We start from the raw sequence: 110,463 nt of genomic DNA on the forward strand, positions 1-110,463 counted from the left end.
CTTGTCCATGTGAAATATCAGAGATAGAAGATGTGGGGAAATGGGTAGGCTATAGGTGCCAGGATTATTGTTTGGGTTAATAGCTCTGTGTGTGTGCACTCTATAGATAAGAGATCTATAAGGGTTTATCATTAATCAGCACAGACAGGCCTGAACATGTTTCGCCTTTTACACAGGGGTTGATATACAGCCTGTAGTAGATATAGGCTAGTCGAAGATGTAGCAATAGCAAAGTCTACCTTTGGCAGTAGGTAGTCAGTGAAGTGGGTGTTCAACTCTATGATCATTACTCAGGCTCATAAGTAACCTTTGACCTTTGTTAACTTAGGGAGAATTTTTCACCTTTCAATGAGATGCTACAAGTAAACACGAAATATAATGGCAACCATGCTAGCCGCTAACCTACAGACTGTACTGAGTCAATGCCTTGAGCTAGCTACAACCAAACCAGCCAACATACTTCAAAATGCTAACATGCTAATCGGGGAGAATACGTCAGTCCGACCGCCCAAAAGTCCGACCGCTCATTCCTCCGACTACCCGTTAATCCGAGTTATTCTACAGTGTTAGGGTTAGGTTTAGGGTTAGGGTTACTTAAGTTGGAAAAATGGGAGGTTGGACTACTGGACACAAAAATAAAGAAATGTATGGTGGGAGAAATGGGAAGTCAGAGAAATAGGTAGTCGGACAGACGTCATGCGCCTAACAATATCAGCGCACATTTTCAGATTGTCTCAGTTAATATAAATTCATGGTGTTGCACATTAAAGGTTTCACAGGTATTTGGGTGATAAATTAAGGGATCTCGAGAGAGGAACTTTTCTCTGACCTCTGCACAGCTAGCCAATGACTGTGTGAAGTGGGCATTTTACTCCAAACCATTACTATGAAGATGATTCATCCTCTGGGGAGGAGGAGCATGAATGCACCAATATGTCGATATTACACTGAATAAGTGAATTCCTTGGTGCCAGTAAAATGCAGACGATCTAAAGTCAGTCAGATTCATCCTCTGGGGAGCCTGAGCATATAAAAAGTTCATGCCAAATGGATCCATCCCTCATTTATTTCAGCCAAGACCAAAATCATAGTGCTGCAGCCGGGAAGAATAAAGAATAAATACATATCAGTGTCAGAAAAACTTTAGTGATGCAGAGGCAATTACATACTCATGTAAATAGACTCTTCTAAAATCAGTGTCATGCATCCACATGAATGGTACACTTAGACACTGCACCTATATTCCCTTAAGAAAATTGATAAATCTTGTGGATGTTTGAAAATGCCCTCAAAACCTTGCACCACATCTCTTCTCAACCTTTTCCAGGATTTTCATTGCAAGCCCCGTATGAAAATGTGCTTTTCCACCTCAAATCTCTTTTTAATTGAAATTGTTGAGGGAAAAGGGGAGAAATGCGGCTTATCCGCATCCCTCTGGCTCACGCCCCCCCTCAGCTCCAACAGGTCATGTGTGGAGATCTCCAGGAATGGGTGGAATAACTCAGATTCCTAAAAACAGCAGGGGCAACAGCCAGATTCGAGGCCGAGGCGTGCGACCGCTGACCACACAGAGAAAATCGCTCCAGCTGACAGAGAGGCTGAGACTGTGGCAGCTACACGCCACTGTCTTTTTACCAGATCTAGACAGGTCAACTTTATCAGCAGCTTCTTCTCCAGAGTTGAAGAACTGCCACTATCTCTGTCAAGTTGAAGGTTAAAGAGGCATATGTTACACTGTGTGTGTGTGTGTGTAATGTGTGAACTTTCCCATTTGTCTCTGTTTGTCTGCAGCCGTGTACACATCTGCTTGTGTGTGTGGTTACATTATAAGCCCATAATGTTTGTGTTGGTCCACAGGTTTCTTTGTCTGTTCTCGCGCTGATGTGTGCGCTGCCCGCTGAGTGTGTGTGTACACGGCTTGCGATGGGAGCCCCGTGGTGGTCCAGATAACACTATCTCTGTGGAGCCAGGGCCCCGTGGTTCTATTCAGCACGGCGGATGAGAGGCTGGGACTGCCCAGCACGCGGACCTGCTCAAAGAAGAAGGAACAAGCTGGGCTGTCACTGTAGTCTAACCTGGCTTATAATGCTTTATAACCTCCTCCTTGGTGCCCCTCTGGGAGGCTCTGCATCAGGCGCTGTGTATGTGTGTGTTAGCTTGGGCGGGTTATACACAGAGGAGGGCAAAAGCAGAAAAGAAGATGGTGTACTCTGTCTTTTATTGCCATCATGGCACCCTCTGGACAGCTCCTGATTAGAGTCAGGCATGAACAGGGTCAACCAGCTTTGCTAAAGAAGCACCCCTCCCTGCGTGACATAGACACAGGGTTCAACTCCTCATTTATTGGGGATAGCCACAGAGCCATTCTTCATGGGGCAGAGCAGATAGAAGACACATGATGGGGGGGCCCTCACTAATTAGATCCTTCATTGTGGCACAAAGAAAAAAGTGGCAGCGGGTAAACGCCCTAAGCCTGTTTTATAGCCCCAGAGGAACCCCTGAATGTGTGTGATTACATGTACAGGTTAAGTGTTAGATCACACCGATGAATGAAATGTCCTCATCGGTGCATGGGAGGAAAAGGAATCACACACATATCGAGAAAAGACCTCAAGTCAGAGTCCCCATCACCTGTCCCCCAACTGATGGGAAATTGTCATCCAGCTCTGGTTTCCAAGCCCTCATCACATATTGATAAGGGAAAAAGACTGGGGTGATATTCAGCAGAAAGACCATCCATTAATGCCTGTCCAGACTGGTCTGCGTGGGGAGGAGGGACTAAGGCAGGAAATACACCTAAATAGTCTTTCTAGAAGACTGTTGTTTATGCATGAAATGCTAATTAGGTTTCCATTTAGATTGCCTGTTCCATTTTGAAAGGAACTGCGGATGGTAAATTAGAATAAAAGGACAGCATTGTAGTATGGCGAAGGGGGGTTTTCTTTCATTTACAGAGATTAGGGTTTTACCTACTTGCCTAAGTGGTTGTAGTATGCACATAATGTTTATATACAATATAAACAAGGTCATTACTATAAGAACTGAATGTATCTTGGCATTATCCATGGCAGTTTTTTTTTTGTCCACAAGAGCCTTTATTCTTACAAATGTGGTAAAGACTAATGAAGACTGGAACACCTTGAATGAACCCAGACAGAAACCCTCCAGATTTTGTTCCAGTTTTGATGTGCTAATTTTATTCATTCAGAGCATGTTGCGCAGGCAAATACAGGGGTGAAAATGAGTCTGCACAGATACAACTGCACACTCTTACTTAGCAATTAGAATTACATATAGAGCTTCTTTATGGCCGAAGAGGCTGCTGTCACATTCATAGTCCACATGTTTTTTCTCCATGTCCTTTACTCTCTCAGTAATGATTCTCTCCAGAGATGGTACCATGAACATGTGGAAAATGTACCCAAGATTGGGTATTTGCTGCAGGGCGCAAGAACATCATAAACCATTTCCATTACATCCGTTATGCTCCTGAGTGCTCTGAGTGCCTTTTCCACGAGGGCCTTGACCTTTACAATTTTCCTGTACTTCTTTGCCCGCCTTCCAGTTACAATGTTGCTGTTACTCTGGCTATATTGTGGAGAACCTTCTCAGTACAAGCATGTTTGTCCACTGACTGCAGTGGATACTACGCTTCTCCGATGGCATTATTGAGTAAGTCAAAGGGAGATCACTTGACCGTCAACAGTGGCCACTCCTGCACTTCTGCTTTGTGTTGGTGTTGTGAATTGAATTTCTTCTGGGAAAATGATGGGTGTCATATGTCCCATTGTCTCCAATTAGCTCTTAATGTACAACTTTATTACATGGTATTGTGTTTTCAGCACAATGCACATACTATTATATTGCACTGGATTCGGTCTGTTGTATTAAATTACATCAAATTGATTGTAATTATTTCTTTTAATCATTTTTTAATCATATTATGGCATGCTCTGCTGTTTTGTGTGTATCATATAACACTGTTGCTTCAAATTATACTGCATGTGTCATATTAAATCTAATCAAATCATATCCTTTAAGGTGGCATTGGTGCAATAGCCTGCATATCTTATAAAATGCACATTTTTTTTGTATCTTTGTATTTTCCTTTCTTTTAAAAAAAAACTATTTATATGGACTACTAAAATGGTATACTGTCTTGCATACCATTCAGTCAACTCACTGTGATCTTCCTTTTTCCAAATTCCCATGCGCACACACAGTGTATATGTACATCAGAATGACCTGTGTGACCTTTATCGCTTCAGGTCTCAGCAGCTTCTGATCAGTTACAATTGCAGTTCTATTTGTTTCTATGTGTCCCATGGTTCCATTAAAATGAACTGATACCTGTGTTTCAGTATGCACTCCTAAAGCATCAGTCAAACTGTCTAAAGAGCATGCATGCAAGATTCATGATACAACTGTATAAATTGTATTGGGCAAATCAAAAAGCAACCTGTGTGTGCGAGCATATACAGTGTGTGTGTGTTCTTTTGGTTTATGTGTAAGTGTGTGTGTGTGTGTGTGTGTGTGTGTGTGTGTCGAGCTTGGCATCCACCACACTGAAAGACATTCTTGCCCCGTGCCTTTGGTCTCTGTGGTCGCATGGAGCGGCTGATTGTCCCACCGGCAGACAGGAGGAGGGCACACAGCTGCCACACATACACACAAAACACACATAAACGACAATTATACACACAGACTAAAGGCGGTCACAGATGACTCAGGCTCACAGAGACAAGTGCATCAACCCTCACACGGTCAAACACTCTCACACACTCATGCCCACACACAGAGGGCTAGCCAGAGGGCAGCGTGTCAGGAGGGTGAGCATGGATGAGAGTGTAGAAAGCGAGCCAGGACGGCACTGGAGCTCTGCCACTCACACAGCGTCAGCGTCGGTGCCAAGGAGCAGAGCAGAAAACAAGTCTGGACCAACCCTCTCAATCTGGCCTGCTGCGCTGCCGGATTCTCAGCCAGAAAACTCCTGGTTTGAGGAGCACATCGTAGCTCTGCAATTTATCTCGCCAGGTTCAAAGTACAATGTGCAACTTGTTGTCTTGTGTGAGACAGACAAGCTGCTCCAGAGCTGGTTGGTCACCTAGATCAGTGGATCCCTATACTGTTTTTGTGTTGTCCCCAATAACCCTATGAGAAAAACTCCTCAATGACACTTATGTAAGAGATTTCAATTAATATTCATGTAGTTAACGTGACATAAGAGTTATTAAAGTCTGGTCAGATAGAAGTCTGGTCAAATTTACACTCGTGTTAGCCTACTTCGGGTGATAGATACAATTTATGTTTCTTTTTTTATTATTTGAATTGTTTACTTCTCTGTTCAAATGTATCTACGTATTTCTCTCTTTCTGAAGCTTAAGTTTGCATTATAATGCCATAAATTACTTTCAGCAAACTATTTCAGCTGTTTACTTTCAGCTAACTGACCAGAGCTTTCCTGCTCTCTCAGTGGCAACATGTGACTTGAAGGTTGAAGGAGCTATTTGTTCTATTTGTACATTTTTGCCATTGCATCGTAGCCAATTAGTTAGCATTGGCAGCTATTTACTGACCGGTCTAGATTCAAAGAAGCATCACACTTCATTCCTTGGCTAAGAACTGTCTCCAGTACTGGAAAACAAGGCTAATGTTAACTCTTACCTTGTCAAGTCTATTTTTCTACCAAAGCTAGCATGATAACCCCAGCCTGTCTTGTTCACTATAGGTTCCAATCTGTCCTTGAGACGTAGGCTAGCTCTTCTCAAAGGACATAATACATATAACCTCTTGTATTTTGAGGACAATGGTGGCTGAAGCTTAAAAATTAGCCTAAATTAGCTGACTAACTTAAGCTCCTATTGCGCCTCACAGTCCCCACATCCCTCTCCTGACAAGAATCCTCCATCAGAAACAGAAAAAACTTTGTGTAGGCTTAGCTGTCAGCCCACTGTGTCTGTAAATTATTTACGATCATCACAACAACACAAATATGGCAGTATATATCCTGGTTTAACCAGAACATTAGAATATATCAGTATTCCATCTGCAGCTATCTGTTAGACCTTGCAGTGAAATACTCTTCTACTATTTCAGCATCAGCATTTGATTTTTTCCCCCTCAAGGCCACTATGTGGTACAAAAAGATTGAGAAAGTCGAGATGTAGATGATAGAAAAAGAAAAGAAACGTAAAATGAACGGACAAAGACGCCAGATGTATGCGTTTCATTTATGCATCCACCGTTATGTCTGTTGGAGTGTGTGTGATACATGAATATGTGCATCCAGCCGTGCGTGCCGTGTGTGTCTTTGACAGCAGTCCAAGGTGGTGCAGGTGTGTGTCCTTCCACCCCCACCTACTATCCAGGACCTCTTGAAGCCACTAGACTGCCTCCACCATCCCCTCCTCCAGACGTGCACACACACACACACACACACACTGTTCCTCCATTCTTCTCCCTGTGTCTGTGCACTGCTGAGAGCTCTTATTTGATTAGCTGCGATTGGCTTAGTGAAGCAGTGGAGCATTTGGCTCACCGGGGGAGCAGCAGACAGCACACATACACACATACACTTTTGCGGGGGTTCTCGTGCAAAACACACACAAAGACACGTAGTACAGAATGCATGCACAAATGTAGCTTTTGCTCATGATTACCCCAGCTCTGTCTCCTTCCTGTGTGTGTGCACTGAAGCATGAAGACATCTCATCATAACACACATGACATACAATAGTTGCATCACATATCACGGCCCCTTTTATCTGAATTTAACATTACAATATTACAAATATACTGTACATTACAAATATTCATCTTCACACATGGGAACTGACATGTGTAGGTCACAGCCTTCAGTTTCTCTAACAGTGACGTCTGTTTACCGACCATGACCTCATCCCCAGGAAATCACCTCTGATTACATAAGGATGACTGCAGCACGACACCCTATCTATCAGGCCTTAGTTGCACTTACCAACAACCCTTCAATAATGGATGCAGGGTCAATGTGTCGGTGAGGATGCGTGTCTGTGAAAGGTGTGTGCAAAGAAGACACGATACAAACCCCGGCTGTCATTGTGTCAATGTCAGCTTCCCTATGCCTTTGTCTTCACTTCATTCATCAGGGAAGATGCAGACGGTGACAGAACAGTTTGGATGATGATGATGGTGGACACTACCACAAGGGTTACTCGGGTTAAGTTTGATGAACTAATTCTTTTTCATACTCATTGTGACTCATCTGCCTTTATCATGTCTCCTCAGGTTTGTCCCATACCCATCTCACTGTGTGAAGACATACAATATGGACGTGCAAATCTGCTGTCAGAGAGGTTTGTCTGTCTGAGTTCACACTGTATGATTACATTTAAGCCATTAAACGTGCTAAAGTACGACGGAGTATTAGGGCCACATTGACAAATAAATGTACAACTTTATTCTCGTAATGTTATGACTTTATTCTCGAAGTCTGTTTTTTTTTTTTTTCAATGTGGCCCTAATACTCCGTCGTTCTAATGTGTATCTTAGGAATATTAGTGATTTTACAGGTAAAAGAAGATTTACACATTTGAAAAAAGGTTGTACTGTATATAGGTGGTGCTGCAATAAATTCCTTCAGTTGTACTGAGTCTCATTGATGTGTGTGAACAAAAAAAAATCTGTGTGAAGTCAGAAAGAAGAGAACTCACCACACATCTGCTTCCCACTCCTCACCTCTGCTTGAAGCTTGGAGCTGAAGTCTTCTTTTGCTGCTTTTAGAATAACACACCCTAGTATCAGACCAAACTGTCAGCAGTTGAGTGACACTGAGTGTTAGTGCAGTTGCTAGGTTTTGACAAAGAGGAATGCATAAAATAAAAAACGGCAGTTGATATTTACACGTTAAAGCAAATTTTTAAGCTAAATATTTTACCCAAAGTGGATGAGAGATGTCTGTAAAGTGAAAAGTGAAGAATTACATGACAACTGGGTGAAGATCACAAGATGTGACTGAAAGTTCCAGAGCAGCTACTAAATGGACCTTTCTTCAAACTGTGATGATTACACACTTTGCTTCATTGCGCACAGCGGTTAAATGCAGATTGGAGTGTTATTCAAAATGACTGTAGTGTGACCAAGCAGAGCTTCAGGATTTAATCAATACTATTGATCAGCCATGTGGGATCATGAGAGGTATTACGCAACATAACTTCATGACATTTTTCCATTGAAAGGCCATCAGTCTGCTCCTCTGTCAGCTGTCACAAACTGATAATCTGCCTCATATCAAATTCAGCCCTGGTGGTGGTATTCATTCTACAGCAGTGAATAGCAGAGTTGACTGACCATGAAACTTTTGTTTGGTCCTGCAGCTTATGTGTGTAAACCATCCACAGTCTTTATAAAATCCAAGGCTCTGACCAGATCTCTGGAGCTAACAGTGAATTCTCCTCTCTGAGCCGCCGGGCTGATTTGCTCCTTCAGATAATGAACATTTTCCACTCGTTACTGTGGTGCATTTTCAGGCACAAAAACAACTCTTCATGTTCATTTTCCCCATAAGCTCTCATTCATTTTGGGTAGTTGTCTGTGTGTGAGTCTCACTGATGACGTCACTCTGGTGCCAGTCATAGGTGAAAAAAAAAATTAATTTGGAGGAAAAATAATCACATTCGGGTTATGTTGGGGTGCCTTGTTAGAAATAACCAGTCAGAGGCATAAAAAATGAACAACCAGCTATTTTTTATATTTTAAATGAGATATGGCAAATCTGATATATCTGAAATTGACTATACTGTGAAATGTCAAATTGTTCCTGTTTGAGAAGGTATAACATGTTTTTAACACAGGTATTACGATTCAAATGTGTGCACATAATTATTATGAGGGTTTTAAGATGCATTAGCATGAGTTTCTTATTTGGGATTTGGTTTAACGATGGCAGAGTGAGTTTCACACAAGCAAAAATGTGTCCCAGAGCATTAATTATCAGCACCCAACCAAGCACGCAGATCTTGTTATTGGCTGAATCTAGTCTGTTCATTTATTTTGCAGAGAATTGTGGTTGAAATTTTGACAATTTTGCACAACTTCAAATCGACATTGCAAAAATGTAGATTACAGGCCTGAATTAACCAAATAAATGCAAATGTAAGAAAGAACAGGAATGTAATGACTGTAGCAACAAACGCTTCTTTTTCAAATTTCCTTATAGGTACTATGTTGTGTTGGCCTTTCAGGGAAGTTTTGTAATTTACAATTAAATAGATCCTTTTTTTTTAGTGGCTATTTCTTTATTGAGAAAACTATGACGATGGTTTCCAGGAATAGATAAGCAACACTTTATCAGACATGTTTTTTCAGGGATGCTTTTTTTTCTTTTTTACTGTCAATTCCCATCTCTCTCTCTCTCTCTCTCTCTCTCTCTCTCTCTCTCCCTCTCTCGGCTCTCCTGTGATGACAGCACAAATTTCTCTTCAGTAGGTTTTCCCTCCCTCTCCCTTCGCTCTCCTGTCTCCCTCCCACACCCGCCCCCACCCACCTTCCACCACAAGGGGTTAATTAAAACTGATTGGGTCGTGTGGGACCACACCTGCCTCTGACAGGTAGGATATCAGGCTCATATGAGCTGTGTGTGTGTGTGTGTGTATTTGTGCATGTGTGCGACTCTGTGCGGATATGTGCTTAGCACATCAGTCTGTTAGCACATCATGTGCTCTGCTGCTCTGGGTTCAGATCAGTCCCATTAGAGCCTGATGATAGGTATCAGTGTGTCTGTTGATTTATACATATGTATTTGTATGTGGCTTTCAATATTTAACTCTGCATTTGCATGTGATTTGCGTGAGCAGATATGCACTCATTTCTCTATCTCTCTCTGTCAGTCTGTGTGTGTGTCTCATCTTTTCAGAGCCACTTAAGGATCTCATGCTTGATGGCTGATTAGACTGCTCGCTGGAACCAATCGCTGCTTTGCTTTAACTTCACGCCTGTCTGCATGTCTGTCATGTAGAGAGGCACTGGAGGAGGAGACGTATACAATTTAAACCTCATATAATGATCATCTTTACGAACACGGAGATAACGTATACAACCTGAAGTATAACCACTTAACGTTTCATCACACTTGACAAGAATGCTGATGGAAGAAAAGCCTGCACATATCCATGTTAGTAACAGTCAAATGCATAAATGAGTGATTAAAAACAAAAAATGTTGGTCGACACTAAGGATGTGATATTGTTGGGTGTGTGTGTGCATGTATAACTGTGTGTGTATGTTATGTATATCTGTGCATGTGTTTATTTGCTGACAAGTGAAGTGTTTGAGTGTAAAGGCAAGAACTTGTGTTGTATAACAGCAGCTGGCAGGGGAGAACTCCAGCATGCACACACACACACACACACACACACACACACACACACACACACACACACACACACACACACACACACACACACACACACACACACACACACACACACACACACACACGCGCAAAGCTCCCGCTGCTTGGTTGGCAAGTAGAACAGTCAAATTAGCCACTGGAGAACAAAGCGATCCAAGACCTCCGCTGGGAAAAGGTGAAGAGAAAAAAAGGGAAAGAAGAGGGAGAAAGATAGAGAGACTGAGAGGGAGGAGGAGATGCAGCGAGGGGCGAAGTAAGAACAGGACGGACATGACAGAGGGGAGGAAGATCAGAGGCAGTACCGTGGGGCGAAGACACGACTTAGAGTTGTAAATGAGTTGGAGAAAATAAGACAGACAAGAGGTAATGGAGAGAGGGAGAGATAGAAGAGAGCACAATGAGCCAAAATATGGGTTACAGGTGGTGGTGTAACATGGGGAGATAACACTATGAATAAAAGAAACATGGCTCTAAAAAGACCACTCGTTTAAATAAATGAACCACACACGAAGTTGATGATGTGACACAAATTCTTAGTTCACATCAAGTTTCAGTTAAAGTCCAGTCAGCTGTACTGAAAACAAAAACCAGCCCATAATGAACTATAATGTCCAGAATGTCTACTGTTATTATCAGCAATTAATGAATGAGTTGTGACAAAAAAACAAGATGAGAGTAAACACGATGTCCCTAATGATGCAGTGTGCCCTTCATGGCCAATTAGTAGCCTAACAAAATGTAACCCTAGCATGACCTGCAATTGTAGTGCACCCTTGGGTCAGTTGTTCTCTCCTCTTGAACATACCGCAGTGAATTGCATTACTCATCATACTTTAATCCAGATTTGGGCCTGAGTTAGTATGACAAGAACATTCTGATCCATGGTGTCAGAGATGATCAATGATCACAATAATCTCTGTAATTGACACAAAAAAACATCAAAATTCTAATATTTGTGATATACTGTCAATCAGAGGATGTGAAGGTGTCGAATTACCGTTCAGAATCCATAACAGTTTACTGTGTTTATACAATCAGCATGATTCTGTTTAGACCCAGTAATGTCCTCCTCCATTTTCATTGATAAAATGTGTTTACAGAGAGGGAGGACAATAGTGCAATAGTGCACAGACTAGCTACCATGAATGTTACAGTAAGAGCCCCCCTTGCAGGACCACAAGGCTAAGTATAGCCCTTTGTCTTGTATATCCCACAATGGCTGAAGCTCTTGTAAATAAAATCACCACCACTACTGGAAAAAATAGGCAGAGAAAGTGTACAAATAGCTCTTTAAAGCAACCAGTTCTTACGTAAGATGTTTTCATCTTAAAATGTTTTTGACATGAGACACGAAGCTGTGATTGGCTCAAACCCCCAAACAACCCTGCATGAATAAGGATGGATGGATGGATGGATGGATGGATGGATGGATGGATGAAACTGTCTGATACTATAGGCGCTGGCTCAGGCTGTGTCTCTTGAAAATGTCCCAGTGGAGGAGCTTTTAATTTGCTGTTATTTTTTTTTATTTGACCACCCACAGAGTGAGTGCACTCCAGATAAATTGTCTCATGTGGAAATCATGCAGTTTCAAAAACTCCTGTTGGAGAACTATTTGTACAGAAATTCAGCGCGTGATGATTGTGATTTATTTCCTATCTAAACCGCACTGTGTGTGTGTAATCATGCTATACCGTAGGAAAGGTAAGACTGTTAGAAAAATGAAGTCATAATAGAAAAAGAAATATATTCATTTTACAATTTTGGACAAATGTTACCCTTGGTGGTATAAAAAATAATTCACCTGAAATAGAAGTCTTTTGGTTAGAAAACTTACATTACCAACTTTATTATCTGGCGACATCTTGTTCTCCTTTGAGCCTTGACAGTTTCGATTGAACACTCAGACGATGGAACCACATGGGAGTAATTCTTCAGTTTTCAGCCTAGTACTGTAGGACTGAAGCATCCCGTATGCTCTGTGAAGGTCTTCTACATTTTGTTCTGCTGTATTTTATCATTTATATTCATATTCTCATTTGGTTTATCATATTATTTTATATATATAGATGACTGATACTATATTTGTATATTATTTTTTATTCTATTCTATTTTATTCATTTTTTTCCATTGAGCATCAATACAAACCTTCACACTTTCATCAGTTTTAAAGATACATTAGCACGACACCAAATGTACAGAGAGACAAGTAGTGCCACACAGGCCTCCACATACAGTCCACTGTGACGCTTTGAACAAGACAATGCTGTTTCTTAGTCACTATCAAAGTGCTCCATGCATTATAATGCAATTTGTATGAGTCAAAGACTGTGTAATTGTTCTCCCTGTTGCTTCTTGGTTACATTCACAGGCCTTCATGACAGTGCTGAAGTGATTGTTTTGTGGATGTTTCAAAAGTGACAGAAGTCTGTGGTGCCACGACACCAAGGCATAATTTAATCAGCATAGAAAGTCAGGTACTAACTGAAAGGATACGGCATGGAATTCAATAAAATTGCATTTTTTGACACATTAGACAAAGAAGCTTAGATTTCTCATTTGTACATTTGATTCAAATTGAAGCACTGAAATTGCGTTCGACTGAAGTATAGAAATGAGAACTGTGCTGTTAATGTTACACTTCTGATAAAATGACACCAGAACCAGTTCAAGTGTGGAAAGCAGGACGTGTTTACACTCTGTCCAAACATCAGACAGGAATGATCTGTGATGGCTGTTTTTCTGTAACTTTCCAAAACCGAGGTTCCAACTGCGTGGGCTTCAACTGTGGCTGTTCTCAATGAAATAAACACATTTGGTTTTGAAAAGAACTGTCTCAAACACCCCTACTGCTCTTCTCAGTTTTGATTCCCCGAACCTAAGCCCCTCATCTATGGATACCAAATTTTGCCACATGATTCAAATCAGAATTGTGAATTTGTGCTTTTCACTGTTTACAAAAAACAAGTTTGTCCCACATAGGACCAGAAAAGGGACCCTGTCAGTCTAATGTGAACATAGCCAGTGTCTCCGTGTCTTTGCATTTGATCCCAGGGACACATTGTTGTGTTTCTTCACCATCTGAATCCGCAGACTGACTCTCTATAGACGCTGACGGTAAAGAGACACAGAGGAGGAGAAAGAGGAGGAGGCAGGACAGACAGACATATTCTCGGTAATGAGCCGGGTTGAGCCCGAGCCAGACCTGGACCAGACTCGCGGCAGCTCGGTCCAGCTAATTATGCAAGACTGCAGACAGCTCTGGCAGACAGAGGAGAGGGGAGGGTGGCAAAAGAAGAGAGGGGAATGTAAGATAAAGAGGAGTGAGGAAAATGAAGGGAAGGGTGGACTGTGACAGAGCAACTGATACATATAGAGAAAGGAGATGAAAGACCGGGATGCAAGTGATGAGGAGGGTGGCAGTGAGGGGAGAGATGCACAAAGAGAGGATGAGAGAGAGTGGGGGGAGGGACGCAGCAGAAGGGCTGAGGTTTGTCCTTTGGCCGATGGTCAATTAGCGGTGGGGAGAGTAACAGGCCACAGCGGTCTGTGTCTGCAGCCGCAGAGAGCTCTCAGATTGTTTACTCTTCTACTGAAGGAGGCAGCTGGGGCAGCTCCAACACTGAGGACGGAGAGCATCATTAAGGGAAATGTTAATGAGGAAAATGTGAGATGAAATGTTTCTTGTGTTTTATTGGAGGGAACGAGGGACACTGCTCTAAAGTTAGACATCCATCGCTTGAAAATCTTTCAGTAAATACCACAGTGACTTCACAGCAGCATCCCAGAGTTCTGCTTTGAATCATTTCTGCAGCTTGTTTAAGGCTTTGTCAAACAAATTTAATGGGAGTATTTGCGGAATTTTATGTGATTAAGAGTATGAATATTTGGCTTAAAGACCTGGATTAGCAATCAAAAGATACAGCTAAGAATAATTAGATAAATAGTGATTCAAGTCAATAAATAATTACAAAGACAAAAAATTTTGGATTTTTGGAAGAAATAAAAATGAAGTTAAAAGTAATGAATACGCTGTTAAACAGCTGAAACATAAATAAATAAATATCTTAAATAGGTTGTAGATAAGTAGTGAAAAAGGTAAAAGACTGACAGAAGCTTTAGGTCAATGGATGAATTGTTGAAATGGCCAAAAAACAATGAAAACTAAAAAGTATGATTAAAGTACTGGGAAATATATTAAAGCAACTGATAAACACTTGGTTAAAATGACAAAAAGTTGTAAGTGATTGAAGCAATTAATAACATCTCTTCCTCAAACTCTTCATCAACTGACTGAAGTGGTGCTTGAGTTCATCTGAGACATGAGGATGTGAGGGATGTCACACAAGAGAAGGTTGCAAACCACTTCTGCTGCTCCAGCTACTGGTTGTGTTCACTACTACTGAAACATTGCTCCACTGCCACTGCCTGTAAAATGTAACTGTAATGTAAGTCAGTGTTACAGCCTCGGGTTAGTGTTGGACACTTGTTCGCGTTCCAGCATTTTGTCTTTCAGACTTAAGTCGCACAATGAAACAGAAGAAGACGAAGAGAAGCCCCCTTTTTACTATTTTACTCCTGCGGGGCCAGTTTACGCGTTCCTGGCCAATCTCTTTTGAGAGCTGGCTGATGTGGGCAGACGTACGGTTAGCGCCGTCCTCTCGTCAGCATTCCTCTGTTTGTCTGCACCTCCATTAAGGACATGTAGTCTGGCCATTGTTAGTGTGTCTGGCTGGCTTGCTGGCTGGCATGAGCTGGGCACAGGAGATGTGTGGGCAGAATGCTAACTCCGTCTCATTGTTAAGTTGTATCAAAGCATGTGAACGCCTATTACTGTGTGTGTGCGTATGTGTGTGTATGTGTGATTGTTGCCACGTTTGAGGACACCGAGGTCAAGATGTCGGTAGTTTCCTAAGAAATACTCACATTAAATTGTTGTGAAAATGCACCATCTTTCTACAAAGCAACAGTTACCCATGTTGCGCCACTGTGCTTGTCTCACCGAAGCCCTTAGTCTGCATTTAATGGAGAAGAGAAGCAAGCACAAATGAGGCAATGGCAAATAAACCTTCGCAAGCTTTTGAAGGGTTGGGAATGGAGGGAGATGAAAGGATATCAGCAGTCTCTATGAGAGAAACCTTCAGTGTAATCAAAGCAAGTGCAGGGGGCACAGTAATATGTCAGGAAGAGTGAACAGATGTGAATAAAACTTGATAATTGTTTTTATTTCCAACTTTACCAAATGGAGCTGCCTACATTTTACATATGAGAAAAGCACAAGCAGAAGATTGCCTTTTTAAAATATCCAATATTAAAGGGACATTGTGTAACTTCTCCTGTTATCTTTTCACGAAAATCGATTATTTCGTTCAAAAGTCTGTTTTTCATTAACCAGTAATCCCCCCCATCAACAAACTGAAGTGTTCCTTTCAGCTCTGAATGAGCCGTTCATATCATTCATATCTCCATGGAGCGGGTAAGCTCGGTGCTGGCTGCCATGTGGTGTCGCCATGTTTTTATGTTCAGTGGCAGCGTGACGGTAGGAAACCACGGAAACTCAGCGGAGACACCGGAGCTGTCGGCTCAGGTGGAGGTGGCGTCTGTGAAAAGTCACCGTGGTAACACAGCGAGGAGGAATGGAGCGTTACACTGATGCTGCATTCACCTGCAGTCAGGCAGACGGCCGTCTGTAACAAACCAGATGTCATTTTAGTCACAGAAGTCCAGAGAAAGCCGGTAAAACGTGGGTCAGGTAAACAATACGACATCGCCATGACAACATATTGTCACGTGTATTGTTTTGCCTCGTGCTGACGGACCACTTGTTTACATAGAGGCTTGTTTATGCCGTTACTTGCAGCGGCTGTTGTCCGTCTGCCGTCCGCCCAATTTCATGTGAATGCAATATGAAAAATACGATTGAATTGTTTGCAATATAGCCTACAACTGCAACGCTAGATGGGAGTAATTCCTACACAATGTACCTTTAAGATAATACATCTTGATCTACAAATGACCTCTGTATTTTATGTAAAAATACACCCAATCATTGTAGCATCCTAGAAATAAAGGAACTGTGTTTTCATCACCACCTTTTTTTCCAACTCAGGTGCTTGTATGATCAATGTGTTCAATGTGTTGGAGATGTAGACAAGGAAGAACCCCTCCAACTTTCCATAAACTGGCACAGTGCACTTACTTGGTAAAACAGCACAGCACATTTCATTTTCTTGATTTCCTGTCAGCAAACAAAGGGAAGACCTCTTTTGTCGGAGCTCCTGTTCCTCCGCTAAACCCCTTCTGTGCTTCCCTGTGATTAGGTTCAGAGCACATCATGGGGGTGAGGGGCGTGAAATCATTTGTGGTTGTAATTATGGGCTCCCCTCTCCAGAGTAATCATGAGCTATTAAAAACCACCCTCAGCTCAGCCCCCCAACAATGCCAGTTAACATCTATGTTCCTCTGGGAGGCTGCAGGGAAGAGGCCAACTACCCGCAAACTGCACTGGGCACAGAGAGAGTGTGTGTGTGTGTGTGTGTGTGTGTGTGTGTGTGTGTGTGTGTGTGTGTGGGTGTGGGTGTGGGTGTGGGTGTGTGTGTGTGTGGCCAAGACATGTTTTCACCTTTTGTTCACATGGAAGGACATAAATTAACACTGACACTAAAATGCTGCGATACAAGGCCAAAGGTACACCAATCAGAAATATTACAATGAGATGTCAAATTTTTAAATTATTGTTATTATTATTATTTTTTGCCTTAGAGGGTAAAATGGACCTCAGCATAATTGTTCCATTCTGCATTTATTTGCCTCAAATGGTCAATAGCTGCCTTAGCTGTAGTTTGCTATTGACCTACGTGTAACCTCGGCTTTAGCAACAAGAATAGACGCCACAGTGATTCACTATCGGAAGAGCAAGCTATTGAGACAGCTAAATAATAATAATTTAAAAAATAAGTTACAGGAAAAGAAACACGGAGAGTTGTCATACCATTTGCCTCATCTTACGAACAAGGACCTTCAAATTTCTATCATATGGTATTGTATTCGTAAAGCATCATAACGTATCATATTGTATCATAGTCAATAGAAAATATTGTGTTACCTCTGAATGAATTTCAGTTCACAGTCAGTTCACGGTTGGGAATTAACTGATTCACAATCTTGCCAGTAAGGACAGAGGGAGTAATAAAAGCAGGTATTAGCTAAAAACTTTTCATGCTGCTAACCATCTAAATTTCCTGCTTAACTACTAAACACGGGGTATGCACTGTAGTAGGAAATGAGGTCAAAGTTGTGTCCCTACCCTTCACTCCCCTCCCTCTCTCTGTCAGTTTCATAGGCTTTGTGCTGCCTCTTATAGCGCCCAGGTTGAATGAACACAATCCCATTATCAGTGACAGTCAATTTAACATCTAAATGCCAAGTTTTGAATGCTTGATGCTGTGACACGGAGGGCAATTGAATATCGTTGGCCACAGACTGATTAGTCCATCTGAGCCAGGCAGGGGGAAGAATTATGGTGATGACAAATCCTGAATGAATGTATTTGGGATGAAATGTCGGAGCATAGGCAGAGACACAGGGGGAGAAGGTGACATACATGGTAGAATAATCTGTTTCAATACAGCAGAATGAATTATCCTTTTTTTTTTTTTAGCCATGACAGAGCTGGAGAGGACAGACAGTTGCTATGTTGAAGTTTTCCAAAGTTGTCATTTTCTCAAAGTGCACATGTTCTACCTCTCCACTACAATTTTGCAGAAGGATGCTTTTTTTCTTGCTTTTTTTTTTAAATTACACCTGTTAACAATGGGAAATGCCTGCATGGTGTGTGGATAGTGCCCCAAACAAGAGAAGCAGAAAAAGAGAACAAGGAAAAGACAGAGATACATGATGGAGAAGAAAAGGAAAAAGGTCATAACAGGCGTCCTCGGATCTCGCTGTGTGTGTGTGTGTTCGCTTTATCGAGACTTAACTCTGGTGGAAATTTCTGTTACATTGTGTTGACACAGCATGGAGCGAGTGAGAGAAACGGAGGAGAAAAGGAAAGGGGCTGAGCGAGAAAGAGAAAAGAGAAAGAGAAAGAGTGAGAGGAGGAATGTTTATTCTCTTTTTCTTCCCTCCTGTAGTCGGCCTTTTCCCTCCCTTTTTGTACGTTCAGTGGTGTTTGTGCTTCTGTGTCTGTGTGAGAGAGTGTGTGTGTGTGTGTGTGTGTGTGTGTGTGTGTGTGTGTGTGTGTGTGTGTGTGTGTGTGTACACTCAGAGCCACACTTGAATCTTTTACTGATTACCTCACACACGTCACGTCTTTCTGGAGGGCTTTTAACGGCGGAGGATTATCAGGCAGCCAGAGCCTTTTAACCCTTTCTCTGCCCTCCCTGCTCCAGACAGGCAGCTGACACATGCTGCCTTTGTGTTTCCACCCCCAAAAAAATGTGCAACAGTATATTTACCTTTCATCTTCTTTTAACAAATAAGCCAATGTTTTCACGTGATATCATCCGCTGCAGGACTTACTGTAAGTTCTGCAGCTTCAGCAGCACCTTGATGTGCAGTCACCTGTAGCCCCTTCGTGTGCTTATGGAGGCAGCTGCATTGCCTTGGCTAGGTTTTTGTCTTTATTATGTCTCCATCACGGTTTGAATGTCCATCTCTGAGGTGGTCAAGTGTTTGTGTCCTTCTCCCTCCCTCCCTCCCCTCCTCATGTTTTCCTCTGTTTTATGTGTGTGTCCTGCCCATCCTCTTCCATTCAAACCCCCGTTTACCATCACAATAGCTGCCTGCCGAGACCCTCTCCCACGTATAGCCCTGACCACCGCTGGCTACTGGCAGGGGCCCATTCACTGCTTCAACCCAGCCCAGACCATAAAGCGCCTGGCAGGACCAGCTAAGGCCCCCTCCCCTGTAAACACCCAACATCGTGCTTGTTGTGTCTGCTGGCTATAATACCAGGGGAAGGAGGCAGGATGGTAGAGCTGTTGGGTTTATGTACTTGGTTTTGTCAGGCTTGACGAGGGAGGGGTTTGGTTTTATGTACCCAATAGGTTAGAGCCGCAGGTTGAATGGACAGGAAAACTGTAAAGGACAAATTGTTCTGTGTTTAACTTGAGAGGAGGAATAAAGGAAACGGTGATTATGACCAGACGTGTCAATTACAGGGCGGCTGCTAAAGCACAAGAATGTTTTGTTTGTATTTTATTTTTTCATCCACCTTTTCCTGAAATAATTCCATCAATATGTCCAAAAATGTTGTATCCACCGACAGCCATCCTCTCAGACAGTGAAGGTGAGTCTGTCTTGCACGCATGATTACCTATTTCAAAAAAATAAATAAAATAAAGATTAAAAAAAATAAAAAATGCTGCCCCCTCTCCTTGACGATGGCTAGAGGTCAGACGGGTTAGCGGGCGACTCTCTAACAGAAGCCACACATGATTGGCCTCGTCTGAAGTGCTGCATTCTCTCCAAAATCAGCCATTTAGTTGTAGACCATTTACAAGGTCTCCATTTGATTGGAGGAGAGGTTGTGTTTGCGTGTATGAATGTGTGTGCGCTTCTGTGTTTTTGTGTATGTGCATGTGTGTTTGTGTGTGTGCATGCCTCAGACCTTGGGAGGGCTGGCTGTGCAAGCCCAAACTTGCCCTGGCGATGCCACAAAGCCTGTCAGAAATGAAAGATGATGGCAGCAAGGAGCCAAGAAGCGAAGGAGGATATTCACCAGTAATTCTTATGAGAACAAATACACACGCAACCGTCACTTAAAAGGCTGTGACATACGATACGGCCACGCTGATTGACATTTTTCTGTTGCACAAAAACTGCACCTTTATTTCTCCATTGCACTGAGAGAAAGAGAGAGAGATGAGGAAACAAAGGGAGGGGGGGGAACTTATCTTGAGGAAGAGCCACATCCAGCCATTATTGACGCAGGTGACCCACAGTAAACAGATTGGAGAGTTTGAGATTAAACAGCTGACAACTACAGATTGTGTATGGAGCAGTGTGTGTGTCTCTGTGTGTGTGTGTGTTCTCTCTACCTCACACACACAGAGTTCCTAAAAAAAAGGCACATGATATAAATGACAAACCAAAGTGGAGTTTACAGATGTCTAGTGATAAGCGATGAGAGGGAAGACTCTGCTGTTGATTTAACCTTAATCCTTTTAAACGTATTGACAGAAGCTGTTGCAGAGGTAGTGTGATCGGTCGGAGGCGCAGGGGTCGCCGGTGGAATTTTCCACTGGTTTCACCCAGCAAAACCCCAAGACTCATCCTTTCACACCAAGTCCTTCCACACAGCGTCAAACACTCGAGTCTGATTCCTCTCACTTATCAGACGATGATTAGCTGATTGTCGAAGTTCAAGATCAATTTTAAACTCCCAGGCCTTTTTCACAAAGGGAGGAAGACCAATCAATAGCGAGGCCCATCAAGATGAGAGTTTTCAAGCCAGTCTCAGAAACAGAAAGTCAGGGAGAAAATTGCACATTATATGAACGCTGATGACAGTGTTTAGTCTTGGCCTCGTCTTATGGTGCACGGTGCCTTCCTGAGACTCTGATTTGGTTGTCAAATTGTATCACAGACAGGGGAGGCTCTGATTTGTAGCTGTGGAGGAGGAATGGAGGAAGATTAGGAAAGAAAGAGATGGGATGTTAAGACATTTGGAGAACTGGAATTGCGATGATTGAGCTTGATTTACATTATGATCCGACAGGGTGGCCGCTTTCTCTTTGCATAAATTTGTTATGTATCAAATAGAGGCAAAAGATACAGTATGTGATTTTTTTTTTTTTGGAAGTCTTAGAATCGGATCCTATTTCACGGTCGTCTTGCTGCAGCAACCGCTGATGATTGACCAACAAAAATGCCCCTCAGCCATGCTCAGGCAAGTGGAACAACATGTTCTGCTGCGAGACGTGGAGGTTTATGGAAGCTGAAGTTAATATAATTTGGTTTGTGGAGACGGACCTGCGTGCATTTGCATTAGTTAATGTTTTGAGGAGGGCAAGTTGCATGTCATGCTGCATTTACACCAACCCGATGGAGTTTTTATTTGAACACTATCTCCTGGAGTTTCATCAGGTCATGTTGAGAACTAACCCCCCCCCTCCACCTCCAACAAATTCAAGTGGTAACCATGAAGAGACATACAGGAATGTGAGTGTGTTTGTTCTTGCAGGCGAGCAGTCAGTTCGGAGTGAGCTGTTTGTCATGCTGTGTCACCACCAGCTCTCCCTATGATTGTTGTGTGCCAAAATAGCCACACATGCTTTCCTGACTGCTGTAAGCTGGCTGTTAGCTATCAAAATAAAAGCGCAGCGGTGTATTCAAGTGTAAGTTGCCTTCACTGTTGCAGATGAATCGTTAACTATGTTTGTAATTGTGTATTTTGCGCGTGCACTCAGAAATAATATACAATATTTCCTCCTGACTTGTCGTAGAATTTAATTACAAGAACTTCAAAGCTGTACTTATGTATAGAATCCAAGAGCATAAGTAACATTACACCACTGACTTTACATTATGCAATAAAAAGATGTCAAACTAACATAAGTGGATTATAATGTGTCCCCTGCCAAATGGGATAATGGGTGAAAAATATTGTAAATTATTATGATCATATACACTGTTGCCCAAAAAGTTGGAATATTTTTATTTTCAGACACATTCCTCTTTTTATTCCTATTATAAAAGTTAATTGTATAGTTTAATTTTCACAGTTTTATGTTTGGAAGAGATTGATCAATAAAGTTTTGAGAAGATATAGGCCTACACTTTATCTATCAAGAATAAATCACATTGTCAAAATCATTTAATGAGAATTATTTTAAAATTACTTTATCGGCAACAGTGTATAATTAATACTATTGTATTTTTCTTCACAAAATTACAAAGTGTCTTACAGCGAGAGAAAACAGGTTATAAGATTAAATAAATTGTCCTTATAGTGGAAAAAAATAAAACACAACAATGGGTCAAACATTCATAAAGGTTTTCAATAAAAAAAAGGAGTTTTAAAAGAACACTATGAACACCTGTTCAAAATAAACTAATAGGGAGCCCTTAACCTAAATAAAACTGCAGAAGTAAAAACTAGTTTCAACACAATGATTCACCTTTATTGTCTGCACTTCCTTCTCATCCACCTTTTGCTGAGTCATAATGCCCCATCGAACCATTTCGACTGACTGGTAACAGCCAGCAAACCGCTCCGAGCCTCAGACAGGCCCAGACTTGCCTTGTAAAATGATTAGTCCTGCTTGTCTTACACCGGACACAATGGCCCCTTCCTCACAGCTATGCATCCCCATTGACCCATCGCTAACTTGGAACAGAAGGAAATGAAGAAGGGGAACCAGACCATCTCATTAAGGACAATGAGAGAAAGTGCAATGTGGGAGAGCCACATTCCACCGGCTATAAGGACAGTGTTGGAAATATGGCAGATTGTTCTCTTTCACTTACACCTCACACTGTAAAACTTTACGTACAAGTAGGATCATTTTATGAAGCTACTATTTTATGACTACTGCACACTATATTAAAATAAAATAATAAAATACATATAGCTATTTAAAGGCACTTTGAAGGTTGTTGAGTTCAAGGAATATACTTCTTTTTTTTTTTTTTAAAGAAGACGGAATAGGAGTTGTTTGTGGAAGTAGATTGTAAGGAAGGAATGTTCTGGATTCATGGCAGAGCAACAGTTTTGCCTTTCATTGTAGGATCCAGGGCTAAATGCCCAACAGTTGTGCCTGGGCAAAGAATGTTTACAGGGTGGGAAGCCAGTGAGGGATCACATCCTTGTTGCTGATCTGGAACCATCCACTGGGTGGATGTATGTATTTCTAATCATTCCTTTATATTTATAAGGCGACATATGCAATAATAAGCATAAATGTAGCAAGAGCTTAACGTAAAACTCCCTTTTATCTGCAGCCACGTGGTTGGTCATAATAAAACACCTCAACACTTTACACAAATATAATCTAAGATTAACAACATGGTACAGTATAGCCTACAGACTGTACATGGCGCTTTCCAAGTCCTATCAACCACTCAGTGTTTCACAATGGAAGATACATTCATAAGTAATTTTCATCATACATGTACAGTCACACGCCAGTAATGCACTCGGGACTGAACCCTGAATGGTACACTCCAGATGAGCCATCGAGGTGCCCACACTTGTTTTTATTGATTTTGGTATGTTTCTCTGGTTGAACATTCTGATCAATTATTTCATCAAGATCTATTGAGTAACCATGGTATTTTCACCCTGATGAAAATTAGCATCAGGGGCTTTCATTGGTGCTGTTTGTCTTGCCAGTATTTAATCAATGGCATGATTTTGTCATCAGGATACATTGTCATTCTCTCCAGTGCTCCTGTTGTGGAAGATCAGTTCAGGACCAAATACTGTGGAGCCTAACACTGAACCCTGGGGTTCACCCACCGCACACTTTACTGGACAGTGCATTAACTTCAACACACTCCTGTGTTCATCTCATCTTTTCTCTTTTCACATTGAGTCACGATCAGTGCCTTTTTGTTTGCTTTCATTTATTTATTTATTTTTTTTTTTTTGATTGTTGACATTCTCCCTTTCTTCCTGTCGTTCCCCTCTGGGTCCCATGTGTGCTGTGTGAATATCAGATAACAGTTCCGTGAAAATGAATCCAGTGAGACGTAACCCACACGGGATGGGGGGTGGTTGCGTACACTTACATGCACCGAGCGAGCGCAAGAAAGAAAGAGAGAATTACCAACCATCAGAGAGATTCTGAGAGGGCATTCAGGGAGAGAGTATTGTTAGAGTGATCACTAATGAGGTGTGTGTGCGTGTGTGTGTAGGTGCACCTGTGTGTGTGTGTGTGTGTGTGTGTGTGTGTGTGTGTGTGTGTGTGTGTGTGTGTGTGTGTGTGTGTGTGTGTAATTACTGACTAGGAGCCAATGAGTAGAGGATAAGAGTGGGTCTACAGGACGGCTGGAGGACACATGGTAAGGAAGAAGAGGGTTGTCCTCTGGAGATGACAGGCCAGTGTGTGTGTGTAGAGGGTATGAGGGGCTCAGGGAGTAAGTCATATTACAGCACTATATAAGATCCAGATACACACACACAAAATCAGAATTGATTTCAGCGTGATTGCATATGACGGTCTCTATAATACCTTAAATGTAAAACAAAGTCTGCATATCATCCTGTCAAAGCATCTTCGGTTAAGATGTCTCAATTTTTTTTTTTTAATGGCTCTTCTTTTGATTTAAGGAAGGAAGAGGAAGAGACACTCAGTAGTTTCCTTTCATGGACTCTAATTGGACACTCATGGACTTAAGATAGAAGCAAAATGCAAATGAACTGCTACTCAACTTATACAATAACGTAGGTGGACCTTTAATGATCTACAGAAGCAGTTCCCCGAGGCAGGGTTAGAAACAGAGTGCACCTCCGTGATAGATACACTATAAAAGCAACTCCTGAGCAGTTAAAATAACAAGCTGTAATACTATGGTCTGTCAGGAGCTTGGAAGGTATCCAGATATGGTTCTGTTAAGAGATTTACTGGCCTCTGGGGGAGGCTTCTTCAAAGTAAAACAAAAAGAGAATCAGATAATGTAGCAGCATCTGATTAATTCGAACATCTCTGGTATAATGGATCTCATGGAATTACACAGACAGAAAGAAGAGATGTATTATTGTCTGAAGCTTTTTTCAAGCAGCCTTTAAGCTTTCCAAGAGAAAAGAACTCAAGGATGAAGATAGATGAAGTTGGTCTGCAGAAACACATGTCACCTTGGATAAAGAGCAGCGTGCAGCCTTCAGCTTCCCCTGTGTTTGGTTTCAAAAGGAACAAAATGGGACTGGATGAGACAGCCCAAAACAGGGAAAGTTTGTGCTGACCTGGTAAGTACTGACGAGCAGCAATAGTTCATACAGAGGTGAGCTCCAGAGAACATAAGCATGTGATCTTCATGTTTACAGTAGCTATTGTACAAGAGAGTAATTGTATAGAGTATGTGCAACTTCAGGGTTTGCGACACCGGAATCCGCCAAGATCAGTGGACAAAAAAAAGAGTCTGCAATGTTCGTAAAGATGTTGTGTATCAAGAATGTAAGAATAATAATAAAAATGACCTCGGCAAACTATTCTCTAGAAAATCCCACAAACATGCTTCATTTTTCCAGAGACAAAGGTCAGACAAAATGTATGGTTGGTCACTTTCTCCACCTCATTCAGGTGTCATTGTTTTGTCATTACTGTATAGTATAGTTCACACTCCACACCATGAACCGTGAACTCACGCCCCCCACAATAAAATTGGTGACTGGATTAAAGAATGAAATGAATGGCAGCAACATTTAACTACCAGGGGAAAACGATGTCATTTGGCTTAAACACTTCAATGAAGACACAGACAGACACACACACACACATTCACAGGGGGAGGTTTCTCACTGTCAGTCCAGGTGGTGTATGGGGCCATGTGGTTTGAAGGGGGGGAGGGGGCTATAACATTACTCTCCATCAACTCTGCCATAGGTGGGATCATCAGACAGGTGTGTGCTAGGCCTGCCTCCCCCCTCCCCCATCACTCTCTCTCACACACACACACACACACACACACACACACACACACACACACACACACACACACACACACACACACACACACACACACACACACATAAACACAATCAACCCGGCCCGCCTCCCCCCCACCTCTTGGTTGGCCTCCTTCACCTGATGGCCTGGGTGCTGAGACTGAGGAGTGTGTGTGTGTGTGTGTGTGTGTGTGTGTGTGTGTGTGTGTGTGTGTGTGTGTGTGTGTGTGTGTGTGTGTGTGTGTGTCTTGGTTGTTCCAGGCACAATGAAGAGAGAGGGTCTGTCAGTGGCCACCTGTTGGCCAGCTGTCAGGGTCCCATTTCAGGGTCGTCTTTCTAGGCAGACACAACAACAGCAGATCTATCTATCTATCTATCTATCTATCTATCTATCTATCTATCTATCTATCTATCTATCTATCTATCTATCTATCTATCTATCTATCTATCTATCTATCTATCTATCTATCTATCTATCTATCTATCTATCTATCTATCTATCTTACCCTATGGGCTCCTATAGGGGTTAGACGAGACTAAGTGCACCACACTCACTAGGCTGCTATAAAACCAGCCGGTTTCTCATCTCCACGGCTTTAATCTCCGGCGTCTATCCATCTATTTATCTATCTATCTTCTTACTGTCCATTTGAATATGAGTTGGAGGTGACCCGTTGGCCATTTGCTGCGTGTCTTTCTTTCTTCCACTTGCTGACCTTCTTCTCTGTCTCTATTGTACCAAAAACAGCCCTAAAATAACTTTATCAAAGAGAGAAAATGAGTTGGGGAAGAGGAGGAGGGGGGGGGGGGGGGGGGGGATTAGGTCGTGTCTAAGTGTGTCTATGTGAGTCTCATTTGATGCTGATCAATGGCTCGTAGATACCATCCTCTTCATGTCACATTACCATCTCTATAGGAGCTATGATGGAGAGCTGGGGGTGCAGCAGAGGTGTGAGTGGGGGTAGATGGGGCTGGAAAAAAAAACCTAATGATGAATGAGTGATGGAAACATGGAGGCATGAAATGGACAGGATGAAGATGAGGAGGTCATGATGGGATGGCGTTGGATTGGAGAAGGGAGAAGTGTGTGAAGGGGGGTTGGAAGGTGGGAGGAGAGGGGAGAGAGGGGAGGTAATTTCCTATGAGGAGTCTGCAGGGGATGGGGGAGGCAGTGAGTGGGGGGAGGAGGTCTAATGGCTCTGGGTGCTGCCTCTATTAGCCCAAACAGCCAGAGATGATTTTTCAGGATCTTTATGTTGGCAGGGTCATTAATTTGTCACTATTAGCTGCTCCAGCAGCTTTTATAGTGACAAAAAGAGGACGAGGACAGAGGCTATTAGCTCACATATCGTGTTGTGAATAATCCATGGTATTTATATCTTACTTAAAGCTGCTATCATAAATGTTTATATATAATAAATAAAAAAGTATCAAATGAGAATGTGAACTCAATGTGAAAAGGGTCAGTCACATAAATTCTGTTTTGCAAAAACTCATTGTAGCATCTTTCAAGGGTCACAGAAAGAAGTTAGCATAGTGGAGTGCATAGTCGAGTCGCTAGCCAGATATTTCCTTTAGGAGTTGATTAAAGCTGAAAAACAGAGCTAAAAGGGGCCTCAGCACTGAAGTTGAATGTGTAAAAAGGAAACTGTGTGTTAAAAAGCTTGTCTCATCAGCTGTTGTCTGAATGCTACATATTAAACTAAAGCTGACACCTGGTTGGCTGTTGAAAGGGAACAAAATCCACATTGCGTCTCCAAAGGTCATGAACTAATTAACACACCATTGAATTTGTTTACTGTCATTCGCACATAAACAGAAATGTAAAAACATTACATTTTTGTGCTAAGCTAACCTGCTGCTATCGATCGTCTCATTAAACTCCCAGAAGGAAAAAATTCAAATGTGTTTCCCAAAACATTGCTTCTCTTTTTGATTCATCGTCCAGGTTCATTGAGTGCCATTAGAAACACTTCACCTTCTTCAGCAAACACGGACGATGATGAGTCTTCAAGGAAAGGTCCAGTGCTGAAGTTGCCTCACTGCCCTGAAACAACCTTATGACCAAAATGTCAAACAGCTTGACAATCAATAACACTGAGGAGCCGAAGCAAAGGTCTCCATCGCCCTCCCTCTAATTCTGTGGACGTGTGGAGGAAGAAAATGAATCGTTGCATTGTTGCTGCAACGCCATAAAAGTGAAAACAGGTGTTCTTTTTTTTTTTTTAACCATCGTAGGTGTGTCAACTCCTAAATCCTAATATTTTGAAGATGAGCATGTTATGAACCTTTCAGTTTATATGGGCAATGTAAATGATATGCATGCATTTTAATATTTTTGTTTTGTATAAGGCAGTGTGGAGTGTGGACTTTAGGGAATGTCAAAATGAGCATAAGTTATAGTTGTTGTGTTTAGCATGCAGATCAGTGTTGTCTGTGTTTGTGATGCTCAGCCTCTCTGAGCTCCTCTCTAACATAAGTACACACTTATTTAGACTCAATTACAGACAAGAATTAACGAATGCCAGCCCAGAGCAATTATGTGTGTGTATGTGTGTGTGTACCCTCAAAGAGAAGGGGAGGGGAGTAAGAATGAACAAACCCAATGGTACGACAACACAGGGAGCATCAGGGGCAGCAATAAGAGTTGTGCACGCTAATAAGCCCTCTGTTTGAATTAATGATATTCAAATCCCAAAGAACAATGCCACAATGTTGTTGTAATTCATTGCTTTATACCCTGAGCAGCAGTCATGCTGTGGGCACACCAGGTTCAACCTGTAGGTTATAGGTCCTGGGTTGCCATCTAGTGGGCATTCCTGAAAAACAACACACTTCTTGACTCGAGTAGGTGATAGAAGCAACAAGTGAGGCTGACATATCCAGCCATGGAGGGGGATTGTCGGGGATTCCAGGGGGCATGAAAGCATCTTATGGTTGCTCAGAAAAAAAAAATATTAATAGACTCTTTGAAGAACTCTGGCCAGGGGTTATGGAAGAAACAGAAAGATTTATGAGGATTACCTCTTCAGGAATCTGTGGGTACACTTTAAATCCCAAAATACCTTATTATTTTGGTGTGTGGAGTGTACAAGGTAAGCTTTGATAATACACGATTAGAAGTCTTGGCACTGGTACGACTATCCATGGTGCCTCTCAACAGCTTGGTCTGTTTGCAGCCACAGCCAAAACCTCTTTTGCTTTTAGGTTGAACAATACTACTTTTTGCACAGCAGAAAGACGACTGGTGGAGCTGATGATATTAACAATACGACAAGGTGAATACGCCATAGCAGTGAGTCAGCAACCTGAAACTCTCCCTGCACTGAAAAGTCAAAATGTCGGACATGGAAAGTCTCTTGGTCTACGTGAGATTTCCATGTGAAACATACGTGAAGCAGGTGCTGCAACATGCTGAGAACATGCCAAGAGTAAGGCATGAAGGAGAATATATATATAACATTTATGCTGCTATCCTTTATTTTCTTTAGTTATATTTCATGTTAGTTAGGTTTTTTTGTGGCTTTTATGGCTGTATAAGTTAGGAGGGTGAAGGCCAGGAGAGAAAATGGCTGGGACTGAAGTGAACCAGCGATCATTCATGGCAGCTTCATGGCATGCACTCTAACCTCTCATGCACTGCGTTTGCTGCTGTTTGAGTAATGTATTCACCATGTCACACTGGGAATTATAATAATGACAGAAAGCTTATTCAGTTATTGACCCACACACCTTTATGGTGTGTGTTTTTCAGCAGATGGTGAATGGTGTCAGTGTAATGTGATTATAGAGGATTTAAATTCAATCTTGATATAGCTTTGAGAGGCTCACACACACACACACACACACACACACACACACATCGACCTATACTTGCTATTCATGGCAGCTACTGAATGACAGCCAAGGCCTGTAGTCTTTGTTGTTATTGGAGTTAAGCCATTCAGATGTGTGGTGTGATCAATAGCTGTCTCTGGTCATCAGTCGGTCACAGTGTGGGTGGGTTTTTCTTTTCTTTTCAAACCACCACAGTAAAAGCTGGCTGCTCCAGGTGAGGCTCGAACTCACAACCTCGGCATCACTCTGCAGGTTACTGTCTTATAAGTACCGCGCGCTGACCGATTGCGCCACTGGAGCTTGCTGTGTGACCTTAGTAAACAATGAAGAGGAGATGTCAATAGTCCTGGACAATGAGGCTGATTAATTCAATCAGGCAGCTGGTCAGTAGAAATCGCTGTATCTGAGGGTTCATTTCTGCTGTAGATCTGTTTCTTTTTTTTTATCTGTCTGCCTCTCTGGCCACAAACCTCTGTCTGTTAAAAACATTTAGGTTTTTTATTTGATTTACACATTTTCCCGAGGCACATATCCTATTTCCTGGGGCGTACCATTTGTTCTCTCACCAGTTTTATGTCTACCCAACATTACTGTAACACAAAATCATAAATCAGGTGTTATTTTACTTTATGTGGGACATACTGCAATTATTTGTCTGTTCCAATGATCACAAGCATGAACTGTAATATTATCATCATCGTCCTGAACTATCCAAGAGTATAAGATATTATAGATATTCAGAGATATTTTAATTTTATAGGTATGGTTTTTTACTGATGCATTTTACGACATTAATACAATTTTAAAAAGGCGTCTTGTTTTAAATGATAAAGTAGAACATGTTTTTGTTCTCACTTTTTGAAGTGAAGTCCCAGTTTCAGGGAGAGAACATGAAACATCAATTTTCTTAATCAACAGGAAGAGGATCAGTGTCAGTACCCAGGGCAGGACAACCAGGGTCACTGACACTGACTGTTAAATTGACATAATCACTGCTTTCATTAAGCAAATGAAGCAGATTTATTAAGCAGAGAACAAGACACTAATAAGGAAGGTCAAATGTGTAAACAGACGTACCACAGTCTGTCAAATCAGTGTGGATTTAATGAAGTGTAAATGAATGATTATTATGTTATTTTATATTAGACATCTGATTCATCTGTGGGTCAGTATGGGGTCATGGGACTGTGTGAGGAAGGATTTGATAAAAGCCACAGAACAATCAGACTCATTCATCGGATTTCGAACAAATCAAACCCAATCTTGCTCAAAATATTTTTCATTCATTTACAACACAAAAGTGGGATACATAGTAGAAATTGTGATGGTTATACTACTTCTTTTATGTAATACACAGTCGACAGAGGTGACCGTGAAAATGTATTTTGAATGAATTTCCTTGAACTACTCTGATGTGGTGAATGCAGCTCTCACACTCCAGTGTCACCATGGCTGAGTGAGTTGTGTCATGTGCACGCTGATGCAGAGGTTGTGAGTTCAAAGCTCAACTGGAACGCTGAAGTTTATCATTGTGGTAGTTCACTCAAAAGGAAGCATAAAAATAAAACAAGCCATTGTGAGTGTTCTGTTGTGTTTATTGTTAGGTAGCTAAAACGCAACCACTATGGATAAAAAAAAAAAACAACATACACAAAAGAGACTGTAAGAGCCATTCACAATGCAGCAGATTAACATATCGCTGTGTTCTCTAGTGGGAACACAGGGTGAATATAAAAACAGTTCATTTGTGACAGAAGTGCATTAAAGGCTGCGTGAAAACATATTTTACATGATTTTGTCAAATTGTGAAGTTTCCTACTAAGAACAGGACCCATGATGCCAGAAACCGTCGACACAAACCGATGGCACAAAAGATGTGTGTGTGTGTTTGTGTGTGTGCTTGTGTCTAAGGCACGTTTGAATTTTTTCATGTGTTGTTGAGTTTTAACTCCAAGACAACGTACGTGGACAAAACTGTTTGGACATCAGTATAAAAGTACAAATAGAAAGTCCACACTCTTCTCAGCCGTCTCAGGTTGTAGTAGTACCCCCCTTTAACCACCGGGGGGTGCTGTCAAGTCACGTAAGAAGAGAGGTAACCGGTTTGGCAGGAAGTCGTTGCCTTTGTAACTCTGCTCCCTGTGTGACTGGTCACTGATTAGCCCAGCTAGAGATCAGTCACACAGAAATCCACCGTTAGTCCTTCTCAGTCAAGTTTTGTTCCTGTGCATGTGAGTATTTTTTTTAGTCCCTTATACCTGGAGGCTCGTTGAAGTATTGTTGTACCTTATGATCATAGGAACACACACACACACACAAAAAACAACTCTCCTGAAATGCTATAATCCAGGAGAAATGTTCCTGCTCAGTCAAACGTCCCGTTGCAGCTGAATGTGCATTTTCCAGCTGCATCAAAGTCCAACATTTAGAAATGTTGTGACCAGTCAAACTTCAGTGCTGCTTCCAGCTGACGTTTTAAAACGCTGACGTTCAGAGGAGGTGAGCGTTCAGGTCGTACTTCTCACAGAACTTGTCAGTGATCGGGATGCAGGTGAGGTACTCACACCACTCACACTTGACCGGGTAGACGTAGAAGAGAACGGCCAGGGCGGAGAACAGACCCAGGAAGACCAGCAGGAAGACACAGATCTGGATCCGCTTACGGTACATGTCAGAGCGCCCGAAACTGAGGAAGAAGAAGAAGAAAAGTGAGCATTATTCATCTCACGGTGTTAAAGGTTAAAAATCTCAGAGGCACAAACATCCCTCTCTTCGCCTACCTGATGTACGGCAGGAAGGCAAAGGACAGGAATAATCCGGATATGAAGCCGCAGATGTGGGCAAAGTTGTCAATCCATGGAAGCAAACCAAAGGAGAAGAAGAAGACAGAGATGCCCAGCAGCTTGGCAAACGCCCACCACGGCCGCTCCAGGATCTGCCAGCTCTGAAACAGCTCCACAAACAGACAGGCCAGGATCCCAAACTGGCTGCCTGCAGGACCCACCTGAGAGAGAGGGATGAAAAGAGAGGGGGGAAAGGGGAACGCAGGGACACAGAGAGATAAGCAAAAATAAAACCTAAGTCCGAGGTAGCTCAGTTAATCAAAAAAACAAAGTCTTTAGAGGAACTTTAATTTTTAAGAACTCAGTAGTAGCTATATGACATGGAAAAACTGACTTTCTCGTTGAACTTGTGCATGGATAAATTCACTACATACCGGAGGAAATGGACAACTCATCTGGAATAAGTGGTCCCTCATCACAACAGGACACAGTTAGCATTTACTAATGTGATTGATTGTGTTTTGTTATGAAGGAAAGACTGTGGGTAAATGTCTTTAAAACCTGGACCTAGCCCTATCTCTTAAAATGTACACGTCATATTAATTCATTTCCCCCCTGTGTATTTTATTTTCTCTATCTGTGTCCTTTTTTTTATGTTCTTTTTTTCTCTTTTTTTCCATATATATTGTAAAACTTCTTTAAAAAAAAAGTAAAAAAAAAAAAAAAGAACTCAGTAGCTAAAGTCAGTTGCAAATTTTTAGAGACATTTAAATAAATACATCTGTACAGGCATGAGTTCAATGAACATCACCGCTGCTGCCTGCAGCCAAAGGTAAACAGAAAATCCCAGAAAATGTAAATTGTTATAATGAAAAAGGAAAACATAAACAAAAGTTCTCATTTTACAGATTTACACATCTCTATTTATTTCTAATATCAACAATTCATTTAGCGAGTCAGCACTTATTACGCAGAAGATGTTGTTGTCGAGAACTAACTAACATCTGTTTTTACTCATTTGACCTAGCTAGATGGGCTTGCTCCTGGCTATCCTGGTAGGCTGCAGTATTGAAATCAATTGCAGTATTAAAACAAACGTCATAATGTTGTGCTCATTTTGAATAATTCATGAGCTTATTTCACAAATTTCAGAATTCTTTATGATTTAACATTAAAATAAAAATACAGGCAATTTTATGTATATTGTATATGGCACCAAATCACAACAGATGTTTTTTCAAGGCACTTAAATGAAAAAGATGCAGAACATTGAACCCACTGAGGTTCAAGATGATGCTGTATTGTGTGTATCGTTTTGCTTTGAGGGTGATTTTGTACCTCTGCTCTGTAGGGCAGGAAGATGGCTGAGGCCAAGTTGCCAGTGATGCCACTGAGCATGTAGATGATTGAGACCCTGAGCCAGCCAGCCAGCTTCTCTATGTCCCTCAGCACCGTCATCTGGAACAGCACTGACACCAGGCAGTGCAGGATCCTGCAGACACAGAGAGACACAGTTATTTTAATGTTGACCCAAATCCACCTGATATATATATATATATGTTTTACCCTTTTTGAATCTTAACAATATAACATAAAACAGTTGTGCTTTCATGTCTAAAGAAAGAGGGAAATTCAGTCACCCAGCATGAAGAAAGAGTGACAACCAGAGTCTGGAGAACTGGTCTGGGATTTCAGGGTTGAGAAAAGGCAGCAAACCACACACATCATCCATACAGGCCACCTGGAGGAGGAAGATAAAGTCAGGAGAAAAACAGTCAGGACAGTAGATCCACTGCCACCCTGTGGAGGAAATGACTATTGAATTCAATCCAAAGTCAAATCACGGCAAAACACCGATTCCAGTGCTGCAACCGCTCAGCACACAGGCTGTATACAGCAGTGACCTTCAGGTTGGGAGTCAATTTCACAGATACCCTAGGTGAAAAAGCCTTTTGAATTAGGAAACATAGCAACTATTGTATGAAGTTGTGGAAAATTAAAGGTTATAAATACAGTAAAAATAGTTGTGTGGCCTTTTTGTTTCTACCTGTGAACAGAGAGTCGCCTCCTCGTGGAAGTAGCCTTGCATGAAGTCACAGTATTCTCTGGAAGTGATTTCACATCTACAACATCACACACATCATTAGCTTTATTAGCTCAAAAAGAAAATCCAGAAAATAATTATTCAAAAAAATTTAATCTGCTTCAGATTTTCTCTATTATTTAAATGAGTACTGTTCAGTCAGTGAGTCTCATTAATCTTGGTTTCAGTGTCGTTTCACAGTATGAACTCTGGGCTAAACATCGAAGGAGTAGTGAAAACACCATATTTTAATATTTCAGCATAAAAGTAAATCTATATTGGATGATCAAACTCCTGATCAAACACTGATCCTCACCGTCCTTTGGTTCCAATGCAGCAGGGCCGGCCTGTGATGGTGCAGTCTATGTGGGGGAGGTTGGTGTGGTATCCAGAGTTGTACTTTGTACAAACCTACAGATGACAACCACAGGTGAGTTTTTAATATCTCATCTAAACTGAATGACAGGTTGACTGAGCTTCACCAGGAGAAATGAGAAAAAACCTGACCCTGTTCAGACCTGCTTTAACATGTGTCCGCGGTGATCTGTTCACAGGTGATCAGTTCTCAGTACAACTGTTCACACCTGGCTTTGAAATGTGTCTCCACATTCTTTGTTATGCGTTGTTGTTTTTAGTCAATCAACAGATGGATCCATTGTCAGTGTGCGCTTGTGTTAACGTGTGAAGTGACATGAAGTTGTTAAGAGAATCAATGCACTGTGAACAGCTCTACAATAAAATCAATCATATTCACTGTCACTGAAACACTCAAAATAAAATATTCCCAGTTCATTATGAAAGTGTCTTTACTAATTAGACCTTGCCAGAGGACGTCAGTAGAGTAACTGCTCCTTTAATAAGGCCAGGGTGCATTTGTGTTCACACTGCTAAAGGAAAAGACACTTTTGATTGTGGTCTAAGTGATGGGACCTCAAATTTGTCCTGCGATCACAACTGAACTTAGAGATGACCACTTCCACCAGAGACAGCTGTTAACATCTATAATATGCTAATATACTCACTGGCCACTTGGTGATGTCATCAGGCCACTCGTGAGGTGAAACTGAGGCTGGCTCCAGGCAAATCCTACAAATCAAGATCAAAACATGAAGATTTCTGTCGACTATCAAGAGGAACCACACACAAACACAGTCCACACACACACAGAGGATCTGACATCTGTCCTCACAGCAGAGATGCTGTAGTTAAAATAAAAGGATCTCACAAACGGAGAGTGGTGTTGTGTTACCTGGGGTCCTGATGGCAGACTGAACCATACTGGCGTAGTTGACCACTCAAATTGGGAGCACTGCTGTGCTGAGGCCACTTCACCCACACTGCCAGAGTACTCTGTAATCAGATTACAAAGAGTAATGTTTTAATACGTTTTAAATAAGTGTCTATTTCAATTAAGCTCTCTACAGTATGTGGTTTTTTACTTGCTATTTGCTTTTGTTTTTAAAGAATTATAGCTTATTTTACAAAACAAGGTTGTCTGATGATCATTTCCTGGCTGTAATGTCTAGGTAACATCGGTCATGTGACTCTGGCCTCACTGACCGAACACTCCTCCTGTAGAGTCTGCAGGCAGCCGGAGCGATCGTTCCTCACGCAGCAGCCCGACTCTCTCTCACGCGCTCTCTTCTCCTGCATCAGTTTCTGGATCTCTTCGTCCTGACGCATGCAGGGGGAAAACTTGGCTCCCAGGTGGATCAGAGCCTCCTGCAGCAGAGAGGAGGGAGATGAGGCTGTGGATCTTGACCAGTAGATGCACTCAAACACCAGCACCAGTTATCCAGATGTAGATAGTGACTCTACAGTTCATACAATGTTTACAACTATAGTTAAATTCATCATTTATTTCAGCAGTTGTTACCACTGATTTATCTTTTATTAATTATCATTTATCTATCACATGTAACTGACTCATTTCAACTGTTTACTGATTACTAGTTGAGCTTTAAGTATCTCAATTGTTATGAATTATTTTTGGTGTTAACCTTTAGAGTTAATTAGTTAATGTATTTTTTTAATTTTTTAAAATGGAAACAGGCATACACAATGTATAAACCGACAATACACTGACCAAAAAAACAGACAAACGACAGAGCAAACCTAACAACACAACAAAACATGACCAAAACAGGACAGAAAAGCAAAAACACACACAAGAAAAATAAAACAAAACAAAACAAAACAAAACAACAACAAGAACAAACAACAACAACAAAAAAAGGATGTGAAACTACTAAAAATTAAATGAACAGTAACTACTTAGTATACATTTACTCAAAAGTACGGTTTTCCCATTTTTTGTTATGCATTTCCACCTTATCTTGATTTGTTGCGATAATTTTTTCCGATAGAAATTGGCGTCACACTTTATTTCTAAAAAAATCCAAGTTCAAAAATGTATTTTTTGGGTCTTAAATATAAATATTTTCCCCAAAAGGATGATCGTGTTTAACGTGTTAATGTATTTTTTAATTAGCTGTGCTAGCTAAACAATTATAGATTACAACATTGGTGCTTTCCTGTTTTAACCATCACACTGAGTAAAACACAATTACAGGTAGAAGATGGTGAAATAGAAAATACTTACCGAGCTCGGCCCCACCCAGAAATTTTGTTGTTGTACAAACTTAACATTTTCATAAACTCCTTTGTTCCTCAGCACCTGAAAGAGGGTACTTGTTTTACTCATTCATAAAAAAAAACTCTACATCAAATCACAAACAGAGCCACAGATTATAAACTCACCGAATCCACAGTTTCATGTTGTGTGAAGCCCACGGGGGCAATGCCGTAGATAGTCACAGCCAGAATTGTGACGAGCAAATGGACAAATGTGATCCAGTAGGTGAAGAAAGGCCTGAGGAAGAGAGGACAACTACTTAAGGCTCCATTTGCTGGAATATTGATGAAAAACTATATTAAATTAATTTCACCTCAGAGAACAGTCAACAGAATAATCTACTGTACCTGTGATCGTCCATGTCCTCGATCTGCCTCTTGACAAAGCTGTCAATGCGCTTGCGGTACGTCCTGTTAGTGAGACGGCCGACCATGCCCAGCCCGTACGGCCTCTTCTCTCTCGCAAACAGCTTCTTGACAGGAACCACGATCCTCTGTCCCCGCTGCTGCGTGCTGTTGACACTCACCACCTCCTGTTTCAGACGGACCTTAGGTTGGGCCACAGAGCCATCTTTTGTCTTCCGCCAGCCTCGTTCCAAAGGCCTGGGTTGAGGATGAGAGAGGCGAAGGAAAGAAATGCACACCAATGTGTCAGAGGGAGAATGTTTCAATCATTGTTTCAGAAGAGGAGAAGATTCAGTAAAAAATGCTCTAAACCCACAACATGAGATGACTCCTCTCCAGTTCATTCCTATCCAGAGCACTTCCTGTGAGCTCGCTCTCGTCCAGCGGTTTGAGGGCAGCTTCTGATGGCGTCTCAAAAACATCGTCCGCATAGGTGGACAACTCATCAGGCAGGCCGTCCTACAGAGATGACAACAAGTTAAGAAGAAATTCAAAGAATATATTCAGTTTTATACAGGGTACAAATACATGGCAAGAGTAAATACCCCATCACATTATATTATATACGCTCAAACCACAATAGCGTGCTTTCAGTAAACATTTGATCACTTTGTTTTACTTAGTAAAAGCTTGCTGGCATGTGAGCTTAATGATTCTGGTGAAAAACACAATTTGATCAAGCTGTGATTCAATAAATGTATAACCTACTTATTTTGTAGCTTGAGCTCTCAATTATTATTTTTTTGACAGAAACAACCGCAAAAAACAAATTATTTGCGTTTCATCTTGTTAATGCAGGTGAAGAATAATGAAAGGTTAGGCTGTGGATGGGTGTCCACTGCTCACTCTGGTGAAGAAGGACGTGTCCAGCTCATCAGGAAAGTCTACAGTTTCGTCTTCGAAGAAACTAGGAGGCATGAAGCTCCGTCTGCGGTGTCGCCCTGTGGTGCTATCGACTAATGTGCGGCCCTGGCAAACAGAAAAACACAGGTATCAAACTGACGTATAATGACTTTTTCCCCCCTAATAAATCACTCTCATATAATACAATAAAATTGAGAAAACAGATATAAAAAGGTGAGATGTGATGAATTTGCACACAGATAATATACTGTATGAATTGAACTGATTTTTATTTATTTATGTGTCTCACACCAGTTAAGGTGCCCAGCCTATAAGGGCTTACAAGACACAGATTTCCTACTCATAGCCAGCAAACATAATCAGCAGAGTACAAACAAAACCAAACCGCACAGATTGAACATTTCAAATAGATCTGCACATACTGTAGATACTGTAGTTTATCACTGAGACCGCTATGAAAACAGGGTTTTACTGCCAGTAGCAAATTAAACCAACGTGTTCAGCATTATTATCATCATCATTATTATCTCTGCTTTTACAGAGACAGTCAAAAACACAGGGTATACCCTGAGCCTGGCAGTTTATCTGGAGGAATTCCCAGCAGTGCGTGCCACTTTCTAAATACAGTGACCTCTGTGTGTCACTGGATTACCCCTCTACTTAATATTCAGACCACAATCCAGCAGATATCTGAGCATTCGCTGTGTATTATCATGGACCATCTGCTAGGGAAACTCCCCTCCCCTCCACACGCACTAGTAGATACTACTAATGTAACATATATGTAAGAGTTTAATCCACAGCACGACAGCTGAGCTCAGGTTTTACATAACATGCCTACAAACACACACACACACACATGAATACAGGAGCAGGAATGTAGATACACTCAGAAATAAATCCCGTCCATTCATCTGTGTTGAAAACAGAAGCATGTTAGAAAATACCAAATGGAGTTTTTCTAAGAATCTCTCCATAAAATCAAATAATGGAGCTTAATGTGTGCATTATGATTGTGCATGGAAACTCAGAGCAAACTCAAAGTTATAAAGCATTAAAATGTAAAGCATTGTATATCCTAAGCTCAATCTCCTTTTCAGAGAAAACAATCACAGTCTCTTATAGACTGAATTTACTGCTACAGTACTTGACTGTAATGGAGTTAAAGGAGCTCCTAATTTACATTTACATTGTGTAATGTGCAGACGAAATATGCAAATTCAGTTTATGAACACTGGTGCTGGCAGCAGCTTAGACGAGCCTGAAGCACAGGTTTTTGCGAAGCGAAGAGAGCACTTGGGTCATTGGGAGATGTTCGACATAAATTCCACTATATAAACAAAAAGTAACACCTTCATAAGTGCTGCTGCGGCCTTGAGACTCATGACAGCGACAGACTCCCGTTTGCGTCGTCGCGGCAGCCGGTTGAGGGCGGAGCGGGAGCTTGAAAAGGAGCAGAGGGAGGCGGTGCCGGGCGTGATGGGGGTTTGTGGGACACTGAAGCCGTCTACCTCTTCCACCATTCGGAAGGCACGACCCCGGGCCAGTGGGTCTACGATCTGCGCGCGCACACACACACACACACACACACACACAGACAAACACACTCAGTACTTCATCAGAGAAGCCACATACAACATCAATCACACAGCAAAAGAATAGTGACGAGCAGGGATGCACCTATTACAGTAATACACATAGCCTACGAGGGTAGACTGATATATCAAGTGGAAAGAAGCTGTTTTAATTAATTGGTGGGTTTTAGTGACAGGAAACTGGTATTTTATGATTTTTATGATATCACACATGCAGATTGGTGAGGGTGTCCAGCACTGGACATGACTGGTATATCATACCTGTCATACAACGAGCTGATTTTAATGTAATCTATTGATCAGATTGCAGAAATTGTACTAAACCAACAGTGCCCTTATAATAGTGTGTAATAGTGTGCTTTTTGAAATTAAACATTCAAAAACAAAAACATCAGCTCCTTGTATTAGCCATCCAAAACCCATCAATCAAACTATTGGCAAGCTGACCAAGCAAGCACCATAAATGTAATGTGTGAAGGAGAAAGTGAGGGAAAAAGTAGAGGAAGGGAAGTAAAGTTGGAAGAAGTGAGTAGCTGCCCCATTTGTTCCTTGATCCCTGCAAAGTGCCCCTGGCGCTAGCCTACCCTCTGCATGCCATAGTGGTGGTGACTGGGGTGGTGGGGTGGGAGGTAGAGGGGAGGAGGGGTCTCAGTGCTGGCAAGGGAGAGGTTGTCCTGGCTGTGGAGCTCCATTTCCCTCATCACCTGAGCCTTCAGACCCCCATACAGATGGCTGCAGTGCTGCAGGCTCTTCCTCCTCCATCGCTGGGTGCTGTCGCTGTCCTTGCTCACCCCGAACCAGTCAGCCGTACCTCTGAAAGGACGACACACTCTGGTTAGTAATCTTCATATTCTGATGTGTTTGTTTGTGACAGAAATAAATCCAGGTAAACAGGTTAAGTTGTCATTTAATGTTATGAAAGTATTATTTTTGATTTGAGTATCAACAGCAATGCAGCTGGCTCGGTGAGACTCCACTTATCTCCTCAAGTACAACGGTCGGTCACATAAACAAAATGTTGTCATAATGGCTAAATGGCAAAAGCACCACCAGTTCACAAAAAACCTGTCCAATATTCACAAATAATACCAGTGAGATCAGCTAATTCTATCATAGTGATAGTCTGTTTTCACACAAGCATGCAAGATAACAAAAACAGCTAACTTTAATAAAATAATAGAAATAATTGATTTCCCTGTTGTTCCAGTGTTGCTGACATTTATTTAATGCATTATAAGGGAGTAACAGTGCATTGAGCTATATGCTAACTAGCTAATAACCTGCTAATAGCCTACTAACATGCTGATAAAATGTTAGTTTTCGCAAAGATGTTCTATATTGTATCTAGCCTAGAAGGATTTTGGTTTTAGTTTAGCATGATTACTTAGCTAAGCACCACTAATAGCCTACTATTGTGTTGGCCTACTGTTTCTTTTGTAGGTAGTCTACCTATTAAAGAATAAAAGCTAAGTATGTAAGTATTTTTAATTCTGAAAGGACACTCGGCCAAGCCAAACCTACATGTCAACTATCCAAGAAATTTTTTGTATACAATTAGCTTTAGCCTTCATCTGAATATTTGGATTAATAGACAGATTAAAACATACATCATTCCTCATCAGAGGAACAATATGGTGATTAGTTGATTCACTAGCCTACAGCTGGTTGTTGGGGATTAGTTGATTGGTAAATTGGGTCATTTGCTGATTGCCTCCTTGTGTGCACGGATGAAGAGAACCTTGCATCTAAAGAGACATCTGGTTCCACAGGTTTTCTCAATATTGAAAACCTTTGTGAACTGGCACCTTTAATGCTAAACAGCACACCGAAATATATATTCAAAACCTGTGAGTTTGAGTTCCATGTGTAAAAAAGAAAGAGGGCATGTGGGGTGAATAGAAACAAAATACCTTTGGCCACAACACAAAGACAATATACAAAACTAGATTTACTTCAATAGCACAGATCTGCCTTCCAGATGAAGATAAAGCGATGCGATAATGAAGAATCAGGATGGGATATGGGTCAGGATCTGCAACCCAGCTGACAGATGAAAACATTTGAAAGAAATCCCCATGAATTCAGCTCCCCTCAAGTATTTTTTTTTCTCTCTCCTCTCTTTATCTTTCTCTGTGTGTGCGTGCGTGTTTGTGTGGACAGTCGGCCCAGCTTAGAGGGCCTGGATGAAAAACGCCGTCTTGTTTCGTAACGCGGCCTACTGCTCTATGTTCAGTCAGCGGCGAAGAAGCAGATGTTGTCCTGCAGTGGATTACCTGACATGACCGGTCTGTCTGTGTTTTGCATTTAAACTCAATAAATATGCATTCCCTCTGTGCATCTCGGTCCTTTTTTTTCCCCCCTTCCACTAACAGTGCCTGCGTGCCAGGCTGTGTCAACCGATCAGGAGGGGGGAGGCCACGCTGGGGAAACTGTTTGGAGAGCAGGACACTCAGTAATAAACACTCAGCCCTCATCATCAAGAAAGACGCCAGCTGGGGAAGCCTTTTAAGGCTGCACAAGGGCAGGCAAGGGGCGGCGTGGACCTGATTGTTGTAGGAGGAAGAGGAATCTCTTAGAGAGAAGACACAGGTTTGGGAAAACAGAAACACATGGGGGTCAAACTGGGCCTCTCTGAGGAGGAGGAGGAGAAGGAGGAGGAGGAGATGCAATCATAGAGGAGGAAGGGTAGAGCCAGGAGGAGGAGGAAAAAATACTGATGGTAAAATGTGATGTGGCCACTTTGTTAATAGGCCCATTTCAGACAGGATGACAGTTGTTTGAGTTTGTTTAGATAAGCAGCTATTTGTCTGTCCGCACGTGTACCAACAAGCATGTGTCATTTTCACCCACACATCTCAATAAAACATTCATGACAACATAAATCCATCACACATTAAAGATGAAAGCCTTGTTTAACCACATGAACTACCCACTATATCTCAGAGATAAGGCTGGTTCACACATAGCAGCAATCACCTGTAATTACAGTCTTAGACATTTCATCTGTGAGAAAAGACCAAGGGGCAAATCCCACTGAGCAAACTGATGAAAGAAAGTAGAGAAGATAAATGTGGGCATGTTTAATAGGTATTGAGTTTGCTGAATGGATGGATCATTAAAAGAGCAGATTTGATTGTTCCTTCACTACTGCACCTTCCGCTCCATAAGGCTGGGCCGATACTGTGCATCAGTTTACCCAACTGCCATTTATTGACAACAAATGAATTAGTAATAGTAAGTAAAAACAATTCAACATGATCAACTAGCATTTGTTAGCATTCATACTGTACTGACTTATACTGACTTCTTCCCTGTCCTAAAATAAAGGTGTAAAATGTCTTGATTTATGTTTAAATTTAGTTTTTGTGTCATGAAAAGACAAAATGTCTACTGTGGCACAATAAAGATGACCATTAAAAATCAAAATGGTCATGAAATTACATATTCCAGTAACTTTGGCCCAATATTAGTATTATTTACTCATTAACACATGCCAAACTACTCAAAAATCTCAGGTGAAAAACAAGAGCAGTCCTGCTGTCATTGGTGTAAACATGTATTTCAAGATTTTAGTGGAGCAGAACTATGGATGTTTACAAATGTATACAATAAGACAAATATGTTTACAGCATAATTATTACTCCACTGTTCCTGATTATTTCGCTGTTTCAGATATTTCACTCAAAAATTAGAATTAGCTTTTATAATACACAGTTTATCAGTTACACTGTCAACAGCATTGATATGTTAAAGCAGATACAGCCTTAAAATGCTGTTTGGATGGTAACACATAAAACTCATATTCCATATAATGTACAATAAAACATAGATGGTGTTTTACAGCAGTTTTTGCACTATTTTTGACATCTAAGTACAGATTGCTGCTAATATCATTATCTCTCTTGCCTTGGATGAGGTTTTAAAGGCTGGACTGGACTGTTTTCAACAGCAGCTTATTAGTTTAGCACAGAGACTGGAAATGGAGCAAAAATAATGAGCCTGTCTCTACCTGAGGGAAACAAAATTCAACAACTAGCACTAATAAAGATCATTAGTTTACATATATTTCTTGTAATCTACCAAAGAAAGACATAGTCAGGCTAAGTGTTTCTATCTTGTATTATCTAACATAACCACATCAAGGTTGTAGTGTCATATTTACCATAAAGAAAATGGGAGTGCTATTGAGCTTTACATACTTTTGAATTGAGTTTTGAATAACCTTGATCCTTTCACACTTCCACAAGGGTTTTATTCACTATTTCCATTCATTGGCCAACGTGTCACATGTCACAAACATTTTTGATGAGTATTTTCTGCTTCTGTTTCAGCACACTCACCTGTCCACAGAGCTCCAGGAGGGGTTCAGGGTCTGGGTCATACCTGAGGGGGAGTGGGACTGTGGAGCCACGTCGCCTCCATCACCACCAGCATCACTAACATACTGTCCCCGTTTCCCCCCTGACCAGTATTACACCCTGATCCGCTGGACGCAAACCGATCCTCCGCAGATCACACATACAATGTTCCATAAGGGGATTTCCTGAAATCCAGGCCAGCGGTACCTTCGCCGTTACGCAAAGAAAGGATGAACACCACATGTGCAGACCCTGTGTAAGATCCCTGTCCTGCTGCTCTGTCCGTGAGCGGCCGGTTAATAAAAAAAGGCAGGCAAAGATATCCTCCTTCGGACGGCGAGTGGCCCCCGATGTAAAGAGATCCACGGAAGGGACGTCCGCCGGCTGGACCCAGTCATTCAGCGCACAGGGAGTGGGAGGATCTCATATTTTCTGACCTTGGGTCCCAAACACACAACAGAAACAGAAGTTTCCATATGACTGTGTATGTGTGAGAGAGTGTGTGAATGTGTCAGGGTCTGGCAGGCCTCCCGGTATCCATCCTCAAGAAGACGTTGCATAAAAGGATGTGACCTACTGGGCAAAGACGACAGCAGCTCTGGTCCTTGTCAAACTGAATATTCTCCCCCAACGATCACCATCAATGAGGTCCTTCTCTCTCTCTCTCTCTCCTTTCTCTCTCTCTTTCTCTCTCTATCTGCCTTGTTGTGCAGGAGTGTGTGTAAACACCAGTTCTCCCTCTAACATACCAGCACTCCACAGGAAATGGGAGATTAGAAGGAGGGAAAGAAGAGAGATAGAACATCATACACATTAGGAGGGAGGAGAGATGGAGGAAGGGCACTGGGACATGCCTAAACATGACACACACACACACACACACACACACATACAATGGAGAAGGACTACCAGGAGGAGTATGTTCAACCTCTTCAAATCATAGCCCGTAGTGTGAACCGCACCTTGCTTTGTATGGAAGACGTTCGTGTCAGCAGTTAAAAGGATTTCAAGATGAATGGCTCCTTGACATGAAAAATGACTCATGCAAATCTTTCCCGTTGTCCTCCAGATCAACAAACCCCAGGGCGCCCTCCCTGTTACCCTACAAGCCAGTAGTGTGTAGCAAATCACACACAGACAAACACTTTTGTTTGAATAGAGAAAGATTTATCCTGCATTTATAACCTCCTTCAAGTACCTCAGCTAACCCCCAACAACTCAAGTACACACACACACACACAAACAAACTTCTCCTCAATCCCATTAATTCTCTCACAAACATCAAACGAATTAATCCCCCGTCTCTCACACACACACTAATACCTGGCCAGTAAACCAAAGCATGATAAAGTTAAGACGTTAAGACGCTCCTTTGAGGAGAGAGTTTTCTAGGTTTTAGTCTCAGCTCCGTGTTTGAACGCTTACATTCAATTTAAGGCGGTGGGAGGGGCCGCTTTGATGTGGCCCTCATGCTCTGTGAGGCACACACAGTCCCCGGTGAGTAATTGTATTATTTTGTCTGCCTCAAACCATGTGGTGCTGTGTGTCACCTGGACTGACACCGATACACCACTTATGTGCTCTCCTCAAAGCGTCACGGCACAAAGGCACAAAAAGACTCACAGCGCTGGGTTGATTCCAGTCTGTAAATGTTGAGACAAAACCAATGTGGAAAAATCAGTCAAATTTGTTCTTTATCATACTGTAACTCCTTGCTGTGTGGTGGTGGTGCAACACCAGAAAATAGTTTCCTCAACATGCCTTGTGTGTCAATAGTTCATTTCTTTGTTCTGTTTCTGCTGGAGTCATCAAATAACTCATTGGACCTATTTTCTGCAACAGAGCCCGACTTTATTTGTGCTGAAAATACCTGACAGCACATTGTTTGCTTTAGACCTGCACTTGCAGAATTTGTCAGGCCACCCAGGGGGAGATTAAGCTGTGAATAACCGGTTACCTTTGAAGCTGATATGGCACTTGCAGAGCTGAAAAGTTGCCTGTTTACCCAGCAGTTATGGAGTAACATTACAATTTGATTCAAGATACCTGGCAAATAAGAAGTCATTATTCAGGTCCTTTTTGCTATCCACCAAGGTGGACCTTTGTTCAGTTATGGGCATAGGGAATCCTCGTACACATACATATGTGACCAATGTTGTCTGGCCTGCCCTGAGTGGGAGTCGAACCCAGGTCTCCCACACCACAGGCGACAATGCTAACCGTTTCACCAGCACATCTTTTATAGGTGAGTGGGTTTGACTTCAGTACTGGTAACCGCCACACGCGGTACACACACACACACACACACACACATATATATATATATATATACTACGCTACTTTTTTCAGTAACAAGTAATCAAAAAAGTTACTGTTTCCCCGTTATAAGGCCGTTACTGTTACTGACAATAAAATGTGCCATTACTCACCGTTATTTGACTCAAGAAGTGATGTTTTGAAGAAGAAGAATAACTTTTCCTGGTAATTAGTTACTTTTATAATGTAGTAATTCAGTTACTTACTCAGTTACTTTTTGGGGAAAGTGACTAGTAACTATAACAAATTACTTTGTAAAAGTAACGTGCAAAAAGTTTTTTAAAAATGTAAGGAGTGATCTGGCAGTGTGATCTGGCAAACAATAGTATTATTAGTATTGTCATCACTGCCCTTGATATAATCTGAGCCAACACTGTCTAATACCTCAACAACAGCACAGACAGAAACTTCAGACACCTTCAAAGACCCACCCCCCCCTCTCTGTCCTCCATCTCTCCTGTACCTGATGATCTGTTTGGGTATAGATGAACGCCGTCGCGTCAGTATTTTGGGGATGCAGGAGCGCCTTCGAACAGTGGTCACCCTCCTGGGGCTCCTCTGGCCCTTTGGGGGAACTGTGTTGACGCGCTTGAAGCGCACCCTTTTCTCACTTCACACACATCACATCAGGAAGGAGAGGACAGGGAGGCAGTGGGGAAACAGATGTGAAAGAAATAGGTAAAAGGGGGGAAAGAGAGAGAAGAAAAGACAGTTTTGTTAATTTATGTTAAATCAGAAGAGACCACAGCTTTAAAGTTAGTTTTGTTAAAGATTTAAGGCAGAGAATTAGTGAGAAGATCAGATGTGCACATGACGTCACAGGAAATTAGCAGCTGGAAAAGCTCAGTAGAGAAAAGAAGAGAACATCTCAAGTGTGTGTGTGTGTGTGTGTGTGTGTATCTGACCTCTTGATAGACTGTGTGAAGGAGGGAAGTCTCTCCAGAGGAGGTCTGAGGTAGTTGTTTGAAGTTTCCATGGCAGCGATGCAGGTCTGAGGGTTTTCCCCTGGCATGCTGACGCTGCGCAGGCGCTTCACTGGCTGCAACACACACAGCAGAGGATGATGATGCACACACAAACACACACACACTCAGTACCCGGGTCGAGTTTTCAGATTTGTATTTTTTACCTGGGTGTGTGTCGGCGGCGACTCGTCCGGCGTCAGCTGGATGGTTGGGATGTCCAGTTTGAGCCATGGTGGCTTCTTCCTCTGCAGACTGCTGGTTTTGCTCCCCGCCTCATCCATCCTCGCCGCCTCTCCCTACACCTGCCAGCTGGACAACACACGCAAACAGAGGAGTTAGCTAAGCTTTGTGCGACAATTCACACAGTGGGAATATGTTCAGACACAAAAAACGGCAAAAATTTACAACTGTCAAATTAATCCAAAAGCCAAAAAAACCCAAAACTGAGCAGCTTTGCTTAGTAATTACAGACAGAATGTGCACAGATAATGAGCGACAGTAATCCACGGCTCCCGGTGGTGCTGAGCTGACACGCCACAATACATTCACTGCAAAAGTCCAGATAATTTAATGAGCTGTGATAATGGATTATTTTGATTTGGAAAAAGCCACAATTATTTTTTAATTTTATTCTTCAGAACAATGGTTCATTTGTTGAATAAAAACATCCAGATGCTGCATCTGCACATTTGAGTACAACTATAAGAAAAGTGAAAACAAATTCAACTTCATTGTGTGTAAGAGACACTGCAGTGTGTTCACTCCCTGATCAACAACAGACTGTTTGAACTGATTATATGATAAATCTCACAGATTGAACATTTCCTACGTGACAATGTTTTCTCAAATTCACATCTTAGATTAAAACTTGACTGCTCCAGGTGAGGCTCGAACTCACAACCTCGGCATCACTCTGCTGGTTACTGTCTTATAAGTACCGCGCGCTGACCGATTGCGCCACTGGAGCCTCTGCAGTGCTGACAGTCAGGCTGTGTTGTGGAGGGTCAGCAGCAGCTGTGCCTCAGCACCACAAGATGGAGCCAGGACCCTCGACGGTGTGAGTCCGTCCTGCACCACTCAGGAGACAGCAGAACTGTCACATGAGGAGAGACAGACAGGATGCTGTCCCTCACTCCCAGTGTGTCCCAACCTCTTTAAACAGACTTCTCACACAAGCATGTGGTCTGAGTGCAGCAGGCCGCTGATTAACATACAGAGTCTGTCAAACAGAGGGAAAGCCACACAATAGAAAGCCACAGCCTCCACTCATCCTGCTGTGTGCTGGGATTATGGGGAAAGGGTTTATGGTACTTGGAGAGTGAAAGGGGTTTTCCTGTTAGTTTTTCTGTATGGGAATGAATGCAACATCTTTCCTTTTTTTTTTTTTTTTGATTGCCTTGATTGCTGTCTTGAAATGTCAACTTTTTTATTTGGTCTTTTGTATACTTTGTAAAGTTTTTAACTATGCACAATTCTGCAATTTATTCAGTGGGTCTTTTTGGCACCAAATCAGATAAAATTTCTATACTAAACAGTAAACTAGTCGTCATTGGTGCCAAATAATGCAGGTCACCATGTTCAACGCTTGAAGGTCAATAAATATATATGAAACAATTTTTCTGAACATCATTCTGTCCCTTTATAAAACAGACCATGTCAAAAGAATGAATGTCAATGATGCTATATTGAAATCCTGCTTTAACTTTTCTATAGAAATAGTTTTGGCTGCAACATTGTCTTATAAAATCACGCAAACAGATGAAAGAAAGACAAGAGTTGTGATTTCAGATGGATTATTAACTGGTTAACAGGCTTTTGCCTTCACTTCACTATCCAAAAATGGATAGAAAATTCTGGACACAGGCCAGACTTGACGCTGCCAGCAACAAGGTATGTTGTTGTTGTAATTTGTTTGTTTCTTGTTTCTGTATGTGGTAGCAGTGGAACAGACCACAGGCTGATGATTAGCAGGAAAATCAAATCATCATCCGGATGCGCTCGGTGAGGGCTTTCGGTGGGTGTGAGTACACATCCCGCTTCTATGTTTCACTGACTGGCAGCAGCATCTATTCCTCTTTGCTCTTCCCATCGATCATCACTGTGTAACAGCTGAAGGAGGCTGAACAGGGCAGTGGGTCAATAAAAAGCTGGATCAAGCCAGGATGGAACAAGACAACAGGTAACACATACATAATGGTGGATTTCTTCAGTCATTGTCCCTCTCTTCCACATTTTCATATATTTTTTGTATCTTTTGTTGAACACTCGCTCCTCAAAAGGTCTGCAGGCAATGAGAACTTCAACATGAGTACAGAATCTCTGGAGGAGCTGCGATTGTTCGTCACCCTGCTGATGGAGAAGATACTGACTAAGTGCCGTGTTCTCGAGGACCAGAGCCAGGAGGACAGGGTCACTTACATAAAGCACCTGGTGAACCTGACGATGGAGGGTCTCAGGGACACAGAGGGCATCTCCCCTGACCTGTCCATGAAAGACATCAACAAGATCTACAAAGCTGTTGTTAGCGAACTAAAGAAGAAATTCTGTGATGGGCAGCAGCTGGAGACTCAAATTTTCCCACACGACCCAGACTTCGATGCAGTCATTGTGCAGTCTGTGCAGGCTCACATCAAAGCTCAGTTTGCAAAGAAGGATCACACATGCAGGATCATGCTTACGTTTGTTGTCTTCATCGCTGCCTTCGGGGTTTCTATATACAAATTGTTGAAGGTTTCGAAGTAACCTCTCTCCCCTACGCGTCCTCTCTTTTCCTGTCTGCCTGCACATTCACCACGCTATGAGATAACGCAACGTTACGAGACAGAGTTGCTCCCAACGGGAATGCGTATCAGCGGTTTTGCATGAATTTACCTGGAAAACAACTCTGTCTCGTAACGTTCTGTTATTATCTCACCGCGTGGTGAATGTACAGGTCACAACTTGTCCACCAGAGCGTTTTGGAGTTGTTGGATTGTGTATTTGATGAGTTTGATGAGGGAAACCAAGAAATCCCATTAGCCTCCGTAGCGTAGCTCTTAGCAGCTCACGGCTCTGCTCCGCCGTTCTAAAAATAGCTTGCACCGACAATTAAAGGTAACGAACCCACTGCTAGGGATTATGGCAATGGGCCAATTTTCCAAAATGTTGAACTGCACATGTTTGTATTCTACAAATAAATGTGAAGTGAAATGTCTTTTACCTGCTCACTGTGAATCTTTCTAGACCATTTGATCTGCTGAGGTAGGTGAAAAGACACACACAATTAACTGATTAATCACCTGCCACAACAGTAGCAGTGTGTCAGTCATGGAAATCACAATCTGAGAGAGTAAACAATACAAACAGTGACAGACTCGCCATAGAGCAATACAGGCAAATGCCACAACGGCCGCATACAGTATGATGCGGCCAAGGCGATTGCGTGAAGATGCAGCCGTGTTGATGTTGCCACAATAAAAAAAAAAGTGGGTTGGCTGGTTTACGGCCGGCCAGCTCTGAAAGACTGAAAAAACAGTAATATGGTGGCATAAGGGCAGCGTATAGCTCACTTGGTAGAGCAGCCCCCTATAATCAGGAACTACAGTATAGAGCAGCCTGGGTACGATTCCACCCAGTAGAAAATAATTTTGGTGGTCAATGCATTTTCTCATCATCATTGAATGATCACTGCTATAGTTTTAGTGTGGCCTCTCTGCTGTTTACTGTCTGATACTGTGAGTACAGCGAGCTGACAGTTAGCACCATTAGAGCCTCTGCAGTGCTGACAAAGGGACACATGTCAGAGTTGAAGCTGTCTGCAACAGGTTATTTCCTTTTGGTTGTGTTTCTCGTTCTTGTATGCACATGTGGTAGCAGTGGGACAGACCACAGGCTGTTGTTTTGTGATGACTTTCTGTGGTCAGTGCACGTCTCATTTTTATGTTTAACTGACTTGCAGCAGCATCTATTCCTCGTTGCTCTTCCCATCGAGCATCACTGTGTAACAGTTAACTTACAGCAGTAAACTTAGATCTTGGACGGACTTCTGCACTGACATCAACCCAGAGTGAAAAAGAGAAGGAGAGAGAGCTGAAGGAGGCTGAACAGGGCAGTGGGTCAATAAAAAGTTGGATCAAGCCAGGCTGGAACAAGGCAGCAGGTAACACATGTACATAATATAACCCTGGTGGATTTCTTCAGTCATTGTGCCTCTCTTCCACATTCTTATATATATTTTTGTATCTTTTTTCATGTTGAACACTCGCTCCTCAAAAGATCTGCAGTCGTGGAGAACTTCAACATGAGTACTGAACCTCTGGGGGAGCTGAGATCGTTCGTCACCCTGCTGATGGAGAAGATACTGACTGAGTGCCGTGTTCGCGAGGACCAGAGCCAGGAGAACAGGGTCACCTACATAAAGCACCTGGTGAACCTGACGATGGAGGGTCTCAGGAACACAGAGGGCGTCTCCCCTGACATGAAATACATCAACAAGATCTGCGAAGCTGTTGTGAGCGAATTAAAGAAGAAGTTCCGTGATGGGCGACTGCTGGAGACTCAAATTTTCTCACACGACCCAGACTTCGATTCAGAAATTGTGCAGTCTGTGCAGACTCACATCAAAGCTCAATGTGCAAAGAAGGATCATACATGTCGGAACATAGTTTCATGTGTCTGCTCCATTGTTGCCATTGGGTGTGGTATATACAACTTGTTGAAGATTTTTAAGTAACCTCCCTTCCCTACACGTCCTCTCTTTCCCTCTGTGCCTTATCTCCATGACACCATAAGGTCCGTACAGCTCACTCAGTGTAGTGCCTTAAGATGTTTGTGCTATACAAGTAAATGTGAAGTGAAATGTCTTTTATCTGCTCACTATGAATCCTTCTGGACCATTTGATTTGCTGAGGTAGGTGAAAAGAAATCATGCCATTTATGCAGGAACATGCTTTCTTCTTCTTTTGTATGGTTGTGATGGTTGTTATATTCAGAATCCTTTTGAAGGCTTCTAAGATACGTTAAGCTTTTTAACCTCTCTCCCCTACCTCTCTTTTCCACTCTGCATTATTTCCATGATATCATAAGGTCTGTACAACTCACTCAGTCCTGTGCCTTAAGATCTATGTTTGCGCTATACAGTGAAATGTCTTTTATCTGCTCACTATGAATCCTTCTGATCCTTTTGATTTGCTGAGGTGGGTGAAAAGAAAGAAATAGAATGAACTGATTAAACATCTGCCACAAAAGTAGCAATGTGTCACTTATTGAATCACAATCTGGGCAAGCGAACAATACACTCACAACAAGGCTCAAACTCACAACCTGAGCATCACTCTGCTGGTCACTAGCGAGCTGACTGATTGCACCATAGAAGCCTCTGCAGTGCTGACAAAGGGACACAGGCCAGAGTTGAAGCTGTCTGCAACAGGGTCTTTTCTTTTGGTTGTGTTTCTTGTTTTTGTATGTAGCAGTGGCACAGACCACAGGTTGTTGATTAGCAGGTAATTAAACAGCAGCTGATCTTTACATCTGGATGTGCTCTGTGACGACTCTCTGTGGTCAGTTCACGTCTCATTTATAAGTTTCACTGACTTACTTCAGCATCTGTTCCTCTTTGCTCTTCCTATCGAGCATCACTGTAGCAGCTGACTTACAGCAGTAAACTTAGATCTTGGAGAAGGAGAGAGAGCTGAAGGAGGCTGAACAGGGCAGTGGGTCAATAAAAAGCTGGATCAAGCCAGGATGGAACAAGGCAGCAGGTAACACATACATAATATAACACTGGTGGATTTCTTCAGTCTTTGTGCCTCTCTTCCACATTTTTATATATATTTTTGTATCTTTTTTCATGTTGAACACTCGCTCCTCAAAAGGACTGCAGTCGTGGAGAACTTCAACATGAGTACTGAACCTCTGGGGGAGCTGAGATCGTTCGTCACCCTGCTGATGGAGAAGATACTGACTGAGTGCCGTGTTCTCGAGGACCAGAGCCAGGAGAACAGGGTCACCTACATAAAGCACCTGGTGAACCTGACGATGGAGGGTCTCAGGGACACAGAGGGCATCTCCCCTGACATGAAATACATCAACAAGATCTGCAAAGCTGTTGTGAGCGAATTAAAGAAGAAGTTCCGTGATAGGCAACTGCTGGAGACTCAAATTTTCTCACAGGACCCAGACTTCGACGCAGAAATTGTGCAGTCTGTGCAGACTCACATCAAAGCTCAATGTGTAAAGAAGGATCATACATGTCGGAACATAGTTTTGTTTATCGGCTCCATATGTGGGTTTGGGGTTTTGATATTCAAATGGGTGAACCTTTTGAATTAACCTTTCTCCCCTACGCGTCCTCTCTTTCCCTCTCTGCCTTATCTCCGTGACATCATAAGGTCTGTACAACTCACTCAGTCCTGTGCTTTAAGATGTATGTTTGTGTACAGTGAAATGTCTTTTATCTGCTCACTATGAATCCCTCTGGACCATTTGGTTTGCTGAGGTGGGTGAAAAGAATTAAATATAATTAACTGATTAAATACATGTATCTGCCACAAAAGTAGCAATGTGTCACTTATTGAATCACAATCTGGGCAAGCAAACAATATACTCACAACCTAGCATCGCTCTACTGGTTACTGTTTGCACCATTGCAGCCTCTGACAAAGGGACACAGGCCAGAGTTGAAGCTGTCTGCAACAGGGTCTTTTCTTTTGGTTGTGTTTCTTGTTTTTGTATGTAGCAGTGGTACAGACCCCAGGCTGTTGTTTTCCAGGTCAAGCAGACTGTTCACATCCGGATGTGATCTGTGATGACTTTCTGTGGTCATTACTTGTCTCATTTTAAGTTTCACTGACATACTTCAGCATCTGTTTCTCTTTGTTCTTCCTATCGATCATGACTATGTAACAGTTAACTTACAGCAGTAGACTTATTGGAGTGACTTCTGCACTGACATCAACCCAGAGGCAAAAAGAGAAGGAGAGAGAGCTGAAGGAGGCTGAACAGGGCAGTGGGTCAATAAAAAGCTGGATCAAGCCAGGATGGAACAAGGCAGCAGGTAACACATACATAATATAACCCTGGTGGATTTCTTCAGTCTTTGTGCCTCTCTTCCACATTTCAAAATATATTTTTATATATTTTTTTCATGTTGAACCCTCGCTCCTCAAAAGATCTGCAGTCGTGGAGAACTTCAACATGAGTACTGAACCTCTGGAGGACGGACCAGAGGCCGTCATCCTGGAGCACGGAGACAATTCAGCTGAGACAGGAACTCAGTCTCTGCCTCCAGCCTCCACCAGCCCTGAAGACCAGCTGAGATCGTTTGTCACCCTGCTGATGGAGAAGATACTGACTGAGTGCTGTATTCTCAAGGATGAGAGCCATGAGGACAAGGTCACCTACATAGAGCTCCTGGTGAACCTGACGATGGAGGGTCTCAGGGACACAGAGGGCGTCTCCCCTGATATGAAATACATCAACAAGATCTGTGAAGCTGTCCTGAGGGATTTAAAGAAGAAGTTCCGTGACAGGCGGCTGCTGGAGATTCAAGACTTCGAAGCAGCCATTGTGAAGTCTGTGCGGACTCGCATCAAAGCTCATCTTGAAAAGAAGGGTTTTTGGAAGACTATACGGAAAGTTGTGGCTCGCCTTTTCATCACTACGTTCCTGGGTGCTATGGTCAAACTATTGTACACGCTTTTGAAGTAACCTCCCTACTCTATGCCTCCTCTCTTTCCCTCTCTGCCTTATCTCCATGATATCATAAGGTCTGTACAACTCACTCAGTGTAGTGCCTGAAGATGTATGTTTGTATTATACACATAAGTGTGAAGTGAAATATCTTTTATCACCTTCTGGACCATTTGATTTGCTGAGGTGGGTGAAACGAAAGGAATGGAATTAACCGAATAAACATCAGCCACAACAGTAGAAATGTGTCACTTATTGAATCACAATCTGGGCAAGCAAACAATACTCACAACAAGGCTCAAACTCACAACCTGAGCATCACTCTGCTGGTCACTAGTGAGCTGACTGATTGCACCATAGAAGCCTCTGCAGTGCTGACAAAGGGACACAGGCCAGAGTTGAAGCTGTCTGCAACAGGGTCTTTTCTTTTGGTTGTGTTTCTTGTTTTTGTATATATGTGGTAGCAGTGGTACAGACCACAGGCTGTTGATTAGCATGTAATTAAACAGCAGCTGATCTTTACATCTGGATGTGCTCTGTGACGACTCTCTGTGGTCAGTACACGTCTCATTTTTAAGTTTCACTGACTTACTTCAGCATCCTTTTCTCTTTGCTCTTCCTATCGAGCATCACTGTGTAGTAGCTGACTTACAGCAGTAGACTTAGATCTTGGAGAAGGAGAGAGAGCTGAAGGAGGCTGAACAGGGCAGTGGGTCAATAAAAAGCTGGATCAAGCCAGGATGGAACAAGGCAGCAGGTAACAAATACATAATATAACACTGGTGGATTTCTTCAGTCATTGTGCCTCTCTTCCACATTTCAAAATATATTTTTATATATTTTTTCATGTTGAACACTCGCTCCTCAAAAGATCTGCAGTCGTGGAGAACTTCAACATGAGTACTGAACCTCTGGAGGACGGACCAGAGACAGTCATCCAGGAGCACGGAGACGATTCAGCTGAGACAGGAACTCAGTCTCTGCCTCCAGCCTCCACCAGCCCTGAAGACCAGCTGAGATCGTTCGTCACACTGCTGATGGAGAAGATACTGACTGAGTGCTGTATTCTCGAGAACCAGAGTCAGGTGATCAGGATCATCTACATATTGCACCTGGTGAACCTGACGATGGAGGGTCTCAGGGACACAGAGGGCGTCTCCCTTGACAAGAAATACATCAATGAGATCTGTGAAGCTGTCCTGAGGGATTTAAAGAAGAAGGTCCGTGATGGGAAGCAGCTGGAGATTCAAGACTTCGAAGCAACGATTGTGCAGTCTGCGCAGACTCACATCAAAGCTCAACTTGCAAAGAAGGATTATATTTGGAGCATGTTCTCTTTTTTCGTCTTGTTTGGACTTTTTATATACCTACTGTATCACTGAAAGTTTTGACGTAACCCCTCTCACCTATGCGTCCTCTCTTTCCCTCTCCGCTCTATTTCCATATCGTCCGTACAGCTCACTCACTGCTCTGCCTTAACATGTATGTTTATGCTATACAAATAAATTAGAAGTGAAATGTTCTTTTATCGGCTCACTATGAATCCTTAATCTGGACCATTTGATTTGCTGAGGTGGGTGAAAAGAAACAAATTCAATTGATTAAATTGATTGATTGAATTGGTCCGTTTGTTTGTTTTTAAAGTGATTTTGTGTTTATGTGCTTATGTCTTTTATCTGAATCTTTTATGTCCTAATGTAAAGCACTTTGGCTTCCCCTGTGGTTTTTTAAATGTGCTATATAAATAAAGTTGATTGATTGATTGATTGATTGATTGATTGATTGATTGATTGATTGATTGATTGATTGATTGATTGATTGATTGATTGATTGAACATCTGCCACAACAGCAGCAGTGTGTCAGTTATTGAAATCACAATCTCTGAGAGAGCGAACAATACATGATGGAAAGACATGGTATCAACAGAGACAGTGCAGTAGTTGGTATGTCTTCATAGGCTCAAACTGACAACCTCATTAGAGCCTCTGCAGGGCTGACAAAGGGACACAGGCCAGAGTTGAAGCTGTCTGCAACAGGGTCTTTTGGTTGAGTTTCTTGTTTTTGTATGTAGCAGTGGCACAGACCACAGGCTGTTCATGATTGGCAAGTACAACAGGTGACTTTCTGTGGTCAGTTACACATCTCATTTTTAAGTTTCACTGACTTACTTGTTCAGCATCTGTTTCTCTTTGCTCTTCCTATCGATCGTCACTGTGTAACAGTTAACTTACAGCAGTAGACTTAGATCTTGGAGTGACTTCTGCACTGACATCAACCCGGAGGGAAAAAGAGAAGGAGAGAGAGCTGAAGGAGGCTGAACAGGGCAGCGGGTCAATAAAAAGCTGGATCAAGCCAGGATGGAAGAAGGCAGCTGGTAACACATACATAATATAACCCTAGTGGATTTCTTCATTTTTCATCATTGTGCCTCTCTTCCAAATTTTTACATTATATATCGTATATTTGTATCTTTTTTAACATTGAACACTCGCTCCTCAAAAGGTCTGCAGTCAATGTGCTCATCAACATGAGTACTGAACCTCAGGAGAAGCTGCGATCGTTCGTCACCCTGCTGATGGAGAAGATACTGACTGAGTGCCGTGTTCTCGAGGACCAGAGCCAGGAGGACAGGGTCACCTACACAAAGCGCCTGGTGAACCTGACAATGAAGGGTTTCAGGAAAACAGAGGGCATCTCCCCTGACATGGAATACATCAACGAGATCTGCGAAGCTGTCCTGAGGGATTTAGAGGAGGAGTTAAGTGGTGAGGGACAGCTGGAGACTCACATTTTGTCACAGGACCCAGATTTTAATGCAGCAATTGTGCTGTCTGTGCAGGCTCACATTAAAGCTCAATTTGGAAAGAAGTCTCATACATGTAGGAACATGGTTATGTTTTTCTGCTCCATTGCTACCACTGCGTTTTCTATATATGAATTGAATAACCTTTTGAATTAACCTCTCTCCCCTACGCGTCCTCTCTTTCCCTCTCTACCTTATCTCCATGATATCATAAGGTCAGTACAGCTCACTCAGTGCAGTGCCTTAAAGGTGTAGCTACAGAAAAGAAACATGAATTTGATTCCGCTATGGGTCATATAATTAGTGAAATAACTCATCTATCAGACGATGTAGGCCAAACTTTGTGCAAAATTCTATTTTCGAGTAAATCCGTGGTGAAAGTGTTTTTTTTCCGCATTGGATAGTGCAGGCGCACAGATTATACGTTGCCATGTACACGATTCATCAGCCACTAATATTGGATCCGTCATCAGTCAATCCAGCGTCTGAGACACACACACACCGAGCTCGGTCTCGCCCCAAGCTTTGAGTATCCCGCCTGCTCGATAACGACCAGTCAAATTAGTTTTCCTTACTTGGGTAAACTTGCGTGGCAACTCGTGAAAACTCAGCGCGACGAACAGACAAACAGCCATTTCTGTACACCTTTAACATGTATGTTTGTGCTATACAAGTAAATGTGAAGTGAAATGTTCACATTTACTTGTATAGAACAAGTAATCATTCCCCCCCTCTTTGCCTCCCTTTTCCTGTCTCAACTCTCAACTGTCCTGTTAATTAAAGGCAAAAAAGCCCATAAATATAATTTTAAAAAAAGATGTAGCCTACCGGTATGTTTGCACAGAAGTGAAATATCTTTTATCTCCTTCTGGACCATTTGATTTGCTGAGGTGGGTGAAAAGAAAGGAATGGAATTAATTGAATAAACATCTGCCACAACAGTAGTATGTGTCACTTATTAAATCACAATCTGGGCAAGCGAACAATACACTCACAACAAGGCTCAAACTCACAACCTGAGCATCACTCTGCTGGTTACTGTTTGCACCATTATAGCTTCTGCAGTGCTGACAAAGGGACACAGGCCAGAGTTGAAGCTGTCTGCAACAGGGGCTTTTGGTTGTGTTTGTTGCTTTTGTATGTGGTAGCAGTGGCACAGACCACAGGCTGTTGATGATTGGCAAGAACAATAGGTGACTTTCTGTAGTCAGTTACACATCTCATTTTTAAAGCAGAAGTAAGCTGATTGTTTGTGTTAAAGGTTTTAACACGCTGATTGTTTGTGTTAAAGGCTTTAACACAAACAATCAGCTTACTTCTGCTTTAACTAAAAGCAGAAGTAAGCGGAATAATATAATTCTTAAATAGTTATATCTTCCGACAGAAATCACTTATATAGTGTTTGGTCTGAAACACGGGTCTGTCAGTCACTCTGCTCTGCTGTAAGCCGAGGAGAAAACTTTCCTTGTATCCTACGACCTTTATCCAATGAGGAGAGAGAACGGCATAAAGGGGCGGTCCTCTCCGCGGGACTGTTAACTCCATCGGCTGATAGGAAGTTGGCCAAAACGACCGTAACGCTTACTTCTGCTTTAAGTTTCACTGACATACTTCAGCATCTGTTTCTCTTTGCTCTTCCCATCGAGCATCACTGTGTAACAGTTAACTTACAGCAGTAAACTTAGATATTGGAGTGACTTCTGCACTGACATCATCCCGAAGGGAAAAAGAGAAGGAGAGAGAGCTGAAGGAGGCTGAACAGGGCAGTGGGTCAATAAAAAGCTGGATCAAGCCAGGATGGAACAAGGCAGCAGGTAACACACATACATAATATAACCCTGGTGGATTTCTTCAGTCATTGTGCCTCTCTTCCACATTTTTATATATATATATATTTTGTATCTTTTTTCATGTTGAACACTCACTCCTCAAAAGATCTGCAGTCGTGGAGAACTTCAACATGAGTACTGAACCTCTGGGGGAGCTGAGATCGTTCGTCACCCTGCTGATGGAGAAGATACTGACTGAGTGCCGTGTTCTCGAGGACCAGAGCCAGGAGAACAGGGTCACCTACATAAAGCACCTGGTGAACCTGACGATGGAGGGTCTCAGGGACACAGAGGGCATCTCCCCTGTTATTAAATACATCAATGAGATCTGCGAAGCTGTCCTGAGGGATTTAAAGAAGAAGTTCCGTGATAGGCGACTGCTGGAGACTCAAATTTTCTCACACGACCCAGACTTCGATTCAGAAATTGTGCAGTCTGTGCAGACTCACATCAAAGCTCAATGTGCAAAGAAGGATCATACATGTCGGAACATAGTTTCGTTTGTCTTCTCCATTGTTGCCATTGGGTTTTCTATATACAAATTGTTGAAGGTTTTGAAGTAACCTCCCTTCCCTACGCGTCCTCTCTTTCCCTCTCTGCCTTATCTCCATGACATCATAAGGTCTGTACAGCTCACTCAGTCCTGTGCCTTAAGATGTATGTTTGTGTACAGTGAAATGTCTTTTATCTGCTCACTATGAATCCTTCTGGACCATTTGATTTGCTGAGGTGGGTGAAAACAAGAAAGGAATTAACTGATTAAACATCTGCCACAAAAGTAGCAATGTGTCACTTATTGAATCACAATCTGGGCAAGCGAACAATACACTCGCAACTAGTGTTGTCACGATACCAACATTTTGGTACCGGTATCAATGTCATTATTGACTTTATTTTAATAGAAAATCTTATAACTGTATGATAGCATCAGTAAATAACCAGTAAATCAATAAACAATCACTGCTGCTGGATTAAAATTGAAATTTCCATCGATATTAATCTGAACTCTTCCTAAGTTAAAACATTAGTGGTCTGTTTAAAAATGAATATCAACTTGTTTTATTTGCATTAGCCTATTTGGTCTGAAAACACTGCATCTTTTGTTTTGTTATTTTGACCAGTTGTAATTTTTGGGAGAAATTGTTATCAGTAGTTTATAGAATGAAACACAAACGTTAATTTTACTCAAACACACGCCTATTGTTTCCCATACGTAGACCAATGTGTGTGTTCACACACACACACACACACACACACACACACACACACACACACACACACAGAGAGAGAGAGAGAGAGAGAGAGAGAGAGAGAGAGCATATGCATGCATGATGTAGTGGTGCGCGCCTGCGCAGTAAAGATGAAACTTATCAACCAGCAGTGTTTGCATTAATTAAAGGGCAACTTCGGTTTTTTTCAACCTGGGCCCTGTTTTCATATGTTTTTCTGTATATCGCAGCTTTCACAGAGCTTTCACAAGACATACGTTCATTTCTCCTTTCTGGATCTCAGTGCTGCGTTTGACACTGTGGATCACAGTATAGCCTACTGCTGGACAGGTTGGAAACCTGGGCAGGACTCAGCGGGACAGTCCTAAAATGGTTCAGGTCCTACTTAGAGGAACGGAGTTATTTTGTGACCATTGGTAGTTATCAATCCGATCGAGTGGCTATGACATGTGGAGTTCCTCAGGGGTCAGGACCCCTTCTGTTTAACCTGTATATGCTGCCTTTGGGTCAAATTCTACAGAACTCTAATGTCAACTATCATAGTTATGCAGATGACACACAGATATATCTTGCACTGTCTCCAGATGACTGCAGTCCAATAGAGTCATTATGTCACTGTTTAGAGCAAGTCAAAAATTGGATGAGCCAAAATTTCCTTCATTAAATCAAGAAAAAACTGAGGTAATTGTTTTTGGAAATAAAGAGAAGAGGGTTGCTGTCAGTAAACACCTTGAGTCACTGTCTTTAGAAACTAAAGACCAAGGGCCCTAGTTTCCTGGCGCAGCGCAGGTGGCGCAAGGTAGCGCAGCTGGTCTAATGCAAGTTTCGACCAGCGCAGCCTAGCGCAAAGTCAGATTGGAAGATTGGCAGATCGCGCTGCGCTGAGATAGGCGTGGCCGCGCAGCAGGGGGAGGCGTCACAGATTCAGCTTGGTGCAGTGGAAGTTTTGTGCGAAAATGTCTCGCCGAGGTTGCGCTGAAAGCTCGCCACCTCCAACCAGGTCTACTCTCAGCGCAGGGCGAAGCGCAGCAGGTGCAGTGGAAGTCTGGCTGACTGACCTGCAGTGCACACACGTCACCAAGACCTCACAGGCAGATCTCCACAGTTCCAGACACATTTCAATACAATAAATATCCACAATAACCACTATTTAATGCAACTAATGGAATCAACACATGGATTTATATCTATATAGATTGTCCCGTCACATCTGACGTCAGATCAAAGCAGAGATCAAAGGCTGTCGGCGCGTAAAGGAAACTCCACCTGAATTAACACAGCAGGGACGAACTGGCACTGAAAAGCAGCTGTGGATGTCCCAAGCAGGACTGAGGGTGGATGACTGCATGTCGCTGCCGTGTTGAGATACCACTCTGCCCTTGTGATGATCGCTTTATTTATTTATTTACTTATTAATTCATTAGAGCGAGCGACCGCATCACGCAGCCGTAATGAAAAACAAAACACAAATCATCATCTCTCTTAGTCCACCACAGCCTCGGTATCAGATAGTCAGTATATAGCCTACTACAGTACTCTCTATCACAGAAAAAAAAGAGAAAAAAAGAGACGGACAGAGAGAGAGAGAGAGAGAGAGAGAGAGAGAGAGCGTCCTTTACGCTGATTTCATCCGTTACGCATGGTGTTTGTTTATGTTGTGATTACACCTCTCATCTTACACAGGGTTTGAATAAATGTGAGTTTCTTTATTAGTTTATTAGTTGTTGTTTCTTACATTGGGCAGGGGTTCTCAGTGTATCAGATCAAACCTGATTAAGGATATTTGTATTATTATTAGTAAACTCATTATTGGTCACTCTGAGCTCGGACCTCCGGGGAAACAGCTGTTTCCTCCGGGGAGAGGTTCGGCCTCTGGCGTCGCTGTCTCCTCCGTCCATGTCCAAGTATAAAATGACAAACTTGCAGCGCGCATCACCCGCCGCGCAGTTAAAGGTGAGGAGAGGAGCTCATTTGATTGGTGAAGATCTGACTCGGCTGTGTCAAACCCACTCCACGCCTTTCTCTCCTCCTCCTGTCTCCCTCCCGCCCTCTCTCCTCCCTCTTTGCCGTTTGCGCCGGTGGGAGGGACGAGGGGAGGGTTTACGCTGGTCTAAGTCTGACTGCGCGGCCCACCAATCTTGCGAAATGGACCTGGGCCACACCCCGTTGACGTGGCGAAGCTGCGCTGAGGTTAGACTTCGCCCGGTCCACGAGACTAGGGCCCCAAGTCCGAAACCTTGGCGTGCTGATAGACTCAGATCTGGCCTTCAACAGCCATATCAAATCAGTCACCAAATCAGCCTTTTATCAACTTAAGAACATATCCAGAATTAAGGGTTTTATGTCCCAAACTGATCAGGAGAAGCTGATTCATGCTTTTATCTCCAGTAGACTAGACTACTGTAACGGTCTTCTGACTGGTCTCCCCCAAAAAAGTATCAAACAGCTGCAGCTCATTCAGAATGCTGCAGCTCGAGTTTTAACCAGAACAAAGAGATCAGATCACATCACCCCAGTTCTTAAGACCTTACACTGGCTCCCAGTCAGCTACAGAATAGATTTTAAAGTTCTGCTACTGGTTTACAAATCACTGAATGGTTTAGGTCCAGAATATATGAATGACATGTTAGTATAGTATAAACCCAGTAGAGCTCTGAGATCTACTGACTCAGGCCAGATAGTGGAGCACAGAGTTCAAACACATGGTGAAGCAGCATTTAGCTGTTATGCTGCTCACAAGTGGAACAAAATACCAGCAGAACTGAGATCAGCCCCAACTGTAAGCACTTTTAAATCCAGGTTAAAAACATATCTCTTTTCACGTGCTTATAGCTGAGAACTTAAAACTTTATCTATTTTCTTTTTCTTTTACTTTTATTTGCTCTTGCTTTTAACTCTGTTTTTAGTGTTTTGTTTGTTTTTATTCTGTCTTATGCTTTTTTTTTTTTTAATGTTTTGTCTTTATGTAAAGCACATTGAGTTGCCTTGGTATGAAATACGCTATATATATATTTTATATATAAATAAAGATGCCTTGCCTTGCCTTGCCTTTCTAGTATGTTTTTCTCCTTTCTAGTATGTTGTTGGACACTCATTGTAACTATCTGAGTAGGGTGAACTTTGACGGGAGCCACTTGCCCGGTTGAAGAGCATTAGCTGGGCTGCAGGCTGCCTGCCCGGCTCAATACTGCAGCGACCTCAATAGAAGTATTATACATCACTCACATATACAGAAAAACATATGAAAACAGGGCCCAGGTTGAAAAGAACCGAAGTTGCCCTTTAAGGAGTCTGGTAGCAGTTGTACAGACCCCAGGCTGTTGTTTTCCAGGTCAAGCAGACGGTTCACATCCGGATGTGCTCTGTGATGACTTTCTGTGGTCAGTACATGTCTCATTTTAAGTTTCACTGACTTACTTCAGCATCTGTATCTCTTTGCTCTTCCTATCGAGCATCACTGTAGTAGCTGACTTACAGCAGTAAACTTAGATATTGGAGTGACTTGTGCACTGACATCATCCCAGAGGGAAAAAGAGAAGGAGAGAGAGCTGAAGGAGGCTGAACAGGGCAGTGGGTCAATAAAAAGCTGGATCAAGCCAGGAAGGAACAAGGCAGCAGGTAACACATACATAATATAACACTGGTGGATTTCTTCAGTCATTGTGCCTCTCTTCCACATTTTTATATATACAGTGTTTCCTCTACATTCATTTAGCAGTGGCGCACCGCCACAGCTAAATCCTAGCCGCCGCTGCTTCAAATTTCTTTCTTTTTTTTTTTTTTCTTTTTTTTTAAATTGTCGCTAATCCACCACCGCCACATGCCTCCACCTTCACAGCAGAGTCCTGCACTGCACCTCGCGAGTAGCTACTAAGGTAAACTACAGATAACTATCTTGCTCAGTAGGCTATCTACCCTTTGCACCCCCTCTGCACCTCGATGACAGACCACAGCCTGTTTTTCCGCAGAATCATTGAACTCAGGTGACAGAATGACAACAGACTCAGGACAGATCAGTGGTCGCTGTTGCCGGTGTTTTTTTTTTTTTTTTAATTAGCGGGTTTGATTCTCGTGTCGGACGTCGCGCTCAGTGCTGGTGGAAAAGAAAAAAAAAATTAAAAAGTGTGTGTCAGTCCGTCGGGCTTATGATGATGTTATTGTAGCGCATAGTACAGGACATATCCTCTACTGCGCTGTAACATAAACGTGCATAAACTCCCCCTCCTCTCCGCGGCCGTCCGCTGGTGCGAGTGGGAGGAGGGGTAACGGCGATGACGGCAGCGACACCGACAACGACGAGACGGCAGAACGATCCTGTGTAGGAGCTGTCCGTGCGGTTACTTAACCAAAAGTCTCCTGAAGAAGGCCCAGGTTATCAAACTAAGAGAAATATGACCTGTGGTAGTTTGTTTGAATAGCAAAAATACATCATGACATGAAGTTGTCACGAAAAAAAAAAAGAGATGTTGATTCGGTGGAAACCCGGCTTTACAGGTGCGCGGGGGGGGGGGGGGGGGGGGGGGGGGGGGCTACGGTATGCGGGGGGCAATCACGGGGGGGGGGGGGGGGGGGGGTCTGAGCGCCACTCCTTAAAAAAATCCTAGAGGAAACACTGATATATATCTTTTGTATCTTTTTTCATGTTGAACACTCGCTCCTCAAAAGGACTGCAGTCGTGGAGAACTTCAACATGAGTACTGAACCTCTGGAGGAGCTGAGATCGTTCGTCACCCTGCTGATGGAGAAGATACTGACTAAGTGTCGTGTTCTCGAGGACCAGAGTCAGGAGAACAGGGTCACCTACACAAAGCACCTGGTGAACCTGACGATGGAGGGTCTCAGGGACACAGAGGGCATCTCCCCTGACATGAAATACATCAATGAGATCTGCGAAGCTGTCGTGAGTGATTTAGAGGAGGAGTTCTGTGATGGGCAGCAGCTGGAGATTCAAATTTTGTCACAGGACCCAGACTTTGATGCAGAAATTGTGCGGTGTGTGCAGACTCACATCAAAGCTCAATGTGCAAAGAAGGATCATTCATGTAGGGACACACTTATAGGTGTCACTTCCTTTGTTGCGTTTGGGTATTCGATATACAAATTGGTGAACCTTTTGAAGTAACTTCTCTCCCCTACGCGTCCTCTCTTTCCCTCTCTTCCTTATCTCCATGATATCATAAGGTCTGTACAGCTCACTCAGTGCAGTGCCTTAACATGTATGTTTGTTCTATACAAGTCAATGTGAACTGAAATGTATTTTATCTGCTCTCTATGAATCCTTCTGTACCATTTGATTTGCTGAGCTGGGTGAAAAGAAACACACCCAATTAACTGATTAAATATCTGCCACAACAGCAGCAATGTGTCACTTATTGAATCACAATATCTGAGAGAGCGAACAATACACTCACAACAAGGGTTGAACTTAAAACCTCGGCATCTCTCTTCTGGTTACTGTCTTACACTGTCTGATCGATTGTGCCACTGGAGCCTCTGCAGGGCTGACAAAGGGACACAGGCCGGACTTGAAGCTGTCTGCAACAGGGTCTATGTTGGGTTGTGTTTCTTGTTTTTTGTTGCAGCTGTACAGACCACAGGCTGTTGATAAGGAGGTAAATCAGAAAACAGGTGATTGTCACATCTGTGCTCTGTGATGACTTTCTGTGGTCAGCACACGTCTCATTTTTATGTTTCACTGACTTGCAGCAGCATCTCTTTGTTCTTCCTATCGATCATCACTGTGTAACAGTTAACTTACAGCAGTAAACTTAGATATTGGAGTGACTTCTGCACTGACATCATCCCAGAGGGAAAAAAAGAAGGAGAGAGAGCTGAAGGAGGCTGAACAGGGCAGTGGGTCAATAAAAAGCTGGATCAAGCCAGGATGGAACAAGGCAGCAGGTAACACATACATAATATAACACTGGTGGATTTCTTCAGTCATTGTGCCTCTCTTCCACATTTCTATATATTTTGTATCTTTTCTTAATGTTGGACACTCACTCCTCAGAAGGACTACAGTTGTAGAGAACTTCAACATGAGTACTGAACCTGTGGAGGACGGACCAGAGACCGTCATCCAGGAGCACGGAGACGATTCAGCTGAGACAGAGACTGAGTCTCTGCCTCCAGCCTCCACCAGCCCTGAAGACCAGCTGAGATCGTTCGTCACCCTGCTGATGGAGAAGATACTGACTGAGTGCTGTATTCTCAAGGACCAGAGCCAGGAGAACAGGGTCATCTACATAAAGCACCTGGTGAACCTGACGATGGAGGGTCTCAGGAACACAGAGGGCGTCACCCCTGACATGAAATACATCAACAAGATCTGTGAAGCTGTCCTGGGGGATTTAAAGAAGAAGTTCTGTGGTGGGGGGCAGCTGCAGACTCAGATTTTGTCACAGGACCCAGACTTCGATGGTGCTATTGTGCAGTCTGTGCAGACTCACATCAAAGACCTCGCTCGACTTGCAAAGTTAAAAGATCTGCTGCAGTTCGTGGCCATCACAACTGGCTTCATCTTCTCTATGTGGCTCCTCGCTTTTTGTTGTCGTTGAAAACTCTCTCCCAAATGTCCTCTTTCCCTCTCTGCCTTATTTCCATGACACCATAAGGTCCATACAGCTCACTCAGTGCAGTGCCTTAACATGTATGTTTGTGCTATACAAGTCAATGTGAAGTTAAATGTCTTTTATCTGCTCACTATGAATCCTTCTGGACCATTTGATTTGCTGAGGTAGGTGAGAAGAAAGAAACAGAATTAACTGATTAAACATCTGCCACAACAGTATCAGTGAGTCAGTTATTGAAATCATAATCTAAGAGAGCAAACAATACACTCCACGCCGTATTTCGGTCGTGGCTCCCACAGACGCTGCACTTCTCCCAAAACAAACATCGGGGCAAATTTCCTAACAAGCATTATAAACTGACCACAGACTCTGGATTAAACTGTGACGTGTTAACAGCGCTAAAGCCAGAATTAAAACAGCTTTACTGCTATGGCTGTCGCGAAATGGCGATAGCGATGCTGTGTGTCCAGTGTCAAAAGCTGTCGCCACTCTGTTATATCAATCGCTCGGCTTGTGGTGCATACATACAACAGTCTCCAGCTGCAATGAAGCACGAGCCGAGCTATGGGGGCGTGGTTTTTGTGATTCCTAATTGGATGGAGGGGTGGGTGTGCAATTCGAAAAAGAAATCGTTAGTCCAGTAAATCCAGCCGCCCGGGATTGTACATTTAAGTAGAACTATGGAATGGTAATTTCTTTATTTGTTGAAACAAAAGCTAAGATAAGATGTCAGTGTGTCAATAAGTTGTCATGTAGCCAAACTGTCATTGATTCATGGATCAGACACTTGTGATGTTTGAGGTTAATCACCTTATTAGAGAACAGCATAAATTTCATCTGAAAGCTGAATGTTGCCAACTTTTCGTGAGCAGTGTGGGCTGTACTTTATGGGGTGAGCCACCAGAGCAGCCCTTAATTGCAATATTGTCTCATCACACAAATAGATAAAAGAAAGACAAGACTGAGGGCTTTTGCCCTCGCTTCAGTCATAGTGAGAAAAATGGATAGAAAATTAGAGAAAGAGGGTGACAAAGGGACACAGGCCAGAGTTGAAGCTGTCTGCAACAGGGTCTTTTCTTTTGGTTGTGTTTCTTGTTTTTGTGTATGTGGTAGCAGTGGTACAGACCCCAGGCTGATGATGATTGGCAAGAACAACAGGTGACTTTCTGTGGTCAGTTCACGTCTCATTTTAAGTTTCACTGACATACTACTTCAGCATCTGTTTCTCTTTGCTCTTCCTATCGAGCATCACTGTAGTAGCTGACTTACAGCAGTAAACTTAGATCTTGGAGTGACTTCTGCACTGACATCATCCCGGAGGCAAAAAGAGAAGGAGAGAGAGCTGAAGGAGGCTGAACAGGGCAGTGGGTCAATAAAAAGCTGGATCAAGCCAGGATGGAACAAGGCAGCAGGTAACACAAACATAATATAACACTGGTGGATTTCTTCAGTCATTGTGCCTCTCTTCCACATTTTAAAATATATTTTATATATTTTTTCATGTTGAATGCTCCTCAAAAGGTCTGCAGTCGTGGAGAACTTCAACATGAGTACTGAACCTCTGGAGGACAGACCAGAGACAGTCATCCAGGAGCACGGAGACGATTCAGCTGAGACAGGAACTGAGTCTCTGCCTCCAGCCTCCACCAGCCCTGAAGACCAGCTGAGATCGTTCGTCACCCTGCTGATGGTGAAGATACTGACGTTGTGCCACGTTCTTGACAACCAGAGTCAGGTGATCAGGATCATCTACATATTGCACCTGGTGAACCTGACAATGGAGGGTCTCAGGGACACAGAGGGCGTTTCCCTTGACATGAAATACATCGACAAGATCTGTGAAGCTGTCCTGAGGGATTTAAAGGAGGAGTTCTGTGATGGGCAGCAGCTGGAGATTCAAGACTTCGAAGCAACCATTGTGCAGTCTGCGCAGACTCACATCAAAGCTCAACTTGCAAAGAAGGATAATATATGTTGGAACATGTTCTATGTCTTCTGCTTTATGGTCGGACTTTTAATTTACCCATTCATGAAACTTTTGAGGTAACCCCTCTCCCCTACGCATCCTCTCTTTCCCTCTCTGCTCTATTTCCATATCATATGGTCTGTACAGCTCACTCACTGCAGTGCCTTAATATGTATGTTTGTACTATACAAATAAATTAAAAGTGAAATTTTCTTTAATCGGCTCACTATGAATCCTTCTGGACTGTTTGATTTGCTGAGCTGGGTGAAAAGAAAGACATAAAATTAACTGATTAAACATCTGCCACAGTAGCAGTGAGTCAGTTATTGAAACCACAATCTAGAGAGCAAACAATACACTCACTCGCGCTGACCGATTGCGCCACTGGAGCCTCTGCAGTGCTGACAGTCAGGCTGTGTTGTGGAGGGTCAGCAGCAGCTGTGCCTCAGCACCACAAGATGGAGCCAGGACCCTCGACGGTGTGAGGCCGTCCTGCTCCACTCAGGAGACAGCAGAACTGTCACATGAGGAGAGACAGACAGGATGCTGTCCCTCACTCCCAGTGTGTCCCAACCTCTTTAAACAGACTTCTCACACAAGCATGTGGTCTGAGTGCAGCAGGCCGCTGATTAACATACAGAGTCTGTCAAACAGAGGGAAAGCCACACAATAGAAAGCCACAGCCTCCACTCATCCTGCTGTGTGCTGGGATTATGGGGAAAGGGTTTATGGTACTTGGAGAGTGAAAGGGGTTTTCCTGTTAGTTTTTCTGTATGGGAATGAATGCAACATCTTTCCTTTTTTTTCTGTCATTTTTTTGATTGCTAGATATCCTTGCCGGCTGTCTTGAAATTCCAATTTGAAACAGTATCAGTTTGGTCTTTTGTATACTTTGCAAAGTTTTTAACTGATACAATTCTGCAATTTATTCAGTGGGTCTTTTCGGCACCAAATCAGATAAAATGTCTGTACTAATCAGTAAGCTACTCGTCATTGGTGCCAAATAATGCAGGTCACCATTCACCATTCAACAATTGGGGGCCTAGTTTTGTGGCGCGGCGTACCTGCTACGAAACTAGAGCCCTTGAAGTTCAATAACTATATATGAAACTATTTTTCTGAACATCATTCTGTCCCTCTGTCTTTCATGGTGACTAAAAAACGTTATACTTTTAACTTTATAAAACAGATCACATCAAAAGGATGAATGTCAATGATGCTATATTGAAATCTTGCTTTAACTTTTTTTTTTTTTTTTTTAAGAAATAGTTTTGGGCTTTTTATGTGATGGAAATCGGGGGAAAGAGAGATGGGGATGACTTCAACTGACATGAGCCAGATCTGAACCCAGGCCACTGCTGTTAGGATATTGCCTGTACACTACTCATAAAAAGTTAAGGATATTCGACTTTCAGGTGAGATTTATGGAAAATGTAAAAGGTTCATGCTATAGTGATTTTATGTCATGAAAGTAGGACATTTAAGTAGAACTATGGAATGGTAATTTCTTCATCTCAAACTATTTGTTGAAACAAAAGCTAAGCTAAGCTGTCAGTGTGTGTCAATAGTCATTAGTGTCATTGATTCATGGATCAGACACTTGTGATGCTTGAGGTTAATCACCTTGTTAGAGAACAGCATGTTGTGTCATAAGTACGAATCATGTGCATTCAAACGTTTAGAGAAGGTCAAATTAAGTTCACCTGTAAAGGTTACAGTGCATTTTAGGTGCAATATGAAATTTCATCTGAAAGTCGAATGTTGCCAACTTTTTGTGAGCAGTGTAGGCTGTACTCTATGGGGTGAGCCACCAAAGCAGCCCTTAACTGCAATATTGTCTCATATGATCACACAAATAGATAACATAAAGACAAGACTGAGCTGTGATTTCAGATGGATAAACTCATTAACACTGTTTGAAAGCTTCTTTTTTCAGGGTTTTGCCCTCGGATAGAAAATTAGAGAAAGAGAGAAAGACGATGACAAGGGACACAGGACAGAGTTGAAGCTGTCTGCAACAGGGTCTTTTCTTTTGGTTGTGTTTCTTGTTTTTGTATGTGGTAGCAGTGGTACAGACCACAGGTTGGTGATGATTGGCAAGAACAACAGTTGATCTTTCCATCCGGATGTGCTCTGTGACGACTTTCTGTGGTCAGTGCACGTCTCATTGTTTCACTGACTTACTTCACCTTGTTCTTCCTATCGAGCATCACTGTGTAGTAGCTGACTTACAGCAGTAGACTTAGATACTGGAGTGACTTCTGCACTGACATCAACTCGGAGGGAAAAAGAGAAGGAGAGAGAGCTGAAGGAGGCTGAACAGGGCAGTGGGTCAATAAAAAGCTGGATCAAGCCAGGATGGAACAAGGCAGCAGGTAACACATACATAATATAACACTGGTGGATTTCTGCAGTCTTTGTGCCTCTCTTCCACATTTCAAAATATATTTTTATATTTTTTCATGTTGAACACTCGCTCCTCAAAAGATCTGTAGTCGTGGAGAACTTGAACATGAGTACTGAACCTCTGGAGGACGGACCAGAGACAGTCATCCAGGAGCACGGAGACGATTCAGCTGAGACAGGAACTCAGTCTCTGCCTCCAGCCTCCACCAGCCCTGAAGACCAGCTGAGATCGTTCGTCGTTCGTCTGATGACCAAGATACTGACTGAGTGCCGCGTTCTCGAGAACCAGAGTCAGGCGATCAGAATCATCTACATGTTGCACCTGGTGAACCTGACGATGGAGGGTCTCAGGGACACAGAGGGCGTCACCCCTGACATGAAATGCATCGACAAGATCTGCGAAGCTGTCCTGAGGGATTTAAAGAAGAAGGTCCGTGGCAGGCAGCAGCTGAGGATTCAAGACTTCGAAGCAACCATTGTGCAGTCTGCACAGACTCACATCAAAGCTCAACTTGCAAAGGATGACACATGTAGGAACGTGTTCTCTGCCTTCTTCTTTTTGCTCTTACTTTTTATATACCTATCAATTACATTTTTGAGGTATCATTGAGGTATGGTCCGTACAGCTCACTCACTGCTCTGCTTTAAGATGTATGTTTGTGCTATACAAATAAATTAGAAGTGACATTTTCTTTTATCTGCTCACTATGAATCCTTCTGGACCATTTGATATGAAATTCAATTGGTTAAATTGATTGAACCAATTAAACATCTGCCACAACAGCAGCAGTGTGTCAGTTATTAAAATCAATCACAATCTCTGAGAGTGAACAATACATGATGGAAAGACATGGTATCAACAGAGACAGTGCAGTAGTTGGTATGTCTTCATAGGTTTTTCCATTCACCTCACTGATGCTGCTCAGTTTGAAAACCTTAGGATTCCTCTTGTCAGGTTCTATCGTACATGCTCTTTTGGGCCAAGGGGAAGTCATTGAGTGGGAGTGAGGGAACTATTACTGGATAATAGGACATCTGCATGCGGTTCTGGTGAGATGTAATGAGCGACCACCAAAGAGGAGCTCCTGTAGGTCTCGGCTGTGAATCATTCTGTGATTCATTGCTGTATATAAAATTACAGGCTCCTCGCTCCCGCCATGAAGCCATTAGCTTAACAATAACCTGTTCCATCGCACGGAGACCTGGAGCCGATAGTCAGACTCCTGGCCAAAGTCAAGTCTAACGAGCTCAGAGATATTCAGCACTGGCAGCTGGAGGAACTCTTGACACACACCGACACCGACAGGACGGGGTGTGCTTCCAAACCCGAGAGTGAAAACACACACTCACACATAAACAGTGGCACCACATCCTTCAAAAAAACCCCAGTTTGGTTACTTTCACTTGTCCAACACAATCAGTTAAGGTGTCTATTCTGCACTTCAACTGTATATTTATTTTTGTTTTGAGTATATCCACTCTCACACAACCTGGCTTTGTCTATTTAGATAGCGACCTCCTACATTTCCCAGAAGGCAGTGCCTACATGACAGGTGAGGACTTGTGGATTTCAGTCAGAGGTGTGTGCTTGGACTAATAATGAGTGTGATTAGTAAGTGTAATATCACTGCAGGAGCAGGAGCTAAGCATGTGTTTTCATGCAGCTCAACAAAGCTGGCACACACTGACTTACTGAGGTGACGGGGGGAGGGGCATGATTTTAGATTAATGTTTTCATCCTGAAACATTTTGTTATATATGATAAACAAAATTACTTAAATGGATAGTTCAACATTTTGGCAAATTGGCCCATTGCCATAATCCCTATAGTTTTAGCAATAAGGTTCATTACCTTTATTTGTCGGTGCAAGCTGTTTTTAGAACGGCGGAGCAGAGCCGCGAGCTGCTCAGAGCTACGCTACGGAGGCTAATGGGATTTCTTGGTTTCCCTCATCAAACTCATCAAAAACACAATCCAACAACTCCGAAACGCTCTGGTGGACAAGTTGTGACCTGCACATTCACCACGCTATGAGATAATAACGGAATATTACGAGACTGAGTTGTTTTCAAGGTAAATTCATGCAAAGCCGTGTCTCGTAACGTGGTGAATGTGCAGGTCACAACTTGTCCACAAGAGCGTTTTGGAGTTGTTGGATTGTGTATTTGATGAGTTCGATGAGGGAAGCGTAGCTCTGAACAGCTCACGGCTCTGATCCGACCGTTCTAAAAATAGCTTGCACCGACAAATATCTATTTGTCTATCTGTCTGTCTATCTATCTATCTATCTATCTATCTATCTATCTATCTATCTATCTATCTATCTATCTATCTATCTATCTATCTATCTATCTATCTATCTATCTATCCATCCATCCATCCATCCATCCATCCATCCATCCATCCATCCATCCATCCATCCATCCATCCATCCATCCATCCATCCATACATACATACATACATACATACATACATACATACATCCATCCATCCATCCATCCATCCATCCATACATACATACATACATACATACATACATACATACATACATACATACATACATACATACATACATACATACATACAGTATAGTATGTGTGTGTGTGTGTGTGTACATACATACAAATTATGTATGTATAATAAAATCACAGAGAGACCAGCACGGTGCTGACTGTCCATGTCAGTGTTTTGGTCTCTCTGCGGTCACATGTGGAAGGCTACACGTTCTCTTACGGTCACAGAGGATAAACACACCCCTGCAAATAGAAACCTTCACCAGAACAATCCTTCACCACATCCTGCTTATTCTGTGGTGGAGATCCACACTACGCGGCCGTGAGGACAGGACACTGACATGAACTGAGAGAGCCGAGGGAAAAAAAACAAACCGACTACTTATACAACATGAATATGGACCTCCACACACACATATACACAATATATAAAAACACTCACTTGACGACCATTGCTTCACTCTCCCACACAATCCTCCATACGGACGAAGAGGAGATGCCGAGTGGTCCAGAACCAATCTCCTCTTTTTTCATCATTGTTTCAAATATCCACCATTTGCTCTTCCATGATCATGATCTCTTGCTGTTTTTTTTTCCTCGAGTTGGGTTTTCATGGCAGATTAGGGGCTGTAATCCCTGTGCTGTACACCACATGACATCATCCTGCTGTCAGGCCTCAGAGGCTCATACCGACCCCTGACTGGACAGCGACATGCAGCAGTGGTGTCATCAGGCAGGAAGTGGTGTCTCCCATCCCCACACACTCAGAGTAGAGAGAGAGAGAGTGAGAGTGAACGTCACCCTGGGATTATTTCATCGCCAAAGCTTGGAATATTTCCTATTCTTCTTAACTTGAGATTTATCAGCTAAAGCTTAGAAGCTCTCAGTCTGAGTATTATCTGCACCTTTTCCTCTCAGACTTACTTCCGAATATTATATGCATAAAAGCTCAGTAACACAGCACCATGGTAGAAAGTTGATGATAAAGTTAGACTGTATATCATTATACTGAAATGAACTCTCATTTAGTCTCAGCTGTCTCAGTCAAACCACCGTAATGTGAAGCTACAGCTGTGACCTTTTGACAAAGCATCACAGGAAATATCAGCCGCCGCAGTCTGATGTGTCTATACTGTAGGAGACCACAGCAGCGGTGTAACTGGATCTTCTTTACATACGGTGACATTTCCTGACATGCATAGACAGAATAAAACAAAGGAAGCACTTTGGCACTGAGGCCAGACTTGTCTCGACACTGCTCCCCAATTTTTGCTCTTGTGGAGTCGCTGTGCAGCGGCAACTCGCTGTGAGAGCACGTCAGTATAAGCTTCAATATTCAATGGATATGAATTTATGTTAAGCGGTCCAAAAACCTAATCTCTGCTCTATGCTCTTTTATTCTCTAAACCTCCCACCACCCCCCTCCTCTTATTCTTTCTTTTTCTTTTCTTTCTTCTGATTCATTTCTGCCTCCTCCTTGCATACTGAGGTTGTTTCCCTCTGTAAACACACAAGGGATTTCCATTTACTCTGCTGCTTAACATTTAATGTACTAGTAGATGTTGTAGTAGGACAAAGATGTTGTTTTTTGGCAAGTGGCAACCTCCGAGGCTGAAAAATGAACCAAACACAGGGGAACTTCTTCGAGTGGCTGCTTGAGTCTGGCTCCATTTAGTTTATTGTAAACTAGAAAATGCTCAAATGCTGGTGTAAAAATGGCAATATCAAAGATTTACGCTGAAATAAATGTCTGTTAAGTCACGACTGAGGTAACACAATGGGCTCTGAGCCTAAGTCCCGCTGATAAGAGTATAACAAACTACAGACTTTTATCAGGAAGAAGTCACATGAACTGAAATAAATCTGAACAGCTTTGGTTACTTTGGCCTCATTCAGAAAGCCAGATACTGAATATATCAGGTCCAAATATATATATTTATTTATCTTGGCAGGTAAATTATATATTTGGGGAAGATTCATGTTTTTTTATTTCATGGATTCTTTGCTCCACAAAAAAAATTGTAAAACTGACAATTACCAGCACGCATCTAATTAGTTTGGGTCTCAGCAGCAGATTAATGCCAAGACATCCCAGGTAGGTCTGAGCTTCATTACACTGGCACTGCTCCGCTCCAACAGCTCCCCTGGGCACATTTAAACTTTAGTGCTAATACACTGTGTTTTTCAGAAACTGTGTTCATGATGGGGACTAATTGATTGCAGCCTCAATAAAACTGCCTTCAATTAAAGTGGGAATGAAAAATACATTTAGCACTAAGAAACAATGGATGAGGTCAGAGATTGGATGATGATTTCTATCAGAAACTCATAACCCAACTAAACCTAAATCTCCTGATTTTGGGGGAACTGCTGCATTCATCTGATCCTTAAATGAAAATGAAAAAAATGAAAAATGTGCATCTCCATTTCCCCTCCATCATCCACTCGGTTCTGATGTAACACAGCACGAGTGGGCTGCATAGATTAAAAGAGAGTTATGCTGTGTGCACCACCACAGGACTGTGTATGCTCTGGACTCATCTGTGCCAGATGTTACAGTCATAACACAGCAGGTCATTTCCTATCTGTTTGCAGACCTACTGCACTCAGTGAGTATACTGTATGTGTGAGTGTTTATGTGTGTAATCCAGCAGGCCTATCCACCACTTTATTTTCCCATGAACCATTGCGTCACACCACAACGGAAGTCGGTTTTAGTAGCATTCTAGCCAGCGGCTAACTGGTAGCGTCAGCGGCTAAATGGTAGCGTTAGCCACCGGTGTAGGTACCAAATGTGGGGGCTCCGGGCTGCCAAAACCGTTTTGACTAAATCTGATGTTTGTTAAGTCTATAAAACAAATTATTGAACAAACATTACTATTTCTGTGTGCACGTTTTTGTAATTAGTCATGGTTATCGTAGTTGTTAGCTTTGCTGCTGCTGACAGCTAACAGCAGCAGCAAACTAACATCAGGACGTCAGCTAGGGTGACCAGGTGTCCGGATTTAGGCCGGACAGTCCGGATTTTCAATGCCCTGTCCGGCGTCCGGCGCAGCCTCAAGCCGGACGCTTATTTGTCCTCCTTTTTGGAGTTGCACCTGAACGCAACGCTGCATATCGTCCAATGGTGTAAGACTTTCGGTTAAAAAAAAAAAGATTGGTTAAAAAATGATTGGCTAAAAGCGGTGTCACTCGATTTCCCATTGGTTGAAAATATAAACAAGCCGCCCCCTGTTCCCGTGTGCGAGCTGTGTCACTCATCTCATTAACTGAATGTTAACAAGCCGAAAAGACGGACCTCATTCAATGCCGAATGGTCAGAAGAGCACACGCTTGTGAGCAAAAGTAGCAAAGACGATTTGCATGCGTATTGCACACTTTGTTGTGTTAGCACACAATGAAAGGCGGCCATTGGAAGGCATGAAGCACGCCGGTGTGTTTTTTTTTTTTTTTTTTTTCCCCTGAGCTGCTGCAGCAGGTGAAGGTGGATTTTGCTGAGGGCTGAGGCCGTATTGAAGAACAGGATACTGAGGACAGGGACTTGAATCAGTTAAAATACAGGTGGACTGCAGCTGCACACACACACATACATAAACACAAATACACTGCAGACATGTCCCCAAAGGACTGAATCACTGTGGAATACAGTGTGGACTTTTCAGTTCAATATTCACCCATTACATGGTGTTTTTTTTTCTTACTGTCCTTTGTTGTTTACATAAAAAAAAAAGTTCTATATGCCTATTAAGAAGTGGAATGTTTGTCTGTGGCCTGAACATTTTTTTTCCGGCACATGTAGCCTACCACATTGGATAAAAGTGTCCATGTCAGACATAAAGGTTAAGGCGATAAATGTTCTGCTTTGTGGCACTGCACTTTTCAAGACAGCTGTAGGCTATTGAATAAATACAAATACTGTGAACAAATACTTTTCGCCTTCTCAGGAATATTTTTTCCTCTTCTGTTACACATACATGATATCATAGATAAATTGTCTTGTGTTGAACAGAGTATCTCAGAATCACTGTATCATGATACCATCGTTATCATGTATGTAATACAAAAACCGTATTGTCGTGGGGAGTACACTAGTTGTATGTTTCGATTTTTATTTCCTCACTAAATGTCGCAAAGTGTCCTCCTTTTTGGTGTTGTGGAAATGGCCACCCTAACGTCAGCTGTTAAAACCCTCCCGTTGTCGGACACGACATGAAACTACTCCAGTTAGCTCAATCATGTTGTAACTAGGATATCCGCTGGAAAAAACATTTTTTTCATGAGCCGTTTATTGAGTTATTTAAGACACTACTAACGGCTAACAGCTAACGGTTAGCCCAGCTAATCTTTCCGGTGGAATCGAGTGTCATGGCGACACCCAGCGTCATTCTCCGGAAAGTGGTGGATAAGATATGAGGAAAGTATGCACCGCTCAACATTGCCATGACGATATGACTTGTGATAAATAAACAAATATTGAACGGTGCATCTACAGCTCTGCTGAGGGAACACAACATTCTAGAATCAGAATCTTCACTATGACGCAACACATGCTCAGATTCTGGACAAGGTCTCATGTCTCTGGAGACAGTCTGTGGTCGCCCACAAACCTCTGACAGAGCTGACCAGCATCAGTCATGGAACAAATGGTTGAACCTGCAGAGGACAGGCCAAGGACAACGGTCCAGGAGCATGGAGAAGATCCCACTCCCACATCTACTGCGTCGGCTCTGCCTTCAGCCTCCAGCGGCTCCACCGAGGCACAGAGCCGCTGTGAGGACCAGCTGCAGCTGTTCGTCACCCAGCTCACGCTCAGGGTTTTAACCAAGTTCGGTGCTGTCCAGCACTTAAGCCAGGAGGAGCAGGCCACTTACACCGAGAGCATGGTGAAGCGGACGATGGAGGGTCTCGAAAACACAGAGGGAGTCTCCCCTGACACCAAATACATCAGAAAGATCTCCAAGAATGTAGTGAAGGAACTAAGGAAGGTGATAGGGCAGTTTCAGGAGTTTGTGATTTTTATACAGGATTCAGTCATCGAAGCAATCATCGTGCGGACCTTGCGGAATCACATCCAAGACTTCCTGGCACGACTTGCGAAGAAGACCCCATCTGACCGGTTGCTCTCCTGATTCCCGACACCGTGGCCATGCCATGGCTGATTTTTGGGATGGTGTATGAATAAAAGTGACCTCAAATGTCACTGCCATGTATCTGCTCATTTTATTCTTTTTTTTTTTTTTACTTCGGAACAACTATAAATCCATCTGCTGCATTTTTAGATGCTGCAGATACAACTTGCAGAGGTTGGTGAAAAGAAACAAACACAAATAACCGATTAAACATCTGGTACACAACGAGAAATCACCATCTCAGGGAGAATAAACAACACACGACGGAAAGAAATTTGTCATTTCCTGGCCAACATTTTCATCTAAACTCTTCTTTCTGATTCTCCAAGGCCCTTAATGACTCTAGGTTATCTATTAACCTTTAGCAATGATGGGATTTGGGAGCAGACAAAGAGTACGATTAAAGCTTATCTCTGCAGAAAAACAAAATGTTGCCATATGGCATCGTTGATTCTCCACTGTGTCATACACTGTAGATTTATCTCTGAACTCTGGTGTTGGAGCAAATTTGTTTCTTTGATTCTTAACAAGAGCAGCGGTCTAACAAATGCTCCAGGCTTTATAAGACTGTTATGTCTGAGCCACCCAGGAACTATCATCAAACAAAAACAGACGCTGACTCGACACTGATTGGTTCTGTAATTCCAAATGATAACATCAGTCTGGAGTTTACTCACTCGCCCCATAACCCACTGACAGACACGTGCAGTAAGGGGCGGAGGGGGGGGGGGGGGGAGGGGGGTCTTAATGAGCTGTAACCATCTGTCTAAACACGACTTTTATTGTCCTGCGGTGTCCGCCTTTCATCTCGTTACCGCAGATTACCGCGACAGTGAGCGATTCATTAGTCAATCAGCCACTGTGCTGCTGCGCTCCAGGGAGGCTGCCACATGTGGAACACACACACACACACACACATACATACACACTTTCAAATGACAGTTTGTAACAATTAATGCCAAATAAAAAAAACACTGTAATCAAGCTGGTTCAAATATTTGTACAATTAAGGATCACTGCTTGTGTTTCTTCATGATGAAGACCATATTTCCCAAAGCTCCTCTCGCCCTCTGTCACAAAACGCCTTTGAAGCCCATGTAGACTTGTATATCTCCTACACACTTCCCGGTGATGCTTGTTTTTCTCATTCCCTTTACTTTTTTTCCATTTGCCTCTCAATCCATCCTCCATCTGCCACTGCGAGAAACTCTGAGCCGTAAATCAGAAGCAACTTCAAAAGTATTACCTGCTGGCTTTGTAGTAAATGTCACTTTTGATTGACAGTTTTATTTGTTCACAGGAAATATGAATCTAGTGTTTTATTGGTGTTTAAATACTAAAATAAATCTGAGTATAAGTATTACTAACAACGATAAAATGCAATTTTAGGTGCCACAACCGATGCCCACACCACAAGGGCATTGGTTATTACCCTGTAACTTCATGCAATGATCAGTAATTGTGGAGATTATGGTTCTACAGACCTCTTGCTTTATTAAAATGCACAATGATCAGCTCTGTGGCCCATCACTGATTCCTCACGTGCTGCAACTTTTGTCCAACCTGCCTCCACTTGATGCAAGGAAATACCACACATTCCTGTTAAGAGTGGAAGTACATTACAGCTGCATTTCTCCCACTCAGTTCTACCTGCTATACAGCAGAAGCGTGACCGTGGTCAAACTGGTTACACTGGCCGTGCTGGCTGGTTCCTACGTGGCTGAAAGTGCATTGTTACAAATGATTCTGGAGCTTCAGAGATGTTACATAAAGGGTACCCAACAATTGCCAATGAATGATGAATACAAGGTATGAAATATTTAAACCCTGAGGAGCAAATCATATGTGAAGCCTAAACTAAACTGCAATGTGTAGAAATATACAAAAGGCTGCTGATTGATTGTAGACATTGATTCTGGGAAGGTTCTGGAGCTGCAACAATCAGTTTAAATTAAATACAACTAATTAGCTTTTGGTTTAGTGTAGAGATCGACCGATATGGTTTTTTTAGGGCCGATCTCGATACCGATTATTAGTAGTCAAGGAGGCCGGTTACCGATATTTAGAGCCGATATTCATTTCCAGTAAAAGGGAAAATATTGGTGTCAAAATTTTAAATAATACAAACTTCACTGAACTTTGTTTAAATGCCTTTCAGCATTGTGTTTATTAAACACCTTCTGAACAAGTGTCATGGCTTTTCTTCCCACAACATATTTTTAATTTTTTAACCAAAATTCCAGGGAGTTCCCAGGCTCAGCAGCATCTCTTATAAAGTTAACTGAAAATTGAAATAAATAAATAAATAAATAAACAAATACATAGCTCCCTGATGCTTATAAAGTAAATACAAACTAAGTTAAATAAAATTTACACAAAAATCTGGGTCAAAAATAAATTAGTAGTCCCAATTGAGCAGCACCAGATTATGGTGCAAAAAGCAAAGTTGCTCGGCATGCTCTCCAGTGAGACGACTCCTTTTGCTCTCATAAATTGTAGCCACTTCACTGAAGACACGCTCACTTGGGACTGATGAGGGGGGTGCACAAAGAAACTTCCTTGCTTGTTTTGCAAGTAGCTTGAAGCGTCCCTCATTTTGTCTCCACCACTGGAGTGGGTCCCCTTCACGCCTGTCGATGATTGGCTCCTTGAGATACAGATGTAGCTCATCCTCAATGCAGCTACTGGCCAGTAGGTCATCAGTGTGAGGTGCCAGCAGAGAATTGAACATCTCATCAACACGGCTGCGGAAGGATGTGTGTTCTCTCCGCTGCCTTTTGTGGGTGTTTCCATCTTCCTCATGTGTCCCATCTGCAGCTGCCTGCTCCTCCACACTGGATCCTTCTGTGGCAGCATGCTCCTCTTGTCTGACAGTGGTCTGTTGTGTGTCAGTGTCCTCCTCCTCCTCTTTCAACCATCCCTTGGCCTTGCTCAATGTTGTGGGGGAGGAGAATGCATGATACTTATAACGAGGATCTAAGAGACAGGCCAGCACCACAGTTTTTGTGTCTTCTGCTTTTGAGAAACGCTTGTCAAGGCTCTCCCTCATGACTTGCCTGATCGTTTTGATGCCTTTTGTGGAGGGCCCCTCATCATCTTGAAGACACATCTTTAACACAGTCAGGCATGGAATGATGCAGGATGCTGATGAGTTGCTGTGGCTCACCTGAAGTGTCACTTCCTCTATTGGGAGGAGAGTTTCAATCAAATTATTAACAAGGTCCCACTGGTAAGCAGTGAGGCCTGCAAAACCTCCATGTTCACCACAGTAGATGGTAAGTGCACGCTTTTGTTCAATCATTCTCTGCAGCATGTGGAGGGTGGAGTTCCACCTCGTCGGAACAGCCTGGATTATGTTGTGCTCTGGCAAGCCAAGTTCCCTCTGGATGTCTCGCAAGCGTTGTTTGGCCAGAATGGAGTGATGGAAGTGTGTGGCACATTTTTTAAGTATTGCAATGACATCTATGATGGCTCTCTGACTCGCCAGACCGTCGTTTACCACAAGCTGCAAGGTGTGGGCCGTGCAACTGAGGTCTGGGAGTTCAGCAAGCCTCATTCCCTTCACAATATTTGCTCCACCGTCACGAAGCACAAGCACGACACGGTCTTTACTTATCTTCCAGTCATCGAGCATATTGAGGAATGTCTCTTTCAGGTATTCCCCAGTGTGGGATCCATGCATGGCTTTTGTGTTTAACATGACCTGCTTTCTTGTCCATTCAGCATCAATGAAATGGCATGTCAAACTCATGAGAGACTCTGTCACACCAGACCAGCAGTCTGTGGTGAAGGAGAGAAAGTAGCCAGCATTCTCTGGTTGAATCAGGGCTTTGATCTTGTCCACAATCTTGTGGTACACTTCTTGAAGCTTCTCAGTTCTGTAATACTTCTCACTTTTCAGTGCATATCGTGGTTCTGCTGCAGCCATGAGGCGTTTAAAGCCAACATCAGACACCATTGTGAACGGCTGGTTGTCAGTGACGATCATCTCTATGATTAGTTTGTCCATTAGTTTTGACCTGTCATCTGAATTGGTCCACTTTCTTTGTTTTTGAAACATGTCCTCTATTTTTGGCTGGGTTTTATTGGTCGCATCCTCATTTTCCCTCATTTTCTTCTGTGCCATGTTGTGTAAATCAGGGTGATGAATCCTGAGATGGGACCACAGATTTGACGTATTTTTGTTTTTTCCTGTTGCTGCTCCCATGCTGACAACATTAGTGCATTTGTCGCAAACTGCCTTCCCTGGTGTTGGTTGGCTGAAGTACTGCCACACTGCACTTTTGGAGGTGGTTGGTCTGTCCATCTACAATAAGGGTTTTTAAAAAAAAAAAAAAGAGAGAGTTAAACGTGGGGCCACATGCATGCTCAACTCATCATGTTTAAAATTAAAACAGTATTTGGGAAGTTGTTGATTTGTATTATGTATGTAAATGTTCTAATGTTGTATAATGGTAAAATGTTATCAATATGTGATAGCAGGGACCCTGTCATTCAAAACTAGGCTGCTACATTACTAACAATTAGTGTAACTATAGCTGAAAAAATAGTACAGTAGCAATAGGAGAGACTGTTTATCCCCTAACACCATGCAGTTCATGTAGACTTTATGATGCAGTTATTTGCCTACATTATGTTACTGCCCTACAGATTTCTCTCAGACAGACAGTAACGTTGCTTGCTTGTTGCACACAAACACACACACACACACACACACGGACATAGCGGAGCGTCTACAGACAGAGAAGGGAAAGCTAACGTAGGCTAACGCTACGCTGCATTGTTTATTATGATGCATTTCTCCGCTCTTGTGGCGTTACCCCTCGCTCATCTCACACACACACACACACACACACACACACACACACACACACACACACACAGCGGAGCGTCTACAGACAGAGAAGGGAAAGCTAACGTAGCATTGTTTATTATGATGCATTTCTCCGCTCTTGTGGCGTTACCCCTCGCTCATCACACACACACACAGCTGAGCGTCAAGAGACAGAGAAGGAAAACTAACTAACGCTACGCTAAAAGCCTTTACAACAACGTGCCTCAACGTGCTTGACGTCTTTGCAATAAAACGGAGCTGAATTGAGTTCATTTGTTTTTTTACTTTCTCACTCACACACACGCAGACTACTAGGCTAATTATCCTACGGAGGCAGGGCTGTGAGCGAGCAAAGTTGCCGCTTATGTTTATAACGTTAATGGGCTCATAGTAATGTTACTAGTAGTTGTAGAGGAGGACTGTGGACTGTTTATTACAATTTCAGGTGACTTAACTTACCTTCGACTCGAGGCATCTAGCAACTTCGGACCGCTCTCTTTGGGACGTGAGATGCCTCTGCTGCTGCGCGTGCACCGTACATGCTGATTACCTGCTACCGTGCTTGTGACCAATCAGATGGTGTTGTGGGTGGGACAATGTGGGAGACAGAGTAGTGACAGCCAGTGACAACAGAGAGAGGCGCAGCTGCATCAGAGCAGAGCCAAAATAATCCAGTTTTAAATTGTTCTTTTATCGGCCGTCAATTTCAAAATAAAAGGCCGATATAGATATGCGTCAAAATGCTGAAAATCGGCGACGATAATCGGCCAAATCGATAATCGGTCGATCCCTAGTTTAGTGACAATTTTCAAGTAAGTGTGACAAATATCTTAAGGTTACCGAAACTTTCCCTGCTGCTTTTAGTCCTACATTGTAATAAACTGAATATTTTGGTGTTAAAGTGCTGCTTGGACATTCCCTTGTTTTCTGTGACTGATATTCATCACAAATATCTTTGAAAATGACTGGCTGATACATCAATAATGAAAACAACAGTTTGATGCAGCAGTAGAGAGCAGCAATTTCAACCAGGGTTGAAATGAATGTGAGCTTCAAATGTTAAAGGAAGCTGTTTTTCCCCCTCCGTGAGTCTGTCCTTTGGCCCTTTAATAAATAAGGGAACAGCAAAGAAAGCTGCTTAAATATACCGAGATAAACAGTTGCACAGACAATCAGAGCAGATCAGAGGTCAGGCGTACAGGGTTTGTCTGTCTCTGGTGCAATCACGTCTCTCTACGACTCAGCCGCCTAAGCAGGAGAGATTTAATTGGCAACTTGAAACCGGGGCAGAAGCGGTTGAAAGTCAAAATCGACAACTACACATCCCCCCCGACACATACACACTTGTCTTTGCATAATCAGAAAGTCTAAGATTTTTCTCACAGTCAGAAATATCTCCCATGAAAGTTATTAAGGGATGATTAAAGCGTTGGCATGGGCTACTGCTATCAAATGTTTCCTGCTGCAGATTGACACCTCGCCTGTGGGGAGGCTGAATTTAAATTTCACAAGCAGGAGAGGCACTTAGTCTGGCATATATTCAAACCTCGACCCACTGCACTTCACTTCACACCCACACATGTCTGACAAAGCAGTCTGCACAGGAACGCTGGTATGATTTTTGTGAAGCTTTGCCATCCAATAAAACCTGGAGGTAGCTTTTGCCTGGCATCTCTAATGATTTCAGTATTCACAGTCGGCGCTGCTGATGGCATGAAAAATATTTCCACATTGGAATTTTTCAAACATCCTGTAGGCTATGCATTCATTATGGCTGGTGTGTGTTGTACCACGGTGTTAACATGATATTAAAGCTGTGGCCACAAGCTCTGCACTGTTTCTTGTCTGGTATAATTCAGGGGGAAACTGCAATACCAGATGGAGAGATGAACAAAGCAGTAAAAGGACTTTTGGGAGAAGATGAAAGGAGCAAAGGGGTACAAAGACACTCTGCATCGAGTCAAAGAGCAAAAAAAAAAAAACGGAAACCCACTGCAGCAAAGTGGAGAATAAGCAGCATGATTTTTTTCCCTTCTCGATCAAAAACAGTCGGCAACCTCACAGATACATGTCTAAACAACATGTGACACCCATTTGCATAGTTTCAGTGTGTGGGCTTGCTGCGTGCTTTGAAAAATGCGGGACAGTGTGGTGCATGAGTTTGTGCTTGTTAATTCATACCTCTATGCATGCAGAGAGTGCGTGAGTCCCTGTCTCTCTGTCTGTCTGTGCACAACATCTGCATCGGTTTACCTGTTTCTGCCTCTCAGCAATGACGCAAGTTTGGTTTTATTGAAGCTGCAGAGATAACAGAGCACCGGTCTGCACATCAGTGTGACTGACAGCTTAATGTTACCTGAAGCCAGTTTTCACACTTTCACTTGACACATAAGGACAAGCATGCTCATTGTTTTGTGCAGAGCAGATAGTTAAACAGAAGCCTTACAGCTGCAATACCTGGAACAAGCTGTCAACACATTAGTGACATAAACTGATTTGTGCTTATACTTGCACAATGTACTGCACATTTAGCATATTTGCCAAAAAAAAAATACCCTAGTAATTTGATCAAGTGATAATATAGGCTAATGATACTGGTAAGGCAGCATTAATGTTTCTGCATCCTCAACATCATTAAACGGGTTCTTTAATATTTTATAAAGATGTCTTCAGATTGGATTGCATGTCCGTAAAAGCTTGAATAAAATGAAAATCAAGTTGGGATTAAAGGGATAGTTCACTCAAAATTGAAATTTCACTCATTATCTACTCACCCTCATGTCAACTAAGGGCTGGGAGAAGTTTCAGAGTCCTCCGTGCCTATATTTTAAGTGTTGCTCAGCCGGAATCTTGCGCGATTTGCGGAGCCGGAACTGGGTGTGAGATTTGCACAGACACAGGCAAAGCTGAGACACTGGGAGCTTCCGCTACAAACAAGCTTAAAACCTATATTTATTTAATTTTTTTCGGAACAATTTCTCATGTTGGGGCTTCAATACAAGAGGAACATTACAGACGAGCAGTATGGAGGTATTTGGATGTTTTTTGGTGTGTCTTTTTGGATAAAGAAAAGTGAGCCCCGTTTGCGACCGTCATATGGCAGTGCAGTGCTGCGCCAACCCCCCCTGTAACTCAGAGAAGGCACGGAGGACTCTGAAACTTCTCCCAGCCCTTAGTCGACATGAGGGTGAGTAGATAATGAGTGAAATTTGAATTTTGAGTGAACTATCCCTTTAAGGTTTAGCAGTAACACTTCACTGGCAGCTACAGAAAGTCTGGCAGAAACGACTTGATGGAAAAACTCCCTAAACAAAAAGGCAGCATTGCCATTCATCACTTCAACTGCTCCAGCACCTCATGGCACAGTCGACTGCCGCAAATGCCACGAGAGGGACCATAATGGTCCTTAGCTCCTGTGCCAGGTGTAGGTCTCAAAAGGATCGCAGAGAGTTTTTTCTCAGCAAAGAGGACATCTGGTGACTGAGGGATGAAGTGACGAGCCAGGAGAAGAAGCTCAGATCAAAAGTAAAAAAAGGGGTAAAAGAGATGGAGAACAAATCGGAAAGAAGAGGAAACTAATGAGCAGAAACCTCTGGAGAAGAAACTGAGACTGAGGGCTGGCTGTCTGTTTCACACTGCTTCAGAGCCAATCAACAGCAGGTGGACGACACAAAACACTGAGAACTGAAGAAACAATGGGAAAAAAGAAGGTTTTCCTCAGCCTAGGTTCACTTAATATTTATGGGGGGGTTGTATCCCAGTCTCCATTTTTGGTGCTGATGTATTTCAACCATTTCATCACGAAATACCCATCCTAATAAAGGCTTTTTATTTTTTGCTAGAGAAGTGGCTTGGACGTTTTCTTTTGTCACTTAATATTTATATCTAGTGTATACAAGCAAAACCTCGAGCCATGATGTAAATCTATCAACAACTCAGGATAGTTGTAGCCTATTGCAGAGGCTGCCTTTAGGCTACCTTTAACAAACAACTGATTGTCTGATTGCAGAATATGAGCACAAATTATTCATTATCAGAAGCAAACTGATCACTTTCGGCCAGAAACAACTGTCCTAGCAACCATGTCCACATCTTTAGACACAAAAAAGTCATAATGTTAGTATAGTGTTAGCGTTGCTAACTTTAAGCATTTTTAAAATGGCTGCCCAAAGGCATGCTACTTCAGTGTTACATAGAAATATAGGAATAATGTCAAGTGCATTTTTTTCTCATGCCTCTTCCTTTCACCCTGTTTTTGTTTCTGTGTTTTTTTTTTCATTTTATGATCCATATTGAACTCAAACATGACAGATTCAGCTGTGCTGCCAGAGCACTTGAACACATCAGTGGCTATGTCATAAAAAGCAACTTCAAACATGCATGCTATTCTTACCTTGCAGTGAATTTTTTTTATACAAAATTAATTATCTCTTTTGTCAAATACCCTTTGTACCAAAAGAGACACTGCTTGAACAAAAACAGACTGCAGACTTCAATGGAAGGATTTTAATTATTTACTTTCCTTGTTTTACTTTACTTGGCATTATTTTGTTCTTTACTATCAGCATTAAGCACCTTACTCTGCAATAGATTAATGTTGAGGACAAAATGCAGTTTCCTCTGTTCTGGAGCAGTTTCCCAGATATTGTAGCCTACATTATTGTTGTGGAAAAACAGATTGGCTCGAATAATATGGAATAATATGGCGAGTTTAGAGTAAGTAGGAGTAAACGTTTACATCTGGGATGAAGCGCTCTCTCATCAATCATACAGGAGGCTGAATGAGACACAGCGGATCTCTAAATGATGCATCACTGCTTAAATCCATGTTCAACCTTCTGGCTGACCGCTCCGCCAATGACTACAAACTCACTTCCAAAACATCCATGAAGATCTCCAAAGAAAAACAAGACAAACTAAAGTTGCAATTATGAGGTTTATGTAATTGAGGTCAAGTCTTTTTTGAGTCTTTATGTACTTAAATACCATGTACCAAGTAGCATGTTTTTACTCAAGACTAGCATGACCATCAAATCAAAAGTGAACATGAACCCGTGTTATGTTTGTTTACCACAGGTTTTATCAACTTCAAACTAAAGGTAGTATGAAAGAAACACTTTGTAGCCTACCAGACTGCAGAAAAGATAACAGACGTCTTGATGTTGACCACATTCGCAGAATTAACATTGCTGTTCAATGAGTTCGGGGAAAACAACACTTTGAACAACCACAACTTGAAAATCCACTCTGAATTACTCACTGCATGATATTTATCCAAGGGAAGTTGCCAGAGAACAGAAGCTAAATCTCGCTCATCAATCATTGGTTTGCAACAACAAGATGTTTGAGTCTATAAAGTAACATTACATTTCTTATCAACATAATGACCTCATAGAACATATCAGCCAAATGTTCAGTGTTTTTGTTTTCCCTTCACATCAATTCCTGCAAATATCTGTTTGTTGCAGCTAAAGAAGGATTAACATGTTTATGCCAAGGTCTTAGTAGGGTCACTGGGAGCGCTCGGTTGAAAGAGTCAAAAAGGAAGCGGCAGGAACAAAGACTGTTTATAAAGATGGGTGTATCTCTATAACATCAGCCAGAGGTTTTGGAGGCTCGGAGGAACACTGTCCTGTTAGCAATGCTAGCATAGCTGAGCATCTGGCGGTTTGCTGGGCTGGCTAACACAGTGCTAATTCATTTGCCGGCTAATTAGCTACAGTAGTAAACCCACTATGCTAACCAACAGGAACAGACACTGATTCTTACTAAAAAAAAATACTACTGGCTGAACTTCACTCAGCTCAAAAAAAAAACCCAAAACAGGGGTTACCAGATACAAACAAGCATACAAATATTTAATTTGAAACTTTCACACGACTAGCCTTGATTTACTCCCATGGACACAAGCAACTGCTTCCCACGGACTGCCATGGTGTCTTCAAAAAACTTGCAGTCAACTTAGTGGATGGCCTGAAACTTCTGAGTTTGCCCTGTAAAGCCGTGTGGTTAATTAGTGAGCTTTCTTTTGCTCCTGTCTGTCTGTCGGGGGGGGAAACATTCAGCTAAACCAGTCCTATAAACAATCACACACAAACTGAATCATGCAATGTTTTTTTTATTGTGCGGATTAAAAAGCGGAAAATACTATAAAGTTATGTCATCAGACAGGTTCGGGTCACAGCTGCTGTGTGAAGCACTTCTCTCACAGAGTCAATGGTTTTGTGGTCAAATGCGTCACTGAAACAATTTAAAAAATTACATATAGGCCTATACATGTTACAGAATGTAGGCTGTTGGGGAAATACACTGAATGACGCTGACTCAACACTATAAGAGATCCAGTTCATTTTGCAAACAGTACAGTTATACAAATATCTATTTTTCTTTTATATAGAAGCATTTTATGGAGCTAATTTATTCCCTCATTCAGGGAAAGATGTATGGGCGGAGTTGTGTTGTGTTTACTGTAGGCCTACTTAAAGCAGAAGTGAGTGATCCGGTCGTTTTCGCTAATGCTGCGTTCCAGGCAGGCTTTTGAAATCGTAAATTACAGCTTCAAGTCACAACTTACGACTTTGTAGCGTTCCAGGCAACCCACTCGTGTTTTTCCGACCTGTTTTACCGGTGAAAGTCACTATAACGGCCACAAAAATACGAGTTTCCTTGAACGCACCATAACAGTCGTCGTCGCTACGTCACCACATTCACGGCGTTCCTTGGCTGCACACACAGCCCTGCATGCCGTTCTCTCTCCTCATTGGATAAAAACTGTAGGATACGATAAATGTTTTCTCTTCGGCTCAGAGCAGAGCAGAGGGACTGAGAGACCCGTGTTTCAGACCAAACACTCTATGTAAGTGATTGCTGTCGGAAGATATAACTATTTAAGACTTATATTAACACAAATATATCACTCACTTCTGCTTTAACAAACTGCATAGAAATGACTGGCCAATTGTTGTGCATTTGATGGTAATGACAGGACATCCTCTCATTATCCTACATACTGTAAGTTTAAAGGTCACACAAACCACTCATGTTATCACACTATGTATGAGCCTAAATATAAACTGCATCAAGTGTAATGCTGTTCGAATCACTTCATTAATTTATCCGTTTTGTCTCGTAATTCAAGTCAGTGAACCAAGTTGCTTAAATTTGCCACCGAAGAACACATGTTAGAGAGGATGAGGTAAATATGAACTAATGCAGTAAAAAAGAAACAGACATTGGAAAGACAGAGGTTGACAGGCAGGACAGGAGACAAAGAGGACAGCTCAGCTGACCCTCATATGGAGCAGTTTTGTGTTAGCTGTGTGGTGACAGGAAGGTTGCCATCACAATAAGAGTCTAGTCAAGTACGGTCTCGCCTGGAGACATGAATAGGCCTCCTCAGCAGCCATTCATCCCTCCCACCATCACTCCTTCCTGCCATCCCTCCACACAGCCAGTAAACCCATGCTGTGAACTCCAATACAACAGCTTCCTCTGTTGGCTGGCCTTGTATGAAAAGTTAATGGTAATTGCCCACAGATGCCACATTAGGGTACGATAGCGGGGCCGGGGGGAGAGGGAATTGGCTCTGAAAAGAATACTCAGAGGAAAAAATGGAAGTCATAATTGTGGTTTCAAAGAAACAGAGAGGAGTTATTCAGCATCATCACAGAGAGGTCTGTGGAGTCCCTCGGGACAACCCTGGCCATGGGACATCATTGTCATCAAACCGACACTGAAAAAGAGTTTGGAGACGAGTATTCGCCACATAATGGGCAGATTAAAATTCCTCTTTGACAGGAGTTTGCTATTCATCCACGACTTGTGCTCCGAGTTCAAGATAAAGATCTGATCTCTTTTCTTTTGACTGCTTCTTTAGGCAAAATGAAAGAAAAGTTGAATGGGAAAAATCTCTGCAGTCGTTTGACCGCCATTGTTTCATATTCTGATTTTTTTTCCAAGATGCATCAGATACAACCAACTATCTTATCACTGAAAACTGCATGACTTCCTGGCATGTCATTTCTCATAGTTATACATAAAACTTAACATGCAGGAGTTCAATTTATGTACAAAAATGGAGATAACAATGTAACATCTGAATACTGTTACAGTTCATAGAGCATGATCTGTAGCAGACAGTTACTGTAGACATGAGCTGAATGAATAAACAACTATAAAGGCATAAATGCTCCAATTGTGAAATGAAAGTGATGGCTAAACGTAACAATCATAATCAATTTGTCTAGTGATAAACTATTTTGATAATAGGTTTTTTTTTTTTTAGGCATTTCAATGAAAATTGGATGAATATTGAAATATTGTACCTTCTCAAATATTAGGATTTGGCACTTTTTCTTTGTCATACATGAAAATAAAGCTAAAAGTGGTGGGGGAAGTATTAAAATAGCAACAGACCAACAGCTGAGAAAGTGAGCTAAAGGTATTAGACACAGCTGAACCGGGTGCTGATTATTGCGCAGTGGTTAAAGCGCGGTCATGTTTTTGTTTTTATCTGTAAAACCACAACCTTTTCAAATGAATTACCTGCTTCAGGTCACGTCTCTCTCAGATCTCCGTGCTGGTTGCACTGTGCAGCCATTTGTAGTTGCACAAGAATATCGAACTGACTCAATCAGAAGCAGCTTCCCCCGCTCTGTCAACAGCTCTGTCCAGCCCGGCAGATTGAAACCTAGTTGGGATTTTATTAACATTCATAAGATGGATGTTTCAAAGTAACTGCACGACAACTGTACATCTGCTCATTATCCATCACCCCGCACCCTTACGTAAATGATCCAGTCGTGACCTCCCGGTGACCCATGTGTCCACTGTAAAGTCAGTGATCCTCCAGCCACAGTTTAACCTTCGACAATCTGTCTGATGTGCAGTGCTGTTTTTTTTTAAATCCCTGCAGCCGTTCTATTTCTGTCTCTATCTCTAGGCTGGAAAAGGAAAATTAAACCAACAACACAGTAGTGGGTGTGAGACTTTAAACACAGAGGGAGGATTTAATTAATTCTTGATGTTAATAAGAAGATAAGCATAAGTACAATATATCCTTATGTTATGTAACTAAATACAGGTTTAAAAAAAATGACCCTGGTGAGTCCTGAAATATAGAAATACTTGATTTCCCACTTTGTGGTGTAAAGTGAAAATATTATAACACACAAGTATGAAGAACTTGCTTTGTATTTTCTTTTATCATCTGTTATTGATTTGCTTGAGCGCTCTGGTAGTCTGATAAGGCCATGTTGGTTTTGATTCTGCGTCATGGTGAAAAAAAGTGAGTGTGACACAAAAACTGAAAGAGACATGATGAGACACAGAGATAGGAGAGATGCAAAGAGAGAGAGGGAGAGAGAGATGGGGGATTAGAGAAATCCTTTTCCAGATCACTGGGGATCAGGTCAAATCTTCATTATTTTGCATTTCGGGTGACGGAGAGTAAGACTAACTGCACGATAGCTTCAATTACTCCTGCCCTCACCTGCCAGTCAGAAAAACATCAGGGCAGAGTCACAACCAAGACGCTGATAATCTTTCATGTAGCAGCTCAAAGTTTCCCAGGTCTGAATTTGTTGATTTGTTGATTGTGATATGAAACGATCAAGGGTCTGAAGAAGCTTATAGCTAGGTATGATGTCACTGTCAAACCACAACTACGCACAGCAGATCTGCAGGTTACATTTAATGTGCAGCAGCTACAAGATCATGGCAAAGTAACCACAGAAACCTCTGCGCCTAGGTTCACAACAAATCTCTTCTAATGAATTTATTTTTTTGTGCAGTTTTTACTGTGAATAAATCACAAGTGTAAGTTGCACAGAGTTTCAGAGCAACAGAGTTCAAACCTGTACAGCTTTAAAGGGATAGTTAAGCATTTTGGCAAATTGCCCCATTGCCATAATCCCTATAGTCATAGCAGTAGGTTCGTTACCTTTAATTGTCGGTGCAAGCTATTTTTAGAACGGCGGAGCAGAGCCGTGAGCTGCTCAGAGCTACGCTACGGAGGCTAATGGGATTTCTTGGTTTCTCTCATCAAACTCATCAAATACACAATCCAACAACTCCAAAACGCTTTCGTGGACAAGTTGTGATCTGGACATTCACCACGCTATGAGATAATGACGGAACGTTACGAAACTGAGCCGTTTTCGAGGTAAATACAGAGTCTGCTTGCTGAAAAACTGTCCCTGAAGGCAAGACGCATCAGTGGTTTTGCATGAATTTACCTCTAAAACGACTCTGTCTCGTAATGTTCCGTTATTATCTCATAGCGTGGTGATTGTGCAGCTCACAACTTGTCCACGACAGCGTTTTGGAGTTGTTGGATTGTGTATTTGATGAGTTTGATGAGGGAAACCAAGAAATCCCATTAGCCTCTGTAGTGTAGCTCTGAGCAGCTCACGGCTCTGCTCTGCCGTTCTAAAAATAGCTTACACCGACAATTAAAGGTAACGAACCTACTGCTATGACTATAGGGATTATGGCAATGGGCCAATTTGCCAAAATGTTGAACTATCCCTTTAAGTTACATGTTAGCATGCAGATAATGGTTGTATCCAAAATCACTCACTCACTCACTGCTCGGTATTCACTATCGGAGAAGCTTGACACAGACGACTGAACACTGAGCTTATTGGATCAATGAAAAAACACAAACACTATTCAGGTCTCATTCTCTGCAGTCTTGTTCCCAGCAGGATGAAGCTGAACTAACCACAAAGTTGCAACTGTGCTAAATCTCACAAAACACAATACACCACAGGATATAACCTGAGGGTGGCGCTACATGAAAAAACATACAAATCGACCACACTTGGATCGATGGCAAAATTACTTTCAAACATCACTGGTCACTAAACTAAGACAAAAAAAATAGTTTTTTTTTTTACAGAAACAAATCATCCTTTCCTCTTCATTGCAGGAAGAAACTTATTGAGGCAACTTTTATGTCCGTTTTAGATTATGGAGACATTTTCTACAGGCATGCATCATCTACAACTCTACACCCACTCACACCGTATATCATTCAGCCCTGAGATGTATTACAGGCGACAGCTACAACACTCATCACTGTGACCTGTATTCTAAAGTTGAATGGCCCTCACTATCTAACAAGCATGAGAGACACTGGATTTTATTTATTTATAAAGCTCTCGCTGGTCTCTTACCGTCCTATATTAACTCTTTAGTATCTTTTAATGCAAGTCTCCATCATGCACATTCAAAGGACTGGCTCACACTGCAGGTTCCCTCTGTTAACACTGAATTTGTAAAGTCCAGTTTTTCTTACTGTGCACCTGCAACCTGGAACACTCTGCAAAACCATCTGAAAGTTTTATCATTAGGACAATTTAAATCCATAACTGCATCTTATTTTACCTCAACTGCTCCAGTTTTTAACTAGACTTTGCTGTTTTCAATATGTCTTTGTCACTTTTACTTTTTGGTATTTCGGGTATGCTTGTATGTTTCAAACGTTTTGTGTTTTGTCTTGTCCTCAAATGTTTTGTGTCTCGGCTATATTGTAAATGAGGTTGCTCCTCAATTTCCAAGTTTAAACAAAGGTTATTATTATAACTTCCAAACACATGTAAATCTGCACCACATTTCATGACGACCCAGTGGGTAGGCCACAATATCAACCTCATGGAGAGGAACAGTCAGGGTCAACATCAAAGTCATTAAGACTCGTCCTCTAGGCACCGTAAATGTCTGTATGGAATTTAAATGCAGTGCATCCAATAGTCTAGAAAACATTTCAGTCTGGACCACCCAACACACAGCTAAATACACAAAGATTTAGCCTACTGGTTTAACAGGATGTGAGGATTCTTTTGATTTTCTCTGTTTTACATTAGTGAGTGTTGTTCAATTTGTGACTTAAAGGGATAGTAGCATTTTTTAAAGTGGGGTTGTATGATCTACAAATAGCCTCTAAGTACTTTAATTGCAGTAGAAGACTCTCTGCACTCCTCCCGTTAGCAACGCCAGCCCATAGCCCTGCCCAGAGATTTACAACATACAGTGTTGTGAATGGACCCAAAGAAACGGCCTATTTTCGCGGCCTAAAAGAGGTTTTACCTGAAAAAAAAAACCACAGTTCCATTGGTCGCTATAATATAATTTTTTCCAGCCCTTCAAAGTGCAGGAGAAACGCAGTTTTTATTTGGACCTAACTAACTCAAGTTAGGTCACCGCCCAGGGTTAGCGCCCACCGATCAGCAGTTGGTTAGGTCCAAATAAAAACTGCGTTTTTCCTGCACTTTGAGGGGCTGGAAAAAATTATATTATAGCAAACAATGGAACTGTGTATCTTTTTTTTCAGAGTTAGCAGTCCCCGCCCTCGTCCCTACGTCACCACATGCACGCGCATCCCTTGGCTGCACACACAGAGAGGACCGCCCCTTTATGCCGTTCTCTCTCCTCATTGGATAAAGGTTGTAGGATACAAGGAAAGTTTTCTCCTCGGCTTACAGCAGAGCAGAGTGACTGACAGACCCGTGTTTCAGACCAAACACTCTATATAAGTGATTGCTGTCGGAAGATATAACTATTTAAGACTTATATTAAGACAAACATTCCGCTTACTTCTGCTTTAAAGGTACTAATTCTCAGTTAGTGCTGTCTTAGACATGCATTAAACGTGGGGTATATGTCCTAACAAGAAGAAAAAAAAGAAAAAGATTAAAATCTGATATGAACAGCGATTTAAAGTTGTGTAAGATCTTTGAGATACTGCTTTTACTGATGTACACGTCACTACTGGCCGCAGACGTCTTGACAACTGGTGCAGTGACAAGGAACAGCACAAAACACGGGGAAAAGATAAACAGCCCAGCTTGTAGGCACTGGAGAAGATCCACTCCTGGGCGTGCGTGTGTGCTGCCATGAAAAATGCATTGTGAAAATGCTGGAGGGCGCCTGTAAAAAACCAAACCAGTTTTCCACCCTGATGCACCCAGCGGAGGGCTCCGCATAAACATGAAGCTGCATTGCTCTTCTGAGAGCAGCGGCCCAGATATAAACCTGCTATTGTCGCTGCCGCTTTCTGATCAAAACCTGTTCAAACACGCTTAACCCGGTAACCTCGCTGACGCCGTGCCAGGAGAAGAGAGACAAAGAGATCAAAAATAAAAAAAACACACCTGCACAACGCCACCATGCCTAGTACTGACGCCTACTGCAGCGAGTGACAGCTCGCGGCGGATGAAACATCTTCCAGGATGCTGTCGACTTCCTGTTTAGAGTGTGCATGAGTGTGTGTGTGTAGGTGGGTGGGTGTGTTCCTTTACTGGGTGTCTTCTTCACACTATGTGAAGCACTTTCAGTTTGCAGTATAGAGTCAGTCAGAGTGTGTTTTATTGGATTACGGGACCAGTCTCAGAAGAATGAATATTTTTTAAAGTGTTAAAATCCTTCTTTTGTAACATGATAAAACAAATCAATCACAATAATGATCCCATTCATCAGTCTGTTTTTATCTCAATTGCTTTCACATGTCAAATTGAGAGATGTTTCTACGTGTTTTGCCAAACCTCTCAGGCCCATTCACCGGCAATTGGTTCCTAAAAACACATAAAACAGCTGAAGATTGACAATAGAAAGCCAAAAAATCCTGCTGATGCAAAGTTAGAAGGTAAATTTGATATTTAACAGGAAGAGGGATGTGTCTTCCCTCCAAAATAAAACATTCAATCAATGGATATGCTCTACGGTTGTTTAAGTTCCATTACATTGTGTTAGCCAAGGTTAAAGCGCTGGAAAAGAATCCAGTCACTAAAAAGTGCAAGTTATAACTCAAAGACTGGAGTCAGGAAGGTCGCTACAGCTACAAACATGCATCTGTGTGAGTGGATATGAATCTTCACTGATTTCACTTCTCTACACTCCATTACCTCTGCACTGAGCCTCCACACACAACTGAGCACTGCAGGTTCACAGGTTCAAGCCCTGAGCCCTGAGCCCTCTAATACGCTCTCCCTCAGTAAGAAATCTCAACGGCTACTCCAGGTGTGTGTGTATGTGTGTTTCTGTGTGTATGTGTGTGTATGTGTATGCTCCTGCCATCTGGCCCAAAAGTCTGCTTCCTACCATCTTTCCAAACAGGAAGCCAAAACAAATCCTTGATGGCACGGGTCAGTAGTTTAATTGTCTCTGTGGGATTTCTGTGCAGCCAGCAACCCAAACACAAACCCCTTCATCTCCACAGCACCGGACCAAGCAGCACTTTGAAATCCATTCATCACACTCACAACCTGTGTGTTTGTGTGTGAGAGTGAGTGGGTGCAAACATGTCCTTTATGTGCATGCAACTACACATATTGCTCTGCTCTCTATCAATAAATTGTGTCTGTGAGCAGGGCCGTTGTATAGGGGAGAAAGGTGTTAGAAAGGATTATAATTCTAGGGGCCCGTGCAGCGCCCAGTAGGGCCCACAAAAAACCCCATTGGTAGACTGAATTATTCTGCATAAGACCGTGACTAATACTCATAGTAATTTTGCATTAGCATCAAAACAAAGTAGGCTAAATAAAAAATGATAATACATACGTAGTAAGAAAAAAAGTGGAAAAGTCAGGGGTCCACTTTAGAATTCTTTCAGGGGGCCCAGAATTCCTAGCAACGGCCCTGCTGCGAGAGAGCGTAGGCTACACACACACCTGTACCTCTCTCCTTCACCCGTTTCACTCCTCAGATTAATATTATAACTTCAAAAATTCTAAATTAGTCCAGATGTGCAAAAGTCTCCCTGCAAATACACATCACAATACACATAACACACACAAACACCCATGCACCCATGCACCCCTCCCATCCCCTCCCCTCCCACACACCTCAGGAGACCCCACCCAGAGAGAGACCCCCATGTGCTGCAGCGCCGTTACAACCGTGTGTGTGAGATGCTGACAGCTCCTTGTTTCCGCCTTCACGCCGAGCTGAGCGCTCAATGACAGCCGGTGTCAAGCGACCACACTCGGTGTGACACCAACTGCTTTCCCCGCTTACCTTCAGACGGAGTCCGGCTCCTGCAGCCCCGGGTCCAGGCAGCCCCCTCCTCTCCTCTCCTCTCCTCTCCTCTCCGGTGAGATGCTAACGCCGGTCACTTCCCAACTTATCCCCGCCACGCATCACGAGGACACGAGGAAGAGTAGTTTCACTATGAAGCGCGAGCTCCAGATGTTGACGAAGGCGTTGTTAACGTGACAAGTAGATGTGAGATATCAGTCACTGAAAGCCCGGTTTCTGTGTGAGGCACAACGGCTGCTCTGTCTGTCCCCACGCCGCCCACGGTGCTGCTGCTGCGGCTGCCGCTGCCGCTGCTGCTGCTGCTGCTGGATGACAGGTCACTGACTGACTGACCGACCGACTCACAGAGAGACGCCGCTCCGCCGGCCGGCCGCACACCGCCCCCTAGCGGTGATGCTGAGCAACTACAGGCCTGCAGAGCTCAGCGCAGCCCCGGTAGAAATCCGATACTACAGGCTTGTAGTAGCCTACTAATTAAAAGGTTTTATAAAATCGAGTGACAGCATAGACTAGGAAATATAATATGGATGGTAACATAGGCCATTTACTGTGTTTCTCAGCATTAAATACAGATTTAAAATGGCACACTGACAGCTATTGAAGAAAAGCCATTGTGATGGATATTATAGGCTACACAATGTCAATTATCCAGATTAAACTGTGTATTAATACATTTCTGTATTTGTTTGTTTGGTTGGTTTTTTTGGGGTTTTTTTTTTTTGCTTTTGCACTAACTGGTGCTTTGAAATTTTTGAATAAAATTTAAAATCCCCCAAATAATAATAAAATTATGTTTAGGCTACAATCCCTATGAAATGAAGTGTATACAGTTATTAACAGTTTTTGAGCTGTAAAAGAGTACCTCAGAACAGAAAATTAAGATTACATTTAGAAAACTGCTTCAGTTGCTGAACCTCTATTAAGGCCTGAGCTAAGAGCTATATTATGGTCTGTCACACACAACTAAACATATTAAATATTAAATAATTAAATTTTAGTCAAATTAGAAATGTCCATATGTTTTCTCGGTGCATTTCTCTGTTTGACAAACTCTGTGATATCAGTAGTGCAGATGTTTATGATACTGAAAAGGCCTGAGGTAATGTGAGAGTTAGGTACTTTCCAGTGCCGTGCATGAACTGCTCCAGACAGGCAATCCAGCACTGATGCACAAATATTTGTTTCTTTTTAATGTATTGAATTAAATAGCTTGAAATTAAACTAAATAAATAAAGTAGAAGATAAAAAATTAAGCAGAGCAAGCATAATTTTTGAGTCAGAGTTTCTGCCTTTTGTCACTGAAACTAATATAGTCAGGAGAGTCAGGAGAAGAATTTGCTGCAATTGTCTGCTGAGTTTCTTCTGAGTGAGGCTTCTCCTGTAAGATGGATGAAGACGTCATGCTCTGATACGTAGCCTACTAATGCTGCATACAGTTGCATTGTGTTGCCCTGTTATCTCTTGCTTCTTTCTTTCATAGGTGGTGCAGCAGTTGTTGTTTACTCCCCCCATACACCTCCCAGGTCTCAGTCAACAGTAACCTCTGATAGATTAATCTGACCACCATCTCTCACCGCCCCCACCGCTCACCACAACATTCAGTCCATGCAACAATGTGGTTGCCTGATGTGAAAAGATACAGCACATAGGATAGAGCTCAGGAGAAGGATCATATTTATGTCCCATACAAGCCTGGCCAGGTGTTTCTGGGTGTGGTAGGGATGGAATCTGACATTTAGTCAGGTGGCGAATAAAAGAAAAATAAAGTAGGCTATATAATTACTGCCTCATAGCTATAGAAACAGATCTATGTAACCAAGGGCATATCAACCAATTATTAATCACTTTCCAGCTGAGAGATGTCAGTTGAGATGGTGCAAATAACTTCTAACAATAATGAAATACTGGAAGTGTGTGGGGCTAACACCTTGAATTCGCTGAGGTGGCGGCATGATGTGCAAACAGAAAACACAAAACACTAATGAATTCCAGTGTATCAGGTTGAAAGCTTTTCGTTTTTACCTGGAATGAGATATTAAAAAACAAGCTGCAGCTATTCTGGGAACGTCATGTTAACGGAATCTGACAGAAGCTGCAAGTGATGTCCTGAGAATCTCTGGGGGAAATGAAACCACGCCGAGCTTTCATTTTGTTCGCCATTATCTTTGTGCCAATTCAATTGTCTTGAAGAAGATACACATGTTTTATATTTGCATATTACTTCACAGACTTTCAAACACACAGGTGGCTTTCTTTATCTTCCAAATTTGATGCATGCAAACATATAGCAGATGCTGAATGTTACAAAATCTACAAGTACAGAAAGCAGGCTTCATGCTGACAAGACTCATATGAAGTAGTGTGTGCACAATGTTTTGTTTTGTGTTAGAATTAGAAAATTCCCAGGCCACTATAGCAAAACCTTAACAACTCCACTGTTCACTTTATTTAATATTTCTGCTCCAATGAACCTGCAAACAGCCTCACAAATAGTTTTGATTTAGGGACTACATTGAAATTATAATGGGAAGAAATCGGTCCTGTGTGTGTCTGAATAGTGGAGACCATATTTTCTCTTACTGCAGGTTCGGTTGCAAGTTGCTTGGTTACAACTTTGCAAAACGTTAACACCAACCTCCTCTTCCTCCTCCTGCTGCTGCTGGGACAGGAAGCAGTGCTGGCAAGCCTTCTGAGAAATGGGCCCATATCTGCTGGATCTGGAGGAGGCGCCTATATTGTGCAATTTCAATTTATTTTAAGTTTGAGTCTTTTTGTTGGTTAGTCTGAAATGTAGATTGTTTTGCATGTTTCTTTCTTTAATTTATTTTCTTTCCTTTTTTCTTTTCTTTCTAAGCTACCATAATCTACAATTCACACACACTCATGCAGGTGCACTGGCACTAACAAATGTCTGTCCTCGTGCAGCCTACGCAATGAATCCTTGTTTCTAAATTGTATTTACTCCACCGCTCTTTGCCCTTTGTTGTGTTACACACTGAGTAAGAGTCACGTTACGTGCAGGACATACAGAGAGCTGCTTTCCTATTGAATGAGCTGATTACAATGCAGAGCCGCAGAAAACGAGCTTTGAGGATAATCGGTGTGGGCAGAAATAAAAGGGATTTACAACAAGGCGCGTTCACGCTTCAGGAGGCTTTTCTAAACATTAGAGAGAAATCAAATGAGCAATTAATTAACCTTTCTTACTGCCATCCACATTATGTGTTGTATGTATTCTTTAATATTTAGTTTAACTCTTCTTCTTTCTAAATAGTCTTAATCCAATATCCTTATAGGTTCACGTCCCTGGGTGTTGATTTGAAAGAAACTAACTTCTATTAAGCTTTGATTTTAAGAAAAATATCTGAGTAATCTAAATTTTATCTACAAACAATTCAGTAACAGAATAAATTGATGGATCATGATCATTTAATCGGATGACTTGCAGATATAACAGCTTTATATAGCTGCTCCTTTTAATCCTAAAATACTTCTGTGATGTTGATCAATAGTGATACCGAATTATTTTTCCATTGTGCTTGATTTCAGAGCTCCAGTGGCGCAATCGGTCAGCGCGCGGTACTTATAAGACAGTATCCTGCAGAGTGATGCCGAGGTTGTGAGTTCGAGCCTCACCTGGAGCAGCTGGATTTCCTGCAAGCAATATGTTTGACTTGTGTTGCAAGAAGCATTATCAATTGTATGCTAAGCACTTGCCTTTAAAGTGCTGTTAAAAAGATAAAAGCATTGAACAACAGAAGTGTCCTGGCCAGGTTCTGATCTTCTGAATTTGTGCTACTTGCAGCATGGGTTGTGAATATTTGCAGAAAAGCCATGATGTTTTCTATCCCGGCTTGTGCTCATTCTACTTGTCTTTGAACTTTTGAGGCTCTTGTGGAACTCCTGTGGTGCAACCTGCCACCATTGTAATGGTACATATACTGTAGCAGCTTTAGTGTTACTGGTCAACCTACAATACTTGATATGATGTCAATCTATGGATTTCCAACATTACTGAGAGATTGAAGCGTTTTGCTTTTTTCACAATATTTTTCATGTACAAAGCTCCAGTGGCGCAATCGGTCAGCGCGCGGTACTTATAAGACAGTAACCTGCAGAGTGATGCCGAGGTTGTGAGTTCGAGCCTCACCTGGAGCAGAGAAGTTTTACACATGTGGTGACACTGCAGCTTTAGAAAACATGAATAAATGAATGAAACATAGTGCAAATAGTTCGGTTCAGACCTGCTACTAAAGTCTGTCTTGCGTGAACCAATCACTAATGTTCATAAATGGATGTTAAAAGCCTAAAAACAAGAGTGTCCAGGCTCACAACTGATTCATGTCCATCTGTGAACATGTTTTTTGTTGTCTGTGTTACTTGCAGCACATTTCTGTGACTGCTACTCTGGTGTAAAATTGATACAGATGTTTTCTATATTTCAGTCTTTGTCTATTCACATGTGTTTCCTGTAGTAGAACTTGCAAACAGCAATGCAGAGCTCCTGTGGCGCAATCGGTCAGCGCGCGGTACTTATAAGACAGTGACCTGCAGAGTGATGCCGAGGTTGTGAGTTCGAGCCTCACCTGGAGCAGAGAAGTTTTACACATGATCATTCAGGACAACACTCCTCAAGTCACCTCACACCGACCGCATCAGTAAACACAACACTGTCCAAGTCATGAAATAATTAACTGATATATCATAGTTCAAATGAGTAACTAGATCTTCTTGACATGTTGCTGCTCATCTTAAATTGTTGTTATGTTAGTCAATGGTTTTTCAATGAAAAATAATACTGAAGAATTTTTTTTGTTATTACACTTTTTAAAGTTACCCGCACTGTTTGCAACAAGGTCTTGGACCTTCCTGTTGAAGACCACTTAGGAGGAAATACACCCTCAGTGATTGCAACAAGGTCTTTGTGCACAAGACTCTTGGACAAGTTTGGCTTTTACAGTTGAAAGCATTGAACGACAACTGCATCCAAGCCAGACAGCCAACTTTTTATGTCCACTTGGCAACACTTCCATTGTCATGTGTGTTTGCTCAGAGACGTCACGTCACCTCTATTGAAGAGCTCCAGTGGCGCAATCGGTCAGCGCGCGGTACTTATAAGACAGTAACCTGCAGAGTGATGCCGAGGTTGTGAGTTCGAGCCTCACCTGGAGCAGAGAAGTTTTAAACATGTGGTGACACTGCAGCTTTAGAAAACATAAAAAAAAATGAAACACAGTGGAAATTGTTAATTGTAAGACCCAGTTCAGACCTGCTACTAAAGTCTGTCTTGGGTGAACCAATCACTAGTGTCATAAATGCTCATTGATGGATGTTAAAAGCCTTGAACAAGAGCGTCCAGGCTCACAACTGATTCATGTCCATCTGGCAACATGTTTGTCTGTGTTACTTGCAGCACATTTCTCTACCTGTTTGTTCTGTGAATATTTGCAGGGCATGTCAAATTGATACAGGTGTTTTCTATATTTCAGTCATGCTTTATCTATTCGCATGTGTTTCTTGAAGTAGAACTTGCCTGCGACCACACAGAGCTCCTGTGGCGCAATCGGTCAGCGCGCGGTACTTATAAGACAGTAACCTGCAGAGTGATGCCGAGGTTGTGAGTTCGAGCCTCACCTGGAGCAGAAAAGTTTTACACATGATCATTCAGGACAATACACTCCTCTAAATACCTCACTGACTATATCAGTCAACACACTGTCCAAGTCATGAAATAAATAGTACTAATGAATGACTGGATCTTCTTCACTGCATATTGCTGCTCAGCTTAATTTTTTGTTAACTTAGTCAATAGTTTTTCAATGAAACATAATACTGAAGATTTTTTTTGGTCATTACGCTTAAAATCTTTGAGTTGCTCCTGCTCCACAGCCTTGCACTGCAAGTAGCACCAGCAACATTATACAACAAAGTTATCAACCCCTCTGATGCCCTTCCTGTAAAGTTGTAAAGTGCTTTCTGGCTTTTAAAGTTAGGAGAAAATACACCCGCACAGATTGCAACAAGGTCTTGGACCTTCCTGTTGAAGACCACTGTGCACAAGACTGCTGGACGAGTTTGGCTTTTAAAGTTAAAAGCATTGAACAACAACTGCATCCAAGCCAGACAGCCAACTTTTTATGTCCACTTGGCAACACTTCCATTGTCATGTGTGTTTGCTCAGAGACGTCACGTCACGTCACGTCACCTCTATTGAAGAGCTCCAGTGGCGCAATCGGTCAGCGTGTGGTACTTATAAGACAGTAACCTGCAGAGTGATGCCGAGGTTGTGAGTTCGAGCCTCACCTGGAGCAGCTTTCTAAAACTGCAGCTTTAGAAAACATGAGCAAATAAATGAAACAGTTCAGTTCAGACCTGCTACTAAAGTCTGTCTTGGGTTAACCAAACACTAGTGTCATAAATGTTCATCGATGGATGTTAAAAGCCTTGACCAAGAGCATTCATGTCCATCTGTGAGCTTGTTAGTTGTTGTCTGTGTTACTTGCAGCACATTTCTGTACCTGTTTGTTCTGTGAATATGTGCAGGACCTGTGGTGTAAAATTGATGCAGATGTTTTCTATATTTCAGTCATGCTTTGTTTATTCGCATGTGTTTCCTGAAGTAGAACTTGCCTGCAGCAATGCAGAGCTCCTGTGGCGCAATCGGTCAGCGCGCGGTACTTATAAGACAGTGACCTGCAGAGTGATGCCGAGGTTGTGAGTTCGAGCCTCACCTGGAGCAGAGAAGTTTTAAACATGTGGTGACACTGCAGCTTTAGAAAACATGAGCAAATGAATGAAACACAAAATAGTAAGACCCAGTTCAGACCTGCTACTAAAGTCTGTCTTGGGTGAACCAATCACTAATGTTCATAAATGTTCATTGATGGATGTTAAAAGCCTTGAACAAGAGCGTTCAGGCTCACAACTGATTCATTTTCATCTGTCAACATGTTTGTTGTTGTCTGTGTTACTTGCAGCACATTTCTGTGACTGCTACTCTGGTGTAAAATTGATACAGATGTTTTCTATATTTCAGTCATGCTTTATCTATTCGCATGTGTTTCTTGAAGTAGAACTTGCAGCAATGCAGAGCTCCTGTGGCGCAATCGGTCAGCGCGCGGTACTTATAAGACAGTAACCTGCAGAGTGATGCCGAGGTTGTGAGTTCGAGCCTCACCTGGAGCAGAGAAGTTTTACACATGATCATTCAGGACAACACTCCTCAAGTCACCTGACTATATCAGTCAACACAACATTGTCCAAGTCATGAAATAATTAACTGATATATCATAGTACAAATGAATGACTAGATCTTCTTGACATGTTGCTGCTCAGCTTAAGCTTTTGTTATGTTAGTCAATGGTTTTTCAATGACACATAATACTGAATAATTTATTAGTTATTACACTTTTTAAAGTTAGGAGGAAATCTACCCGCACTGTTTGCAACAAGGTCTTGGACCTTCCTGTTGAAGACCACTTTGATGTGCACAAGACTCTTGGACAAGTTTGGCTTTTACAGTTAAAAGCATTGAACGACAACTGCATCCAAGCCAGACAGCCAACTTTTTATGTCCACTTGGCAACACTTCCATTGTCATGTGGAAGTGTGTTTGCTCAGAGCCGTCGCATCACCTCTATTTCAGAGCTCCAGTGGCGCAATCGGTCAGCGTGCGGTACTTATAAGACAGTAACCTGCAGAGTGATGCCGAGGTTGTGAGTTCGAGCCTCACCTGAAGCAGCTTTCTAAAACTGCAGCTTTAGAAAACATGAGCAAATAAATGAAACAGTGCAAATAGTTCAGTTCAGACCTGCTACTAAAGTCTGTCTTAGCTGAACCAATCATGGATGGATGGATGTTAAAAGCCTTGAACAAGAGCGTCCAGGTTCACAACTGATTCATGTCCATCTGTCAACATATTTGTTGTTGTCTGTGTTACTTGCAGCACATTTCTATATCTGCTTGTTCTGTGGATATGTGCAGGACCTGTGGTGTAAAATTGATACAGACGTTTTCTATATTTCAGTCATGCTTTGTCTATTCGCATGTGTCTATTCATATGTTTCCTGAAGTAGAACTTGCCTGCAACAATGCAGAGCTCCTGTGGCGCAATCGGTCAGCGCGTGGTACTTATAAGACAGTGACCTGCAGAGTGATGCCGAGGTTGTGAGTTCGAGCCTCACCTGGAGCAGAGAAGGTTTACACATGTGGTGACACTGCAGCTTTAGAAAACATGAACAAATAAATGAAACAGTGGAAATTGTAAGACCCAGTTCAGACCTGCTACTAAAGTCTGTCTTGGGTGAACCAATCACTAATGTTCATAAATGTTCATTGATGGATGTTAAAAGCCTTGAACAAGAGCGTCCAGGCTCACAACTGATTCATGTCCATCTGTCAACATGTTTGTTGTTGTCTGTGTTACTTGCAGCACATTTCTGTGACTGCTACTCTGGTGTAAAATTGATACAGATGTTTTCTATATTTCAGTCATGCTTTGTCTATTCGCATGTGTTTCTTGAAGTAGAACTTGCAGGCAACAACGCAGAGCTCCTGTGGCGCAATCGGTCAGCGCGCGGTACTTATAAGACAGTGACCTGCAGAGTGATGCCGAGGTTGTGAGTTCGAGCCTCACCTGGAGCAGAGAAGTTTTACACATGATCATTCAGGACAATACACTCCTCAAAATACCTCACTGACTATATCGGTCAACACAACACTGTTCAAGTCATAAAATAATTAGTACAAATGAATGACTGGATCTTCTTGACTATGTGTTGCTCAGCTTAATTCTTTAAAATGTCAATGGTTTTTCAATGAAACATAATACTGAAGATTTTTTTTTTGTCATTACGCTTAAAATCTTTGAGTTGCTCCTGCTCCAGTCTTGCAGTGCAAGTAGCACCAGCAACATTATACAACAAAGTTATCAACCCCTCTGATGCCCTTCCTGTAAAGTGCTTTCTGGCTTTTAAAGTTAGAGGAAATCCACCCGCACTGAGTGCAACAAGGTCTTGGACCTTCCTGTTGAAAACTACTGTGCACAAGACTGCTGGACAAGTTTGGCATTTAAAGTTAAAAGCATTGAACAACAACTGCATCCAAGCCAGACAGCCAACTTTTTATGTCCACTTAGCAACACTTCCATTGTCATGTGTGTTTGCTCAGAGACGTCACGTCACGTCACGTCACCTCTATTGAAGAGCTCCAGTGGCGCAATCGGTCAGCGCGCGGTACTTATAAGACAGTGACCTGCAGAGTGATGCCGAGGTTGTGAGTTCGAGCCTCACCTGGAGCAGAGAAGTTTTACATATGATCACAATCAGGACAATACACTCCTCCAAATACCTCACACTGACTATACTGGTCAACACAACACTGTGCAAGTCATAAAATATTTTTTTTGTCATTACACTTAAAATCTTTGAGTTGCTCCTGCTCCAGCCTTGCACTGCAAGTAGCACCAGCAACATTATACAACAAAGTTGTATAAAACAGAGTGCAACAAGGTCTTTGTGCACAAGACTGCTGGACAAGTTTGGCTTTCAAAGTTAAAAGCATTGAACAACAACTGCATCCAAGCCAGACAGCCAACTTTTTATGTCCACTTGGCAACACTTCCATTGTCATGTGGAAGTGTGTTTGCTCAGAGCCGTCGCGTCACCTCTATTTCAGAGCTCCAGTGGCGCAATCGGTCAGCGCGCGGTACTTATAAGACAGTAACCTGCAGAGTGATGCCGAGGTTGTGAGTTCGAGCCTCACCTGGAGCAGGTAAGTTTTACACATGTGGTGACTCTGCAGCTTTAGAAAACATGAGCAAATGAATGAAAATGCAAATTGTAAGACCCAGTTCAGACCTGCTACTAAAGTCTGCCTTGGGTGAACCAATCACTAGTGTCATAAATGTTCATCGATGGATGTTAAAAGCCTTGAACACGAGCGTCCAGGCTCACAAATGATTGTTTGTTGTTGTCTGGTTACTTGCAGCACATTTCTGTACCTGCTTGTTCTGTAGATATGTGCAGGACATTGATACAGATGTTTTCTATATTTCAGTCATGCTTTGTCTATTCACATGTGTTTCCTGAAGTAGAACTTGCTTGCAACAATGCAGAGCTCCTGTGGCGCAATCGGTCAGCGCGCGGTACTTATAAGACAGTAACCTGCAGAGTGATGCCGAGGTTGTGAGTTCGAGCCTCACCTGGAGCAACTTCTTTACACCCAAAATGACTCAAGAGATCTACTACTTGATCACAGCTGAAAACAGAACACAATATTAAGGAATAAAATACTAGATAAAATGGTGACCGGTTGTCTTGTTTACACCAAGATATAGGTAGAGCAGGAGGCCTTAAAAAGCCCCTAAGCTCTCACAGAGCATAAGATGGAAGATAATAAATTACATCTTTTCACCAGTGTCACCATAAATATCACGGTTGGATGGGAGGGTTGAGGGTGGGTTGAAGGAGTTTATGTAAGGTCATCCTAAATACTATACACCCCTCTGGAGGTGATAATCTCAGTGGCACATGCGACCCTCTATCACCCACCCTGAGCCTTTACTCTGTGCTGTCAACAGTGATGCACGTTTGATAAAAAAAAAAAAAAAAACAGAAGCAAGCTGTTTTTTGTTT

The 110,463-nt window shown here is 42.3% G+C and overlaps 2 protein-coding genes and 1 long non-coding RNA gene across 3 annotated transcripts; 1 reads left to right on the forward strand and 2 right to left on the reverse strand.

Annotated features, from left to right (window-relative positions):
• Positions 1-32,021: 32,021 nt before the first annotated feature.
• LOC311002340 lies at positions 32,022-35,842 on the forward strand. The gene is made up of 3 exons (XR_014596238.1): positions 32,022-32,069; positions 35,042-35,134; positions 35,750-35,842. It is a non-coding gene; the product is annotated as an uncharacterized lncRNA (long non-coding RNA).
• rhbdf1b (rhomboid 5 homolog 1b) lies at positions 32,065-99,873 on the reverse strand. The gene is made up of 20 exons (XM_083993688.1): positions 99,809-99,873; positions 48,006-48,150; positions 47,782-47,915; positions 47,340-47,486; positions 40,787-41,015; positions 39,960-40,166; positions 38,590-38,712; positions 38,060-38,202; positions 37,687-37,941; positions 37,465-37,576; positions 37,307-37,381; positions 36,265-36,426; positions 35,954-36,054; positions 35,727-35,790; positions 35,021-35,115; positions 34,669-34,744; positions 34,262-34,362; positions 33,960-34,113; positions 32,619-32,842; positions 32,065-32,524 (listed from the first exon to the last, which is right to left on the reverse strand). Exons 2-20 carry the CDS (start codon positions 48,120-48,122, stop codon positions 32,329-32,331), a joined length of 2,715 nt encoding a protein of 904 aa, XP_083849814.1. The 5' UTR covers positions 48,123-48,150; positions 99,809-99,873; the 3' UTR covers positions 32,065-32,328.
• Positions 82,358-83,947, reverse strand: LOC311002505 (zinc finger BED domain-containing protein 4-like; the record flags this gene model as incomplete). The annotated part of the gene is made up of 1 exon (XM_083993896.1): positions 82,358-83,947. The coding sequence occupies one exon, from the start codon at positions 83,945-83,947 to the stop codon at positions 82,358-82,360; it is 1,590 nt and encodes a 529-aa protein (XP_083850022.1).
• Positions 99,874-110,463: the final 10,590 nt, after the last annotated feature.

Source organism: Trachurus trachurus, assembly GCF_905171665.1.
Source record: "Trachurus trachurus genome assembly, chromosome: 19".
Lineage (NCBI taxonomy): Eukaryota > Metazoa > Chordata > Actinopteri > Carangiformes > Carangidae > Trachurus > Trachurus trachurus.

Excerpts from the sequence above, each read along its gene's own strand:
- rhbdf1b (XM_083993688.1), bottom strand. The coding sequence starts at position 48,122 with ATGGATGAGGCGGGGAGCAAAACCAGCAGTCTGCAGAGGAAGAAGCCA. Across the intron at positions 38,203-38,589 it reads ACACGTCCTTCTTCACCAGA|GACGGCCTGCCTGATGAGTT; the intron begins GTGAGCAGTGGA and ends TCATCTCTGTAG. Across the intron at positions 34,114-34,261 it reads TCACTCTTTCTTCATGCTGG|GATCCTGCACTGCCTGGTGT; the intron begins GTGACTGAATTT and ends CTGTGTCTGCAG.